We start from the raw sequence: 144,179 nt of genomic DNA on the forward strand, positions 1-144,179 counted from the left end.
AGCAGAGCATGCGGCACCGTGTCAAATGCTGCAGAGAGGTCAAGCATAACTAATGCAGCCATCCCGCCGGCATCCAAACACTCTCCAATTGCCTCTGCCACCTCAACCAAAGCTGATTCCGTACTGTAGGCCACCCGGAAGCCAGATTGTGCTTGATGCAGCAGGCCGAATGCCTCAACATAGTTAATGAGCTGATTGGTGACTACTTTCTCGCATACTTTGGCTAAACTAGGCAGAAGCAAGATTGGCCTATAATTCCCGGGTATTGCAGGATCAAGCGACGGCTTCTTGAGGAGAGGGAGAATCAGTGCCTGCTTCCATGGCGTAGGAACCATAGCATCACTGAGGGACATATTAATAATTCAGTTAACTTCCTGATTAATAATGTCCGCAGCGGTAGCAAGGAGTCTGGCTGCACAAGCGGCCTTAGGGGATCCGGACATCAAAGCTTTAAGAATTTTTAAAGTGTCCGATGGGTCAACCGGTGCCAACGTTGACAGCCTATTAGCCAAGCCCGACATCGGATGACCAGATGTGGAGACTATACGCCCTCCCGCCTGGGCAGAAAAAGAAGCTTGAATGCTACTTATTTTGTCCACAAAAAACTGGGAAAGCGTGTTACACCAGGTGGTAGAGACAGGCATTGCTCGAATTAATGTTGAGGGGGCCATGACATTTTGGACTATAGCAAATATCTCCTTTGAATTATTATTAGCCAAAGAAATCCATGAGGCATAGTAGAGACTTTTAGCGGTGACAATGGAAGAGTAATAACTTTTTTGTTTAGCCCTAAGGGCCAGTTTGGATGCAGGGCTGTAGCCCCCAGAGCGCCAAGTCCCCTCCAGAGCTTTGCATTCATGTTTCAGGTCCCTCAGCTCCTGTGAAAACCATGGTTTAGAGGGTGAATCTCTAGCCAGCTTGGATCGGCAAGGAGCAGCCAGAGCTGACACTGAATCTGAGATCCTAGAGTTAAACCCATTAACATACCCTTCTAGATTATCTTGGGGGAGAGGTCCAGAGGCCGTTTTGCTATTGATTAAATTGGTTGGATTCTTCAAATTACGTCAATGTTGAGATATGTTGAGAAATTAGCCTTAGACAAAGTATGGGTTGAAAAAATATTCCCTGCTTGAAAAGCTTTATCATTTCATATTGGTGCCTTGTAAATGGAAGCTTCTTATATATCTGGTGTGATTGGTCTCTAATTACAATGACTCATTTTCTGTGCTCACATACTAGCTGTGTCCTGTATCCTACTCTTAGACCACCATGTACATTATATTGCAGGATGATCAGTCCATGGCAATAGAAAATTCAGTTGTTTAAAGAGTAGTGTTGGCATAAAGAATGTCTTGTGTGTGACCTTTCAAATGTGGTGGATAGATCTTACTAATTTTCAGGCCAAGCACTAGCAAATAAATTAAATAGCATGATGTTGGGTTGGCTATATCTTAATTGAAGAGAAGCTTTAGCTGGACAGGGGAGGAAATGTATCCTAGTAGGTAAAGCAGCTGATTTTGGACAATGAGACATCTGGCTAGAATCCCGACTTTGACTAACATCCTGTAACTCTGGGCAAGATATGTAATCTCCCATGCCTAAAAAGTTATGTCCTTGGGTCAGGTTCGTGCTATACCCCCCCCCACATACATTAAACCCCCATCCCAAAACCATGACACACAGGGTGTGTTAGACAATAAATCAAAAGAAGTTGAATTAGACAGGTAGCTGGTAAACTAACATGTTATTTCTAGACTTAGTCCATGAAATTACAATTATCATATTACCATGACTAGAGAATCTGGCTTTCATTAAAGACACGGAGACTGACATTATGCATTATTCCTTTAATGCAGTCCAAGCAGCCGCTTACATCACAATATTAAAAGGTTCCAGAATAGAACAATAGCAACACATGAAAGGCATGAGCCATCAATAATCTGCCTCTTTTAAATGTGGAGGAAAATAAGTTCATGAAACTTGAAACATCAAAACGATCCTCTGATGAGCAGGATGAAGGAGAAGGAAGAACGAAGGTAAAACCAAAGACCAGACGACACACAGTTAATAAGGAGCGTTACCTGAAAAAAGAAAGAAGTAAATATTTCTTGAATGTAAAAAATAGTGTCAAGCTTATCAAGCTAAAAGGAACAAGAGATGAAACAAGTACTGTTAATACAAAGTACAGTAATAAACTATAACAAAAACAGCATTAAATCATTGTAAGACCACCAAGGAGTGGGATGGGAGGGATAATGTCAGCCTCCGTGTCTTTAATGAAATCCAGATTCTCTATTCATGGTAATATGAGAATTGCAAATTCATTACAAAAACGGAGGCTACATTATGCATGTTGGTAGCTTTGTTAAACAACATCAGACATATGTTCAATAGGCTTGCAATAATGACGTGCAAAGGTGCTAGCATTTGACCAGTCAGCAGCTTTGAGATTGTCGTCCATCTTACCTCCAGACCAGAGAGATTGACTGGCCATAGCACCCCTCTAAGGGAGTGTGCTTGAAATTTCTTTAAGTCAATACCTGCTAAACTCATAACAGTCTTAACCCATCTAGCAATAGAGGTCGAGATTATGTCTTTGTGGGGTTTAACAACGGATATAAGTAATTGGTTAACATCCTGAGGGCGAAGAACAAACATTCTGCGATCATCTGCGATCATGCAGTCCACAACGCAAAGTTTTGGACATAAATCAAAACGTGGGTAAAAGATTGAATCAGACATAGTCTTTGTTCTTCTATACATCTCAAATTTGACTCCGAACATGTTATAAGATCTATTTGTAATCTCCAGGGCTTTGACATCAGAGACCCTTCTCCATGAGATTAGGCATAGTAGAGTAACCACCTTAATGGAAAGGTTTTTTTAAATTTTTTTATTGAGGAGAGTATTAACAGGCCAGTTATTGAAAAGATCAAGGATTAGTTGAACATCACAAAGACTTTCATATTTAGGTTTAGGAGGTCTTCTTAAACGAATGCTTTTCATTACTCTACAAACAATGACATTTTTACTTACAGTTTTACCATTGACAAGGACATGACCAGTAGAAATAGCCGATCTATAGCAATTGATAGTTCTATAGCTGAGGACCCTTCCTGCAAAGAAGCGCTGGGGTAGAGGCGGGACTGCGAGGACCAGCATTCCTAGCGGCGTGGATCGGCCGCAGCTGGTCCTCTTCCCGCCCCCTCCTCCTCCTCTTTAAAATCTGTGTGGAGTGAGTGAGCCTTGGGACCCTTCCTGCAAAGAAGCGCTGCTCCTGTGTTGTTGCTGTCTGGCCACTTCGCCACGCCTCGCGGCCCCCGCTTCGCGGGAGCCGCTCGTAGGCTTAGACTCTCTCTGGGGAACATCCTTTTTGCCTCCCTTCACGTGCTTTGAGCACCAACGCGCCCCTTGCAAGCTGTCATCTGGTCAACAGGGGTAGAGGCGGGACTGCGAGGACCAGCATTCCTAGCGTCGGGGATCGGCCGCAGCTGGTCCTCTTCCCGCCCCCTCCTCCTCCTCTTTAAAATCTGTGTGGAATGAGTGAGCCTTGGGACCCTTCCTGCAAAGAAGCGCTGCTCCTGTGTTGTTGCTGTCTGGCCACTTCGCCACGCCTCGCGGCCCCCGCTTCGCGGGAGCCGCTCGTAGGCTTAGACTCTCTCTGGGGAACATCCTTTTTGCCTCCCTTCACGTGCTTGGAGCACCAACGCGCCCCTTGCAAGCTGTCATCTGGTCAACAGGGGTAGAGGCGGGACTGCGAGGACCAGCATTCCTAGAGGCGTGGATCGGCCGCAGCTGGTCCTCTTCCCGCCCCTTCCTCTTGTTTTTCCTTCATAGCTTGTGTGGTCAACGCGCACGCGGGACGCGTGCGGGGCAACGGCCGGGGCGAAGACCGGGCTAAGAGCGGGCCGTTTGAGGCCGTTCGAGGACGGCAGAGGACGGCCCAGGCCCACCCCCCTTATTGCTCCTAACCTGCTTGTTATTGTATCATCGTGCTGAGACAGGTTAGCTTAAACTGAAGCTCCCTAGTTAGTAAGTCGAATGACGACCCTGATCTCATCGTAAGCACCATGAGTACTAGGATGACACGTAGCAAAGCCTCCAAAGGTGGTTCACAAATCTGTGGCCCTATGGACGACTTCATCACCCGCACAAATATAGCCATCGATGAAGAAATATCTAAACTTCAAACCCGGGTATCCCTAGAATTGGTAGCTGCACGTAGGCTGTCCGAGGTAATTGCCCTCTCGAAAAAATCATCCCTAGGACATATAGCCTCTGCTGTCACTCCAGCACGCCCTGCCCGCCCAAATAGTATTACCACCCAGGTTGATTTACACCAGCCCCCGATTACTTCCACCCTCACTCCGCCCTTAGAACAATCACGCATTACAGAAGAGCTAAGTTTCGCTGCACCTTCTCTCGCCCAGACCCCCACCCTTAATCCCCTTTCCCAAGCATTCCCAACTACTTCCCGTGTTAGTGGTGCACAACCCAAAAGAAAACGCCAATTACGCTCAGCCTACTCTCGTAAAAAGGCAAAGGTCGCAGTCTCCCACCAGCTCACAATGACCAACACTCAGGCACGTAATGCTTTACCTGAGGGTTCCTTGAGCACACAGTCAGTATGCCAAAGTATGGGAGAGGGTCCAGCCAAGACCACCCCAGTAGACGAGGGGGCGCAGGTACAAGACCAGGGAAGGAATGATAAGGAATTTATAGATCAAGTCTGGGAAACATTAAAAAAACTTCTCTCACCACTCGACTTAAGATTGTCTAGGATAGAAAACAATCTACTCGAGATGGAGAAGAGCATTATTGCTCTGGCCACTCTCGGCCTAAGAAGTCTCGAAAACCAGGGCGTGTCCTTATCTGACCCACTTTCGCCAGCCCCTGTTTTGCAAGCTGAGCAGCACCCCCCACCAGTACCTGTTGCTGTAAGGCCTGTTCCTAAGTCGAGGACTGTGGCTGTGGATCAAGTTTCCATAACCGCTAAACCTCAGGCTACCAAACCGCAGATTCCCACACGGAACTCTAAGCCTGGAAAAGTAAATCCAAACCTGGTAGCATCCGCCAGACCCCAGCCTGCCGAAACCCAGGGTCCTCGTCCAAAAGAAAATTTTAGAGGAGGCTATATAGACCTTCCACCAGAGGCCAATGACTATGTGGTCGTGTTGACAGGCGTCCCTGTGATTGGCACTGACCAACACGAAAACCACTGGTCATTGAAAAATAAAACTATGCACTGGCTTAACGTCAACAGACCGATTCCTAATGGCAAAAGAAGCCGAGTAATGATGGTCCGTAGAATACCCTGGGTGGGCCCAACCAAGAAATCTAAGCAAGGGGACTGTGTAGTTGTAACTTTTGAAGACCCACATACGGCGCACCATATCTGTTCCTGGCCAACTAGTGAAGATTCTTTAGTCATACCAAGGCCGCTATCCTATTTTTACCCCCCACGCCAATTGCATACCCAAGCGGATAACTGGTCCTTGGTGCAGCACCACCCATGGAACACCCATCCCATGAGGCAAAAGAATACTCTTTTACACTGGAATGGCCTTTCAACCTACAATAGATTTGGAGGCCTGGAGGAGGTCGATTGACTTTCTATGTTCCCAGCATGCCCACAAGTAGAAAAAGCATTGTCTCCACATGTTATAGTCATAATTGGAAATCCAACCAACGGCCCTCCAACTAGCCAAGCCGGGCTTCTGACTCTCTTGCCCCGGGCCATGGAACCGATCAAAATGGCCATTTTAGATTGCAAAAGAGTGGAAACGAGGCCAGACAGCCCCTGTTCGATCCCCCCTCCTCCAGTACAATCTAATCCAATGGAGATCGACCTGCCTGATAGAGTTACCTCCCCAGGCGATTCTTCACTGAGGGTCTTAAGCTGGAATGTGGCTGGCCTTGCACGTAACTTTGATAACCCGGAATGGAACACCTTCCTGGCACCCTATGACATTTGCTTGCTACAGGAAACATGGTGCCAGGAACCTAGACATAGAGTGGGGTTTTCGACCTTCTATGTTCCGGCTGTATGTCACCAAGGTTCTAAAGGACGCCCATCCGGTGGTCTTCTCATCTGGATCAACATAGCACTAGACCTCAGTGTTTCTCAAAGGACCACCGAAACACCTGACCTTCAATGGCTAACAGTGCACTACAAAGGGGGAAGGAAACTAGAACTATTTCATCTCTACTTAAGGGGCAATAGGAACGGAGGATCTCTAAACTCTTTAGGCTTAAGTAACTACCTGTCTGCCTGTGACGCCGACTCTCTCGTCCTGCTGGCAGGCGATTTTAATTGCTGTTTTGAGCCTTTAGCCAAAGAAGATATTCTGGATACCAACGAGGAGGATAACAGGAGGGGCATCCCTATTTTGAACCTCGAACCGATCCCTAAATGGACACAAAAGGCGATCGATATAAATGCTCTTTGCATGGAGCATAACTTGAGAGCAACGAATGGGCGTTCTAAATCAGATCCCATGGGTGCCCATACATACAATAGGACGGGCCACTCATCCAGAATTGACTTTGTTATGCTCAACTATAACCTCTGGCCATATCATCAAGACATGGAGGTTATAGAGACCTGTGACAGCGACCACAACCTTCTCGCTTTAACCATTTCTGTCCCCTGGCAAACTGGGTCTCAAGAAGCTACTAATCAGTTATGGAAAGCTTCACATGAGATTCTTCCCTCAAACTGTGGCAGACGTCTTAAATGGGCAAGAGTCTCAGCGGATGAGGCTAGGATGTCACAAGCTGAAACCATCTTACTAGAGGCTGAATCTAGGCTTGATAGCACGAATAGCGATAGCAAGATGTTTTTATCGTTATTTACGGAGACTGTAACGGCACTAAGTGGGCTGTTCATCATTCCCAAACCCAGCTCCAGAACTGCTTCAAAGGGGGCCCTGAGAACAAGTGAAAAGTGGTTCACAGCCAAGTGTCGACTTGCTAAGGGTGATCTTGTTGCTGCAGTAAAAGGAAAAGACCAAGCTACCATCAGGTCTGTAAGGAAACTTTATAGGAAAACTATGACTGAGGCCAAGCAGACATATGATTTCAACTTTTGGCGTGACCTAACGGAGGCGAGCACAAGGAAAGATGCTAAGGGGTTCTGGGACTTGCTAAGATCAAGAGACAAGCCCATTGATCAACAACTGACTTGTAATATCCCTGGTGTTGCCTGGTTTGCCCACTTTTCGAAATTGTATTCGGCTCAGACAGGGCCTCCGCAACCAGACCCGCTCCCAAGGCTCAGTTCCACAGATCTCCCACCAAATGAAGTCCTATTTACCACCTTGGAAGTAGAGAAGGCAATCAGGTGTATTGTTTCTAACAAAGCGGCAGGACCTGATGGGATCCCGGGCGACTTGATAAAAAATAATCCCCCATTTTGGAGCAGATTAATTGCTGCTCTTCTTAATGAGGTTATGTTGGGGGGGGTCTTTCCCTGACTCTTGGAGGGGCGCTGAAGTAGTCCCCATTTTCAAGAAGGGTAGCAGGGAAGACCCAGCCAATTACCGCCCCATCAGTTTGCTGGATTCGACGCAAAAGGTAGCGGGGAAAGTGGTATTGGGCAGGATTCTGGAGTGGGTGGATGAAAACCAGATATTGTCTGATTTCCAAGCGGGTTTTAGATCAGGGACAGGCACCGTCAAGCAGACATTCCGCCTTTTAATGCTCTATTGGAAGGTAGTGGTGCTAGGAGGGGGCAGCTTATACTTAGTCTTCATAGACTTAAAAACAGCCTTCGACCTGGTTCCAAGAGCATTATTGTGGAAGGTCCTTGACGAGTTAGGTCTACCTCCCTATTTGTTGGCCTTGCTGATAAAATTCCATGAAAACAACTTTGCCCAAATCAGATGGGGTGCCCAGGGAGAAAAAACCCCGTGTATTCCAGTAGACAGGGGCGTCCGCCAGGGGTGTGTGCTTGCCCCCACTCTGTTTTCGCTTTACGTCAATGGAGTGGTGGAGCACCTTCTTCAACATCCTGCAGATGCACCATCCCTGGCTGGAAGGAAAATCCCGACGCTCCTGTTTGCGGACGACACCCTCCTGATTTCGAAATCACCTGTAGGCATACAGTCACTACTTTCCAGCTTCAAGGCCTTCTGTGACACCAAGGGACTGGCCATAAATATTGGCAAGACCAAATTTCTTGTCCTCAACCCCCCTAAGAAATCTGTTAAACCCCCCACTCTAGACTCTGTCACATTAGAACGGGTCAAAGAATTTGACTATCTAGGCATACGTCTTTGTGATAGTATGAGCTGGAAGGCCCATCACCAAAAAGTGTTTCTAACCCATAAGAGGGTTGTTGGTGCGTTACTTAAAGAGCAGCGTGCTTCCTTCATAAAACCTATTGGGGCACTTCTTGATATTTATAGGGGTAGGGTTGTGAGTGCAGCACTGTATGGCGCAGAACTTTGGGGTACCCAGAGAGTGGATACTTTGGCCCACCTAGAAAATAAATTTCACAAAGATCTGATGAGGCTACCCCAGAGCACCCCCACAATCCCCCTCTTGCTGGACGCAGGTACCCCTCCACAGCTATGCAGACGCCCTAAAAGATGTACTGTCCTTACCTGGCTGGCATAAGATCGCCTGGCTCAGAGAGGTCAAGAGGGCATTATACAAGCTCGGTTTGGGAGCTGCGTGGGAAAATAAAACAGCACCTCCTAAACAAGAACTGAAGAAGGCTTACTGGTCTTGGGTGGATAACGAGAGACTTGGTAAATCAAATCACCCAAGATCTGTTGCCAACTTCTTGATGGTTAAAGATATCCCCTCCAGAGAACCATATTTGGACTTGATTCATAGTCCACATGATAGGGCATTATATTTTAAATTCAGGGTTGGGGTCTTACCTTTATGTCAGTTTACCTCTACCTGGAAACCACCACTGCAAACTGTACCCTATTGCCCATTCTGCGAGCTAAAAATCGAATCTGTCACACACTTTCTATTTGAGTGTCGAGTCTATATGGCCCCTAGACGGAGGTGGTTGAAGCCTCTTTGTAGGAGCCTGGGAACTCGCTCACATCTGGAAGCTATAAGAATACTGCTCTCAGATACAAGACCCTTTTTTGCCATTTGTTTGGCTAAATTCCTAGGCTGGGCTTGGCGCATAAGATCTGCTAAACAACTGACGATACAGTAAAGTGTCCCTTTTTCATTTTTCATAAATTTTAAGATTATCCCGTGTAAATATGAAATGTTTTTAATGGTAATATGAATTGTAAATTGCTTTGTTTCGACCATTGTTTTTATGCTGTCATGTTTTGCTTTTATGATATGTTTCTATATCGAAATAAAGCTTTACTACTACTACAAATTGTTTAACAAGGAAGTTAACTATGTCAACAATAGGTGCTTCCAAGGAATCCACGTTCCTTTCCAGGCACCAATGTACCCAGATTCTCCATATGTTGTTATATCTGTAGTGAGTGCCTGGGGTCCAAGGCTCTCTGAGGAGAGTTGCAGCCGTCGCCGAAAGTCCTGATATTTCATTGGATCTGACACTCTCCAGGCAAGAAGGGTTAAACTCCTGTTCTGAATTAGGGGGTGAACTCCTCCGTCTACGTCTGCAAGAAGATTCTCTAGGGTAGGAATTAGGAAGGGGGGAATGCAAGCTAGTTCTAGAGTGGTGGGGGACCATGATTGGGATGGCCAAAAGGGAGTTATTAGGATAAGGAAGCACTGATCCTGTCTCACTATCTGAAGAACTCTCTGAATCATGGCAAAGGATGGGAATGCGTACACCTTGGCTCCTTTCCAAGATTGTAGTAAGGCGTTGACTTCTAGAGAACCCGGGTCGGGCATCCAGCTGAAGTTGTTCTCCAATTGAAAGGTCTATCTCTAGAGGGCCCCAGATCTTGTTTAGGGTACTGAACATGAAACATTCAGTTTACATTTGCTGTGATCTAACAGGAATCTTGAGTTCCAGTCTGCAGAGATGTTCAATTTCCCTGAAGGTATTCCGCTTTGAGAGCGATCTTGTCCTCCAGACAGAACATCCAAAGTTTATTTGCTAGATTCGAGAGGTCCGCAGATTTTGTGCCTCCCAGACGATTTATATAGGCTACCGCTGACTTGTTGTCCATCTTTAGAATGACTGACCTCCCCTGGAGAGAGTGTTTGAAGCGCATGAGGTCGTAAAGCCCAGCTGTTAGTTCTAAATATTTTATGTGGTGAGATGATTCCTTTTGTGACCAGATACCACCAGTGTTCTGATTGAGAAGGCAAGCTCCCCAGCCATGAAGGCTTGCATCTGATTCTAAAAAAACTCTGGTTTTGAACCAAAGATTGCTTTTCCGTTCCACGCGTCTAGGTTCTCGAGCCACCAGGCTAGTTCCGATTTGGCTTTTTGATCCAGACAGATCCGATCTCCGTACCAGAGGCCAGATCTTAGGGCTCTCGCCTTTACCCTTTGGAGGACCCGATAGTTGATGGCACCGGGAAAGATGGCTTGGATGGAGGAGGAGAGGAGACCCAGAAGTCTGGCTAGGTCTCTCAGAGATAAGTCTTGCTGTATCAGGACGTGTCTTATTTCCTTCCTGATTTTGGTAATCTTTTTGGAAGGTAGTAAAAGGAGACATTTCAATGTGTCTACTGTGAAACCTAGGAATTCTAGAGATCTGGAAGGGGACAGAATTGATTTTTCTTTGTTTATGATGAATCCAAAACTTTCTAGGAGATCCATCACAGTCTTCAGGTCTTTGGCTAGTTGTGAAGGATCTTGAGACATTATAAGAATGTCGTCTAAGTAAATGATTAAACAAATGCCCCTTATTCTTAGAGATGGGGCAACAGCTCTCATGACCTTGGTGAAGCACCAAGGGACAGAGGAGAGTCCGAAGGGGGAGAGCCTGAAATTGGTAAAGGTGATTTTTCTAGGCCTGGGCAAAAATATCGTTCCGTTCGCGGAAATTGCGATAATTTGACATTTTCGCGTTCCGCGGAGAGCGCGAAAATGTCAAAATTTCCGCAGATTGGCGATAATTTGTTTCTTGCTCGCGCTGTAAAATAATACATTCTTGCGCGTGCGTGATCGCCTTACCTGAATCCCTGCGTTCGCCGACAAGTTTTCTTGATCCGGTCGCGTTCTCCATGAGATGTTGGATTGTTTTTAGCTATTTGCGCTGTCTCGCGACAGTTCGCGCCCGCAGTGACGTCATGCGTCGCGTGATCCCGTCTTTCTTCTCGCGATCATATCATGCACCGCGAGACAACTCAAAACAAGATGGCCGCACCTGCGAGCAACCACATGGGTAAGTTGGCGACCCGCAACCATGCAGAAAATCTCGCGAACATGCGAGAAAAAAAATTCCGCATCTTCGCGATATTTCCGCTTGTTTGCGATAATTTTAAACATTTTCGTGATAATTTGCGAAAGTGGATTTCGCAAATTCCGCCCACCCCTAGATTTTTCCAGACAAATTGAAGAAAGGGTTGGTGGGATTTGGCCATAGGAATGGGGAAGTAAGCATCCTTTAGGTCCAGATTGACTAGCCAGTCTCCCTCTAGAAGTAAATCCCTCAAGAGATGGATGCCCTCCATCTTGAAGTGTCTGTAAAGCAAATATTTGTTTAGTTCTCTTAAATTTATGACAGGTCTCCAACCTTTGTCTTTCTTTTTTACAAGAAAGAGTGTGCTTATCAATCTTAAAGTTTCTAATGGGACCTCTATTATGGCTCCTTTCTGAAGCATTGAGGAGATCTCCTCCTGTATTATTTTTTGTTGCTCTGGAGAGAGGCATGTCTCTCGGGAAAGAAGTTTGTAAAGGTATGTGAGTCAAATCTATCATAAACCTATTGACAGTGTTTGAGAACCAAGGATCTTGAGTGATCAATTTCCAATTGTGAAGGAAGTATTTGAGTCTGCCACCCACTTTTGGGGGGAAAGAAGGAGAAGGGAGAGAGGAGAGAGTTCTCACTTGCAGGGTTGTCTGAGATGAAGGTTCCGCAGGATCTAAATCTTCTGTTGCGTTGGCCTCTAATTCTCTGGGGGCAAAATTGAGGCATGTTGTACTGCTGATACCCTCTTCCGAAACCACAGAATCTTGGAAATGGCTTTTGATTGAAGCGGTCGGAAGAGAGGCCCCCGTCTTCTGGCCCGCCCAAAAAGGTTAGGATTGAAAACTCTGCGCGTATTTTGCTGTGCCTTGTCCAGGGCGGTGAAAGTGGAGACGTATTTCCCCAAGAATTTAATGAGGTCTTCTCCAAAGAGTAAACCTTTTGGGTTTTGCGAGGGTTCTTTATCCGCCATGTCAGTTAGTTTTGGATTTATTTTAGTCAAAACGACTCTTTGTCTTTCTGCATTAATGCTAGCATTGGCATTACCCAGTAGAATGAATGCTCTCTGGCTCCATCCCCTGATGAGATTGGTGTTGAGAGGGGTGCCATTGATGTGGCTGTCTTCTGCGGAAACTAGGATTCTGGCAATGGTCCCAGTATGTCGAGAAGACGGTCTTGGCACCCTTTCAGGGATTTTTCCATTCCTTTTCTTGGATCACGTCCAAGTTTGAATAGGAATTTAATGAGTTCAGGGTGCAAATTTGGGGTATAGCAGCTTTTATCCTCAGTAGAAGGTCTAGAGCATTCAGCTCTAAGGATGTTACGAGTGTCCCTTTCTAAGAGGTCTCTTATCCATTATTTAATGTATTTTGCGACGTGGTCTTGAGGGAACCACTCGGAACTTCTTCAGTGTTTCAGATTTAATGGGAAAAACATTTCCTCCCCTAAGGGGTCAAGGATAATATCTTTAGAGGATGATGGGAGTTCCTCTTATGGAGTGTAAAATTCTTGATCATCTTCATGAAGATCAAGGACATACTCATCAGGTGTGTCTGAGGATTCTATATCATTTGATATGTTATCTCCCATATTGTAAAGAGCATTATGATATTTTGTGCCGCTAGGGACACCCAGATGTTTCATGCCGCTAAGGACACCCAGATAAGTCGTGGCGCTAGGGACATCTTGGGAGTTCGAGGTGCAAGGACCTCCATTAGCCGTTGAGGTGCAAAGACCTCCCTAAATTGATGAGGTGCTTGGACCTCTTATATTGCTCTTTTCAATGTTTTTACTTTTCTTAAGTCTTTTACCCCTTAATTCAGTGATCTTGTCAGAGTAGGGGTTTGGAATTTCTGAGATTTCGTCCTCATCAGGCCTTTTAGAGGACATGATCTGACTTAAGGTCTCAAACATGCAGGACCTCCATTCCTTATGAAGGATTTTTTGCAGGGCTTCGTTGTCTGTTAGAAGTAGGGGCAAAAGCCTTGTCTGAGCCAGTCAGACATGGTATATAGGAAATGTTAACTTGTAAAAAGTGGTAAAGCCCTTTAATGAAAGATAATTAGGGAGGATTTCCCTTAATAATAGAGACAAGGTTTATAGAAGAAGGAATGTCAAGAGAATAATTCCTCTCTTATTATATTTAATTTTGTTATAGAATGTTGAAAAGGCCAGTAAAATGAGGATTTCCTGCTAAAACCCCTTTTTAAAAAAAAAATTATGAATACGTTTGTAAAATAATAACTACTTGCGGATGAAATCCGAAATAATAAAAGGCAGCGATGCAGAGCTGCGTTGGAGTGCGCGGACTGCATCGGTGGAAAGAGGTGAAAAAACAGGAGTTAAATGAAGACATTAGGTAAACTCATTATGGCATGAGGAAGTAGAACAAGGATGAAATTGAAAAATAATCGTTTACACGAAAAACAAAATATTAATATTCGATTAAACATCTAAAAATCTTTAAATATATTCAAACATTAGAAATAGTACATAAGCAAAGGCAGGTTAATCTGGTCAGTCACGCAAGGATGGGACTAGGGAAGGGGGTGTAGGGAGATCTCCGTAAATTGGAGATCGGTATAGAGGCAGTAGGAAGGGGGGGTGGGGTTAAGCCACACACAAGGGAACTTCAAAATAGAGATAAAAATGAATAATGGTAATGAAGGAAAAAGAACTTATCTGCTTGGAGCCGCATTTAAAAGAGGCAGATTGTTGATGGCTCATGCCTTTCATGTGTTGCTATTGTTCTATTCTGGAACCTTTTAATATTGTGATGTACGCGGCTGCTTGGACTGCATTAAAGGAATAATGCATTATGTAGCCTCCGTTCTTGTAATGAAATCTTCACCCTGACTGGCAATGGTGTCAGCAAAATTCTCAGACATATCAATTATCACAAAATTTCGCTTGCCTCTTATAATAATCGCCCAAGCTTCCATGAGGAGTATGATAACCGAATATTGCTCCATAATGAAGTCTTTGTTCGACTGGAAGTTCTTCACTGCTGATCTGATGTTAATCATCATATCAAATAACTCGGCCCTCTTAAGAGTGTAACCACCGTACAACAATGGGGAGGAATCAAATGCTTAAAGTTCTCCAGTTAAAATATTTTTGGACTGAATAAATCAAGGCAAAATAAATTCAACAGCTCATGTTGCTCTTAGCAGTGGCTTTTCACAAACTATTAGTTTCCCAGACAGTTTGGAAATAGACAAATAATGCATACAGTGCAAACAGGGCATGACAGAGCCACAGTTATTTTTATAATGTATACCATTTATGTGTTTACCAGTGCAGGATGGCAGAATCTTGTGCTGGAGTAGTAAATTAAAAATGAAGAAAACAATGTGTGCAAAAGTGTGCATTAAGAAAGGAGTGACTTGGCAGCAAAATGCAGTTGCCATGTCCAGGGCCGGACTGGGAACACATACCAGCCCTGACATCCAGCTTGGCCGGCCCAAGGGTGGGGGAGGGGGATGGGGGTGCTAGTGTGAAGCACTGCTGCTGCTTTTCTTACAGGTTGCCAAATTGCAGCACTGCTGCAAAACCGGCCCCTTGTAGCATAAGGGGCCCTCACCGCTCCAAAACCCTGTCCCCACCCTTCCAGCCCACCGGGCAAATGCCCAGTGCTCTCTATGGCCAGTCCAGCCCTGGCCAGGTCCTCCCAAAAAAGAGAGAAAGAAAAATGAACATGACAGGGCGAGCGGGTAGCAACAGGTAAGAGGGTGGTGGAGGAATTCAGTGGCTACTGACCAGCATGAGCAGTGGGGACAGAGAGAGGGATAAAAGAGCAACAGAGAAGCAGGGGCAGGGAGGGTTCAAAAATTACAAAAGAAACCAGCAGGATGGAGAGTAGAGGGGGGGGTTTGTAGTGGAGCAAGCACACGAAGGACAGAACAAGAAAAAACACATGCACTCCTATTGAGTGCTAGTAAACAGAAAACAGAGTAGTTCCCTGAAAGCAAACAGCGTAATGATACGTCATCCAGTCAGAAAACAGATAATAAGAAATGCTCCAGAGGCGAGATGAACAAAGAATGGGAAGGCCAATGAATAAGAAGCTGGGAAAGAGATAGACAAGAGAGAGACATCCATAATACATTATGTAATTTAGGGCCTCATTAGGATGTCGAACAGACCGCCACTGACAGGTAGTCGGTGATGTTCCAACTGACATACAGCAGAGCGGTCCAACCACCGCATTATGATGCAGTCAGTCAGACCCCATCAATCTGAGGGACCGACCAACACTTCTCACAGGCTCAAGATCTGATCATATTCCCTATAATAGGGGATGTACCTTTCCGACAGTCTTTCCATGGCAGATCAACTGCCATTCAATGGCTGTAGGAAAGGGACTTTGGGGGCCACTAGCAGGGCCTCCTTCCCCTGCGGGCCTCCGCCATGAGGCTTAAGGGGCATCTGTGGTGCCCCCCCAAACATCCATGCCCCACCAACACGGTGATTGCATCATAATTTGGTGGGTGGGACCGCCAACTACTTGTCAGTCAGTCCCAATCCCACGGCTATGATGGTTGGGCGGTCGACTGACCGACTACCATCGTAATAGGGCCATTAATATTTTAATTAAATTAGGTGTGCGACAACAGACTGCTTAAACTATTGGTAGGCAGGGGAGTAGCTTGGTCAGTAAGACCGAGAGGGTTATGAGCTTCAGATTTTCCAACCATCATGCCCGCATACCATGTTAACTTTTATATGAGAAACAGCACATGAGAGTGGCTTAAGGGCCAATGGAAAGGGAAAGGAGTGCGGTTGTGAGGGGTACTTAAAAGACAGTATTTTGTCAAATACCCATTTATTAAGACCTTCAAAACAGAAGATCGGGTGTGTTTTTGTCTAAGTGAGTATTTAAAAATCCCATCTGAAATCCGACAGACACCTTACCATACCCGACTGAAAGCTCCTGTACCCAACTATTTACAAAATAATGCATTTATTAGGGGTGTGTAATGGCCCAAATATGCCCCCTGTTCGTAGGCAAGGCCAAAAACACAACTATGGAGCTGAATAGCAGGAATCAGGTAGCAAGCTAGTAGTGTTTCAATCAGCATACAGTCAGTAGCTGTGCAGTGTCTGGCATTTTATTGTCTAGCAAGCAATAAAAAGATGAGATCAAATAACTCTACCACCAACAAATAGAACTCATCTCAATGGCATAGGTTAGTGCCTCCAGAAAGCACCCCAAATTGAGCTGCCACATTGTAATCAGGCATATTTATGGCAGAAATGTTCCTACCATCCCAACAGTTAAGATGATCAAACATTGTGGTGATGAACTGCTTTCCAAAACTGTACTTGTCGCCAACAACAGGAAGATTAAAAACAATTAAGGAGCTTACCAGCAGGGCTCGCACAGCAACCTAGTATTCACAACCAGTTTGTTCAGAGGCGTAGCTTGGTCATTGAAATTTGGGGAGTGTGAATCGCAAATTTCCCAAATAAAAAACCAGTGGGCCGAAGGTTAAATGTGTGAGGAGACCAAGGTTTAGGAATGGACTTTTCCCATGAGGAGACGGGTCAGTACTGATTTTTCTTTAAATAGGCCTTTAGCAATGGTTTAGAGTTTGTCAGACAGGTACTCAGCTGCAAAGGCGATGGAGTACCCTATCTGACAATTTCAAGGTCCACCCACCCGATTTTGACTCGGGTGGACCACAGGTTTTATGTCGACAGAGTAAAATTTACTCTGTCAGCATAGAACTTCCTTTAATGGCTCGACAGAGTAGGTGCCATCGGAAGTACGTCATTCGACTTTCTGCTATATTCAGAATGCAATGCCATGTGGCTTTTTTTATTGTCTACCACCTCCAGATATATCCTGATGGTCAGGGATGGTAAAAAAATGACCCCCACACTGTGGGAGAAAATGGGTGTTGAGGGCACTATACTTTTTTTATTTTTCCAAAACAAAATCTTTTTTTTTTCTTCAAAAAAAGTAAAAGCTTTAGAAAACTTTTGACGGAGCCATCTGTTATACTTTACCTACTTACATTGACAGGAACCGCCATGTGGGCAGTACATGTCAATGTATAGAGATCTCCGCTGGGCTGGCAGACATCTCTAAATTTGGCAACAAAGTAAAGGCAGTAAAGACCTCAGCCACCCTGACTGGCTTTACTCCATCTGCTAAACCCTAAATCCTGCCCTCAGTTTAGAGTGTCATAGTGGAGGAAAAACAATGGTTTGGAATGCTACCCAGAGGGATTGCCAGTGGTTAGACTGTTTGCAAGCATTCGTCCAGTCAGCTTTTGGGTACTTGATTGCCAGTGGTATGCCTGGAAACATAAGCCTGACTTAGCTTTCCAAGTCTATTAATGCCAATGTGTGAATTCAAACAAGTAGGACATTTGCATCCATTCAAGGTATGCTTCTATGGGTGCTGATTTGATACTTTTCTGGCAATCTGGTCACTAAGGGGCATATTTACAAAGAAGTAGCATAGCCCAGCAATCAAATTTGCCGCTGTGTTGTGTCACATGAAGAGAGCAGAACTGTGCCATATCATCAAAGCAATGGCACAATTCTGCTCTCTCCGTGAGCGGGTGCACTTTGGGCTGCCAAGTGCCAACGCATGCACCTTTGTGCCATAGTACAAAGGTATCTACGTTATGGACATGATCATTTTTGTGGAGGAAGGGCTATCTTGGAGACTTTGTCCTCTTTGTATGTGTACACATGCAAACAGGAAATTACAAGGAGTAATACAAATATGCTTCCTCGTTACACCAGCCTCAGGCAGGCACACCATTTTGGGGCAAATCCATGCTTACAACTCAGGTGTGTGTCAAACTCCAGAGTTGGCTACACAGGAGCACCCATTCACAACCCATAGAACACTAACATGGCACAAAGTGATGCAAGGCAACGCAAGCGCAATGTGCTGCGTGGCGATTCTTTGTCTTACAAAGCCATGCAAATTGACATTTGTTTGGCTTTGAAAATACCAGAAAGGATTTTATGTTGGGGATGCATCAAACAAATGACACAACTCCAACACAAAATCTTAGTAAATCAGGGACTATTGTATTTAAGTTCTTGATCCAATAAATGACCATGTTAAAATCGTATAGTGAAATCAGGATAACGAGAAAAACTGACAAAGACATCTCAGACCCGACTCAGCGCCCACAGACACAACTACCAAGCCAAGAATATATTTATTTGGCGGGTGTCACACCCCAAACACCCACCGCCCCTAAGTATGTCACCTAACGTTTAAGATTTATGGTTTGTACAAATCACTGGGACATTCCACTGTGGAACACCCACTCTGCACTCACAGGAGTAACTTTACTCCCTCTGAAACTTGTACACGAGTAAAAACATTAATGCTTGTAAAAACAACACTCCTGATTTGAAAAAGTATTTTCACCCTAAATCACTCCATTTGCTCGTGTAAGTCTGAACTGAACTACATGTGTAGATAGTTTTAAAAATGAGACTCTTGGCCTTCTGCATACTTCCTTTTGGGTTCGCTTTTCCCCTTATACCCTCTGATAGATATCACACCAGCAGGTCTCTCCTGTGTTTTAGAATGCTGTCTATGGAAGCCACAATAAACAATGATATTTACACACAAAAGCGGAATACAATACATAAAGGGAATGTCTATAGCATTTTATGGAGGCCTACAGGCAGATGAAATTTTAAAAAGCGATTAAACAATGTGGCAAAGCATTTCCAATTTTTCGCAAAATAGCCTCCTTCCGGGACATCTGTGACACCCTCGATTAAACTTGGTACCTTTAACTCTTTTATTTGGATGATTGCCCAACTATAAATGTTGGCAGTTGCATTAAACACATTGATTGACAGCATTTATTAACTTTATGGACCTCGGCCTCACACAGATCATTGTGTAATCAAGGGGAATCTGTGGCAGCTTATTGCAGCAATTTGGAGAAATGTTTCGCTAATGCTCCTGTCGAGACTGCAGTGTCGCTGTTACCATCTGTCCTTGACTGTTTCCTGGCATTTTAGGTTTCCCCAGGCCAAACCAAGTTTCTCGTTTTCTTTCCTCCCGCGAAAGCTAAATCTGTCTTTACCGAAAACCAGATGATAACAAACTTTAGAACAGGAAGACAATCCCAAGGGGGCGGTGCCCTGGGGGAGCCCACTGCCTGCAGAGAGGAGGGGGGGCGCCTTCACTTTTAATCAAGAGGACATTAATGCTCACGGTGACAAAGCCCTTAGCATACTCTTATCCGAATTCGTTTTCTCATCTAAATTGCCTTAGTCACATTTCCTTCGTGTCACTCTTTTAAAATAGAAAAAAGAAGTCTGTCCTTTTTTGTCTAAAGAAATGTTTACATGTCTGTATACTCATAGTTGTACTGATTTAAAAAACATGCATCGTAGTGATTCTAAGGTTACGAAACAACATCACATCACAACACCACTGGCTTTGGCCAGTTGTGGCCACCAAGAAACCTAAGTATTCCCAAGGCACTGATGAACTTGCACATGTCATGGCACAACACACACAACAGAACAAACAAACGACAACACAAATGATATCACAGTTGACATCACCTACTTCGACCTATTTTAATATCACCTGTTAACATGGTAAAGGCCTAATAAATGAATCAAGGATGGTCAGGAGCAGTCATCCCCTATTAATGAGGATAGACTTTGCATTAGTTCTCCTGGCCATGGTTGTAATAAAGACAAAGGCAGGGAGGGATATATTTCCCATCCCAGCCCAGCTGATCTGCAAATATACATGATTTAAGAAGTCTGAGAGCCATATGAAAGCAGCTAACATTAACCTTTTCCTCTAAAGGGTTTCTGAACCCAGGGGCCCTGGCGCGTGTAAATGAAACGCTCCTCCCTTACCCACTCCCATTCTCAGTGTTAGGCCTTGGCATCGAGTGACTAGAAATGTGCTTCTCTTACATGGACATCGCTTCACCAAAATGTCAGGGGTAGCAGAAGTGAGATCACATACCCTTTGACCTTAATGACATTACAGGAAGTGACACCATATGATCTTTGACCCTGAGTTCTTCCAAGGAGGCATGTCACATGACCCTAATATCACACTTACACTCACTTCAACCCCCTTACAGTCATTCTTATTCATTCTCACTCACTTGCATTCACTCTTTATCTCACACATACTCATTCATGGTTGCTGACACTCAGGCCTAGGGTTACTAATACTTTGCGCTGTGTTTACATCAAAGTGATGCAAACACGGCGCAAGGTGCTAGGGTGGGATTTACTATCTAATGGAAATCCTGATTTTTATTGGGTAATATCCCTAATAACCCAAAAATGCACTATGAGCTGCTTTGCATTATTTTGTGTCAAGAGGGCATTCCATGAAAAGTGCATGGTTTTGTTAAAAACCACCCATGGGTTTTGACAAATATCCCTATCTACAAATACATATAGAAGGGAATTTGCACCAAAATCTTATGACTCTTCCGGGGCAGGCGTAACAAGAAATTTTTTTTCTTTTCTCATCAGTCTTCTAATAGTGATTGTGTGCTGCTTTGTACAGCACACATACAAAGTGGGAAAATACTTGAAGTATAGTTTCTGTGCGTGAAGTTATCCTTTCCAGTACAAAACCTATATTACAGAGAGCACACAAGGGTATATGCTTTGCCGTGTGGCTGACAAAAGTGCACCAGCGCAGTGAGAGAACAAATGCTTCATATCCTATTCTCCCTTTGACGCAAGGCAGTGCAGCAATTTTGGTGCAGCGTTGCCTTTTGTCAAAGAATAGTAAATTTGACTGAATCTCAAACAATCTCACTTACTACCTCTCACTAGTTCTCACTCACTTTCATTTATACACACATGTTATGTTTACACATACAGACACATGCTCACACATACACACTCTCTGTCTCACATAAAAACACTCTTACCCACAAACAACATAGATTTAAAACCATTTTACCTTACCAGAGATACTAGCAAAGGTCTAATTTGAGCAAAGTGTACTTTTTACTACACTAATAGTGAATACTAGAGTATTATTTACTATTAGTTTATTTACTATTAGTAACTACTACAAACAGGCACAAAATCAGGAATACCGAGCTGGCCCTGTGTTCTTGGCACTGATTTTGCCACCTGTGAGCCTGGGGTTGCAAAGGCAGTTCTAGGAGTCGTGATGTAGCACAAAAACCAATTTTCATTATAGGGGTGCATTATAATCACACGCCTAGACTGCATCCACATATGATCTTTTATTGTGTTAATCTGAGTGTTAGGATCCTGTAATGTAATAACATGGATGTGACGTGTATGCCAAAACGTAGAAAATATGAAGAATTCTGTAGAAAATCAAATTTAAGCTGTACAGAACAGTAACAGAATGCACTTGTGTTGTGCAACTGACAATTGTTTTATTATTGAATGTGTTTATTAATCATGTAATCTTATACGTAGATAAAAACATTAACTGTATTTGTCTTATTTTCTATGTAGATTCTTAAAGCTCATGTTCATTTCTCAATATTGTAGACCTGAAATGCATTTTCCCTGGAAGCTCTTGCATTAGAAAATAATAGTTGAATTTTGTGTGCATGTTAGATTTTGTTCTTTTTCACGTTTATGTTGCAGGTGGAAGGAGCGCCCATGTTAGTTAGAATAATTTCTTTGTTTTAGACGTTAGGCAAGGAAAGAAGAGGATACATTGGGAGCTGGTGCTGATAAGTAGAACTGTTGTACTTTCTCACCTGGAGAGGGCCTGGGAATCAAGGTCTTCATGCTAAATTGTCATCTCATGGAAAAATAACTGTGAGAATGTGGCCTGATTGGATGGCGTGGCCTGAAACTCATCCTGGGAAGATACCTAAGATATTAGGAATATTGTAAGCAAGTAGAGAGACCACTTCTTCTCTGCCCTTTGGAGAGAGAGCATCTCAGAACGACCTCTGTCTCAGTAGCTTAATGCTACTTGACCCAATAGAAGTTGAGAACCTTCTAAGGAAGACTCCTCTTACGCTGACACCTTAACTGATCCTGCCCTTAAAATGCTTAAGTAGGGATATCACATTAGTGCTAGTTTAGGGACAGATTAATCCTTTGTTTTCAAGAACCTTTGATGCAGGGGAGCTTGGACTCTTGTTCCATGACATTTTGTATCCTGATTTTTGAATTAATCATCTTGTGTATGCTGCATTGCCTTAACTTTATTTGTAGATTTGGCTTTGTACTAGTCCCAATGTATTTATACACCCTCGTCTTGAGGTCTCTGTATCTCCAGTTGTTTTTAGCTTTGTAATAAACTAATTAACTTTGGTTCAGATGCATCAAAGAGTCTTGCCCATTCTGTGACTATGGGAAAATGTGTTAATGCATCTGGCCCTTTATTCGGTAGTCCGTGATTCTTAATGGCACTAGAGAACGGCAATTGGATTGATTGACATTACTAACAATATCTCTCCCCTCTATGCTTTAATGCTGAGAAAATGTACCATTAACTTGAGGTTCCAGAGCCAATCTAGAACATGTCTGCCCGGCTCCTTCAGTTGGTAGCAGAGTAGAATGGTTTTCACATGAAGCAGGGTGCGAATCCATAAAAATCTAGAAAATAGACTTAGAATCCCAGAGCCCTAAAAAGAGCCCAATGGTAGAGAACGGGGAGCAACAGACTTTGGCAGAGAATAACGGAGCTTGACGGTGCAGCGAGAACAGTGGCAAACAGAGGATTGAGTACCAATGGGGATGTGTTGTGTGATAAATTGTGGGAATTAAGTGATTGTATGATGTCTGGTGGAGTTTGTGGGCGAGTCGAGTGAATGTGGTTTAGAAGACACTGAGTTATTGTGATTGTCTGACTGGTGCTTTGAAGAGTTGTCGTGAAACGCCATCGTCATTTCCACCTAAGACAGGAAACTTTGTGTGACTGGGATGTGTGAGAATCGTTTAGTAAACCTTTTGTACAGGGGTGAATCATACTGATTTGGGTGACCAAAGCAGGTCGAGGGTTGCCGTGTGTGAATGTTCTTGGATGAGTAAATTCTATCGATCTTGTAGATGGCAGACAATTATGGAGTTTTGGATGATTGTGTGAGTGAACGTGGACAAAGAAATTGTGAAGGAGGGTGAGCTGCTGCGAGGAGTAAAGATGATGTCAGAGTGTGTCGCCCTGCGATAGGTTGGTTGGTGTAACGCCCCGCTGAGATTGGTTGGTAGTCATCAGGAAGGGTGTTGCAGGATCTGTTCAGTGGACATCAGGGAGTTGATACTCGAGTGGGCGATGAAGCGCCACCCGAGGATACTCCAACACATTATATGGTGACAAAAGTAGGACCGAGTAGGGCGAGAGCCGGGGGAGCTGGTACACAGGTATACCCGAAAGCAGGATGTGTAAACTATACACTTCTGAATAACAGTCCATCCTCCCCCTGAGACACGCAGATTCTGCCCAAGTTGGGTGAAATTTTTTACAAAAGAAGGTAGGAGGATAATTACTCTCCTTACTGTGATGGAAGACATTTCAAAGAAAACTTTGTGAATATTGTCAGAAGAATTTCTTTTGGCTAGCTGAAGATGATGAAGGGAACAGCTACCTGTACCTTCTAAGAATCTAAAATATAGGTCAACTCTATTTTTACTAGGGAGGGAACACTCTTTTTTTCAAGCCCTGACGAAAGCCCTTGACCAATTTTGGCACTGTAAATGGGCAGAAACATGTTGGCTAACCTTTAGGGTCTTAGGACCATTAAAACTCCAAAATAAGACCCAATTGTTTCCTTTGTAATATCCATTGCATCCCCCCGAATAAAGGGATACCTGGGGAAGCAATAGGATTTTTAATCTCTAACCCCCCTGGCCATATATCTCCTAAGAGCTCCCTGAAAGACGGTTGAGCCCACTCGGACTTTTAGCAGTCCGGGTGAACCCAATGATGAAGCATGACACCAATAGGGTGTGTGAGGGTTAAATAATAAAAAGGATTTTTTTCCTTTTTTCCTTGTCCACAACAGCGGAATACACCATAAATAGGAGAATTAGAGGCTGACAGAGTCAAATCTTGGGTGTGGATACAGTAGTGTGGAAAAGTATATACTAAGGAGGAGGTATCCATAAATTTATCCTTCTTACCCCTTACGGCATCAGTGGAACCCTCTATTGATACCTAGTGGTTATAGACAAAAGCAGGACTCCATACTATAATTTGGCTTCAATATTGGCATAAGATCACTGAAAAGTAAGGGGATTTGGCATTTCCATGCTATGGATCATTTCGGTTGGAGGTGTTGCATCAGTTGAGAGCTGCAGCCTTTGCCTACTACACCAACACAGTTTGAGGTAATAGACGCATGGATGCGGGCAGCACATGCAAAGAACAGGGAGAGATTCCAAGACAAGATGAAGAAGGCTATGAGGGCATGTCAAGAAGCACAATGGGATGCCCAACTCAAGAGATGGAGTGTAGATACCATAGAGAGAGACAGCTTGTATCCAAAGCTGGTGAGAGAGGGAAATTCCCAGAATAGGAGGGCAGGGGAAAATGGAAATGATGGGATTGATACGGGTGACAGCTTGTTGAACAGGTTGTTATTGGAGCATCCTCCACCTTACAACCCACATTAAAAGGAGGGAAAGCGAGAAATGGCAGCTATAGGGAACATGGAAAGTGTGTCAGCATCTCAGACAGGTCCGAGTGCAGGGTTATTGCGAAGGATCTCAGTAGGTGGAGGAGTGGAGTGTCCATTTAGGGCGGTGCAGAGATAAGTGGAGTTAATGGTGCTTCAAGGTTACCAGAAGCTCTCACGGTACCACTCACCGTTGGTCCTGTTGTCTCTGTGTATAACCAAAGCTCATTGGAAAATTCTAGTTAGTGACAGCCAGTGTTGGCAGAGGTAACTGGTTTGGGAGGAATTGGTAACATGAACAGGAATGGTCCTTAATGCTTGTGGAGGCTAGTACCCCTTTACCAGCGACTGCTGACCCTATGGAAATACTTATTTTTCCAGTACTGTACGATCTATATGCATGGTGAACACAAGCTCAGACTTGAGGATGCGGGAAACTCCACTGGGGGGACCAGTAGGTGTGACATTGGAAGCAAGTACCAGTCAGGGAATCTCTGGAAGCCAACATGTCCTCGATGCCACAGATTTAGAGATTTGGCTGAGAGGTCATAATAACAATAAGGAAGGACAGAACAGTATATTGAGTCGGGAAACGATCAAGACTGCAGTAAAGACAAAACTGTTGGATATGATGAGGTTGAAGGCTTAGGTAGACAAAATGAATATTGGGATCTTAACTTTGGATAGAATAGAGACATATGAGCCAGACAAACTGTTATTTGTCGCAAAGGATATCACCCGCAAGGTGAGACGAGCACATGAGAAGTGTTCAGAATTGGCTCAAAGATATGATATAGACTTGTCTTGGACGAAAATGCCGCAGGGAAATCATAGGCTTAACTATAGTGACCAGGAGCTAGAGGAGAAGAGAGTAACAGGATTGAAAACACACATCCGGGATCTGATTATAGGGATACGGGCTTGGCATATGCTTGATAAGTGGGAGGAAAGGTGGTAGAAAAAGAAAAGCGTTAGGAGAGTCACAGGGGAAATACCGCCTACTGGAGGGGGAACACCGAACGTCGAGGCTTATCCACTGCGAGAAGTGCCTAGTGGAGGGTATGTGCATGTTCATTGGAGTAGGGGTGATCTAGCTGCATTCATGAATGACTTTCCTAGATTGAGAGAGAAGCCTGCTGAATGACATAAGCAAGTCGATTGCTTTATTAAGATCTCAAAAGTGTTGTGGATTGATCTGAATAGACTGTTTGAAATTGTGGTTTCTAGTGAATTATGGTCTGCATGTAAAATTGCTATCAATTGGCATGCTGCTGAGCCAGAGAGGGATCTTGTAACTCATGATCCTTCTCCCTTGGTCATGAAAAAGTATGAACAGGTGATTACATGGTTGCAGTCCAAAAAAGCTCCACCAGACATTATGATAGATCATACGACCCAGGAGCCTAAGGTGTCAGCACATGGCTATTACAAAAAGCTTTTGCAAGCCTTTAAGCAGCATAGTGGACTGGATACGTTCGACCCCAAAGACATGGGCCAACTTGTTTCAAAATTTGTGATGGGATTAAGGTCGGAGATTATCCTCACGTTCTAGCAGCATTTGATCTGCTGGCAGAATAAGTCCATGGGTGAAATTCTACAGTATGCCAGATATTGTAGTGATTAGGTGGATTCCTAGCATAGGAGGATAAAAGACAAGTTGATACTGGTTCGAATGCAGAATGCGCAGAGGGTAGACCAGGTGCAGGCAAATGGAGGAACATTGGGTCAAAATCAGGGGAATACCCACGGAGGGGTCCAGAACACTCCAGATGATGCAGGACAGGGAAGAGGGAGAGATGTCCCTATAGATCCCAAAACAGGAATAGACATCGCCACTTTGAAAAAGGTAACCGCTTGTCATTTATGGCACAAGATCGGGCATTCAAAGCGTGATTGTCAATTGAATCCAGCGAATCAAATTCAGAAGGGAGGTTTAGTGCAAGCATCAAATATGGTAAATACTGGAACAAGGCCAAGATCTTACAACGGAGGGACGCAAAATCAATTAGCGCAAGTACGCCAAACTCGGAGAATTCCACAAAATAATAGAACATATCATCCGATGCCCCGTATGGAAGCCCTATATGGATTTTATCAGAACCTGTCTCAATAACCTGCCTGAGGGTATAGGAAGATTGTACCCTTGGAGCAGTCTTGGAGGTAGACAGAGTGGATTGTATGTGGAGGCAGATGTAAGTGGACATCCCATTACATTGTTGATTGATACTGGTGCTATCCGTTCTACTGTGAGATCTGCAGTAGTCCCAAACCTACCCCTCTCGGGAAAGTCAATCCTAGTCGTAGGAGTTGCCAACAAAAGAATGACAAACCCTTTGGTTGAAAAGGTGCCGGTGAAAATTGGAACCTTTCAGGTTCATCACCAGTTTGTGGTGTGTGATTCGAGTCCAGTCTGTTTATTAAGGAGTGATCTCTTGTATAAACTGAACTGTACCATCTATTGTACACCAACGGAAATTGAGCTGCAGACTAAAGATGATGGCATCGCCTTTAAGTTAGTGAGCCAGAACAATTGCATAGACATGTTTTCTTTACTGACAGTGGAAGACATGCCGCTGGACTTTGGAGATACTATCTCTCTAGCAGTGTGGGATTTCACAGGGGAAAAGATAGGATTAATTCGAGGAGTCAGGCCAGTCCGTATACATATTAAGCCAAATGCAGAATTTCCGAGAATGCCTCAGTACAACTTGACCATGGAAGCAGTGGCAGGGATTACACCAGAGATTGATTCCATGATTGCACAGGGTGTACTGAGGGAGATCATAGGGAGTCTGCGTAGTTCACTTATCATGGGATTGCAGAAGCAGGGAGGAAAATATTGCATAGTGCAGGATCTTTAAGAAAATGAATGCCATTGTGATTCCATGTTGTCCCGTGGTACTGGATCCATCTGTGATCCTGTTTCAGATCCCTTGTGTGAGAAGGTGGATTGGTATATGCTGTCCACTAATTAAAATGGGCACCCTGCACCAGTCCACATGACCCTTATGATGTATGAGGTCAAAGATAACCTTAGAAAGCTATCCTAGAGGTAGCTGTGGAGAGCAGCCTTCAGACTTAATCTTGAAGGAATGTAAAGCAGTTTGCTTTACCAGGATATCACCTCCTAAATGATTACATGAAATGAGAACCACACAGTGTTTATATAAAAATTGGTATTTATTAATATAACACTCTCTACTAGTCTCTACACGAGACTAGGGCACAAAGCACACAACACTAAATCAATAGAACATTTGTAAATAGCGAAATACACAGCGGGCTTCCGGGTGAGACCGAACCATATACTAAAAAGTGGTATAACAACAACGACTTCAATAGACACACTGCCTAGAACACGTAGAATCGCTGGGACCTCATGGAACCACCCATAGGAGTGACACAGGGAACCCACGGAGGACGGGTGCAGTGAGGAAACACCGACGCGTGCTCCGTACAACTCTATGGGAAAGTCACGGTTGGAAAATTACAAGTTAAGGAAACTTCCAAGAGGACGTCGAGCAAACTCTTTGAAACTTAGGAGGTTCTAAGGTCAACCCACTGGTGAGTACCAAGGTACCTGTGTTACTTATCCCAGAGGATCCGGGTGCATAGGGACCAAGTGGTGTCGGAAACCTTTGTCGCTTTCAATGGAGAGCTGCAAATAAGTCCTGCTGCTGGAGGGCGAAGAATGTCTAGTGGAATCCAAGCCTGGATTCGAAGTGAGAAGAACCTGAAAGCAGAGGGGACAGAGTCTGGGTCACTTCAGATGACAAGGGGCTTGGTAGTCGAATGCCCACTGATGTCGGGTGCTTTAGGGCTGAAGATGGGTTGCTTGACTCTGCAGCCAAGGGGACCTGGAGATGTTGAGGATGACCAAAGTCCGGAGGTGAGCTGTCCTGCAAAGGATATCGAGAGCTGAGGGGTCGATGTCCAGCTGGAGCACCAACAAGCCTTGGCAACTTCAACCCACGTGGTCAGAGGAAACAGGTTACGGAGTAGAACAGCAAGGTCCAGGGGACTCTCCAAGCAATGGAGAGTCAGAGCATGTCTGGAGCAACCAGGAAAGCACAAGAATTAGCAAAGTGACCGTCGCCAGGACCCACAGGCCAATGGGCCAGGGATTGCGAGGAGACCTCAAGCTAGTCTTCAAAGCACCAGCCCACAGGACAATCAGGGAGTGGAGGCAGGATATATTCAGTGCAAATACTGCTCGGGGTCGGGACTACACGGAGTCCAAAGCACAGGCTCAGGAATTGTCACTAAGCACATGCACTTGCAAAAGTACTTGGTGCACAGGGGATCAGGTTGCATGATCCCCACAAGAGATACTGGTCTCAGAATCGCTGAGAGGGAAGATCAGCCTTGGGGACCTTCGGAAACCCACCTCCTGTGTTGCTGAAATCTTCGGAGTTCTCAGGAGCTTGGGATAAACAAACTGGTCAGATGCATTTAGGTGCCTGCTTTTGCAGGGGAGTAACTCCTTTACTCCAAGGGAGAGTCTTCAGTCGTCCAGCGTCGTGCAGGCAGTTGAAGTACTTGGTTTCTTCTTAGCAGAATCTTGTCCAGGTAAAATCTAAAGTCCTGTAGTCAGGTAACCCACTTTATACCCATGGGAAGTGGTTGGAAAGATTCTGTGGACTCTCCTAGGGAAGGGGCAGGACAGAGGGGTGGATACACTCATGTCCTTTGTCCAAGTTTGTGCCAGAGCAGGAGCAAATGGCTCCTGGAACTTGTTTGATCTGGACTATGCACAGGGACACCAAATGTGCCCCCAGTGCAGACTTTCTGGCACTCTAACAGTGCACCCACCCAGCCCCAATACACTAAATCCTGTCTGTGAGGGGGTTACATCTCCCTGTGACAGGATGCCTATTGTCATGCCTTCCTCTGTGCAAGCTTGGCTCAGCAGCAGGAGAGCAGAATTGTGTCTGTGGCTGGCAGCATCTATTTTGTGCTGCCCAGGTCAAGAAAGCTGGTCCCGGGTAACCGGTGACCCACATATGTCCCTTCAGAAGGGTGGAATCATACCTCCCATGCCAGTTACTGGCGTGGAGGTATGATTCCAAGGTGATTGACACCAAACATGTCATGTTTCTAGGCAGCCATTTTAAAGTTAGCATTTATCACAAGGGTATAATGCACTTAAACATATATGTCTGGCTGCATCACAGACAACCCTGGAGAATGGTCTCCGAAGGATGCAGAGGGGCTCTGCTCATGCAGGGGCAACCTCTCACGTAAATCCCAGCACCCTGCCTTCAGGATTGTTAAGGCCTGCCATAGGGGTGACTAATAGGTATTTAAGTGTAGTGATTTAGATAGATATAGTGAACCTATATCTTAAGTAAGTGGTGCAAGCACCAGCTTATACAGTCTGCTGTGGCAGGCTGGTCGTGTCAATTTGGATTGCCTCTCAGGGGTGGCACAATACATGCTTCAGCCCATAGGAGGCCTCTGGGGTACCTAAGTCCTGGGTACATGGGGGACCATACACTAGGGACTGATAAGGGTATCCAATCTGGAGTGTACCTAAAGTACATGCATTGCAATTTAAGGGAGAAAGCAGATAGACTGGGGTCCTGGATAGCAGGATCCCGGTCAGATTAGGCCAAAAACAGTGTGACATCAGCAAAAAGTGGGGGTAACCATCGAAAGCAGATACTACTTTCCTACTCCTTGCGATGCTGTTTTACTGTGATTGATTTGTGCCAAGCATTCCTCTCTATTCCATTGCATGAGGAAAGTCAATTTTTATTTGCTTCCCATTTGGAGAACCGTGTCCTTACGTGCTGTTGTATCCCTCAAATTTATACTGAAAGCCCATCCATCTTTAATCAAGTCTTTAAAAAGAACCTTGAGAGATTGATTTTGCCCCAGAATTCTGGGATAATCCAATATATAGACGATCTCCTAATTGTATCTGAGACCCGAGAGGCTTGCAGGAGTACTGTTTCTCTGTAGTTCAGGACTTGGGTCATCTCATTGAGAACGGCAAGAGGAAGGTGAAGCCTTTATAAATGCTAACACACAAGGATGTAAGTGATCAGGTACTGTGGAACAACAACTGTTTGGTTGCCTTCTTGGGGATGAGAGAGTGCCTTTGTCGTTCTCCAGCTTTAGGAATGCCTGATTACAATAACATGTTTTCGCTGTTCTGCTGTGAACAGTAGGGTTGTGGTCTTTCTGTACTCACCCAGATACATGGGGGTATCCATAGACCAGTGGCCTATTTCTAAGCTACATTAGATCCTGTAGCTTTAGCTTTGGCCGGACGTCTCAAATCCATTGCTGCAACGGGTGTCAGCATTGAAAGGTGTGAAAGCATTGTGATGGGTCATCCACTTACTGTGTAAGTTCCATACTCAGTTGAGCTTCTAATGACAAGAACCAAAACGCAACGATTGATGAAGAACAGGTTGACAAGGTATGAACAGATTTTGTTGGGTGTGGAAAATGCTACCTTGAAGCGATGCTCTGTGAATATCCTGCTACTTTGTTGCATGTTCCAAATGGTGATGGGGAATATTGTGAAGACCATGACTGTCTGGATGTTACTGACCTTTGCACTAAACAAAGACCTGACATTGACGATGAACCACTGTACGATTCTGACCAAGTACTTTTTGTTGATGTTTTGTGCTTAAGGGACAATGAGGGTAATTTGAGAACATCATTTGCTGTCTGCACCATTTCTGGAGTTGTGGAAGCTGCCTGTCTAAAGGGAGTATACTCCGCACAAGTTGCCGAGATCATTGCCTTGACCCATGCATGCCTCATTTCTGAGCAAACCTGAATCACCATCTATACCGATAGCCAGTACTGTTTCTGTGTAGTTCATAACTTTGTACAGCTATGGTCACAAAGAGATTTCCCAACATCCTCAGGATCTCCCACAAGAAACGGGGAATATATGAGATAATTGTTGGAAGTTTTGCAATTAACCAATGAAATATTAGTTGTGAAATGTGCCGCCCATGGGAGGGGGGATGATTTCATTACAGTGGGTAACCTCTATGCTGACGAAGTCCCCTGCTTTTATGCTATCCATGCATGCATCTTAAAGGGGAATATGTTGGCGAGAGCACAGAGAGGACAAAACTCAGCATGATGCTGGCTATTGCAGATAGCTGGTATGAAGTAAGGCGGTTACAACTGGATGCAACAGATCAGGAGCAAGCCAGTAGGATCAGAGCAGGTTGCAAGAAAGGGAAAACTGACATTTGGGTTTCAATGGATGGTAGAGCAGTGCTACCAGATTGTTTGTTGAGTCCAATGGCAGGACAGATTCATGGAGCAGCTCACATAGGGAGAGATGCAATGGTGAGACTGTTCAGGCAGACTTGGTTCAACCCAAGGGTCTTGGTGATTGCTGGCGCGGTGTGTTATCCGTGTGTCACATGTCAACAAATGAATGCTGGAAAGAAAACTGTGGTTGCCCTGATTCACATTGGGAGATTGTGGGCTCTATTAAACCTAATTCAGTTGGACTTTGTTGAAATTTCTGTGTGTAATGGATTGAAGTGCATTTTGGTTGTTGTGTGCATCTTTTCACAGTGGGTAGAAGCTTTTACGACTAGAAGGTGTAATAGCCTCACAGTAGCAACGTTATTGTTAAGGGGGTTATCCAATGCTTCGAATTTCCAACTACATTGCAGTCAGATCATGAATCTGCTGTGTACCGCCTTAAACGTGGAACAGAACCTGCATTGTAGCTACAGGCCAGAGGCATCAGGAATTGTGGAACAGATGAATGGGACACTAAAGATGAGAATTGCAAAAGTGTGTGCTTCGACATATTTGAAATGGCCTGATGCATTACCCTTGGTTCTAATTAGATTTCGTAGCATTCCTGATAGGAGGACTGGGCTATCTCCACACGAGATTCTCACGGGGAGATCAATGCGCTTAACTGCAGTGCCGTCTAAAGAATTAATTAACATCACAGATAATTTAGTCCTTGATTACTGCAAAAGATTGGTTGATGAGGTTCGTTCTGTGTTTCACCAGGTTAAAGCTATGACTGCACCAACCTTGAACGACCTCTGCCACGACTTAGGCCCAGGAAACTTGGTGTTGGTCCAAAAGCACATCAGAAAGAACTCTCTTGACTCACAGTGGCATGGTCCATACCAGGTGATCTTGATGACGAATACTGGTGTGAATTGTGGAGTCCTGCCAAACTTGATGCACGGCTCGCAAACCCGTTGAGTCTCAGGGCCCTTTGAAGAAAACATCTCCTCTCCCAGAAGTAACTCCAGCTGTGGTTGCAATATCACCAGAGAGGGCAGGCCAAACTTTGGGGGTTACTGAAGAGGCTGGATACTTACCAGGTCGCGCTGAGGGGGTCAAGCTACACAAGGCCCAGATATTGACTCTGATGAGATTGGTAATGTTGACATTCGTATAGAGACTGACTCTGCAGAAGAAACTGGTGAGGAAATTGGTCGTGCACGGTCAAGGAAGAAAGAGGGTGCAACCGAGTCATGGCAAGTGAGGCAGAAAAGACTAAATCTAAGGATTGCAGCTGAGAAAGATCTTGCACTGGTAACAGAATCATCTGAATCTGATCAAAGCTAGTCAGAGCAAGCTCAAGGGAGTGTGAGGAGATTGAGGAGAGAAAGACTGCCATGCCAGACATACACCTCTCCTGAGTGGACTTACCTTGCTATAAATGCGGGGGAGAGTGAGGTCGCAGGTATTGATACTGATTATCGAGATTCAGTTGAGAGTTCGGTGAATAGAGACTAAAGCAATTCTGTCATTGACTGTGCATTATCCATCAATGTTGAGTGGCTTATGGACTCGGATTCTGGAAGACATCGACTTTCCGAGCTTTGGAAATCAGCAACCGCCTCAGGAGATCGCAGCATTTCGAGCTGAACTGTTAAAGCGAGTCATCGGTGAAATTGGCTCTCATAAGGGATGTCAACTGAACTTTGAACTGTAACTAAAATCCTTGCTTGAAAGAAGATAATCTAGGCCTGAGAGGAAGAAGAATAAAAATAGGGATTTTTCCTAGGAAGAAGAAAGAGGGCTAGGGAAGTCTCCCAGGTTGTGTAAATATTATACCAAAGACTGTTACAGAATTTCCATGATCCCAAAGAAGCTGTTCAAGGACTTTGTTGTACAGAAATAAGAGGCGAAGGAAAGAAACATTGTGTTGATCCTCTTACAGCTACAATCCGAGCAAATTTGAAAATGGAGTCTGGTAATTTGAACCGTAGGCACAAATGTATAATAGGTACACTTATTGTAGGAGTAATCATAGTGTTGGCTGTAGTCATTGCTGAGTCCATTATAAACGCACATAAAATTGAGGTTAAGGGAGTAGGGGGTACATGGGACATCCACACCACACCTACCACTACCACCATAAAAGAGGGCACATTAGGATATGATAGAGGCTGAATAGAGCAAACTAGTCGCTTGCTACATGTAGATTTGTCTAAAGGTGATTATACACTGAATGCTTATGCGAAATTATTGTATGGGTATGTGGACACTATGGATGTGAGAGACTGTTATATGTGTATGCAATTGCCTTCTTCAGTCGAGGAAGGTATAAGGTATCCCCATCTTCCATTGACGTATATAATTATTTGAAGTTTGCTTCTTAGCATGTTCTATGGAAAGGGTCTGTCATGGCTGCTCGATCTGTGGAGCTGCCAAACCCAGTCCTGTTTTTGGGCAGAATCCCTGCAACAAAAGTTCACAGATCAAGTAGAGGATAGACTTAGGGAACTGACAGGTAAACTTAATAGCAAAGAGAACATTTTTGAATGGACCAAGGAAGAATTAGCTCACAAGGGACAGAGTGCTTGCAAACACACATTTCTGATGGATGCTTCTTCGAAGAAATTCTTGCAGAAAGCTGTTCAAGTATTGCCAAGTGTGTACTATGTGTGTGTGAGAAATGCGTATGTTCAGCTTCCGAATAATTGGTATGGTACTTGTTATGTGGCTCTTGTGTTTTCAAAGATATACCATGTGAAGGATTTGGAGGGTTTGGAAGGAAAGTCAGATCATAGAGAGAAATGTGGAACAAGTGCTGGTGAAATTGTGGTGGATATATTTGGAGCGATGATTAAGTGTGGGCGTAGTGCTCCGCCCGCCACCAGCCTCCCGCCCGCCCTCATTTTAGAATCACTTACAATGTTTAAAAGTAAGGAAAATGACTTACCTGGGCTGCGGCACAGAGCCCCGGGACGCTGCAGCTCAGGTAAGTCATTTTCCTTACTTTTAAACATTTTAAGTGATTTTAAAAGAGGGCGGGAGGGAGGCGGGCGGCGCGTAGTGGGGCTACGCGGAGTGTGCGTAGATTTGGCCCCACTACGTAATGCTCCACGTAGCCCCACTACGCCCATTACGCCCAGGGTTAGCGATGGTATCTAGTCTGTGAGTGGTTTTGAATGACATCAAGATTAGGAGGTTATCAACTATTATGGATCAAGTTGTCAGTTAATACAGCTCAGTCACAATTGCTTGTAGATGGAGAGATGGTTTCGATATGAGCTGTGGTAATGCAAAACTGTCTTGCTTTGGATGTGTTACTAGCAAAAGAGGGCGGATTCTGTAAAATGTTGAAGGTTCAACAGTGTTGCGCCTAATACCGGGTAACAGTACATGATCAGGTAACTGAGGGAATTTGGAATAAGTTTGGGAAAGGATTTGGAAAAGTTGGACGTTTTTTAGCAAACCTCAGAAAGGGAATTCTTGGATATCCTCTTGAAACTGATCGTAATTGTTGTGGTCTGTGTTATCATCTTGTTGGGCATAGTGAGGGCATTCAAATGACACAAGACAAGAGAATTGGAAAATTCCATCAGAGAGAGAGAGAGAGGAGGATGGAAAGACTGCAGGACAGTCATTATGAGGATCTTAAGCATTTGGAACAAATTAGATTGAGAGGATTAGCTACGACATTGGTTTAGGTCGGTATACTCTACAGGAAGTTAGAGAATGTTGTGATGACACAGGTCGTCAGAGGGAGGACTGATGTAGTGCAAAATCCAATTTTCATTGTAGGGGTGCATTATAATCACACACGTAGACTGCATCCGCATATATTCTTTTGTTGTGTTAACCTAAGTGTTAGGATCTTGTCATGTATAAAAATTAACGTGATTTGGGTGGGTCAAAATGTAGAATATATGAAGAATTCTGTAGAAAATCAAATGTAAACTGCAGAGAACACTAACAGAAAGTACTTGTGTTGTGCAACTGACAATCGTTTTAATATTGAATGAGTTTATTAATCATGTCATTTTATATGTAGATGAAAATATTAACTGTATATATCTTAATGTCTATGTAGCTTTGTGAAGCTCATGTTAATTTCTCTTATCTTAGCTGAATATTGTAGGCCTGAAATGCATTTTCCCTGGAAGCACTTGCATTAGAAAATAATAGTTGAATTCCGTGTGCAAGTTAGCTTCTGTTCTATCTCAAGTTTATGTTGCAGGTGGAAGACGCGCCCTTGTTAGTTAGAATAATGTCTTTCTTTTAAGAGTTAGGCAAGGAGAAAATAGGATACATTGGGAGCTAGTGCTCATAAGTAGAACTGTTGTACTTTCTCACCGGAGTGTAATCAAGGTCATCATGCTAAATCGTTGCCTCACAGAAAAATACTACGAGAACTTGGCCTGATCAGGTGGCGTGAACTGAAATGTATCCTGGGAAGACACCTGAGATATTGGGACTATTGTATCTAGGGAGAGAGGACCACTTCTTCTCTGCCCTTTGGAGAGAGAGCATCTTAGAACAAGCTCTGTCTCAGTAGCTTTATACTACTTGACCCAATAGAAGTGGAGAACCTTCTAAGGAAGACTCCACACGCTGACCCCTTCATTGATTCTGCCCTGAAAATACCTAACTAGGGATGTCACGTTAGTGCTAGTGTAGGGACAGATTAATGCTTTATTTTCATGAACCTTTCATGCAGGGGAATTTGGACTCATGTTCCATGATATTTTGCATTCTGATTCTTGAATTAATCGTCTTGTGTATGTTGCATCGCCGTAACTTTAGTCGTAGATATGACTTTGTACTAGTCCTAATGTATTTCTACATTCTCGTCTTGAGGAGTCTGTATATCCAGTTGTTTTTGGCTAATTACCAAACTTTATTGGGTGGTCTGTGATTCTTAGTGGCCCTAGAGAACCGCGATTGGATTGATTGACATTACTAATGATATATCTCCCCCTACCCTTTCATTCTGAGAAAAGGTAACATCGACTCGAGATTCTAGAGACAATCTGTAAAATGTCTGCTCGGCTCCTTGAGTCACAAGAGGGAACCCAGGGGTTGCAGCTGCTACCCCTGGTGACCCAAGAATGAAGACCATGCTCTCTCACATGGTATACCATGCAGTGTTCAAGCTCGCCCTCCAACGCACCGCTCACTCTTAATGAAGCAGGACCCAGGATAACAGGGAGAGCGACAGTCAGCACTATTAGTGAAAGCCAAAGCTTACCCAATGGCTAAAGGATTCAATAAAGATGGTCTCAGAGGTGCTTGCAATGAGCCGATTAGCAATGCTATCGGTCTCATCTACCGTGCTACCATATTGAGTTCTTATTGAACTCCGAACAAACCCAAGTCATGCAGCATGCCATTATCGGGTTCTTGAGCTGTTCTTGCCACTAAGTTCTCCCTCCCTGGGGAGCTAGAGCAGGCTGGATATGTAACATGGCAGGAGATCTTGTCTAGCTGCCTAGTGGAGGCAAGGGTTTTAGCATTGGGAACTCTTGCAAGGAGCTTACTGTCAAAGCATTAGCAGCATCAACAGTTGTGAGGTTGCACAAGTATGAGGGTGGAGAAGGCGGCTGAACTACCAGTGGAAGTAGAGGGAGGAGGTAAGTGGCTAAGTTTCTCTGTATTGCTTGGCAGGTAAGGTGATTGTGTTCAACAGAAACTATATCATCCTCAAACTGCTTTTAAATTGGCTTCAATTGTTTCCAAGACCTGGCAAGTAATCATTTACTCATTCACTTTTCACAGTTTCCGGACATTAAATAAATCCTTGTCCTACTACTTGCTAACATAAGGCTTATGATAAATCCCATTTGCTTCAGGAAATAAGAATCGTACGATTCCTCTCAACCACTGCATCCTTGAAACCTCCCTATAAACTTCCTTATGAACATTTATCTTCAGCAAAAGTCAGTCAGAAAACAAAACATCAGCACAAGACTCCAGTCTCTATACAAACAAAAGGTCGAAGTTAGCCAACTCAAAACAGTCCTTAAAACCTGCTAGTAATGGTTCAAATGCTGGAGGTACAGTTGACTCATTTAATTTTAACTCCAGTCCGCAGACAATAGCAACATGATTTGACTTAACACCAAAAACATCTGGTCCTGTGGAAGAAAACTTGTCTTTCTCCAAGCCAGGTACTTTAGCAACTGCACAGATTAACCACAATGGACAAGAAAACCTTGATATGTCAATAATTTAATTATCCTCTTCACTTCATCTCACCGACAATGTTCCACCCGATCTACCGAGTTCCCCTGATCTAGATGACTCTGGAAGCTCGGCCTTAGATAAAGATGATTCCCAAGAGCTAGATGACTTAGAAGCAATCCTATACCAACTAACGCTTCAGCAGATATCCTGGCTAACAACAACACCGATATTATCAGTTCAATTAACAGCTCTCTGGTCACTGCCATTAAGGGTTTAAATTGGCAGTCTCATAACTTAGAACTACAAGTCGGCTTATCACAGTTTCTTTCTACGTGTATAGCTCCACTTGGTAACAAACTAAACACTATAAAAACAAAGTCAGTACAATTTTAGAGGTAACTAATGCACTGATGTTCAGAACAATTCCTGCACCTGCCCTCCCATAGTCAGCAATCTTTGCACTCTACTAGATATGTTTAAAAACCTTATTGATAATTTCAAGTCAGTCAATCAATACCTTTATTCGGTCAAACACAAGATCATAAAAGCACATTTTTAATAGAGACATAGTAAAATCACAGCATATTCAAAACATAAATCAAGCATTATTTTATAAATCTATGACACAGTAGCCTATAAATGACCATTTTCGGGAAAAGGCTGATGGTCACAACATATTTTAATTACAAGAGCAAAAATGAGTAGGACAACCCAAGGGATTTTTTAATTGTCTTCAAAACTAGGCAATCGACCAATTAACAAAATGGTAGCCATTTATAAAGCAAAAAGAGCGAGCACAGCCCTTTATGGGGCAGGTCTCTGGGGTTATGCAAATAGCACGGCCCTGCAAATAAAAGAAAATTGATTTTTAAAATGTTTACTATACCTACCCTCCTCTGCATCAAACACTATTGTTCATCATGAGGTGGGACTACTACTTTTAGAGGATATTTAATTTGGTTCCACCGCTGCTATTGTGGGCTTCACTTTGGGATAGGGAAGAAATGGATTTTACCAGAACAATTATTTTAGACTGTTTAACCTTGAATAATGCGTTAAGTATTCACTGGTTATTGTATATTAACTCCTCCCTCGAAAGGCTGCTTAAGATAGCCATTTGGTCGGATCCCTCAAAAGTATTGTCTCTTACAAAGAAAGGTATCAAAGATTTATTTTTTTAGTACAGACTAGATTGTAGATCAATGGTCAAGCAGAATAAACCAACAGTTGCCTTGTATAAATCTTTTAATTTGGAGAAGGGAGGTAATAAATACTTATCACATGTGACTAATGTACAGCATCGTTTTGTGCTGATAAGACTGAGATGTGGCGTTGTTCACTACCTAGTCGCATCCCCAAAAAAGAAGTCCCCAGCACCTGATATGGTACCATGCCCTTGTGACAACAAAAGTAAACAAAGGACATTGCACTTTCTATTGTTTTGTAATTTTTATCATAATTTTAGGTGTTTTTATCTTAAACCATTGTTTGCTTCTCAAAACATTAGGTCACACAAAGAGGCAATGACAGTTTTGGTGACACTAGACGATTCTTCAATATGTTATAATGTTGCTTTCTTTATCTTGAAATCAATTAATGTGAGGAAAAGTATTATGCTATAGGGTAACAAATGAACTGATTTCTTTCATAATTGTCACTGTAATTATGTATCTTTTAGTTGTCTTTTTAGATGTACTATTTTGCTTGTACTTTTATGGCTGTTTTCTTTGATAGCCAAATAAAGATTTAAATGAATGAATGATGAATACATGATGCATATTTTTTCCTTAAAAACCGTGCCTAGGTTATGACATTTAAAACTGCAATACATATCATAGGGGAGTCAAGGCTTTGTAGAAAAGTCAAGTCCTCTTGATGTGTGATGGAGCGGGTAGTGCAAAATGTTGTATACCTCATCTATTGTGCATGAAAATACTAATTAAATAATTAATTAACTATAATATTATTAAAACGAGTTTGCATATTTATTAACCATCATTATTAACATTCAAATTACATGTGGGATGTGCATTTGCATGAACAAACAAGTTCTATTTTCTGTTAGGCTCGTGATTGTGTCAAATGACATGTTTGGGTGCTCTCTACCTGAGACTATTAAACATGAAATAACAATATTTTTGGGAGAGGCACACACTAACTTAACTTAGTCAACAAATGATTTTCTCAGTGTAAACCACTTTTATGATAAAGCGTGCTGCAAGGAAGGCATAAAACAGTCAAAGATGCCTATTATACACAACAAAATTAAGGGTCAATAAGACCAGTCCTTTGCGCACTGTAACAATGGTTACTAATACCTTTTCAATAAATTGTCATCAACAATATTGTTGTATAAGTCATTTCTTTCAGGAACACAAAAATCCTCTAGAAACTCCACAAGAAATTCAAACGTTAATGTAAAGTATTTAACATGTATACATTCAATTGTATTCAAAGAATGTCCATGAGGTACATCTTTTCATTCCAACTTCAAAAATGAATAAAGTTTTCGAGAATTATCTTGCTGCCCAATGCATTTCGAGCCTTATTTGGCTCTTCTTCAGGGGCCAATTCTAAGACATAAACAGAGAAATATTTACTATACAAGTATAATGCTAGCATCATTTGTCTCAAAACAGCAATTACATACAACTTATTTTAGAAAAATGGATCGTAGATGTCTTTGGTACACAACATTTAAATTAAATTCACAGGAAGCCCTCCACCAGAGATGTGTGATCTTGATTCAACTAGGAGAGACTGCTAACCTGCGTTAAAAAAATCGGGGAACACGACTAAAATTTTAGATAGCCCAAGTGAAATGCACCGCTGTGATTAGTTGTAAGCATGAATAAAGATTACCTTTTCCTTCATGCGTGTATACGTAGATGACCAAGTAATAATAGACAAATACCTAAAAAATAACGGATCAATGAAATTCACGACTCTAATGTTGACAGCACTTTAAGACTACTCGAAAGTGGCCTCATATCAAGTGAGGCAACTAATAATTAATCATACCGTGTAAAAAGATTCAAGTTTCATAAGCCAAAACCCTCGTGTCAATATTGCTGGCTCGAACGTCTTCTACCGCATGTCTGCTTTAGTTGAAAGACAAACTTTCTTTGCGCGATGTTATTTGATCGGGATAAAAATAAAAGACGCACTCATCAAAGCTAAGTGAAGTGTTCATGGAAACTGAAAACGTACTCAGGGATACTCGTCTACGAGTGTAGTGAAAGTTTAATCGGCCGCCATCTTAGCACTATGTTTACCGAATGTTATACTAAAAATTCAAGATATTGGTACTGCTAAGCACTATCAGTGAATTAAGGTAAAGAAATGAAAAGAATGAAAAAAATGAAAAAACACCCAGTGAAGTGTCGTAAATTTAAAGTACATCTATATCCAGTACAACATTTTCATGCAGAATAAACCCAAGACAGTATATTGGTATCATATTCATAAATAACATGAATAATCTATTCGGTCATTAATTCCCTTATCTATCAGGGTGTCAAGTCGGTTTTTTTCCAGAATGTTTCTCTTTGTAATAAACCTCTAGTGAGATCCATATCTGCATGATGTGTAACCCTTTCTAGTCCTGAAAATTTTAGTTGGGCTATGCTGTGTCTCTCATCAAGCCAGTGGGTTGCTAAACTACTGCTCTTGTTCTGTGTTCTGATGGTGCTTTTATGTTCGGATATTCGCACTTTGATTTTGCGTTCCGTCTTTCCCACATAGAGCTTTCCACACGGGCATTTAATGTAATAGAGGAGTTTATTTGAGTTACAGTCTGAATTATGATAAAGTTTAATCGTTTCTCCAGTGGTGGGGTGGTGCAACTCATTCCCAACAATGACATTATTACATTGAACACAATTTTGGCATTTGTTCATACCTTTGAATTGAACATTAGGTGACTTTCTTGGGGTGTTGATAAGTTCTTTCAAATTTTTGGATCGCGTATATGCAAACATAGTTGCATTTGCATGGCCAGAATAACCTGTATAATTAAAATCAGTACGCATATTAACAATAGTATATGTGGTAATTAGAATACTGCATGATATATGTTGCTTTTGTAATGTTGCCCAAGAGGAGGACCGAAAAGGTGAATATAATGGCTTTAAATGTTGCTATACGCTAGATAAATACAAGCACATAGAGGGATTAGTAAGGGGTTAACATTAAATTCATTATTTCTATGTATTAATTACTCTTTTGTGTTTGTTTCGCTTAAGTTAGCATTTGGGCCTAAATCCAAAATGGCCGCTGACACCACACAACGATGTAGCCACAGTTCCACGAGGCACGGAGTGAGCTGCGCAGGTGCGAGAAATCTCCTAAACCTCATCATAACCTTTATACACCATGTACCCGAACAAGGACAGAGTGGGATACCAGCCAAGACTAGAGAACAATCAACCTTACAGTAAAACCGGAACAAGCGGACTTTGGTCAATCTCATGACCTCACCCCTTGAACTGAACTAAAAACTTAAATTTGACATCGGACGATCTCAACCAGCCAATCACGACTGTCCTAAATTATTATATTGTATCTTCTTGACTTCATTTTATTATAAAAGAAGTAGTAGAATAGAGAGGGTAGAACTCGTGGTGTTTGTGTCGCTCTTACCTTTGGGTCACGTTGCCTTGCTTTGTTTTGCGCGATCTCCTGAATCCTTGAAGGTCTGGATGCTGCCCGATTATCTGATGACTGCAAACTTTTCCTAAATCTACGGGCAATGACAGATGCTTGCACGTCTCTGGTCCTTAGCCGATCTGTGGAACTGTAGCGTGCTGAGCAAAGAACTTTGAGCTTTGGCTTGCTTTTGGACGATTCATGACAAAATTATGCAGAGCCAATTAATTTGAGGACTACAAATAGCCAGATTAGATAAATATAATGTTCTGCAATTTACTCAAAATTTGATATAAACTTTCTAAACTTTGACGAGACAAATGCAAATTTAAATCATTATGAAATTTTAGATAAACAATTATTGATTAACGAAAATTCATGAGTTATGAGTTTCATTTAAGAGATAGATTATGAAGTCTTAAAATGTGTTTTAGCTGGTTCTAAATCACCATCAACCAATCCAACTAATTTGGTCCATTGACCGAAGTGGGAGGACTGCCTTGATGTTTTAGGATTAAGGATCTGTAGGTGAAAGGGTATTAATGTATATTTTGTAAATGACTTTTCCTTCCCTATAATTCATTAGGTGTTCCCCCCACATGTCCGGCGCTTGAATCACTCATCCCTCCTGTGTGTGCAGACCAGTGTGGAAGTAACGTGTGAATGTTGGTGTTATGGGTCCCACCAATGACTGCATGTGTGAATGAGTTAGTGTGACGTCGGGTCTGTGACGTAGGGAGGATACCGGTACGGGTTGCTTCCCATTGCTAGGGCTTTTGCGCTGGATCAGTTTTTCTGGTAGCAGAGTTATGGTTTTTATTGTTGTGGTTTGGTGATTATTGCTTGTAAATTGCTTATTGATTATTGATTGTGGGAAAGTATTGGTTTATGTATTAACACTCTATGTTGAGTTGCGTCGAGTTCTATGTTGTTTGACGGCTTTTGGGATGTAGGAAGTCGGAAGTTTGTAACGGTTCCGTAGTAGAGCAGAGGTAAGCGCTGCTCTCGGGAAAGACGGAATTGTTGTTGCCCTGTAGGTACACGGGGAAAACGTGTGATGATTGGAGTTGCACGACGCATTGTCTGGGTTCGATTCGGTAACATCGTCGTGTGTTGCCATTAGGGACATTTTCTGTATGAGAGAAATGTATGGTAGCGAAGGTCACCTGTGAAATTTTGGTCTTAGGTACCAGGAGTCCAAAAGGCACTCTGATTACACTTATCACTGGAACGGTAATAGGTGTTCCCTAAGCTTGCTAGAAGGATAAAGTGGAGGGAAGTGCTACTTTGTTAACGTGTGTCATAATTCTGTTCGCTGTTCTCGGGAAAGGCAGAATTCTGTGTGAATGAACTACATTTTCCGTATGAAAGTGCGTGAACGAAATAGCATTCAGGTTAATTGTGAAACTCTGGTTTTATTTCTCAGGAGCATTGGGTCTCCAACTAGGTGTCTTAATTCTGGAGGAACGGTTAGCTAATGCTTGTAAGAAAGGTAAGGTAGAGGGATGTGCTACATTATCAACGGAAGTAACGATTCTGTAGTAGGGCAGAGGTAAACGCTGCTCTCGGGAAAGACGGAATTCTTGTAAGAAAGGTCATTAACTATTCCTTTGTTAGCGAAACAGATAATGGTGGCGTTTTTATGTCGTTACTAACAGCTTTGTAAGTTTTAAAGAACGCAAAAAGCTCACAGAGAAAATTTTGTAAAGGAGGGGTCAGCAGAAGCAGGAGTAGCGAGAAAAGCTGACGTCAGAAAAACCGCGCTGGGATTGGCCAGTCAGTAAGAAACGTAAGTGCTCCTGATTGGTGTGTTAGTGTGAGTCGCACTAGGAGTGGAGAAATACAGGGTGACGTAGGCGCTCCTGAGTGGTGCGTTAGTGTAAGTCGGGCTGGGATTGGAGAATTACCGAAGTGATATAGACGCTCCTGATTGGTGCGTTAGTGTGAGTCGCGCTACGATTGGGTAAAACAACAGAATAGTTGTAGGGAAAATCTAGCGATACACGGAAGACAAAATTATGTATTATGATCCACCAGAAAAAGAGAAAAAGTCCTGGTTTGGAAAAATCAATAGTTTATTTAAAAAGGACAAACCGATTAAGACAAGAGAGGGACAGTTGCTTCCTCCACCAAAATCGCCTGCATCCTTTATGGTTGCGAAATACGGATATCATACTTGTATTTGGTTGGACAATTGGGTAACGTATTTAAAAGATGATGGAGTTTTGGCATTTCCAGAACACGGTTCATTTAATTTAGCGGTTTTGAGGAATTTGAGAGAAAGAATGATGAATCTAGAACCGAGACCTAGACCAACACAATTCGAAGCATTGACTGAATGGGAAGATGAGATGCATGACAGGGAACGACAGAGGAGTGGCGGAAGGTATAGACATATGTTTGGTAGACCACATGGACAGGAGAATCATGATGACAGAATGAGGAGCTGGCGAAGTGAGAATATGGCTGATGGTTTGTTTCCTGTGAGACATGCTGAAGAGATTAGCGGAAATAAATGTACAGAAAAGAAACATATTATAGAATCGGGAGGGTATGGAGTGCATGAATCGGAGGATGATGTTCTTGACGACATGTTTTATAAAAATCCATCCCCGTATCAACCAGATTCTGACATGTTGACACCAAGTGCCCCAATGAGAGAGACTTTGCGAAACATAAAAGTTGAATCAGTACCCCAAGAGATAGGGAGAAATAATTCCTTCAGAGAGACAGAGAGAAAACAGGATGGTAAAATAAGTAATGACAATTCGGCAGAATTAGCGAAAACCACTTTAGAGTTAACTGAAAAGATTAGGGAATTGACTAAAAACTTAGAAGCCGTGACTGTTCCCGTAACTATAGGTCCTGTAATGCCTATTTTAGATAAACAGAAAGATAATGAGCATTGTCTAAAGGTCCCTTATAACAGTAATAGACAGATTGAGAAGCCAAGAAAAGGTTTAGACGAGAACCCATGGAGACAAACAGTAAGCACGACAGAACAAAGTACGCCTAAAAATTTGACAGCAAATCCAGGTTTAATGGAAAGACTAATAAGGACTACAGAATCTGTATCAGAAACTCCAAGAGACCCAGAACGAGGTAATGAGGAAAAACCAGTAGGTCCTACTACAGAAGAATTAAGTGAATGGTTGAAGAGCTTACAGAGAAAAGACAGAGAATCCCAATCTATAGATGTGGCAAAGCTAAGGATGGTTTTGGAAGAATTAATAGTAGGGACTATCCCCACAGAAAAGCTAAAAAATTATCAGGATGAAGAATTACTATTTTTATGCAAAAGCATAACATGGAGAGCAAAGCGTCTACATGAAAGACTAGAAGAAGTGGCAAATGAAATGGGTATAGACATGGAAAGAGTGAAAGCCTTACAAAAACCCTACAGCATAGATTTTTCTGAAAAGGATATTGAAAATCGGAACACCACAGGAAGAATAACTCAGATTAAAGACATAATCATTTTGTTGAGAAAATGGGGAGATGTAGATAAATGGAAAAGTAGCTGGGTTAGAAAACGAGATGATGCCTCAGATAAAACATTTGCAGCTTTCCCTGTAAGAGAAAAACAAAAGGTAGTGACAGAATGTCCCATGAGAGAAATTCAAGGAGGAGGATATGTACATGTTCCTTGGACTAGGCAAGATATTTTGTCATTTACAAATGATTTCCCTCGGCTACGCGAAAAGCCAGTCGAGTGGTATAGGCAAGTGGATAGATTTGTAAAATTATCGAAAGTTTTGTGGATTGATTTAAATAGTCTATTTGACATAATGGTACCAGCAGATCTATGGACAGAGTGCAAATTGATGATCAATTGGCCTACACAAGAATACCCTAGGGATCCAAAGACGGGAGCCCCTGACCCAGAAGTCATGAAAAAATATGAACAAGTAATTGTCTTTCTGAAAAACAAGGTACCTCCCAAAGAGACTGATTGGGTAAAAATAGACAGAACCCATCAAGAACTAAGGAGTCAGTACATGCATACTATGAGAGGTTAATCCTTGCTTTTAAACAGTTTAGTGGTGATGAAAATTTAAGTGAGAAAGATTTAAGTCATTTTGTATACAGATTTGTATATGGTCTACATCCAGAAATTAGTGAAATGATTAAACAGCATACAGTGGATTGGCAAAATAAGAAAATAGATGAAGTACTAAGACATGCAAAATATTTTAGTGATGAAATTGAAGCCAAGCAGCGAAAATTAAAAGAGAAGGCTATGTGGGCACAGGTAAAGGAGGCAGAAAGGCAGGAAGCTCAGTTGATTGAACAAGCAAATGGTGCAGGACCAAAACCTACATTTAATGCTGGGAAAGGAAAGGGTCAATTCAATATAGAAGAAGCCAAAAAGAAATGGCCATGTCATAATTGCGGAATAATAGGGCCCTGGAAATCCGAGTGTAAATATCCCCCGAATACTAATAATGATAATGCATCATTGAATCCGCAGGTGCAGAAAGAGGTGAGTTGTCAACCGCAGTGACAGCAGCAGGTTGTTACCCAACAGAATCAGGTGCCAAAACCGCCTTTTCCACAGAGCGTAAATTCACAGAAATACAGTAATGAGACAGGATTCTACAACGAAGAACAGGTAACTAAGCTGCCACGCCCTAGCGCTGTTTCGCAGTATTGGCTACAGCGCGATGAGAGTGAGTCAGAAGAAGGTTATTGACGGTGCCGAAGGGAGGAAGAACAGTGCGTACTTGGCGCAACTCTAGAAGTAGACCAGACAGGCCCTTTTGTAGACAGAAAGGTAAATGATGAAAATATTACTTTCCTAGTAGATACTGGTGCTACTCGATCAACTGTTAGGTCAGCTGATGTTAAGAATCTTCCTCTTTCGGACGAAACAATCCAAGTGGTTGGGGTATCCAACAGACAGATTAAAGCGTATCTCACAGAACCAGTAAAAGTCAATATAGGGAAATTTTCCGAAATGCACCGCTTTGTTGTGTGCGATTCAAGTCCTGTAAATTTGTTAGGGAGGAACTTACTGTGCAAAATGAATTGCACCATATTTTGTCCCCCTGATGGTATAGCATTTGAAACCCCTGATGAAGATGTACTGTATAAAATGACTATGGCTATAATGGAAACTGAGATTACTGAAGCCTTTGTTGTATTTAACCCTGATGAACTACCAAAAGAATTGAAACAGACAGTAAAAGAAGAAGTCTGGGATTTCACAGGAGAAGATGTAGGATTAATGAAAAATGTGGATCCTGTAAAAATAACAGTGAAAGAAGGAATAAGCTACCCAAATGTTCCTCATTATAAATTGACACCCGAGATAATTGAAGGAGTTACTCCTATAATTGAGAAAATGGTTAAACAAGGTATTTTGAGAGAGATAATGAGTAATCAATGTAATTCACCAATTATGGGACTGAAAAAGCCAAATGGAAAGTTCAGAATAGTGCAAGATTTGAGAAAGATAAACAAGATTGTTGTGTCATGTTGTCCTATTGTACCAAATCCATCTGTGATTTTGTATCAGATTCCACATGATTCAGAATGGTACACAGTGATTGATCTGTGTCATGCTTTCTTTTCCATCCGTTGCATCATGATAGCCAGCAAATTTTTGCGTTCGGTTTTGGCGAACGTATTTTGGCATGGTGCCGAATCCCACAGGGGTATAGAGAAAGCCCCTCGATATTTAATCAGATATTGAAAAAGTCCTTAGAAGACCTAGAGATGCCCGAAAATGCAGTGCTAGTTCAATATATTGACGACCTACTTGTGGTGTCAAAGACTAGCGAAGCTTGTGTAATGGAGACCATAGCATTGCTAAACCATTTGGCAGATGGAGGACTTAAGGTATCCCCATCGAAATTGCAATTTTGTCAGAAACAAGTACAATATCTAGGCCACAAAATTGAAAAAGGACTAAGGAAAATAACTACAGACAGAATCAAGATAATAAAAGGAATGAGAGCTCCAATGACGCAAAGAGAAGTGAGAATGTTTCTTGGAATGGTAGGATATTGTCGTCAGTGGATAAGTAACTTTTCCCTGATTGCAAAACCTATGGTACGCCTGACGAGATGTAAAAGACCCCATTGACTTAAATAGGGAAGAACTAGCATCTTTTAAACAATTGAGAGACAGTTTGTGTGAAGCGCCAGCATTAGGAATGCCTGACTACGATAAAGAGTTTGAATTATACTGCCATGAGAGGAATGGATGTGCACTCTCTGTACTAATACAGAAACATGGAAAACTGAGAAGACCAATTGCATATTTTTCAGCTATGTTAGACCCTGTAGCTGTAGCATTGCCAGGTTGTTTGAAAGCAGTAGCTGCTGCTTGTAAGAGTCTGGAACAGAGTGAAGGAATTGTGATGGAATATCCTGTGCGAGTGTTTTTACCTCATGATGTGGCAATCCTTTTAACAAGGAGTCGCACTCAGTTCATGACACATAGTCGGCTGACTAAATATGAGAAAGTCATATTAGGTGCAACAAATGTGAGCCTTGTGAGATGCTTGAATGTGAATCCTTCAACGTTACTGCCTGATGCTGAGAATGTAGAAGTCAGAGACAAAGTGGATCATGATTGCTTGGACGTACTCGATTTCTGTACCAAACCATGTCCAGATATAAAAGATGTACCATTGTCAGAAAATGACTTTGTGATGTTTGTGGACGGGTCATGCTTGAGAACAGATAAATGAATTCTAAGTGCAGCATATGCAGTATGCACAGTTGCAGCAGTAATGGAAGCATCTTACCTGAAGGGAGTAAAATCAGCCCAGGTTGCTGAACGTGGAGCATGCAAGTTGGGAAAGAATGTGAGAGTGACTGTGATAACTGATAGTCAGTATAGCTTTGGTGTTGTGCATGATTTCGTCCAGATATGGCTGCTTTTGAGGGAATTCATCCCTAGATTCGGGTTCCCAGTCACAATTGATTCAGATAGAGGAAAGCATTTTCATAATGCGATCATGAAATTGATTTGTGAAGCATTGAATGTACAACAGAAACTACATTGTGCCTATCGCCCAGAGGCTTCTGGTGTGGTGAAACAAATGAATGGCACCATTAAAAACCGATTGGGAAAATTGTGTTTAGCCACAGGTTTGAAATGGCCTGATGTCTTACCTCTAGTACTCATAACTATTAGATATATTCCAGATAGGAACACAGGTCTGAGTTCCCATGAAATTGTCATGGGAAGAGCAATGCGACATGTTTTCATACCAGTCAACAAGCTGTTGCCTATAACTGATGACTTGGTGTTGGATTACTGTAAGGGGCTGGCTGACGCAGTTCATTCTGTCTTTCATCAGGTTGGATCAGATGCCACCACCCTTGAAAAGAAGCAAGCTCATGATCTGAGCCCAGGAGACTGGGTGAGAATTAAAGTACACAAAATAAGGTACTGTCTAGTCCCACGTTGGGGAAAACCACGACAGGTGATTTTGACCACAACAACAGCTGTGAAGTGTGCTGTAATAAAGAACTGGACACATGCTAGTCACACATTGAGAATCCCAAATCCAGTGGATAACAAGGAAGGAGAATATTTTGAAGAGTCAGAGACTAGTTCTGAATCGGATGCTGAGGAAACAAGAACAAGAGAAAACCCTGAAAGGGGGGAATCAGAACCAAATTTGATTGTTGCTCCAGAAAATATTCCCTTGAGAAGAAAATTACAGATTTCTGATACCAGCTCAGACTCAGAGACTGAACAAGAACAGGTACATTGGAGAAAAGAGAAAAGCAGTGAAGAAACAATCAAAGAAATTGTTGATAAGGAAGTTCCTGATGGGAAGCTGAGAGAAATTCCACCTGAAATAACAAAAGTAGGTGAACAGGTGCCAGATATAGAAAGCGAGGGAAAGATTCTTGCGGAAGACCCCCGAGGAGTTGTAGGGAATTCGAACATCCAGTTAGAAGAAGGGTCAGTCAGTCAGCAGGAAGATTGTGTGCAAGAACCACGTGGAGGGACAGAAGTTGGGGAAATAACAGAAGTGGTGGAAAGAAGAACAGCTGAAAGCAAAAAGCAAGTTGAAACCGAGTCAGAGGATAGTGATGAAGAAATACCAGAAGGTCGAGTCCTGAGGAAAAGAGCATGGAGAGCTGAAAAGAATGATAAAGAAAATAAATCGAAAAGACCAGCAAGAGATGGAATTTGGCCAAACAAAATAAAGAGATTGAGATATCGACTGACACGAGTGAATTCACCGAGAGCAGAACAAGTGAATGAAGTATCTAGTCAAGAAAAATCGAAAAATGAGAAAATAACTACAGCAGAGGAAAACAAAAGAACGAGAAAACCTAACCAGAAGTATAAGTCGCCGGAATGGGCATATGTGGCCCTGCCTGAAATAAAAGAAGAGGCGTATAGCCAAGAAAATCCAGAGGTGACTGTACAAGAAGTGGTTGAGGAAGACGAAGAATCGGAAATCCTGAGAGTTGTCTTGTCCGACATTGGAGAAGAAACGGATGTTCAGGAAGTTCTGTATCAAGATTACGAGAGGAAAGTGAAAGACGATCAAATGCCAAACGGAAAAAGACAAAAATGCTGCTAATGGAAAGACAATAAAATTACTGGAAAAGGATATAACTAAAAGAACCAAGTAGGTGCTTAGAGCCTTGGGTTAGACTAAACTAGTTGTGAAGCAGAAGAGGCTAAGTCAAAAGACACTGATCATTTTTACGAAATTGGCAAACACAGAAAGTAGAAAAGCTAAATGTACGTATCTTATAAGGTGGTTTAAAATGTGTTGTTGATGTACAGGATTACTAATGCTTCTGTGGAGTGTATTAGCGTTGATGATATCATTTAAAGTTACGCTAGACACAATAGAAGGACATAGTGAAAATAAAACTAATATAGAAAAGATTCAGAAAGTATATCCGACTAAAATAGATACAAATTATCTTCATAAAGACAGGTCTTTAAATGATTTCTCTAACAATGTATTTTCAAAACTACTGTATGAATATGTAAAGACAATGGATGTGAGGGATTGTTACGTTTATATGCAATTACCTGCATCTGTATCGGAGGGAGTGACCTACCATCACCTTCCAGTAACCTATGGAATAACATGTAGTGTGATAGCTATTCTGTTTTATAAAATAGGGAAATTAGAATATTATTTTTCAGATGTAGATAACATATTTTCACAAGTACCTGCAGTTAACAAATTAAACAAAGTAAAGCCTGCAAAAGTGTTAGGTGAATTTTTATTAGAAACTAAAGAAATAACATTAGAATATATATTTTGAAATAATTTGACTTGCAGTTTAAAGAAAGAAGAAAATACCTTTTTAGATATGGTTGAAGAAAGGAGATTGAAAATGCAAAAGAAAGTATCTGAGGGAAGAGAGGAAAAGACAGTCTGGGATGTTGAAATGGAAAAACACTTGAAGGGAGAAGCTAGTCCAACTATGGCTTTAGATTGGCCACAGAAAGGAAAATTGTGTATTAGCAGGAATCAAACTGCATATGATAATTACTTTGTAGGTAACAGTGAATGCCATGAGACATACCGAATCATGGGAGGATGGGGATTTAAAGGAGGAAATGATCCAGTTTTTCCTGGGTTATATTTTATCTGCGGGAACAAGGCATATTATCAGTTACCAGAAAATTGGTATGGCACATGTTATGTAGGTTGGGTTTTCCCAAAGATATTCCACATGGGAAGAGGAGAAGATGGTGCACATAAGTTAGGTAGTCTATTAACACGTAGAAAAAGAGAATCTTGGTCAGAAATTGTAGGAGACATTTTTGGAGCATTGATACCAGCAGTGGGAATATCTCTGAATGCACACAAAATTAGAAAGCTATCAACAGTAGTGGATCACTTGTCAACAAGCACCGCTGGAGGATTCTTATTAGTAAATACTGAAATGGTTGCCATGCATGCCATGGTAATGCAAAATCGACTTGCCCTTGATATATTATTGGCAAAAGAGGGTGGAGTCTGTGGAATGCTGAAAGTTCAACATTGTTGTACTTACATTCCAGACAAAAGTAAAGATCTGAAGATCTACATTAAAAATATAACTGAATTGCATGAGGAAATTACGCCACTGGAGGTTGAAAGTGTTTGGGAAAAGATTGGAAAGAAACTTTCTTCCATTAAAAATTTCTTATTAAACTTAGGTGGTACATTTATAGGCAGGATCTTATTACCATTAACGTGTGATTATTCTAGTATTATTTTAAGACTAGGATGTTTATGTTATAAAAGAAGGAAAATACAGAAAAGGTTAAAAAGAGAAAATTGGAAAAGAAGACAGAATAAGAGACAAGAGAGGGAATTTGAAGAAGTAGAATTAGAAGAGATGAAAGATAATATGTATAAAACAGCAAGAAGAGAAGAAATTGGGGAAACTGAAATGTGAACTAAACTAAAGAATTCATTTAGCTTTGTATGACAAATTGATACAAAGTTTTAATGGTGTGGTGATAAAATCACCAAAGGGGGGATTGATGGAGCGGGTAGTGCAAAATTGTGTATACCTCCTCTATTTTGCATGAAAATACTAATTAAATAATTAATTAACTATAATATTATTAAAATGAGTTTGCATGTTTATTAACCAACATTATTAACATTCGAATTACATGTGGGGTTTGCATTTGCATGGCCAAAATAACCTGTATAATTAAAATCAGTACGCATATTAACAATAGTATATGTGGTAATTAGAATACTGCATGATATATGTTGCTTTTGTAATGTTGCCCAAGAGGAGGACCGAAAAGGTGAATATAATGGCTTTAAATGTTGCTATACGCTAGATAAATACAAGCACATAAAGGGATTAGTAAGGGGTTAACATTAAATTCATTATTTCTATGTATTAATTACTCTTTTGTGTTTGTTTTGCTTAAGTTAGCATTTGGGCCTAAATCCAAAATGGCCGCTGACACCACACAACGATGTAGCCACAGTTCCACGAGGTGCAGAGTGAGCTGCACAGTCACGAGAAATCTCCTAAACCTCATCATAACCTTTATACACCATGTACCCGAACAAGGACAGAGTGGGATACCAGCCACGACTAGAGAACAATCAACCTAACAGTAAAACCGGAACAAGCGGACTTTGGTCAATCTCATGACCTCGCCCCTTGAACTGAACTAAAAACTTAAATTTGACATCGGACAATCTCAACCAGCCAATCACGACTGTCCTAAATTATTATATTGTATCTTCTTGACTTCATTTTATTATAAAAGAAGTAGTAGAATAGAGAGGGTAGAACTCGTGGTGTTCATGTCGCTCTTACCTTTGGATCACGTTGCCTTGCTTCATTTTGCGCGATCTCCTGAATCCTTGAAGGTCTGGATGCTGCCCAATTATTTGATGACTGCGAACTTTTCCTAAATCTACGGGCAATGACAGATGCTTGCACGTCTCTGGTCCTTAGCCGATCTGTGGGACTGTAGCATGCTGAGCAAAGAACTTTGAGCTTTGACTTGCTTTTGGACGATTCATGACAAAATTATGCAGAGCCAATTAATTTGAGGACTACAAATAGCCAGATTAGGTAAATATGATGTTCTGCAATTTACTCAAAATTTGATATAAACTTTCTATACTTTGACGAGACAAATGCAAATTTAAATCAATTATTGATTAACGAAAATTCATGAGTTATGAGTTTCATTTAAGAGATAGATTCTGAAGTCTTAAAATGTGTTTTAGCTGGTTCTAAATCACCATCAACCAATCCAACTAATTTGGTCCATTGACCGAAGTGGGAGGAGTGCCTTGATGTTTTAGGATTAAGGATCTGTAGGTGAAAGGGTGTTAATGTCTATTTTGTAAATGACTTTTCCTTCCCTATAGGTTATAAGGTGTTCCCCCCACATGTCCGGTACTTGAATCACTCATCCCTCCTGTGTGTGCAGACCAGTGTGGAAATAACGTGTGAATGTTGGTGTTATGGGCCCCACCAATGACTGCATGTGTGAATGAGTTAGTGTGACGTCGGTTCTGTGACATAGGGAGGATACCGGTACGGGTTGTTTCCCGTTGCTGGGGTTTTTGCGCTGGGTCATGTGTATTAAAAAGTTTCCGACTAAGGATAAGGTGGAGAAACCATAGTCTAGGAAACTAATGCAATGTGTAAAATAGCATAAAGTGCTTAGTTGATTGGCAGGAACCCCGGTCACATGGGCAACTTGGTAAAGAAACAAACCAAGATCCAGTAATGGGAAAGACCACTAAAAAGTGAATCATATTAACTGTTTTTCGGGATAAGTAAAACCTGTGTTCTGGTGCGTTGACTCACAACCAATAGGGCTCCATGCCATTACTAGTTAAAAATGGTATATAGGATTGGGCTGTTACCATATCAAGGGTTTTCCTGAGTCTCAAAATTTCTTTATAGTCTAGATATTTTTCCATAATCTGTATCTTGGATTGGGAGCTGATATTTCCTGTGTTCTCCCAGAGATTGCTCAAACCTAAATCTCACAAGGTGCTTTTTACGTAATTGGTCCAGAGAATGGCATACGCATTGCTTTGATTCAAGCAATCTTCCACTATACTACGTGTGAAGTTTAATTCTGGTGTTATCGAAATTTTGACCCATAACAGGATGGGAGCGAGTCCTGCCAGATCTTCTAAAAAGCTTACCCCCACTTCATTATGGGGGATGTGACTCGAGGTGGATCTGGGTAGTCCTAAAAGCCTTTTAAAAAATCTAATATTTACAGACTGTAGAGACTTCACAGAGGAGTGTTCCCACACTCCTGCTCTGTATGTGGCCATTGAGATGCACTTTATTTTGAAGGGCATAATCATTTCTTTGGAAGGCTTGTGTCCCAATTTCTTTTCAAACATAAAATCCGTTTCACCTGCTGCCTCCATTGATTGAGACCTCAGGTTTATTAAATACTCCCAGCTCATACTAGCATTAAATAAAATACCCATTTAACTAAAAATGTGATGCTTTCACCAAAGGAGTACCTAAAAATGTTTTAGAACGAGTACTTTTTGGGCCACAAATCAGGATATATGATTTATTGTGGTTAACCTTAACCCTGAATAAAACTATAAAACCCATCTAAAAGTGCTTTAAAATCATTAGCAGTGCAGGCTAAAAGAACTGGGATGTCTGCGTGCAAGGGACCGGATGTGAGCCAATTTTGGGAATATGGGTGGGAAAGCATTTAAAAAAGGATCTAAAGAATTTATATAAAATAAGAATAATAAAAGAGGGCCAATACACAATAGTGGGAAGAGCGTCAGTCAGAGACCATGCATCAAGGGCCACGGCGTCAAAAAAAAGGCTTTGCCCATAGTCTAACTTGCCACTTGTTTAGCGAGACATCAACCAAAATTCACGCATCAATTAGGAAAACAAATCAGACAACAGAAAGCATCCTCACAGGAAATGGTGTAATGGCTCTGCCATGCTACAAACCAGGAAGTATGAAGTTGCTTTCACTTTTGCTTACTGTCTTTTTGTCTGTGATGGGTGGTGGAGGTGATTGGTGTTTGCTGGCGAGTTTTGTGGTGTTTCTTGGTTGATAAGGTGCCTGTGCATCCTGTGTCCTGTCTGTAAAGTGTTACATTTGTCCTGTTTTTGTGATTTAGTGTTGTCTTGTGTAGTATATTGTGGGGTGTCTGTCTTTATAGAGGTTATTTGTCATAGTTGTCAGGGGACGGCTTAGGGGTATATAGTTGGTTGGGGTAAAGGATACATTTTTGGGTGTACGGTGATGATGAGTAAGGTAAAGGTACATTTTTATTGTACAGTTAATTAAAACCATTACAAACACCCATCAGTTTACACAATTTCATAGTAAAAGTCCATGTCATAAAACATTGCCATTGTGGCTACTCCAGGATGAAAGGAAAAAGAAACGCTATTAAATAAGAGAAATACAAGCTATTAAAATAAGGCTAATGAGTTTTGGGCATAAAATTAGCCTGAGCACTGTCCCAGTCCCCGTCTATAAGCGCAAAATTCACAGCTGGGTACCTTAGGCCTGCAGAAAGCAAGAAAGTAAAGTGCCATGTGCGCGGATGACTTGCGGCCTAGATTGGGCAGCCAGGAAAGCATTAGGCGGACAGTTTTGTTATTCAAAGCCTATATGCTTGGGTGGAGTGCATACAATGTTGTGCTGACCTTAGGAGCAAATAGCGGGGTCTGTATGCACAGAAATGCCTCAAGATCTATAATCAATAGAATCCGAGTGCTAGTTAAAATTCATACCTGATAGCTACCAAGAAGTACATGATGTGCTTAGTGTGCAAATTTGTATCAAGCTTAGGTTAATGGCAGTTTAAAAAATAAGTTAAAAATGATGACTGGCAGCTATTGCAGGCCTGTGATTAGCAGCATGGCCTGGCCAATCAGCCTCTCAATCGAATGCTTGACAGCGGTGTGGTTCAGACGGCCGGTAACAATGTACAGGAGTACCCGGAAGGTGCTTAGTGCAAGAGCAGCATTAAGAGTAGCTGGTGATAATGTGCAGATATACCGGGGAAAGTGCTTAGTGCAAGAGCAGCTTTAATAGCAGGTACAGGTCATCAGGGGCTGGCCCACCACGTGACCTTGAACTATCTTATTCGTCATTCCAATTCAGCAAATGATTAAAGCCTGTAAGACAAAAAAACTGTAGAGTGGATGAATTCCTACGAGTCCATTAAAAAGGATACGCAGAGCTGATTGTTCAGAAGGCAGGAGTTTCAGGGAGGCAACTGATCCCAGCTTGCTTGTCTATAAGATCTTTGCCGCTATCTCTTCGGCTTTAAGTCCTTGTTACGTACATTGACATTAGCGACCGACTTCGAAGCTGGACCCTCATTCCCTCCAGATTACTTTAACCTCATAAAGGGCAGGATGTGCGGAGATTTCCGGCGCCAAGCTTTTTGATTAGGCCTGGGCTAAATTTCCGTTCCGCTCGCGGAAATTGCGATAATTTGACATTTTCGCGTTCCACGGAGAGCGCGAAAATGTCAAAATTTCCGCATTCCGCAGTTTAGCGATAATTTGGTTCTTGCTCGCGCTGTAAAATAATACATTCTCGCGCGCGCGCGATCGCCTTACCTGAATCCCCGCGTTCGCCGACAAGTTTTCCCGATCCGGTCGCGTTCTCCACAAGATGTTGGATTGTTGGTAGCCATTTTCGCTGTCTCGCGACAGTTCGCGCCCGCAGTAACGTCATGCGTCGCGCGATCACGTCTTTCTTCTCGCGATCATGCACCGCGAAAAGAGTGAAAACAAGATGGCCGCGCCCGCAAGCAACCGCATGGGTAAGTTGGCGAGACGCGAACACGCAGAAAATACCGCGAACGGGCGGGAAAAAACTTCCGCATCTTCGCGATATTTCCGCGTGTTTGCGGAGATTTTAAACATTTTCGCGATAATTTGCGAAAGTCGCTTTCGCAAATTCCGCCCACCCTATTTTTGATGCACTGATGGTGCGAGCGTGGATCTTCTCAGGGAGGGTCATGGTGCTAGATTCCGCACAGCATCTAGAACGCTGTTGTCTGCTAGACCTTCTTTCCGTTTGTTGAGACGAACTTCCATGGCTATGAAATATGTTACCAGGCGGCAGCACAGTTGGACATCGTTGCCGAGGAAGCTTGCCAGCACCGCTTGCCTTCAGGACGGTATGTGTTTTTTGTTGAAAAGCGGTCTCAGGAGGTTCCTGCGTTCCTGTAGTAATTCCTCGCATACGGTGATGAGGTGTACTATGTTCTCTTCTCCCTCCCCACAGAGTCGGCAAGTTGCTGGCATCGAAGGGCGTAGCCATGGCGGCAAATGATTTGCGGAGGGCAGCCGCCCTAAATGGAATTTTAAGAACTTTTCTTTCATATTTTTGGAGAAGCTTGTATGAAGATATACTTTGGGCAAGGGTTTGGTGTAAGATTGTATGGTGAGCCAGTCAGTCATGTGCACGCTCTGCCAGGGAGGCTTTATCTTGCAAGAGAGATTCTTTCTTAACTATGTTGTTTACTACTTTTTTTAAACTTGCAAGGGTCCCTGGTTTTCCCCATAGTTGCCGTAGCCCCAGCTGGTTAAGAGTGACCTCCAGGTAAAGTCTGGCAGGGCAGGGCTCTTTGGATTGTAGTTCTTTCAAAAGTGGGGCGTTTAGCGTTTCCGGTTCTCTCCTTCTGATTTATGCCAGCTTTTGATAAATGTTCCTTTGCGTGCCAGCTCTTCTCTTGATAGCCCAAATTCTAGCCTCATTTGTGCAGGGGATGTGTATCCCGGCAAGCCGAAGATCATTTGCAGTGCTCTCGCTACAGTGCCGTCTAATATATCCGCATCCCTCCTTCTCATAGCTTCACTGCCTTAGGTGATTAAAGGAATTAATTTTGCCTGAATCCGCCAGATTAGTGATCTTTTTTTTAGATTCCTTAATGCCACTGCTGTCATTGTTCCTCTCCTTTTTATGGCCTCGCAATGGGGCTTGTAGTTGCCTTTATTGTCAATGATAACCCCCAAGTATTTATATTCAAGTACGGTCACCAGCTTGCGTGATGCCAAGTACCAGTTATTTGTTGCTTTTGTTTTGTGGATGTTAACACAAATAACTTTGTTTTTTTCTTGGTTGATACTAAGCATGTTGGGTTCCGAGTATCGCGATGTGATGTCCAGCAGACACTGTAGGCCTACGGGGGTCTGACCGATAAGCACCAAGTCGTCAGCATAAAATATGTTGGATATCTGGAAGTCCCCTAGCTTGGGTGCGTGCAAATTACTTACATTCAACAGGGCTAATAGCTCTGCCATAAAGAAATTAAAAAGTGTAGGTGCAAGCACGCAACCTTGTTTTACCCCTGTACTTTTTGGGATCTTCCTTGTTAAATATTCCCCTGCACCTAGTTTTACTTGCACCCAGGTGTCACTATGCAAGAGAATTAGTTGGTTTAAAAGCAGCGGTGGAATGTTGAGGTTTTTAAATTTTTGCCACAAAAGGTTTCTGTTAACATGATTGAAAGCAGAGCTGTAATCGATAAAGCACAGGTATACTGGTTGTTTTATTGCGAGTGCGCCATCTATCATTAAAGAAAGGGCTATTAGTTGCCGTCCCCATATTTTTGCAAAAGCTGGTTTGATTAAGTGGAATTACTGTAACTTCTGCAGTCCAAGATCTCAATTCCTGAAGTAATAGGCTCGCGAAATATTTAGCTTTGTTATCAAGTAAGGCCACTAGCAGGTAGCTTCTTGGATCGTTCCTGTTTCCTTTTTTATAAATTGGGGAAATAATTGCACCCCTCTAAGATGATGGTATTGTTGATGTTTTCAAGAATTTTTCAAACATTGGTTTAAATATAGAGGCCCAGAATTCCAGCTCTTGTTTAAATAATATGGGGGGTATCCCGTTTGAATCTGGCGCGCCCTCGCATCTTCCCTTTGCGATTCTACTGCAGATTTGTGCATCCATGATTGGACTTTCCTGTTCTTCTGCTTGGTTTTCATTGGCATGCGGTAGTCGGGCTTCAGGGTCATGCAAAAGATTGTTTCTCCCAGGTTGAATTTCTTGAGCTTTGTTGAAATGTGATTCGAGGAAAGTTATCCAGGCCTCCTCTGTGACGTGAGATTCGATGCCATGACACCCTTCGTTGGTCAGATTGTTAATCTTTTACCAGAACTGTGAGCTGTTGTTGGTTTTGGCGTTGTGAAGAAGTTTAGCCTTTAGGGTCTTGTCTGCTTCTCTTTTGAGTCACCATGTCAGCTTTCTACAGTCATCCTTTAGCTGTCTAAGCTCCTGTTGGGCAGCGGGTTCTTTCCTCAGTCTCCACAGAGCTCGATTTATCAAGACATATAACTTTTTTAGTTGGCCGTTGTTTCTAAAGTTTGCATATTTCATGTGTTTCTGAGCTTGGGCCATTCCTTTAGATCAAAGGATTCCCTTTTTTGTTCCAGTGTTATTTTGTAAAGTTTTTGTAAACGCCTCCCACTCTCAATTATGCCTGGTTCAGCTACTTGTGCTTCACCCAGTGCTTGCTTTGCATGAGAGAGGAGACTTTTTGGATCGTCTGTTCTACATTTTATCTGTCTCTTGTTAGCGGTGTATTCTACGCTGTGTGCATTAGCTAACGGTGGGTGTAATATTGAGGAAGCCTCAATCATGACTTCCTGAGGCAGGTGGTCGCTGTGATCTAGCGTGACAATGTGGAAGTCCCTTGCCTTTGGATACAAACTGCACAAGAAGAATGTGAAGTCTATTGCAGAGCTGGCCGTTGCATTGTGGACCGTTGCTGCCCGAGGGCCGTCTCCTTGGAATCTACCATTGAGTGCTCAAAAGCCCAGCTCTTCCAATATTGTTAAAAGTGTGTGCTGTTTTCGAGTGTCTACCTCCAGAGGTGTTTTCTTGGGAGCTTGTTTCCCATACAAATGGGTCCTCCTCACGATTGGTGTCTGATTGAATTACCAAGCATATTAGGCTGAAGTCCCCACTAATAATCAGGCTATTTGTTTTCTCGGTCCTTAATATTTATACAAGCTCTTCTTTCAGCTGCCGACTTCTCTCACGGGTGTAAGTAGAGATTTATCATGATTATGTCTTCCTTTTTATCCAGCTCCTGGGTGGAGATTCGTGAAGCTTGCATTGCATTTGGGGGAGCTAGCTTGTATGGCAGGGGCACTACTGAGTAGATGCTCCATATGGAGCTGTATGTAGTGAGGCTGCCCTTCCTATGGCCAAATATTGTACTCTTTATAGCAGGAAGGAAATGCAGGTTGTGTATCCCTGGAGTGCTGGCTGAGAGTCAGACCACGTTTCTTGGAGTGCAATGATGTCAAATCCGTGCAGATATTTTTGTAGGGCCGGGTCAATGAGCTTGTCTCCTAAACCGATGATGTTCCATGAGCATAGGTAAGGGGTGTTTATGTAGTTAGTGCCACTAGGCTTCATTTGTGATGAATTTTCGGTTTCGGTGTTTATGGTCCTAGAAAGCCAGTCTTGAGAGTTTGAACTTTTCGTTGTAATTGATCTCTTGGTGTGCAGCTCCCTGTGGTCTGAGCTCTCAGAGGTATTACTACCAACACTACGCAGCACAGAGAATAATGGTGAGGTCGGGTCGGCCTGTCCATGCTATTTTCAATGTTCTCTGTCAATTATTAGGGTCTCAGGGTATCTAGGTTTGGAGAGGGTCGAACCTTTATGTCCCAGGTGTTGAACTTGGCTTGTTCTTTTAGCACCTTTTCGGCTAATTCTGCCGTGGCTCATACTGTTTTTGTTGCTTCTGTTCCTAGGTGCTCCGATGATTCAATAGATTTGAATGACTTCAGATCGCTGGACTTTACATTTTCTAAGCTGTTGATGGAGCTTAGAAAGCATAAGATATTTCCCCTTTTTAATATATCTACCGTTGTACTCCGGGTGGAATACGATTGTAGAGCTACCTGCAGGTCCGTTCTCGTGAGTTGGCCTGCTCTGCATAATGATTAGCTCGTCCCCTGATCCATGGGAATCCTCCATCTATGATCTCTGTCCCTGGGAGCCCATTTCCTTTACCTGGGCTGTCTCAGGGCCAGTAGTACTTGCTGCTATTGTGGCCCCTTGTGGCTCCCCACAATGGCTTCCAGGTTCGTTTTTGTGGGCGGCGCTGATGGTATGTTTTTTGTTGAGAGGGGTACATCTTTTGGTTTTTAGCCTCTCTTCCTGGGTCAGGGGTTTTCTTAGGTCAGGATCCATATCTGCCTCTTCGCTTGTCTGAGCTGGCGTATCTTGTGTAGGATCCATTGTTGCGTTCCCAGTGCAGTTGCTCTGGCCCCTTCTGAACAGCGCGGGAGAATTATCTTTTGGTTTCGGCCCCTCCTCCTCTGCTTTCTCCTCTGATTTGTAGGTCGAATGCTTTCCACCAGGTCCAATTTTTGCGGAGGTTTTCCAAGTGATATTGTATTGCTATCTGATGGCAGTTGGTATCCTAGGTTCAGTGAGATGTAATTTGGTCCTGGCTTCATTGAGTCCGTGGCCTCCCTGTGCTGCTTTGCTTCTTGTATCGACTTTGGAGTCGTCTGAGTCGAAGGCTGAGTTCCTACTTCCAGTGTCGGCAATGCTTCATTTCTCATCTGTGCATGTCCGCTTATTGATTTGTTTTTTACAGCCTCCGTTATGTCAGAGAGAAGGGGATCCATTGCCATTGAAAGTGTTGCCAGCATTTCCAAAATTGTTATGCAGGTACAGTTGGTTTGTGTGAGTCGTGTCTCTGCCTGCGCCCTTATGACCAGATTATTAAGCTCTGCTAGCTTGTCGTTGATGTTAGCGACGAAGATTGAGAGACAGACAGTTGGAGCTCCATCTTATCCAATTGATATGGTATGGCATTTATGGACATTTGCATAGTATGCAGCAGAGAGGTCCAGATGTCTTCTTTTACTTGTGATTTTTCCTTGACAAAGTTGGACTTAGGGGCACTTATGTTTGATCCTAAGGTTTCATCTTGGGGGGCTGCAGTGTAGGAAGCTACCAGTTCTTCCCATCTTCTGGTGTGAGATAGGATTCTGGTTCCATGACCTGGAATGATGTAGTGACTGGCCCCAACGTATGTGGTTAGCAAGGTGCGTGACTTGGTACAAATTGTTTGTGCTGTTGATCATAGGTTTGAGTTGTAGGCCATTCTTGCAATATGGGTTGAAGAGTGTTTGATGACTTTCCCTCTGTCATATTGACCACTTTGTTAAGTTCACTTTTCCTCATGTTGCTCTCTTCTTGCACAGACAAGCCTTCGAGTATTGGCAAGATTTGATTTCCTGGCACAGGTTCTACTTCTGGCGATGGATTGCCGTGCTGTGGGAGTCCTCTGGATATTGTGTCCCCCCTATTCGGCATGATGCAATTCCGAGTTGGACTGGATGCTTGTGTCCCTTGTTCCTCGTTACTCATACGTATTTGGTGCCCGTCGTCCAGATGCTTGTCTATTAAAGGCCTGGCAGGGCTTCCCTTCCCTTCTTTTTTTGTTGCGGTTACAAGGTTTGTGACGTGACCTTGACCCTCATTCTTACTCCCGCTCCAGCTGTCATTTTGTTTGGGGTCCGCCCGCTCCTCCATCTTTGGGCTTGTTGGAGCAATTTCTTTGGTTCCCTTGCTTGAATCTTCTTTGCTTGTGTGGGCTACTCCAGCCACACTGTTTCCTGTCTCCAGTTTTGATTGGCTCTTCATTAGTCACTTTCCGCAGCTGCTGGCTTAGATAATGTAACTTGCTTGGTTGCAGCGGAGTTGGTAGGTTGCTTACATTATTGCTATTTAGACACAGGGCTGGCCCAGCGTCTTTTATGAATGAGAACTTTGTGTAACTTTTGGGTTGGTATCCAGGCTTATTTGGGGTAGACACACTTGTTGCCCCTTTCGCCCTGATGTTTAGTAAAGTTTGTGAGCTAGTGAATAGAGGCGAGATCAGGAAGGCTTCCCCCTCCTCCTCTTTTTCCTCCTTCTCTCCCTGATTGTCTTCACTGTCCTTCAATTCACTGTTCATCATAAGAGCCTTCTTATTTGCCTTCCTCGTTCTTTTGTTGCGATTGACAAGTACCGACTGGTCCCTAGAGTTCCCTGACCTCATGACGGTAGGTGCTGTTGTAGCTGCCTAGTTTTTATTATGTGTGGCAGTTGACAGTGATCAGTGGACGGTACGTTGTTGGTGGCTAGTATTATTCTTAACGCAGCTTATCAGAGCCGTTTCCAATGATTCCCAACTTTTCTTGTCTGGAGCTCTAGGCCCCTCACACCTGAACGCCTCGCCTGCAGCCTGGAAAGGGTTTCACCTTTTGTCCCTTTATCTTGGTAGCTCTTGAACTTTTACTTTTCTTTTCCCTTTGTTCCTTTGTTCCTTTTGCTCCTTCTGCATTTTTCATTTTTTCTATTGTCTTTGTTTCCTTGTAACTGTATTTTTTCTTTTGCACCTCTGTATTCCCTCTGTACTCCCTGTGTTCTCTGTATTCTCAGAACCTAGGCCTTGTCTTTGTCTTGTCTTGACTTTTGTCCTTGCTCTAGCGAATTCCCTCTATGAGCTCTGTGACCTCTTGCCTCTTCTGACCTTTTTTGAGCCTTTCAATCTATTGGCTTTTAACTTCTGCCTTTCAGCACCCCCACCCCTTTGGCCCTTCTGCCTCTGCTCTCTAGGGCTGTCTCTGGGGGTATCTTGTGGTATCTCGGGTATCCTTGGGTATCCTGGGGGGACCCAGCCAAGGGGACCGGTGTCCTGTCGCTGGTTTCTAGTCGTACACCACCAAGGGTCAAGAAAGGAAGAGAGGAGTGGCCAGGGCAGACAGCCTACCCAAGAGAACCTGCACCGCAAGGAGAGAGCGAAGGGCCGGCACCCTCACCACTCGCCTACCAGCTTAGTCTCCGAACCCGTTGACAGTGGACTGCGGTGGTACAGTGAGGTAGCATTGCGTTGTGTGGCAGTGATATTGGTGGTTATATTGGTGGTCCCGGGTGGCAGCACACCTCCGAGATAGACTGAGGCTGGCTCCGCCGAAGATGGAACGGGACGGGTCTAGTGCGGAGATGCGGCTAGGGATGCGGGTGTGGCTGTGGCTGCAGCTGAAGCTTTATGGGTGCGTGGTTATGGTCGATGTGGACAGTACTAGCTCACGATGACAGCAGCGGCCAGCTGGGCTCAATCTGAGCCTTGGAGCCCTGGAGACGGCAAGTGGGTGGATAAGGTGAGGTTTGTATGGGATGGGCCGACAGTAGTTGTGGCTGTAGCTGTAGCTGTGTTCCGTGGCCCCTGGGTGAAACTTCAGAGGCGAGGATGAGAACTGGGGCCTGTGGCTGGGGGCAGGAGGCAGGAGGCAGAGAGACCTGAGAGCAGGGCACACAGGGAGCACCGCAAGCCGCACCCAATCTAGTTGGGCCGCTTCCACAGGCTTGCCTGGGCTCTCACTCTGCAGCCTCCGCTAAAGGCGGCCCCACTCTAACGCTCACTTTTCCATGCCTACATCCGCTAGGCTTCTGCAGATCCAAGCTGTCCCCAACACCTGGTGCTTAGCTCAGCCGGTACCTTGGCCGCCTCCACGCAGACCGCCTCCTTGTTTGCTCCTTGCTCCTCGCTCTGTGTACCACTCTCTCTCACCTGACCTCAGTAGAACGGGCCACACGTGATGTTGAGTAGGGGCAGGGCCAGGAGCCTGACCGAAGAGCAGTTTGGGGGCCCGCTGTGGATCCTCGTCAGGTACCTCCCCAACATGATAGGGAGTAGAAGCAGGGTGCTGGTGGGGTACGCAACCCAGGAGAGGCAGCACTAATGGGAAAAGGTGCGATACCAGATGTTGCATGAACTGTAACCTCCGCCAATACAAACACTGGTGGGCAGTCATTGTGAACTGGTTGCAAGTTCTCCTTGATCACCTGGGCCTGGAAGTTGGAGGGAAAGTTGGTAAGTTCCCATTAAATGCAAGCTTTGTATCTGTTTACCTGTTTAAAAGCATAACTCTGCAAGCAAGGAACGTATCATGGGTGTTGCAGTGGGTGTTCACATGCTACATCCATGAAACCTGATACATTCTCAGATGTACAAGATTATGTAAACCTGGGAATGCACCAGATTTCGATGCCTTCCCAGGGTAGGCGTAAAGAAGGCCCCACGAGTGGAAATGCATAAATGTGTGATTGATTTTCATTTTAATATGTGTGCTGCATACTGCAGCACATGTGGAAAGAGAAAAGCTCCTCTTGTGTCTGTGTGCACAAAAACATTCACCCCTACAACGCAGACACCCTTGCACCATAACGCAAGCGTGCCTGCGTTGGCGTATGGATAACCTTGTTGCGCCACCACAGGGGAAAAGGACAGGAATGCACCATATGTTTTGCAGAAATGGCACATCCCTGACCTTTCAAAGTTATACAAGGCAGCGCTGAAGGAAATCTTGCTGCCCTGCTGTGCGTCTACATATAGTAAATGAGGCCCTGAATACAATATAGGGGCCTGTTCACAAGGGCTTCATAATGGCCAAAGCTGACCATGCAGTGCAGGGGAGGCCCATATGTGATGTAGGACCCATCCTGCACTGTGCAGGGAGTAGTATCACCCTGTCTGCTAGGTCATTACTGATTCTAAACTGTGTGGCCCAACCCACATATCTGATGCATGGGTCCGCACTCACATGTCATCAGTCCACAGGTTGGACAGGGTGTGTGTTTCAACCCAAAACAGTCATAAGTATGTCTCAGTTGCATACCTACATTCTCCATCCTTTATGAGCCTGTATGGGCCTTGAATGAACACTGTTCATTTACAGTGCACTGGCCACATATAAGGAGCTATTTGAAGGAGACAACCGAGTATGGCTATAGTCTGATGTGTGTAGGCTGGGCAGTTTATGTATGAACTTGAGAAAGCTTGAGCACTGTCATACTATTAGATTGTGGCCAATAAATTTGGACTATTCAAACAGCAATCAAAGCACCAGGCATCCTAGCACCATATGATCATCTAGGCTGGTCTCATACCTTGTCTGCACCCTGTGCATCTCATATGAGATGTGCCTGCTATCACCTAATTACACTACAACATGGCATACATATGTCCATTATGAGGGCGTTTCAAATGTCCCTTGTGCTACAAATCCAACATAGAGGCAATAAAAGGCATTTGCGAAGACTATGAACTGTGCATCATATGTACACGGTGTTAATTTACTGTTTTCCCAGAGCTATGCACCTTGTTTTTGTCTTGTAGGTGGACCAAGGCTACTGGTGAGTGTCACCTTATTTTTACTGTGTTTGCAAAAATGATTAGCAATGTCTGCATGGCTACATGACATATGACTCTATATATTCTGTGCTACTGTTGAATCAGCTATGCTGTAGAGACTTATGGGAGGTAAAGAACAACCATTTTGGTATGATTATACAGGACAATTATAGATGCATCTGCAACACATTTGCAGGGAAGAAAAAGGGAGACTCAGACAACATTTTTGAGTAGTGCACTTGGCATCATATATTTACAAAACGAAATAAAGTACAGTTGTAGCAGCACTGTAGGCATGAAATGCGAAAAAACAACCCAAATTGAAAAAACGTAAAACAAATATATATTTGTTTAGCTCTTCATGTTTAAATAGATTGTGTATCATAAAGGGTTTGGGGGTTAATGTTTAATGTGCCTGTTGTGATATATGTTTGGAGTAGGATAAATTATGGTTAGGAATGTTAGATTAGTATTATGGGCCTGATTACGATGATAGTCAAACTCTCATCTGACCGTCACCGTAGCGGAAGCAGGACCGCCCGACTAGAAGTAGGCGGTCCCGCTGCCCTGATTACGAAGCCACCGCCCCCTTGGAGGTCCCAATGTGTATATTTTCTATTGTGGCATGTGGTGCGAGCTGCAACACATGTCCCAATATAAAATAAACACTTTAAAAATATCCCTGCACTATGTGGCAGGCACCATGTGGTGCCTGCCACATGGTGAAGGGATGTCTAGGGAGAGCACCGTAGGTGCCCCCAGGCCCAATAGCTGAGGGCCAGGGGGAAGGGGGACCCTAGGCCCCCAAAGTCACTTCCCCCCTGCCTTTTCATGGCGGGTGAACCGCCATGAAAGGGCAGGTGGAAAGGGACATTGTAATCCCTACTGCGGTCCCTGAGCAGGCTCCCCCCTCATTGTAGGGATTACTGACCCTACGACGCACCAAAGAGCTCCTTGAGCCCGCCGTAAATGTAGCGGATGGTCCCTCCACCAGATGCCTCCACCCGCCACATCGTAATGCTGTGGGTAGACCGCAGGGGCAAATGTCAGTGGATCCGACACCTGTGAGCCACTGGTGTCGGACCCATCGACATCGTAATCAGGCCCTAAGTTAGGAGGGTGTATGCCAGTTAGATTAGAATAGTTTATGTATAGTTTATATAGGTAAGACTAGTGTAGGTAATATTTCATAGGATTTTACATATATAGTATTTTAAATAAACCTTATTTAGGTGTTTCACAACTGCTTACTCATTTTATGCTAGTCAGTTGTGACATCTGCTTAGGTTCTGTTAAGCACATGGTGTGTGAGTTGCTGTCGTGTGTTTGTAGACGGAGCACCTAAGGTATCACAACTTGTCACTTGGGTGATAATAAAACAACAATGGTCACTGTAAGTGGCACCCTTGCTGTTGGGATGGACACAAAGCCCAAAACAGGTATTAATGTAAAGTTGTACTGTGCATGTACATGATGCAACATATATTGTATGGATGATAGAAGTGAAACCATTGTGACTAATTTAGGGTGTGTTTAGTACCACACTTATGTCTGTCACTTATAGACTCTCGGTAGCACCGATTGTAGTATAACTGTTTCCTGGCTAATATGCATGGTTGTATCAGCCACAAAAAGTGACTCACAGGTGGCACTACGGCCTTGTACATGAGCCCCACCATGGTTTGTTTGGACACACATAGTCCTCAGGTGTGCATTGTGTGTGTTCATCCCCACATAAACGTGCTTATTACTCGTCCAGTGTGCCCCCATATCATTAATTTTCTTGAAGGGCCAGAGGCTCACAGTGCAGTTACTTGGAGGCCAGTTTGACCCACATGAGTGTAGACTAAGGCAAAGGAGCGCTTTGCACTGCTTTGCCTTAATCCATTCCTATGAATCCTTTCAAAGCAACGCAGGGTGGCTTTGTGTCCCGACACAAGTATGATTGAGAAACCAGCACCACCAGAGTGTTATGGAAAGTGAGATTCACAGCAGCACAGGCTTCTATTGACTGAGGTCACATGTATCTTTTCTTGGTATTGTGGGACTTGTTAGGGTGACTCAAGTTGTACATACAACTACAAGTGGCAGTTCACAGAGGTGAATGTTGACTGGTCCTGTACTTCACACATGGAAGTGAATAACATGACAGAGCTGGAGTGAGCTGTGCAACATGTAACTGGGCAGTGTGACTGACATATATATATATATATAGACTTTGTCTCATACCGCTGGGCATCTGAAGCTGACGTGTGGAACACAACCAACTTCGTTGGGGCATCACTTGTTGCTAGGAGAAACGCTGTTACTACACAGACACTCCATGTGAACTACACTTACCAGCATGCATCTGCTCAGCAAGGTGAGAGCTCAAGGGGCTAGCACACCTTCTATTGGAGGAGGAGTGACGACATCACAGAGGGAGCGGTCTATTTTACAGCTGCATCTTGTTGGACCCCCTTACAGAGCACAGAGTTCGTGAAACCGGCACTGAAGAGAGCCATTGGAGGCTTGAAACGCGTCTGCCTGAGCGTTTCAGGGACTATGAGCATTACGCGCCTTTGAAAATAAAGCCTTTGTCATTTTACCCCGGAGCTGTATCGCGCTTTTTCTTCAATGGGAGGAAGCTTTGGTTTATATATATATATATATATATATATATATATATATATATATATATATATATATATATGGGGCCTTATGTATAAGCCCATTATGCTGCCGGGGCATTACTTTTTTATATGCACCGGTGGTGCAGTGTGCCTGCCCATATTTAAAGGACATGTAGCGTCACTGTTTGTCACTTTTCATGGCCCCTGTACATATGGGGCCCTTTCATGCATTACTCTGCATGTAAGGGGTGTTCCATGGGTGTTGCTGTGGGTGTTCCCACACACCATCCATGAAACCTGACACATTTCCTGATTTACAAAGTGTTGTTAACCTTGGATGCAAAAAACCAAAGGGAGGCGTAGGAGTGGGGCAATGCGGAGAAACACTTTTACTTTTCCTCGTTTTTGCTCTTTCTATGTGTGCTGCATTGTGCAGCACACATAGAAGGAGCAATACACCAATACTGATTTTTTTGGGTGCAGGAAGGTGTCTCTTCATGCACAACAACAATCATCCCAGCAACGTAGGCACCCTTGCACCATGGCGCATGGGTGTCTGCATTGGCACACAGCTGCTGTTAGTGGGCCAGTGCCGGGGAGAAGGATAGGAATGCACCATGTCTTGTAGATACAGAGCATTCCTGCCCTTTACTTTTGAGGCATGGCATGGCAGCGCAACAGGACAGTTTGCTGTGCTGCCATACGTCATAATATAGTAAATAAGGCCAATGATGCTTACCAGTACATGACCCACATTCATGCCCTTTGACCTGCACACAGTGCAGTGGAGCGCTGGTACTTAGCTAGCTGGACTTCCCAGCATGAGCTTTTGCCCCACATTGCCCCTTCTTGTGACTTACCCTGTAGGTCTTGATGTTCCTCATGGGATGCACTGTCTTGTCCTGGAAGTTCTGCCATCAACTCCTCTGGAATGACAGCTGCCACCTGCTCCTCCTGGTCATCCAGCTCCTCCTGGGGCACTGGGCTCGCTCCTCCGGTCTGCATTGCTGCCTTCAGGATGTTTGCCATTTATTCCTTCGTAATGCCCTTTATGTCATGCCAGCGTTTCATTAAATCAGTCACTGTCCTCTTCGTTTGGCCCACACTGTTGTCCTTGGCCAGTATAAACTGCCAAATGGCTTCTTTCTTTGATAATGGCAATTTTGAGGTAACAAACAGCTGGTGTTGATGGTCTGACACCTCCTTGAACAGTATGTTATTCTCCTCCTCACTAAAGTTGGATTTCCTCTTCCTCTTTCTCAGGAAGGACATTTGTGTCATTTTTAAAGCATTTTTTGACAGTTTCATATTTTTATGCACTGCAAAAGTGTTGCACCAGTTATTTGGCTCGCGTTACGTGACGCTAATCTCCCTTACAACACTTTTGCAGTAAATGAGTCTGTTTTTGCAGTGCCATAACACTGGCACCAGTGTCATTTTTTTTAATGTTGCTCTCAGCTTGCAACATGGTGCTGCATGTCGTAAATATGGTGCATCCATGTCACAAAATAATGACGTTATGTTTCATAAGGGATTTTGGCGCATCGCTGTGCTGCATCAACAATGTGACATTTCATTTAAATGAGGCCCTGTGTGTGTGTAAAAACCAGAGCACAGAGCAGAGCCCAGGGTGAAAATGAGATGCTGGAGTCTGAAAGAATGGCCCAGCCCTCCAAGAGAAAGGGCAAGCAGACTGGGGAACCATCTGCAAATCAGACACCAGACCCATCTCCTCAGAGAGAAGAAGAGTCAGCCCCAGAGCGAACTGAGCTTCAGGAGCTAGAGCCTTACCAGGCTGTGATTTTGGGCCCAGGGGGACCCTCTAGGGAAGAGCTGTGGCAGGGGCAGAAGACCTGCCATACACTTGAATGCCTGCAACAGCAAGCTGCTGCACAGGAAGGCGGTGATGTCAGTGGTTCCCACAGGATCTTTTAAGAAGAGGGAATCCTATACACTGAGGCCAGAATTGGGGGCCAGAGCCCCCAATTCTGGTGCCACTAGGAGAGTGGTAGTGTCTCAAGTGTTTAGAGAATGCCTCCTCACTTTGGCCCAGGACATCCCCCTAGCTGGACACCCCTGGTCAGACCAAAACTTGGCGCATGCTATTCAGCCACTTCTACTGGCCAGGGATGCACCAGAAGGTGAAGGAGTTTTGTAACTCCTGCTCCACCTGCCAAGGCAGTGACAAGACAGGTGGGCACCCAAAGGCCCCCTTAATTCCACTCCCAGTGGTTGGGGTTCCATTTGAGAAGGTAGAGATTGACTTTGTTGGTCCTCTTGACCCTCCTACAGCATCGGAAAACAGATATATTCTTGTGGGAGTGCATCATGCCACCAGGTATCCGGAAGCTAGTCCCCTTAGGACTACCACTGCCCCTGCAGTGGCAATGGCACACATTGGTATATTTACCAGAGTGGGCTTCCCTAAGGAGGAGGTATCAGATAGAGGTACACATTTAATGTCTAGTTACCTAAAACACATGTGGAAGGAGTGTGGAGTGACCTACAGGTTCACTACCCCTACCATCCACAGTTGAATTGCCTTGTTGAAAGATTCAACAAGACCATGAAAGGTATGATTGGTGGACTCCCTGAAAAGCTCAAGAAGAGATGAGATGTTCTACTGTCATGACTGCTTTTTGTATACAGGGAAGTGCTACAGAAGAGAGTAGGGTTCTCTCTGTTTGAACTTTTGTTTGGTCATCCTGAGTACCGACTTGCTCTCTGCATTCTCGTGTTCACCACCAGGGGGCTGAACTGTGGGGGCCCGATTCACAGAACTAACTTAAGACAAAATCCTAAACTTACTACCATTTTGGTATTCACAGAAGGCACTTACTCATTTTGGTATTCACAGAAGGCACTTACTCATTTCGGTATTCACAGAAGTTAGGAGTCCTAACTTTAGGACTCCTAAATGCCTTCTGTGAATACCGAAAGTCTTAAAATTAGGATTTTTCTCAGTTTAGTAGTAGTATAGTTAGGACTCCTAACTGTAGGACTCCTAAATGCCTTCTGTGAATACCGAAAGTCTTAAAATTGGGATTTTTCTCAATTTAGTAGTCCTAAATTTAGACTTAGGACTACTAAATTGAGAAAAATCCTAATTTTAAGACTTTCGGTATTCACAGAAGGCATTTAGGAGTCCTAAAGTTAGGAGTCCTAACTATACTACTACTAAACTGAGAAAAATCCTAATTTTAAGACTTTCGGTATTCACAGAAGGCATTTAGGAGTCCTAAAGTTAGGACTCCTAACTTCTGTGAATACCGAAATGAGTAAGTGCCTTCTGTGAATACCAAAATGGTAGTAAGTTTAGGATTTTGTCTTAAGTTAGTTCTGTGAATCGGGCCCTGTGACTCTCCGGTGGTCTAATAAGCATCCAGACCCCCCTTCATGTACATACTGACTTCCAGTCATTTGGATTCTACATGCAAATTGCCATCCATTCACAATCAATGCCGGGTTTTGTGAAAGCCAGCCTGTTCATGCCTGAAACTCCATTACCTTGAATTCCCTGCTTCATCTCCTCCCCTGCAGGCCAAGGATGGGTAAGGGGATTCAGCACACCTGTGGCTGGCTGCTGCTAGCCTGCTCACACCTGATGCATGTGATTACTGTGAGCTCTTTAAAGTCCCAGCTCCCTTCAGGCGAATGTTGGTCATTGTAGCTGTGTACTGGTGAGACCAACCCTTCTTTCCAGTGTTTTCTGAGCTTTTGATAGCCTTGTTTCTAGTGTTTCCTGGCAATTGATATCCTTGTTTCTGAGCTGCTGCTGTTTGCCTTGTTTCTGAATTTGCACTGTCTGCAGTGCTACCTTGACTCATAAGCCTTAGCATTCCTTGTTCCTGAGCTGCAGTAGTTTCCCTTGATACTGAACTAGCACTGCCTGCAGTGCTACCTTGACTCCTGAGCCTTAGCATTCCTTGTTCCTGTCTGCAGTGCTGCCTTGGCTTTTGAACTTTTGCTAAATTCTTGTTCTGCTCTCAGCACAGCCTTCAGTACTACTTTGTTTTCTTGACTACAGATCCAGCACTATTCTAGTATACCCTTGTAGCCTCCCCTTCTGTATATCTTTTTCCAGTCCCCGCCTTTCTTCCCATTTCCTTTATTCCATTTCCTAGTTTGCTGTCTCGCTATTCTGCTGTCTTGCTTTTATTACCAGGTATGTTTGTTACTAGCTTTCTGCCAAGTGTGCCCCGTAATTTCCTTCCTTTCCTGCAAAGCACTCCTCCTTGCTAGCTCCTTGTCTATTGTGCTTGTGTTCAATACTACACCCTTTCTGTTACTGCCTCACGTGTTCCTGTTTGATCACCAGGATCCGTGGGCACAGCTCACTACCTAGGTGGTGTTTCTTGTTGACTGTGAGTATTGTCTTTGAGATACATTTATAGCATCATCATATGTATCAGCTCCACAAACCCTGCCTTTGCATGCATATCCTGGGAAACGCGTTTACAACGCTGCTGTTACCACGCAGGTGGGTAACAACGCGGTCGTTGCAATAACTGTGTTGTTACCACACGTGGCTTTACATCGCAAGTCGTTTCTAGGACTTGTGCTAGGTGGCGTGCAACACCAGGGAATGTGTTGGATTTTAAGTCCAACACATTCCCTGCTGTTGCGCTAACTGGAGTAGGAATAGTAATTTATACTATTCCTAAGTCCAGCGCGCCATCTAGCGCAAGTCGTAGAAACGACTTGCGATGTAAAGCCACGCGTGGTAACAACGCGGTCGTTGTAACGACCCCGTTGTAACCTACCATGTGGTATTTGCTCGCGGTGTACCGTCATACATTCGCATATCCTATATGTGGGTATTTGTAGTCAGTATCAGTAACAGCAATTGTGGGTGAGGAACTTACTGAGCTTCAGTCTTACCGTGTGGAGCTCCCGCATGCTTTACCCCACATTCCCTTTATTGTTAATGTTGTTTTATATATATGTCTTGCACGTCCGTCCTAGGTGTAGTTAGTCTGAATGCTAAATAGCCTTGTGAGTGCCCTTCCGTTCTGTGTCTTAACCATCTTCTTCACTTGTACAAGCTTCCCCTTTGGATCCCTTTTTTTCCTCTGAGTCCCTGTGTGATCCTGGGCATGGCTGTACTACTCATTCTGTGCACGGTAGGTTTTCAAACCGAGTCCTTGCTCAAGTCCCTGACTGTGTTCCCGACATAGTCCCAGACAGGCCCCAACAGAATGACCAACCCACATTTCCAGGGTCACTTGTGAGGTTTTTTGAGATCAGTTACCTAAAAGTTTTCTGTTACATTTGTTACATTGTTCCAGACAGTCCCTGACAGCCTGTTAAGTGAACACAGTGCCTTGTAAAGGAGGGATGGGAGAAACCTCTCTTTGAACCTAAACATGACATAGTGCACTATGTACTTGGCCTCTGCTCCAGGATGGCTTAATACATGGAGAAAGCAAACCAAAACCTTGAGGCCAGCCAAGACCCCAGAAGCAATGTTATAACCAAAAGGCTGCTATAGTGGACTTCCAAACAGGCCAGATGTTTTGGGTTTTAGAGACTGTCACCCCTAGGGCACTCCAAAAAAGTGGAGTAGGCTCTACCCTATCCTAAAAAGAAAAGGAGAGGTCACCTACCTGGTGGACCTTGGCTCTTGCCGGAACCCCAAGAGGGTCATCCATGTGAACCACCTTAAAACCTATTAAGACAGGGCAGATATTACCATGCTCATGGCTACAGATGAGGATCAGGAAGCAGAGAGTGAACCTCTCCCTGATCTCCTGTTCAACAACCCAAAAGATGGGCCTGTGGAAGGAGTGGTCTTGTCAGGCAACCTCCTTACCCAGCAGCAGACTGATTGCAGACAATGACTAAATCAGTTAGCTGAGCTCTTGTCTTTGACCCCTGGTCAGACTAGCTGGTGTAGCCCTAATGTGGACACTGGTGAAAGCCTGCCTGTCAAAAACAAAATCTACAGGCAGTCTGATCATGTGAAAGAGACAATCAAGGCTTAAGTAAACAAGATGCTGGAATTGGGAGTCATAGAGCCATCTGAGAGCCCATGGGACAGCCCAGTGGTGTTAGTCCTCAAAACACATACCCAGAGTGTTAAGAAAGAGATGAGGTTCTGTGTGGACTATAGGGGCCTCGACGAAGTGACCAAAACCAATGCATACCCAATTCCAAGAGCAGATGAATTACTTGACAGGATGGGAGCAGTCAAATATCTGAGTACCTTTGATCTCATATCTGGGTACTGGCAGATAGGTGTGACTCCAGGAGTAAAAAGAGAGATCTGCATTTTCTACCCCAGATGGGCATTACAAGTTTACTGTGATGCCTTTTGAACTGAAAAATGCACCTGCCACTTTTCAAAGGTTAGCAAACAAAGTCCTTATTGGCTTGGAATTCTGCAGTGCAGCTTATCTGGATAATATTAATATATTTAGCTCCACCTGTCAGGATCACCTGATCCACCTTGGAAAAGAGGCTCCAAGAAGTGCATGCTTCACTATTAAGGAAAGCAAGTGCCAAATATGGCATGGGAAGGTTGTATACTTGGGCCACCTTGCAGGTGGAGGCTATGTTCAACCACTACAAAACAAGATCCAGACCATTCTGGCCTGGGTGGCTCCAACATCTCAGACTCACGCCAGGGTCTTCCTTGGCTTGACTGGGTACTACAGGAGGTTTGTGAGGGATTTTGGCACCACTGTGACACCCTTCACAGAACTGACCTCCATAGGAATGCCCAAAAAGGTGAACTGAACAGTGAGCTGTCAAAATGCTTTTGACTCTCTGAAGGAAGCAATGTGCCCTGTACCTGTTCTGATTGCTCCAGAGTATGCCAATCAGTTCATTGTGCAGAGTGCTGCCTCTGAACATGGGATAGGAGTGGTCATATCTCAAATAAATTAGCAAGGTCAAGACCAGCCTGTGGCTTTCTTCAGTAGAAGGCTAATCCATTGGGTTCAGCGTTGGAGTGCCATTGAAAGGGAAGCCTTTGCTCTGGTCTGGTCCCTGAAGAAGGAGGCTATATCTGTTTGGCTCTCACTTCATTGTTCAAACCGGCCACAGGCCTCTCAGATGGTTAATGCAGATGAAAGGTAAGAATCCCAAACTGCTAAGGTGGTCCATATCCCTACTGGTAATGGACTTTGAAGTGGAACATAGACCTGGGACTGCCCATACCAATGCAGATGGACTATCCAGGTTCTTCCACTTAGACGATGAAGACTCACTAGGAGAAGGTTAGTCTTATCCTCTTTCATTTGGAGGGGCATGTAGTAAAGTGCCTCTTTTGACATGGTTAGCTGAGCTCCCACATTTTGCCTAATGTCTGGTGTAATTCTGAACTGTAAGTGCACAGAGCCCCTGCTAACCAGGTTCCCAGTGCCAGATCTCTTTCCCAAAAACTGTACCATGATTGCCACCACTTTAGTTACCCCTGTATGTCCCTAATAACTGGTGCCCCTGGTACCTAGGGCATGGGTACTGAAGATGATCATCTGGGGCTGCAGAACTGGTTGTGCCACCCCAGAGACCCCTCGAAAAGGCTATGCCATTGCAGTTTTCATGTCTTGGTTCAGAGTCCGATGAGTTGACATGGCACACAGCCCTGTGTGCCATGCCTCCCATGCACTCCATGGGATATAGGTAAGTCACCCATACTGAAGGCCTTTAGCCCTAAGGTTGGGTGCAATATATCCTATGTGTAGGCATATCAGCATGAGCAGATATGCCACTACAATGTCCAATCCATTCTTAGATGTTGTAAGTGCACAGGGAAGCCATAAAGAGTGCATGAGCTGGAATGGATATTCTTTTGTGTTTTTGGGGAGTTTTATATAGAGCGAACTCGACCCTAAGGCATCAGGTATCAGAGAGATTTACATGAGCACCAGTTGTGTTACAGACGGACACATTCATTTTTGTTAGGCACAGGGAGATTAAGTGATTTGCCAAAAATCACAGGATGCTGAGCGTCCCTGCCGAGACTCAAACCCAGTTCCCTGGCTTTGAGGTCGACCCCTCTAGCCATTAGGTCAAATCCTCTCCCCTTGTCAAATCGAGATTCCCAGCTCATGATAACTTCACCGATTTCTAAGGTGTTTGGTACCAAACATCTTGTCCTACTAAATCCTCATTGATTCCAGTGTTAGATTTAGCAATAAAGTCACACAGGAAACCCTTTTAGAGGGTACCCTGAAAACCTACTAAGCATTGGTGTTGTTCCTGACTTGTTTTCTCCAGCCTGACACTACCAGACATTTTTCTGATCTCATGGGGTGAGAGCCAGCTCTCTTAGAGGACAGAGACAAATTGTGCTATAGGAGGAGGTGCTTCACACCTCCTCCAGGACAGGATGGCCTTGCCTTGTGGGAAGCTTCAGAGGCAATGCTCTAGTTTTGGGGGAAAGAAAGGCGGGAAAATTAGTTAGATTAGGAGGAGGGCCCCCCCCGGAGGGCGGGGCAGGCAAAGTGAACCCCTCTCCTGAAATTCCACTATCTTGGGATGGTGAGAAAACCTCCATTCAGGGTTACGGTAGTGCTTCTTCCCACAGGAAGTGGTCACTAAAGGGTGTAGACAACCTAAAGTTAAGAAGCCCATTGGCTACTACCTGTCTCCCCTTGCAACACCCCTAAATTCAGTATTTAGGTGGTACCCCAAGACCTGAACTTCAGATTCGATGGACAAGAGAAGACCAGGACAGAGAAGGTCAGCTCCTTGAGAACTAAAGTCCTGCTGCAGAAGAAAAAAGCACTTTAACTCTGCCTGCTGCTTCCAGGTCTCGACAATCACTGCTGCTGTGTCATCCTGAAACTTGAAAGGACTCCAAGAACTCCGGCGCACCTCCAGCCTTCAAGAAATTGCTGTGAATCTCCCTTCGAGAGAATGTATCACTCCCCTGCACACCACAGGCACCAATCAAGTGGTCAGGTTTGTTGACGAGCTGCCTCCTGACGACCTCCAAGCAGCACCAAAGTGAGAAAAGGTACAACAGCTCCAGAGGGTCATATCTGTCCCCCCACCAACTTTGTATACACCAGGAGGACCTACCAGAGCCGTGGCATACCAATACCCAGGGTACCGGACCCCCAACGGCAAACACGAAGAAAAAGAGTCCACTCCGAGCTCCCGAAGCACCAGAAGCAAGCACCCATCAAGGGACATTGAGGCACCAGAGACTACTTCCTGAGTTGCCCAGCTGCCACCAGATTGCCTCTCCAAGTTGCCTGCTCCTGAACACGAGGACCTCAAGATGCACAACGCCCTGCTGACCTGTTTGCTCTGAATTAGGCCCCACCAGTCCCAGCACCGACCTGCTCTGCTCCCATGGTCCCCAGGCCCTTGCGACTTCCTCCCGCTAAGGAGACAAACCAGACTTACCTTTAAGTCTCTCTGTGCAGTGCTTTTTCAAATAACCCCCATCGTCTTTCCCCACAAGCTTCCAAGACCTCAACACCTCTGCTCCTGGCCGGATCGGGACACACCCGAACTTCTCCTGCTGGAACTTTGGACCTGGTCCCGACATCAACCTAAAACAAGAAACTGAAATTCATAAAAGCATTGCCTGAAATTTTTTTTTTTTTTTGATAAACTTTTTTATTAAATCATTGCTTGAATTTCGATGCTTTTTTTAGCTTTTTCCCCCATTGTTTCCTATGGTGCACTATTGTGCATAGAAGTGATATATTTATCAAACTTTTGAGAAATCGTATCTCTGAAAGTGTTTACCTTAGAACTGTGTTTATGGTTGTAAAAATTATATAAAAATCGACATTACTTTTACAAATTGGTCTCGGATTTATTCTTGAGTGTGTGTCTCAGATATTGCCTCTGTGATTACAACAAATGCTGAACACTACCCTCTGATAAGCCTAACTGCTCACCCACACTACCACAAAAAGAGAGTTAGTAATATTTACTTTTATCTCTACCTTCCTTTTGGGGATATCTCCCACTCTCTACATAGTATACTTTTTTTTAGTACACTGTACAGAGAGGCAGTTTAGTCCAGCTCCCAAATATTTCACAGTGGTTGCCTAGCTGCATTCCTCTTTTCCCTTCCTTTTCTATTATTTTTTTTTTCGTTTGTGAAAAATACGTGGCATGAAATTTGTAAGACTTTCTTAATTAGCTTTAAAAACTATCAGCTTTACAAACTATATGCTTTGTTGAATAGTGTTAATAATGGGTAGGCGTAGTTTTTCTCCACTCAGGAGACACTCTCCACTTGAGGAGTATATACATATTGAGAAGGATGAAAATGGCATAACCCACAGGAGGGGTTTGTTTGTGCCTCTAACATCCTGTTGATCAAATGCTAAAGATTAAGTAGTTGCATAAAAAATGCAGCTCCATAGGCCAATATTAGTCATGCCTAATTAATGACCATTTATAAATTCATCCTGTTGTGCGGATTTAAAAAAAAAATCACTTTATCACCGTCACAATTCACTTTATTTTGACTTTTAAAAACTTTTTGTAATAAATAACACTTAGCACTACAACTCCCATAATGCCCCGTGATGACGAACCAGGAAATGATGTTGAAAATGTTTAATTTGTATTGGCTACTTTGTGGCAAGGGGTGTTACCGTGATCAAGTTCTCTGTGAGAACAAAACACGTAGATTCTGATGTCCTTATGGAAGTGATTCTTTATCCACAGTAAAAATTAACTTTTGAAACGATCCCTGGAGTGCGACCCATTCTTTTTCTTCACCGGAGGAAAAGAGGTTCTGCAATAATTTTATGGCCATGCTCGCCCTGGGGGTTTCGTACCACCGAAGAGCGCTATGGGAGCCAGCACGAAGGAGCTACAGGACGAATGGATACATATATATATATATATATATATATATATATATATATATATATATATATTACCTACTGGCGGTCGCCAGTAGGTAGTTATAGTTAGGACCCCTTTTCCATAGGAAATCCGCAACATTCTATTTTGAATAACTTTGGCGCCGGTCGATGAATCCTCGCGAATTTCTCAAAATAGGTGGGGCGCTACGCTCCGCTCCTACCCTGAAAGTCTCGGGGGGATTCGTCAAGCGGGGGCTGAGATAAAAGGGGGGTCCCAAAACGCGTTTTTCCCATGCATTTTTCCATAGGACCTTTAGAACGAGCTACAGCCCGAACGGCTGAACAGAATTACTAGAAATTTGGCAGAGAGGTAGTCCGTAGGTCAAGGAAGTGCCTTTTGTAGGTTTGGTGTAAATCTGTTCAGTAGATTCTGAGAAAATAGCCTTTAAATCAATATATATATCTGAGCCCGCTTACGGTACGCTTACCGTACGCTTACCATACGCGTACGGTGGCGTGCGCGAGCGCGATTCTGATTGGCTCTTAGATCTTAGTAAACATTCGAATCGGCCGAAACCAGGAAGCGGCGTCCGCCATTTTGTCTCTCGCACTGAGTGTTATTTATCAAACATGATGCCCAAATACATGTTACTGTGCTTTTTTGACAACTCCCTCCCACATCGTCATGTTGTGGTAGTCCCCAACCATCCCCCAAGAGCAAAAACGGTTTTATTTTTTTTTTTGGCAATTTCGCCGAGTACGCTTACCGTACGCTTACCGTAAGCGTTCGTTAAAAAATAGTAATAATAAAAACACTATCCACACTTACCCCACCCCCTGTGCTTTTGGTGGCCCTCGGCCACCAAATGTACAGGGCTTATTACATCAGTAAAAAAACTATATTTTGGCAACATGAAATTATAAAATCGAAATAAAAAAAACACTATCCACATTAACCCCACCCCTTGTGCTTTTGGTGGCCGAAGGCCACCAAATGTACAGGGCTTATTAAAGTTGATAAAAACCGTGCACGGAACGCACTGCGTTAAGTGGGCGCGCACGCCTCGAATGGCGTAAAGTAACTTAGCATTTAAAAAACTGTACAAATTCACTGAAAAAACCATAGGTTTCACACACGTTATAGTTAGGAATTAGCATTTAAAAAACCTTGCAAATTCACTGAAAAAACCATAGGTTTCACACATGTTATAGTTAGCGGAAATTTTACTGATAAAAAACCAATGAAATTGCCCCGTTATAGTTAGTGCTGGCAACTATAACTCACGCGACCGCAATCTTCTGCTGATGACATATGTGTCTTTATAAAAAAAAATATTTGTAATATATGTATAGCTAAAAATGTATGGAAGAAGACATGGGCAAATAAGTGTCTAAATACAGTATTAGCATCAGCAGAGGATTGCGGTCGCGTGAGTTATAGTTGCCAGCACTAACTATAACGGGGCAATTTCATTGGTTTTTTATCAGTAAAATTTCCGCTAACTATAACATGTGTGAAACCTATGGTTTTTTCAGTGAATATATATATATATATATATATATATGAACAAACTTGTTTCTTACATGAAAGAACCGGAGGGACACAGCGGGGCTTGTAAGAAAGTCCTTTATTGCAGCGGATACATGGCATGACGCGTTTTGACATAAATTGTCTTTTTCAAATGCCTCGCATAGTCAGTCCTGAAGCCATAGATACAGTGATCGAGGCTCCTCCATGAAATCATAGACTGCGTTGCAGCGGTGCCTTACTGTGAGAGAATACGGTGGGCCGGAGTCATCCCAATACCTTGAGTCCTGTATATGTGCCGAAGCTGCCTTGGTGTCTCTGGCCACTTTGGAAGGTGGGTCACCTCAAACGCGCTCGGGCCAGCGCGTAATAAATGAACAAACTTGTTTCTTACATGAAAGAACCGGAGGGACACAGCGGGGCTTCCAAGAAAGTCCTTTATTGCAGCGGATACATGGCATTACGCGTTTTGACATAAATTGTCTTTTTCAAATGCCTTCAACATAGTTAATTTTTCAACCAATCCACTTAAGTATTGTACAGGTCGTTCTGCCATTGGTGGCAATCCAGGTGAGCCCAATTAATTTGAGGAGATAAGCTGTAGGTGCATCGGCAAACCACAACTGCCAACATGCACCAATCGTGGAAAGTCAGGTAATTTACTCCCCCAGGCTTAAATATGTCTCATCTTGAGTACTGGATCAAAATTAGAACGCAGGTAAGTAGAGTGGTATCTTTGCTGCTGCTACAGGTTAATTTCCTGGGTCCCCAAGACGCCTTCAACCGCAAAATTCTCGCATAGTCAGTCCTGAAGCCATAGATACAGGGATCAAGGCTCCTCCATGAAATCATAGACTGCGTTGCAGCGGTGCCTTTCTGTGAGAGAATACGGTGGGCCGGAGTCATCCCAATACCTTGAGTCCTGTATATGTGCCGAAGCTGCCCTGGTGTCTCTGGCCACTTTGGAAGGCGGGTCACCTCAAACGCGCTCGGGGCCAGCGCGTAATAAATGAACAAACTCGTTTCTTACATGAAAGAACCGGAGGGACACAGCGGGGCTTCCAAGAAAGTCCTTTATTGCAGCGGATACATGGCATTACGCGTTTCGACATAAATTGTATTTTTCAAATGCCTTCAACATAGTTAATTTTTCAACCAATCCACTTAAGTATTGTACAGGTCGTTCTGCCATTGGTGGCAATCCAGGTGAGCCCAGTTATTTGAGGAGATAAGCTGTAGGTGCATCTGCATACCACAACTCCCAACATGCACCAATCGTGGAAGGTCAGGTAATTTACTCCCCCAGGCTTAAATATGTCTCATCTTGAGTACTGGATTAAAATTAGAATGCAGGTAAGTAGCGTGGTATCTTTGCTGCTGCAACAGGTTAATTTCCTGGGTCCCCAAGACGCCTTCAACCGCAAAATTCTCGCATAGTCAGTCCTGAAGCCATAGATAAAGTGATCGAGGCTTCTCCATGAAATCATAGACTGCGTTGCAGCGGTGCCTGACTGTGAGAGAATACGGTGGGCCGGAGTCATCCCAATACCTTGAGTCCTGTATATGTGCCGAAGCTGCCCTGCTGTCTCTGGCCACTTTGGAAGGCGGATCACCTCAAACGCGCTCGGGCCAGCGCGTAATAAATGAACAAACTCGTTTCTTACATGAAAGAACCGGAGGGACACAGCGGGGCTTCCAAGAAAGTCCTTTATTGCAGCGGATACATGGCATGACGCGTTTCGACATAAATTGTCTTTTTCAAATGCTTTCAACAAAGTTAATTTTTCAAACAATCCACTTAAGTATTGTACAGGTCGTTCTGCCATTGGTGGCAATCCAGGTGAGCCCAGTTAATTTGAGGAGATAAGCTGTAGGTGCATCGGCAAACCACAACTCCCAACATGCACCAATCGTGGAAAGTAAGGTAATTTACTCCCCCAGGCTTAAATATGTCTCATCTTGAGTACTGGATTAAAATTAGAACGCAGCTAAGTAGAGGGGTATCTTTGCTGCTGCAACAGGTTAATTTCCTGGGTCCCCAAGACGCCTTCAACCGCTAAATTCTCGGATAGTCAGTCCTGAAGCCATAGATACAGTGATCGAGGCTCCTCCATGAAATCATAGACTGCGTTGCAGCGGTGCCTTACTATGGGAGAATACGGTGGGCCGGAGTCATCCCAATACCTTGAGTCCTGTATATGTGCCGAAGCTGCCCTGGTGTCTCTGGCCACTTTGGAAGGCGGGTCACCTCAAACGTACTCGGGCCAGCGCATAATAAATGAACAAACTCGTTTCTTACATGAAAGAACCGGACGGACACAGCGGGGCTTCCAAGAAAGTCCTTTATTGCAGCGGATACATGGCATGACGCGTTTCGACATTAATTGTCTTTTTCAAATGCCTTCATCAAAGTAAATTTTTCAACCAATCCACTTAAGTATTGTACAGGTCGTTCTGCCATTGGTGGCAATCCGGGTGAGCCCAGTTAATTTGAGGAGATAAGCTGTAGGTGCATCGGGAAAATATATATATATATATATATATATATACATATATATATATATATATATATATATTACCTACTGGCGGTCGCCAGTAGGTAGTTATAGTTAGGACCGTGTTTCCATAGGAAATCTCAAAATTCTATTTTGAATAACTTTGGCGCCGGTTGACGAATCTTTGCGAAATTTTCAAAATTAATGGGGCGCTCCGCTCAGTTCCTGCCCGGAAAGTTTCGGGGTGATTCGTCAAGCGGAGGCCGAGAAAAAAGGGGGGTCCCAAAACGCGTTTTCCCCATGCATTTTTCCATAGGGACTTTAGTCGCAGCTACAGCCCGAACAGGTGAACAGAATTATGTGAAATTTGGCAGAGAGGTAGCCATAAAGTCCATGAAGTGCCTTTTGCAGGTTTGGTGTAAATCTGTTCAGTATTTCCTGAGAAATTAGCATTTAAATCAATATATATATCTGTACGCGCGCAGCGTGCACGCACTGAGTAAGTACTGTGCGCGCAACCTGGCGTGCGCGAGCGCACTTCTGATTGGTTGTTAGATGTCAGTAAACATTCGAATCGGTGGAAATCAGGAAGCGGCGGCCGCCATTTTGTCTCTCGCATAAAGAGGGGGTGATAAACAAAGGGGGAGAACGTAAAAAGGGGGCAGAGTGGGGAGATATTGACCCACTAGGCATTGTAGGGGGGTCACAGTAGGACCTTGTAGGGCAAAAAAAAAAGATTTCTATTTTGAAAAAAAATATCGCCGAGTGCGCGCACCCAGCGCGCACCCGAATTTTTTTTTTTAAAAAAATAATAAAAATTCGCAATTAAGTGAAAAGATATAAGGTGGCTCTAAAAAGAGCCCTTGTGTTTATTGCGTGTTTTTTGGTACCTACAAGTAAGTACCGATGCAGAGTCTAAAGTTCAAGAGGAAGACTCTGTTCCCTTCATCAGTGAAGTGTACACCATCTCCTCTATAAATGTCTTGCATGTTGTAACGCAAGTTGTTGTGGTATATAGAACCCATACCAAAGTCTCTGAGGAAAGCAGAAATAGATTTGTTGACGTGCTTCCTTGCTTTGTCAATCTGCGGACAATGTTGGTTGGACCAGTTCCACTTTTGCCTTTGGCATATGTTAGAATATACAAAGGCAGTTTGTGGAAAAAGTGACATCAATTGCACAAAGGTGTCCTTAATAAGCATTTCCAGACCTACCCCAGTTAAAGTGCCTAGGTCATTTCCACCACAGTGCACAATAATAAGGTTAGGCTGTGGGAGATGTAGAAAGGTTTTCACCAAAGGCATTAATTGGTGCCACTTTAACCCTCTCTGACCAATCCATTTAATATCTACATTTGGCAAAGCAAGGTCTCTCACCATACCTCTTTTTTCTGCAAATGTTTCACTCCAGAAGACATAGCTGTGACCTACAATCCACACTGTGAACATCTTCCAAGGAGATCTGGATGCACTCAGGAGGTGTCTTTCAGTAGAAAGGCAATATGAAATGAAAGACAGTTGAAAAATGGGGGCACACATAGTTTTTTTTATAAAAAGAACTCATTGGCTGTTTGAAACCATTCTACACTAAAAACTAGGCTGTATGTTTAAATTTTAAAAACCATATTTTGTATTGGTACAGAAAAATGTGTTACCAAAGAACATTACTATGGATTGGCTGTTAGGTTTGAAAAGTCAAGCACTCTTGCTCTTTGGATATGAAACATTGTCTGCTGAACTTCTGACCTCTCTCCTCACAGCAGTGTTCCATGACCTGTTGCTATGGAAGCAGGCAGGAGACAAGTTGAGGGAAGGGTACATTTGGAAAGGGGTTCAAGTTTTCAACCAATAGAAATGTGTGATTTCATTTGAAAAAAAGTGGGAAGCACTGAGATTTGAAATTAACATGTATATGTGTGAAAAAAGAGAGGGAAACATTGCCATTTACTTGTTCTGCAGAGAGGAGAGAGGTGTAGAGCTCTGATATTCTGACTCTGATAGTCTGCTGTTTGAGTGGCACATTTCTTAAACAACTAACTAATTTTAAAGGTGAGTTATGAGTTTGAGAGGGAAAGTATGTGGTGATTTTTGAGATAAATATTAGAATTGTGAATCTTCTTCAAAAGTTATGTTTTACATTTTGAGGTTTGGGAGATACTTAACTGTCTTGAACTTGTAAGATATTAAGGACTATGTTTTCACCATAAGTTAATGTGTACTGGTAACAATGAGGAATACTGTTTTGTGCCTACCATCAAACCATGAGTCTGTGTGCAGAGAAGAATTGTTGACAGAGATTTAATTTGTGTTGCTGTTGAAAAGTAAGACTTGCAGTTGAAAGAAAACGACAGCTTGTTTTTTATTGTGATGGTTAGGATTTAGCAGAAATCACTTTGAAAGAAAAGAGAGGAAAATGGCAGCACATTTTAAATTAGCATTAGTTCTGTAAGAATTGGTGACCCAGGAAAGGGGCAGCCTGTGTTTTTTGCCTACCAACACAGCATGAGTCTGTGTGCATATAGGAATTGTTGTCTGAGATTTAATTTGTGAAGTTGTTGTTCTGTAAGGATTGCAGACCCAGGAAAGGGGCAGCCTGTGTTTTATGCCTACCAACACATCATGAGTCTGTGTGAATATAGGAATTGTGGCCAGAGATGTATTTTGTGTTGCAGTTGTTTTGTAAAACATGCACTAGCAGGAAAGGGACAGCTTGTTTTCTTCAAATGTGGTGGTTAGCACTCAGCAGAAATCACTTAATCGCAAATTGGAGGCAAAAGCTAAAAAATTTGAAACCAACAGGGTAGATTTCCCTTTCAAAATAGCAAAGGCACATGTAGATGCCATATGTTCAAAACTGAAAATAACCCTTAGCCCACATGCACTGTTACATACATCCCTGCAGTCTTCATGCAGTTTTGGAAGTCTCTTTGCTCATCTGTCTTGCACCAGACAATACACAGTGTCTAGAAACACACTCTTGGCACACACGCAGCAGCTTCTCCAACACTCTCATGTGTAGCACTCAGCTCTGTGTGCTGTTTCAGATAGCACTGTGTAATGCAAACACATTCAATGTCACCAAGGCCTCATTTAAATTGATCTAGTCTAATAACTCACCCTGTAACACATGGTCATGGTCTTAAGGAGCTGTTAGGACATGTGCTGTTTTCTGCTTCTGTAAATGATAAGGGAAATGTGTCAGGCTGTAACAGTAATTTGGTACTATTCAGGAACACTGTTTTGTTCCAAAAAACATAGCATGAGTCTGTGTGTATACAGGAATTGTGGGCAGAGATTTAATTTATGAAGTTGTTGTTCTGAAAGAAATGCAGTCCTAGGAAAGGGGCAGCCTGTGTTATGTGCCTAAAATGATGATATGACTCTGTGTGCACACAGGAATTGTGGGCAGAGATTTAATTTATGAAGTTGTTGTTCAGTAAGAATTGCAGTCCCAGGAAAGGGGCAGCCTGTGTTATGTGCCTAAAATGATGGCATGAGTCTGTGTGCGCACAGGAATTGTGGGCAGAGATTTAATTTGTGAAGATGTTGTTCAGTAAGAAATGCAGTCCCAGGAAAGGGGCAGCCTGTGTTATGTGCTTAAAATGATGGCATGAGTCTGTGTGCGCACAGGAATTGTGGGCAGAGATTTAATTTGTGAAGTTGTTGTTCAGTAAGAATTGCAGTCCCAGGAAAGGGGCAGCCTGTTGTGTTTACACAAATTATCCCTTAGCACACATGCACTGTTACATACATCCCTGCAGTCTTCATGCAGTTCTGGAAATCTCCTTGCTCATCTCTCTTGCAGCTGACAATACATAGTCTGCAGAAACACACTCTTGGCACATACGCAGCAGCTTCTCCAACACTCCCATGCGTACTACTCAGGTCTGTGTGTAATGCAAACACATTCAACGTCACCAAGGCCTCATTTTCTTTGCTCTACTCTAAACACTCACCCAGGTTGCAGATGCTTATGGTATGAAGTAGCTGTTAGGAAATGTGCTCTTTTCTGCCTCTGTGATCTACAAGGAAAATGTGTAAGGCTGTAACAGCAATTATCACTTGATCTACCAGAGTAGTAAATGTGCTTTGAATTTGCAAATCAAATTCTGTTTTCTGCTTAGAAGCACACCATGAGGCTGTGTGCGCACAGGAATTGTGGCCACAGATATAATTTGTGTTGCAGTTGTTCTGTAAAACATGCACTTGCAGGAAAGGGGCAGCTTGTTTTTTTTCAACTGTGGTGGTTAGCACTGTGCACAAATTAGTAAATCACAAATGAGAAGCAAATGGAAAAACATTTGAAATTAATGAAAAGTAAAAAAAAATATTTTAATGAATTATAATTACAAAAAGGATTTTTTTTTAAGTTCCTTGCAGGTATTGCTGAGCAACAGTGAAAAAAAAATGCCTTTAAGGACAAGAAAGAGGAACGAAAAGCAACAACAAGTATATCTGGACAAAACTGGGAAAAAAAAATAGGAGGAGAAGCTGGTGATGGCAAAAAGAAAAAGTCTACTGGTAAGCAGAGCAGAGATTTCTTAAAAAAGATTTTCAAAAAACAAAAAAATGGCAAAAATAACTGTAAAACAAACAGTGTTTTATGTACAAAGCAACAACACAGTCAACAGCAAAAAAAAAAGCTAATGTACAATCAGAAGTATGTCAAACTGATTTAACACGAAAATTAGATTTTAAAAACATTCGTCGAAAAATGTTTCAGAGAAGAGTGATGTTAAATTTGCTAAAAGATGTGAAAAAATATAAGAAAAAAACAAAATTTATAAAGAAAAAAAAATGTATAGAAAATATTGTAAGTAAGGCTTTGGAAATAAAAAGAAAACTTTTTATTCCAATTTTGAATAGGATGCGTAGATTAGATAAATTAGTGAATGCAATGAAGTCACAAAGCAAAAGGAAAAGAGAAGTGAAAAAAAGTAACTTTTGTAAAGTGTTCTTGGGAGAATGGAAACACAGTTCAAGTACTGAACCATTTTTTAATGAAGAGAGTTATCTTCAAAGTAATAGTTTGTTGCATGCAGTTGACACCAATGGTAGAGCATATGAAGTTAAGGATGGTTGTGTGATGGAAAAAGAGAAAATGGTCCCAAGAAATGAGGAAGAAGTAATGGCTGCTGAGGCTATGGTGAGACGTCCAAAAGCCCCAGTGTACACTTGGAACTGTAGTAGTATTTGTACTGTGCGTCAGGAATCTATTGATAAATTACGTGACTTTCTAAGAGAATATAGTAAAAAGAGTGTAAAACAGAAGATGAAGGTGCTTCAAACACTAGATCCATGCAGAGTGAGAGAAAATTCTGGTTTGCATGGACATTCTCTGGCTTGTTTATCTAAAAAAGTGTGTAAAAGTGTTTTTCATCATTTTAGGATGCTGGCTGTTCATCATACTGAAATGAGAAAGTTTGTGAGTTTGTGAGAACATTGTATTTTGCTAAAAGTCCAGCAGTAAAGTTGAATGAGTTGAATAATGCTCTGTTCCGTGGATCTGTATCAGATGTAGTGAAGGTTACTGATGAGATTCAGTTTTGTTACTTTGGTCCAGAACAAGAAAGTGCAGAAAAGGACAGAGTAAATGAGGAAAATGGGGAACAGAATGTAGAACTCATTATTACTAAAAATTTTGAGGATGAAATGACAAAATTTACTATCACCTCTAAGACCAAATATTACTTGTATTTGTTGCCGCAGAAGTCATTATAAAATTCAAACAAGGAATGTTGATCTGTATAAAAAAAGTGAAAATGAAGATAATTATAAGTGGAAGGATTTTGCAACATATATATTTCTTGAAAATTGTTTTGAATTGGGTGAAGATCAGCGTATTTGTAAATACTGTTATAACAAGTTAGAAGAAAATAGAATGCCGACCAGAGCTGTACATAATAATTTAGAATTGGATGATATTCCTGCCGAACTTTCTGAATTAAATACATATGAGTCTATACTCATTCAATGTGTTCATCCGTTCCAGACCATAGTACGTATGGAGCCCAAAACTGGTAAATTACCTCCTTCTGATTTACTGAGAGGTTTAAAAGGAAGAGTGGTGTATTTGCCCTTGGATTTGAAAAAAAATATGGAAACTATTGATGCAGATACTTTGGAAACTGAACCATTAGTAATTCTGGTTAATGGTGTACCTACAAAGAATAAGAAGATTTGGCAGGAGCTGGTAGATGTACGGAAAGTACAAAGAGCAAATTTATATTTGAAAAGGAATAATAAATGGTATGAATCAATTTATATAGATGAAGAAGAAGAAGATGTACAAGAAGACACAGAAACACCAACTGGTCAAATTGAAAAAGTGGACAAGTCAAAGGAAGAAGAAATTTATGAACATTTTAGCATACATCCTCTTCATTCAAAAGAAGTTATGGGAGACACTATTGATCTGTTTCAGATGAAGAAAGCAAAAGGAACTCCCGTGAGTGTATGGGAGAAGAGCTTGGAAGCTCGATGTTTTCCTCAGCTGTTTCCTACAGGAAAAGGTGGACGATACGATGAACGCCCAGAACAGATTCCAGCTTCTGAGTATCGGACTACAAGACTATATGCTGAAGATTCAAGATTTCGTCAAAGTATTCCTTATTTGTTTCATCTTTTATTTGAAAGCGACTTGTCTGCATTATCTTATGCAGTAAATCACATTTTAAAAAGTGGAGTACATCTACATAATGTGTCTGCTAAGGATTTTATGGAGAAAGTGCAGCACCGAGATGATCATTTGGAAACACAACTGATCAATCTGATGGCTTGTCAGCATGGGACAAATTAATATTGGTACCGACGCCATGGTGAATTAAAATGCATGTTACGGAATTTAGGAACTCCTACATGGTTTCTAACCCTAAGCTGTGCCGAGTACGCTTGGGATGATTTACTGGATTTTCTACGAGAGGCAAATTCAAACATTAAAAACATTGAATACAAGACAGCTGGAGAACTGTGCTCATTGGATCCAGTTAATGTTTGCAGATATTTCAATCATAGATTTGAGGCTATGATGTCCTTCATCTGCAATAAAGAAAATCCACCTCTTGGAGAAGTAATGGATTTCTTTTGGAGAAAAGAGTACCAGGCAAGAGGTGCTCCTCATATTCATATGCTGTTGTGGATCAAGGATGCCCCAAAGTTTGGAACAGATGCTGATGAAGCAGTGTTATCTTTCATTGAAGAATATGCAACATGTGCTATACCTAAAAGCACAGAAGAGAAAAAGTTAAAAGAACAAGTTTTACGTTTCCAAAGTCATCGGTGTGGAAAATACTGTCGACGGAAGTACAAGACCAAAGATAAATTCTACTCAAAGTGTCGATTTGGATTTCCTAGACCTGTTCTTTCAAAAGGAAGAGTCAACAGTTTTATGTCAGCTGTGCGACATACTATAACCAGAAAATCTCCCCAAAATACATACAACCTAAGAAGAAAAGAAGAGTCAAAATTTATAAATGACTTCAACCCAGTCATTTTATCCATGTGGAATGCTAACATGGATATTCAGTATGTGGCAGACAATTCTATTGCTGTTGCTCGGTATGTCACATCTTACATCACTAAATCTGAGAAAACAGAATTGAAGGAAATGTGGGAAGAGATTTCTCACGAGAAGACTGTCAGTAAGAAGCTGTACAGTTTCAGTTTAAAGATGTTATCGCATCGAGAAATTGGATCCTACGAATGCTCAGATAGGTTATCATCTGCAAGTCTTTACTCGAAATCCAGAAGAATAATTTGGGTAAGCTTAGGCCTTGCAGGAATGAGAAATCGGGTACTGAAATCTGTTGGAGAAATTGAATATTTGGCCGAGAATGACCCAGAAAGTACAGATATTTTGAAAACAAACATGTTGGACACATATTACCCAAAAAGAAGTCATCATCTTGAGAACATGTGTCTCTATGAAGTGCTGCAGAACTACATTTATTCACGGAAAGCCACAGAAGACATCAACAATGGAAAATATAAAGTCATTGATGAGGAAGGATGTTTGGTGAAGCAAACAAAAGGAAGTTTGATAAATCACAGGAAGCTGAGTTGCGACACTACTGACAAAAAGGAATTTTACTACTTGGCTCTTTTACAGCTGTTTAAACCATGGCGTTCAGAGGACGAACTACTGGGAGAATTTCAAAGCTATGAAGATTCTTTTAATGCTAGCAAAGACAGCATAGAATGCAGTACTTTCACAACTTATGTCCAAATGTTAAATGAAGAAAATGAACAGGAAGCAAAAATTGCAGCTGAAGTAGCTAGAGACAGTTCTCAAGACAGCCAAAGTTCAGGAACACTTAGTCAAGATCCCCTAGGACAACCAATCATAGAAAATGAAGCTGCAGTAGCCATGACTGAAGTAGAAACGGCTATGAATCAAGCACAGGAAGATTCAATCGACTTACTAAATCTGGAACAACAACTGAATGAAGAACAAAAAGAAATTTATGAAGAAGTCACCAAAAAAATTGATCATGGATTACTACATGAAAAGAAAGAGTGCTCATGCACATCATTTGAACCAATCAGGATGTATGTGAGTGGACAAGCTGGAACTGGTAAAAGTTTCTTAATAAAGGTCATCAGAAGCTACCTACAGCAAAAAACAGCTTCAAATTTGTCTTGTGTGGTAACTGTTCCAACTGGGTTAGCAGCCTATAACATAAAAGGAATTACCTTACATCGCTTGCTAATGTTACCAGTGGAGCATGAGAACAAAATAGAATACCACAAGCTAACTGGAGAAGCATGCTTCGAAGTTTCAAGAGTGTTGAAGAAGATGCAAGTTCTCATTATTGATGAGGTGAGCATGGTTTCAAATTTAATGCTTGCCTTTGTGCATTTAAGAATGCAACAAATTCTTAAGAGAGACTACGACGTGTTATTTGGAGGTAAACACGTCATAGTTTTTGGAGATCTTTTGCAGCTCACTCCAGTTAAAGGACAACCAGTGTTTAATACTGTGACACATGAAGACACAAAGAAGTCATTAGGAAGCATTGGTAATGCGAATATTTGGTCGTTCTTTGAGTACAAAGAACTCACTACCAATATGAGACAAGCAAACGACGAAGATTATGCAAGTATTCTGAAAGATATCAGAATTGGACTACTCACAGAAGTTGGCAAAAAAGCATTACAGAGTCGGTTGCTACATAATTTATTTCCAAATGAAGAAATAGTTGCAGAGAAAATATACCAGAACATTGCAGAAAAAAATACTGTAATCTGCTTAATGCCAACACTACGTGAGTGCTCAATATTCAATGAGGAACTTTTGAAATTGGAAAAGGAAGAGATTAAGAAAATGGAAGCAGAGGACAAAATTCAGCATGAAAGAATTACTTTTACATTAACAGGCAAACTGAAAAATAAATTGGATTCACTAGAGAAGAACATTTCCAAAACAGCTGGATTAGAAAAAAATCTATATGTTTGCATGAATTGTCGAGTGATTTTAAGGAGAAATTTGGATGTAGAAAAAGGTTTAGTGAATGGAGCTATGGGAAGAGTAGTGGGTTTTATTAATTATCAGAAAAAAGAAGGAATTGAATGTTTAAAAATAAAATTTGATCAGATAGAAGAAGTTAAAGACATTTGTCGTTGTTCAGTTCGTTTCATGCTTGTGAAAGACTTATATGTACGTAGGAAGCAATTTCCGTTTTCTCTAGCATATGCTGTAACTATTCACAAGTCTCAAGGATTGACTGTAGATAGTGCTTTTGTAAACATTGGTTCTACTGTGTTCAAAGAAAGTATGGCATATGTTGCTTTGTCACGAGTGAAAACATTATCTGGTTTATTTATGATAGACTTTGATGACTCAAAAGTTAGTGCTGATACAAACTGTGTAAAGGAGTATAATAGATTAAGAAGAACCTATGCTCCTCATTTAGGTCAGTATCCTGTGATTGAAAAACATGTTGCTTCTCGGAAAAGGAGATTTGAAAATATCTGTAATGTGGATGAACAGAACAAAAAAAAAAGGACACTGATGTGATAGCAAGGAAAAAGAAAAAGGACAGTGTTGAAGAGGTTGTTGGTTGCCATTTTGAAAATAGCTCTGGTGTCAACTGCTATGCAAATGTAGTGCTGAATGTTGTATTTTATCTTGAGAAGTTGCTAGAACAGATAATAGTAAATCATGGAAAAAGATTGTGTTCTCTGCTGAGTCTCCTTTTTGAGAAGCTGAGTACTGATAAAACTGAAATAGAAAGTGCTACTGATGTTAGAAATCTTTTAGATGTATGTTGTGGTTCTACACAGTTTAAAGAAAATGTCCAGCAAGATGCACAGGAATTCTTAATATATATTTTGAGTGTACTTGAAGATGAAGGAGTAGAAGTAGAAAACTTACTTGGTGTCTCTTACAAATGGGAACATTGCTGTGAAAACTGTATGAACACATGTAGTAGTCATGTTGAATCAGAAAGGTTCATATTTTTACCATTACCAGAGAGTAAATCAGTGACTTTTAGTAAATTAGTTAAAGATGCCAATCACAACATGGAATGTTCTGAATGCAAATCTGACATGTTTTCCACGTTATTTTTACAGAAATATGGTCAGTATGTAATTTTAATGATGCAACGTTGTAGAGCTGATGGTTCAAAATTGGAAACTTTTATAAAGATGTTTACAGGACAACAATTATCAATTTCTGGAAAAACTTTTGTTACAGTTGCAATAATTTTTCATGAAGGACCTACTGTAACTTCTGGACATTACACAGTTTATCTTAAATGTGAAAAAGGCTGGACACTGTGTAATGATTCCCAATTGATTTTCAAGCAACGTTTGCCTTATGATTTACCCAATTCTTATTTAATTTTTCTAAAACCTAAATTTTGAAAACTAAAAACTGCATCTGAACAAAGCATTTTTTGTAATTTTAAAGGATTATAATTGAAGATATCACTTAAAAAGGATTTTGAAATTACTATTTGGCCTAAAGGAAAAGTAATAAAAACAATTGTGGACTCCTTTGACAGAAATTATTTTGGCATGTGTGCTTTTGCGACAAGGTTTAAAGACGGTTTGTCTAGAAAAATGTTATTCATCTAGAAAAGTACTTGTAATATATATGTAATATTCTAACAAGGTATATTTTAGTGAGGAAAGTTTTAGGGCTTTTTTTAAACAATCTTTCAGATTGTTTTTTTTTTGCCCGCTGTTAAATGATGAATACAATTGTTTTCACTATTTTAAGTGAAAATTAAAAAATTCTGAAAACAGCAAAAAAAGGGCAAAAAATTGCTTTGTAAAATATGTAAAAACATGTAATGCTTTTTATAATGTATGATTGAATATTAATACTTTTTTTCTTTTTTTGCAGAACTGGAAAGAAAAAAAAACAAAACATTCTGTTCCCTTGCAAAATACTTTAAAAAAAAAAATTCCATTTTTTTTTTTTTTTAAATAAGTGAAAAATATTTGTATTTCTCAATCCTCCCTTTTCATGCTTCCATTTCTTCACCTCTTTTTGTGTATTAAATTTAAAAAAAAAAAAAAAAAAAAAACCTCGGGTGCGCGCATAATAAATAAATCCCCCCAAAAATTTTTTGGGATTTAGTTTTTAAGTGGCTCTTAAAAGAGCCCTTGATTTAATGGAGGGAAACAGGAAGAGAAAAACGAAAAAAAAGAAAAAACATCTATGGCCTTCTGCACTCATGGGCATCAAATTTTCTCTGAATGAGATCAAGACTGGTCTCACACACAGAAATAAGTTTACCGCAATCAGTGCAGCGTGTGGACAACCTCGCAAAACAAGGTGGTCCAAAACGAGGTGTAGAAGAAGGCAAAGGCACCACTGCAGAAGAAGTGCTCGCCTGAGCTGCCGAAGATGTGCTCGGCTGAGCTGCTGCAGATGTCGTCGGTTGAGCAGGTGGAGGGTTTGCTCCAGAAGCTCTACGAAAAGTCACTGGATGCATTTTGTCAACATGCCTCAACATAGTGTGAATGCTAAAAGAATACTTCTTGTTAGGATTCCCACGTGACAAGACTTTTTGACAAAGTACACATGTAACTTTAGGTGCATTTACCTTTTTTTGTCCCTCTGGAAAAGTGAAAAACTGCCATATAAAGCTGTCTTTCTGCTTCCTGCTCCTCTGCCTCTCAAGAGTGTCCTGGTCACTGTCTGAAGATGGTTGCTGTTCAGCCATTGTCTCTCAACAACAGAATAGCTCCTTCTCCAAAGGAATCAGAACTAATAATGAGGGGAGTAGGTGTGGTTTGGGAAGAATCTGGAACTGAAAGTACTTCAAACCAATCAAAAGTGATGATTCTTGATCACATGACTTGCCATGAGGGGATTGGGTGTGGTGTTGAAACAATCAGAAACTGAAAGTAATGATAACCAGTAAGAAGTGTTGTTTTATTATGCATATAACCCGAGGTGCGCGCACTGAGCAAGCTCCGAGCACGCACCTCGTGATTACGCATGCACGAACGCGTAGGAGCGCATGTACATACGTCATATGAACGCACGTAACGCGCATACGTTGAACACGCGTATACGTGAACGTTATTGCGCGTAATTTAAGCGTATGCGGAAGTGAACCGCGTGGAGCGCGTATGACGCACACACGCATACGTACGTACGTACGCATACGTACTGGGTGCGCGCTCCCAGCACGCACTAGAACGTATGTATGCGTACGTAAATAACGTACGACGGTATTCATAAAAAACTTACGAAACCGTACTAGGTGCGCGCTCTGAGCGCGCACCCCAAGAATTTATATAAAAAAAAAAAAGTGGAGAAAAATTAATTGCAAAAATTAAAAAAACTGTTCAACTTTATCCTATTTGAAATTTTTTAAAAAAAGCAAAAACAAATAAAAGGATACAGATAATATATAAATGGATACATAGGAATTTTATTTTTAAAATACATTTTTATTTTAAATTAAATTATTCAAAAATTAGCATTAAAAAAACCGCACAAATGTCATCAGTGATGTCATCAGTGATGTCATTTGAGATGTCATCAGTGATGTCATGAGTGATGTCACTGACCATGTCATGAGTGATGTAATATGTGACGTCATCAGCAGTGCATTGCGGGGGAGCGAGTTATAGTTAGCTGAACTAACTATAACGGGGGAATTTCATTGGTTTTGTATGAGAGAAATGTCCAGCTAACTATAACATGTGTGAAACCTATGGTTTTTTCAGTGAATTTGCAAGGTTTTTTAAATGCTAATTCCTAACTATAACGTGTGTGAAACCTTTGGTTTTTTCAGTGAATATATATATATATATGGAACAGAAACTTCTCTCAGGCTTCACCCCGAGTCCCAGGGTTCGTCGCAGCAAAGGAAAGCACGGCACCACAGAGAGTTCACCTTAAGTATTTATTCAATCAAAATCTTCAAGGACACGCAAAAAAGGACGGTCAACGCGTTTCGGCACTCAGCCTTCAACTGGACCATAGAGTCCTAATGTCCAGAATGTCTCTTTTAAAGCAACATTTTCAAATTAAGTAATAGAAACTGAAGACATACTAGACATACATCGCAAAGTCAATCGAAATATATGAATTACAAGTAAATAAAATTATAAATCAATTTAGAATCACAGTAGTTCAAGCCACCATGGTGGTTATTTGTTGAAGTGAATAAAGTTTTACAAAATTCATTACAATTAATCTCAGGGAGTTGTGATTTGATGAATGACAATCAAGGTAAAGTACCATTGGAGGTAGACATTTACATCAAGTATGTAAATTCATGAATAAAGTACGCATTGTTGTCAAAGTTCATTACGTTCCCAATCTTGAATCAAGAAGAGATTATACTGAATTAATTTGAGGTAAGTTTCATATGCCAACAAAAAGTAGATGGTTTTGGAAGAGATGCAATGAGAATAATGGACAACTGACAATTATTGATCAAGCGTGGAAATATGTACAAGTGCAAAAAGGCAGAAAAGACCAAATAGAGACTGAAAAATGCCCCACATGAATTTTCAGTTTGAGAGCCATTAAAGGTGCACATATAACTCAGCATCCAAATTATGTCCCAATGGGTTTTCAGTACCCATTAGTAGTATCATTCTTGACTCTGCTCTTCTCAGGGCAAGCATGCGATTTCCACCCCTTTCCTTCAACTTGACAATTTTAATGCCAGAATATTTAAGCTGACTGTTATCACCCGAGTGGAAGTCATAGAAATGTTTTGCCATAGGGTATGTAAAGTCCTTATTCTTGATCGCACGCAGATGCTGTAGGATGCGAAGTTTAAGTTTATTGATCGTGCTACCTATATAATATTTCTGGCAAGGACATTCCAGTCTGTAGACTACGTATTTTGATTCACAAGTGATATGGTCTTTGATCATTTCATGATGGCCATTCTGTAGTTGATAAGAAGTGATGTTCTTGCCATGTTCACATGCCTTGCATTTTGGGCATTTCCAAAATCCAGGTGTGGTTAACCAGGATTTGGTGATTGGTAATTTAACTTCAAAGTGGCTTTGTGTTAGTATATCTCCCAAAGAGGCTGTCTTCCGATAGGTAATTCTGGGTGTGGGAGGCAAGATTTTCTTTAAGGTTTCATCAAGCAGTAATACTCCCCAATGTTTAGAGATCATTTTTTGTAGTGCATTGCTTTGATTGTTAAAATCAATGATGAGTCTCGTGATATTAGCAGTATCATCTTTGTGCTGACCCACTTGGAGTAATTCTGCTCTATTTTTGTTCTGGACTCTATTTACTGCAGTTTGAATCACTTCCAGGGGGTAACCACGTTGTAAGAAACGTTGACTCATCTCCTCAATTTGTAGATTGAAGTCTGACATCTCTGAGCAATTTCTTCTGGCTCTCAACATTTCCCCATAGGGGATACTCCATTTCAGATTTGCTGGATGCCCACTGTTAGCATGAAGTATGCTATTACTGGCCGTAGGTTTTCTATGCATTTTGGTGCAAAATCTGCCGTTAAGTATATATACTTCGACATCCAAGAATATGATGTTGGAAGTACTGATGGTAAAAGTAAAAGTCAATTGGTATCTGTTGGTGTTGAGGGAATCCAGAAAATTCCTAAGGAGCTCATGGTCACCTTCCCAGATGATGAACAGGTCATCAATATATCTTGACCAAAATTTGATGTTCTTTGCGTGATCGTCTTTTAGGACCTCAGTTTCCCATGTTGCCATCAGAAGATTGGCATATGTTGGGGCAAAAGATGTACCCATCGCGGTCCCTTGTTTTTGTAAGAACACTTCACCTCTGAACAAGAAGACATTATGTGTCAAACAATAAGTCAACATTTCAATCAACATTGCAGAGTGTTCCAAAAAGCAAATTGCTCTAGTATTGAGGAATTCTTTTACTGCAGTGATTCCATCAATATGACGAATAGAAGTGTAAAGTGAAGAAACATCAATAGTGGCCATGATGTAATTTTCTTTCCACTGTAGTTGATCAATGTTTTGCAGAAAATCCATTGTATCCCTTAAGTATGATGGGAGAGCTGTAACATAATTCATTAAGAAGATATCAATGAAACGAGATGTGGATTCCAACAAAGAGCCAATGGAGCTGACAATGGGTCTTCCTGGTGGGTTGATTATAGATTTGTGAATCTTTGGTAAGAAATAAATTGTTGCCGTAATGGGATGATTAGTTTTAAGATATAAGTATTCTTCCAAATCAATGAGTTCTCTCTCTTTCCAGGTCTTGAGTTTCAAATGATATTCATCTGTCCAGTCTTTAGTTGGATTCTTATTGAGCCTTTCATAGTGATCCTTGTTATCAAGTTGTCTGGCAGCTTCTGTAATGTAATCCTCACAGTTCTGAATTACTATGTTACCGCCTTTGTCAGAGGCTTTGATAATGATGTTGTGATCATTACGTAGTTCTTTTAAAGCATTGTGTTCTTCAAAAGTGAGGTTCCATATTTTGCTCTTCTTCTTGTGTTTGGTAATAACTTTACCCTGTTTGATGGATGACATAGGACAATTGGTGGACATTTTATTGATCTCCTCAACCATGATTTCTTGGAAGAGATCAATTTTATTACCAGGAGGGAATTGTGGACAAAACGTCGATCGATTTTTTGAACCACTGTCACCTCCTCTGTTAGTCTCAATGCCTATGTCCTGACAATATTCTAAATCAGACATAGAAGAGTGATCGCTGGTACCAGCTTGTGTGGATGATTCGGTTTGTAATAAGGTGGCTGTTCTTAATGCTGGAATATCTTTGATGCTCAAGGTTTGAATGGTAGAGCTTGGTGAAGATGCAGAAGATAATTCTGAAGGTTTCTCTTCAAAATATTTGTTAAGTTTAATTTTACGGCAAAATTTGTACAAATCAATCCGTATGTTAGCTAGGTCCATCTCTTTGTTAGGACAGAAGGATAAACCTTTGTTTAGCAGTGAGGTTTGTGCTTTGGTGAGGATTTTGTTGGAAAGATTGACAATTAAATTGAGATCTTGTGGTTTTAATTTTGTTTTGTTCTTCCTCTTCCTCTTTTGGGTCTGGCCACCTCTCCTGGTTCTCCGTTTCGGGGTTGCTGGCGTCCCCTCCCCCGTGATGGTCCTTGGCCGCGTCCCCTCTGTCGCGTTGTCATTTGCATGAGGCGCATTTCCCCGGAAAAATCCAGGCTAGAGGTGGGTTGATCCTCATCCGCTGAGCTTAATTCTGAGCTCTCTTCTGAGACAGGAATTTCTTGTCCACTGATTTTATCCATTACTACACGATTTCTAAGTGTGTCAAATTTTCTGGCGAAAGTATAAATTCGGCCATGAGTGTAGTCAAGTCTGTCCCTATTAAATTTGTTAGCTTTGCGTTTTTCCACATCATCTTCGTGTTTATTGATTTTCTTTTCCATTAAATCAATTAATTTAGTAGTGTCCTCATCTGTGGGGATTAGATTTAATTCGCTCTCCAATTCTTTGATGGTTGTAGCAAGAGTTGCAAGTTTTCTTTCAGCGTGGGTAATCAGTGTGGTCATTAATCTGAACGAACATTCATTGGTGTCAGTTTGCCATTGTTTAATTAGATCAGCATCCAAGTCGTTTAATGTGGGCATAATGAGAATCCTCAGCCCTCTGGGAATCCTTTTAAATTCAATGTACTTCTCTAACGTTGTTTTCTCCCACCATTTATTTATTTCTTGGATGCGAGCAGTTTGTAATTCTTTCAGAATATGAGAGAGAGTTCTCTTGTTTTTATCTCCACTAGATGCACCATCCACAGTTTTAAGGGAAGAACTGGAGTCGTCGTTAAGAAGATCGCATGCTCTCTGTGCACGATTTTTTACTCTTTCCGCCATGGTGGATTCTGGGTACTGTGGTTCTAAAGATTGAGCGATGCAAATGAAGTGATTCTTGAAATGCGTATTGTCCAATGATTAGTCTTATACAACGGTGTCTCTGTTACTTGACCAATGATTCGTTATTGGTCAATTATAAATTATAAATATATATATATATAATATATATATATATATATGTATATATTCATTCGTAGAATGGGTCATTCCGGGATTAAGCCCGAAGTCAGGTGGTGCGTTTGCCGGTTTGCCCTCGCCGGTAAATAATTATTATGCTTCAACAGAAATAACACGCACTCTCGAAGTCCAATGCTCATAGGAAAGCTAATTTATTACTTGCTACGCGTTTCGACAACTTAATGTCTTGTTCACACAAAGTAAAAAGCAAACAAAGACGTGCATAAATAAATATACAAAACTAAGAAAGGACTACATTGAATTCATTCTGTGTCCTGTCATTGACAAATGTCGGCCATCTTACAGTGGTAAGCGTACAATTTTGTGACATTTGCAATTCAATATACATCATGACAATGTAGTGTTTTCCTCAAAATCAAATTTCAGATTGTAAATTACATCCTGCCTGTTTCTAACTCGCACTAGTGGCAAAAGAGGAAAACAAAAGAAACATTCTTGTTTACACTGTGTATTCCGTTAGAGCTCCATTAAAGTTGATCAAAATAATTTCTGTCGCACTAGTGGCATTGAATTCATTCAATGTTATAACCGTAATTAATAAGTAAAATACATTTGCTAACAAACTGTCTTGATGTAATGTATATTTCATTATAATGTCTAATTACATTTTTGTATTTGATCGACAGATGGCCTAATTTACATCTATTAATTAGTGACAGGACTAATAAATAACAAGTGTTCACTTGAATAAATGTAAGTCCAAAAATCCACGACGAATAAACCACCTAATACCTAAGAAGTGGTAAAGTGAAAAATAGTCAAAAATGTCCAATTATTCAAACTTTAGAAAAAGGTTAAAATTTTCTTATCTTGTTTCACATGGAATTCCGAGCCCGGTGGAAGGAAAGGGTAGGGTGCCCATGCAGTGACCATATAATACGGTGGGTCCCTTCCTTTCTTCCTGTAGATGTGAAAACAAGAAAGAGAAAAATAGAAAACATAAAATACAATAAAGACTAAACTTTATCATAAAAGGATATCTAACAGAATTCACAATAAGGCATAACATCAAAAATTGCAGTTCTTTGCACAATGTTTGATGTATTAGACAGAATCACAATATCTAACGCTCATTCCACATACAAGTGTGTTGCTAGTTCATCATCCATATTGTGGCCTCCAGGGAACTTGGTCTCCAATTCAAGTATCCATTTGGATTCTTTTTTACGGAGAGCTAATTCCCTATTGCCCCCTCTATTGCCAAGAATAATTTGTTCAATAGCATAGAAGCGCAGTAAGGCACTGTTGGAATCATGGAATCTTTTAAAATGTCTAGCAATAGGATAATGAATGTCAACATTTGTAATTGCTCTAAGATGTTCCATAACTCTCTTTTAATCATACAAGTGGTACTCCCTACATACCTTAACTTGCAGGGACATTCCAAAATATATATTATGTAGGAGCTACTGCATGTGAGGAACTGTTGTATTTTCCATTTTCGTGTTCTACCAGGAATGCTGAATTCTTTGACAGATTGGCTATATTTACAAGATCTACAGTGACCACATGGGAAGAAGCCTTTAAGATCATGGAACGTGCTTTTATTGATAACAGTAATATCACTTTTAACCAGGATATCTCTAAGATTTCTACCTTTTCTGTAGGTTATTTTGGGTCTTTCACCTATTTCCGAACCTACGATGTTGTCTGTTTGAAGAATGTTCCAATTGTCACATAGAATTTTTTGTACTTTCTTGGAGTGGCTATTAAAGGTAGTAATAACTCTTGTGACAGGTTTAGTGGTATCCGATTCCGGTGTTTGGCCCAGTGATTCTTCTCTACTGACTTTAGAAATCTTTTCTAGTGCTTTTTTCAACACCCATTCTGGGTATCCACGCTCTCTGAATCTCTTCAATAGGACTTTCTGTTCTTGTATGTATTTTTCATCGTTGTTACAATTTCTTCTTGCCCTCAGTAATTCTCCATACGGAATGCTCCATTTAAGGGCTTCTGGATGTTCATTGAGGGCATGAAGAAGACTATTTCCAGCTGTCTCTTTGCGATATAAACTGGTAGTGGTTTTATCTTGCTCAACTTCGATCTTGATATCGAGAAATTCCACATATGTTTTACTGATATTATGGGTCAAGTTGATATTATATTGGTTGTTGTTCAAATTATTGATGAAGTTTAAGGCTTCTGCTTCACTACCTTTCCATACTATCAGCAAGTCATCGATATACCGCAGCCATTTTACTACTGACTTGAAATCCTCTGACATGTTAGTGTCTGAGCGAATTTCCTCTCCCCATTTCCTAGAAAAAGGTTGGCAAAACTAGGTGCGAAGCACGTACCCATCGCCGTGCCTCGCACCTGTTTGTATAAGACACCATTAAAGAGGAAAATATTGTTTTTAAGACATATCGATATCATGTCTTTTAACATACTAGTATGTTCCAAATACATGATATTGCGTAATTTTAGAAAATGCAGACATGCCTCGATACCCTGATCATGATTAATGATAGTATATAATGTGTTTACATCTAGGGTAATCAGTGAATAATCTTCTTCCCATACAAGATCTTCAATCTTATTAAGAAAATCCTTTGTATCCCTCACATATGATGGGAGTTCAATGACATAATCTTTGAGGAATTGATCAACGTATTTGGAAATATTTTCCAATACATTCCCTACTGAGGAGACAATAGGCCTCCCCGGAGGGATAGTTGGATGTTTATGGATCTTTGGTAAGAGATACAACACTGGTAATTTTGGGTAATCTCTTTTTAAGAAACAATATTCTTGCCAAGTAATGACACCTACCTCTTGCCATTCTGCAAGTTTTTCCCATGTTGAAGTTATGCTGGCATTATAGGTGCTGGTATCACAAATACAATAGAAACTGGTATTGTTTAGTTGTTTTTCAGCTTCTTCTATGTACAATTTTTTGTCCCATAGCACTATATTTCCTCCCTTGTCGGAGGGACGTATAACAAAACTGTCATCTTTGTCCAAAGATGAAATCACGTCATATTGTTTGGGAGATAGATTGTAATTGATACCATGTTTATCCTTCAAGCCATATTTTTGTTTCTTAAGTTCCTTCGCTACCAATTCTTGAAAAGTGTCAATTGCATCATACGGTAAATTAGGATAAAAGACAGAGCGTGGTTTAAAAGACGTACAAGCAGCCTTGTCAGTTACAAAATCAGAATCAGGGGTTTCCTGGTTTGTCAAGACATCTGGGTTTATACCTAGATCAAATACTGTAAATAAAGTATCTGCATCACCAACTGTAAGGTTAATATCACTTGGATTGGCAGGCCTAGATGTATTACCAGAATGAGTTGCGCTATTCCTGAGCATGTGCCATTTTTTTAATTTAATTTTCCGTACAAATTTGAAAATGTCTATACGAGTGTTGGTATAATTAAAAAGTTCTGTAGGGCAAAAAGATAGTCCCAAGCATAAAGTTGTTTTGTCAGAAAACGACAAAGTACGTGATGAAAGATTTATAATGGTTTGATTTACCATTTCCGGATCCATTGTTACTGCATTTTGTTGGAGCCTCTTCTTCTTGTTCCCCTTGGCTCGTTGTTTCTTTGTTCTATGCTTATGCTTAAGTCGTCTCTGTTTACTCCGCCCCTGCCTCTTTCTCTTCTTCTTCCGCGGCCCCTTCCTCGGCCCCGAACTGGTGGAGTTGGAGTAGGGGTCATCTTCCCCGGTTGTCGACTTTTTTTCATCACTCGAAACTCGTCTAAAAAAGTGGCTTGACGTGTAATTACTTCCACTTCTGAAGATGAGCTTGCCGTCTGTATGGACACATCAGTATCGGAATCACTTGCTTCATTTTGCATGGTTGTTGTTTGATTTGCAACTGTTGATTCTTCTTGCATAGATGTTTGATTATAAAGGTGATCGTACTTGTGGCTGTAAGTTAAAATGCAGTCTCTGTGGAGTTTTCTTTGTTTGCGAAGCTTTATTTCCTCTTCATGTTTTAGTAGTCTCCCTTTAAGATCTTCTTTAAATTTATTGACACTATGTTGGTCTTCATTTTTCTTTAGGTACACAAAAAGATAGTCACAGTGGAGACATATTTAGAGGAGTAAAGGAGCATTGGGAAGGGGCCAATCAGTGCAACCAATTTGCTGGTTCTAACAGGGGTCGAAACGTCGACTTACTTCTGTCTACAATCAACACAGGAGATTGTCAGTGAATGTACAACTGCTTTCTAATTTTGTGTTGTCTGATTTAAGTTTTGTGGCCATTCAATTGGCAGGTTAGGCTCTGCAACAAACTGTGGATGTTCCTATTTTTACGCAACCTTCCTCCCTCACAACGTCCTGCACTCATCCCAAAATCTTGCACTTATCACGTACCTTACACCTATATGTATTTGAATATGTTGACATTGTGATGCATTTGGCCTTGATTTAAATTGCTGATCTTCCTTTTGACTGAAATTCTGGATAATCGATTAAATTATGGTCATACATGCAGAAAATAGGTGGTGTCGTTAAATTTGTTCGAATCACTAACAAATGTATGCTCCTTTACTCCTCTAAATATGTCTCCACTGTGACTATCTTTTTGTGTACCTATCTATACCCGAGTCCAGTGGTCTACCGGGTTACCCCATTGATACATAACTCTTCATTTTTCTTTAGATCTTCCTCAAGTTCCCGTAGTTCCTTTAAGATTTTTTCTCTATCTTCCCACGCATATTTCATTAATATGCTTAGCATTTTGCGAGAGCTAGCAGCTGAGTTTTCCGCCCATTCATCCAACATTTGTGGGTTAGGTGACTCATGGGAGGGAGTTATATATATTCTCAAGCCTCGGGGAACCATTTGTTTCTCAACATAGTCCTGTAGAGAAATGGCTTCCCACCACTTTGATGTTTCCTGTCTCTTAAGTTTTGTCGGTTATAACATTGAATGAATTCAATGCCACTAGTGCGACAGAAATTATTTTGATCAACTTTAATGGAGCTCTAACGGAATACACCGTGTAAACAAGAATGTTTCTTTTGTTTTCCTCTTTTGCCACTAGTGCGAGTTAGAAACAGGCAGGATGTAATTTACAATCTGAAATTTGATTTTGAGGAAAACACTACATTGTCATGATGTATATTGAATTGCAAATGTCACAAAATTGTACGCTTACCACTGTAAGATGGCCGACATTTGTCAATGACAGGACACAGAATTAATTCAATGTAGTCCTTTCTTAGTTTTGTATATTTATTTATGCACGTCTTTGTTTGCTTTTTACTTTGTGTGAACAAGACATTAAGTTGTCGAAACGCGTAGCAAGTAATAAATTAGCTTTCTTATGAGCATTGGACTTCGAGAGTGCGTGTAATTTCTGTTGAAGGATAATATATGTATATATATGTATATATATATATATATTCACTGAAAAAACCATAGGTTTCAGGGGTGTTATAGTTAGCTGGACTTTTCACTTGTACAAAACCATTGAAATTCCCCCGTTATAGTTAGTTCAGCTAACTATAACTCGCGCGCCCGCAATGCACTGCTGATGACGTCACATATTACATCACTCATGACATGGTCAGTGACATCACTCAAGACATCACTGATGACATCTCAAATGACATCACTGATGACATCACTGATGACATCATCCTTGTGATAGAGTGGCAGACCTCCTCATGGTGCTAATTTCTAACTATGCCTACAGAGATAGGACATGTGAAGAAAGAAGAAAAAATGCACAGAAAAAAACAAAAGAAGTGCAGAAAGGACCAACAGAAGTCCTCAAATACGAAGATAAGTGCAGGAAGAAGGATAACGTGCAGAAAGAACAAAAAGAAGAGCAGAAAGAAGCCTTGTTGCAAAATCATCCTGTACCCTCAACTTTTTCAGACGGATACTGGTGGTAACTGAGTCTGACTAGCCAGTCCTAGAGCCAGTGCTATGTTAAAAGACACTTAGAATACAGTGAAAACACCTACATACACTAGGGAACATTATGCGTTGGGGTCCCCCTGTGATTAGCATGACCTCCTCTGTAAGCCCCTAGTACATAATAGGGCATGGGGATTAAAACTACCTCTTAAAACAGGCCACAGGGCGTTTTTGCACACGTTAACTCAGGCCCCGTCCCCTCCCTTCACCACTGTGTAAACACGCCCTGTGTCCATTTTTAGTTGGGAGATTAAGTTCATTTGAATCCTGAGGGTCCCTAGGGTCCAACTAGCCCACTAGGTACCTCCAGTAAATGCCACAGAGCTGTGTTGCAGAGAGGTGTAAAAAGTGGCACGGCCTGGACCACCTCCTTGCAATGCAGCTCAGTGGCGCTTACTGGAAGCACTTGGTGGGCTAGTTAGCCCCCAGGGGCCCTCAGTATTGAAGGGAAATTATATCCCCAATTTAAAACGTGCCATAGTGCGTGTTTGCACACGTCACCTCAGGCCCCGTCCCCTCCCTTCACCACTGTGTAAACGCGCCCTGTGGCTGTTCTAAGTTGAGAGATTAAGTCCCCTTGAATCCTAAGGGTCCCTAGGGTCAAACTAGACCACTAGGTACCTCCAGTAAGCGCCACAGAGCTGCGTTGCAGAGAGGTGTAAAAAGGGGCTTGGCCTCAGAACACCTGTCTGCAGCGCAGCTCCCTGGCGCATACTGGAGATGCCTGTTGGGGGCGCGTTTGCAGAGTGCTGCACGGAGGGGGCATGGCCTCCGGCACGATGCCAGTCTTTTATTTATTTTAATTTTTTAAGAAGGGGGGCTGTGTGGTTCCCCTTCTTATTCTAATTTATTGGCCCTGATGACCCCATCCCCCAGGGCCTGTCTCCTAATTATATTTTTTTGACCCCAATCCCTAGGGCCGGCCACTGTTTTTTATTATTTTTAAAAAATATTTATTTATAGACACACCTAGGACATGCTGGACAAACCGTACGTACCTATCACCATGACGATTTGCGGGATATTCATTAAAAGGCGACTATGCATGCAATGAATCCACGTGGAATGTATTTACACTACTAGTGAAGCTCTGACATGTCTGATGCCCTACCGTGCCTAATCCCGGTAGACACCCTTGTCGTTTATTTATACAAACATGGGTAGCTATTGACGGGCACATTTAATACACATGCACACCAAGCCATTCAAAGGGGATTCGACAAAAATTCGACCAAAACTATGCAAGAAACCCCCCTCACGGTTAATAAAACACAAATCCACTGCCGGATGTGTAATACTTTTTATTTTACTCTCTGGAAAGGGGACGAACATCACTTGAGAGTCACAGCGCGCTCCTGACAGAGCCCAATGCTGTGTTACACCCACCATTGCCTGCCGAGTGCCACACACCTCTGTGTTGTATTCCACTAGCTAGTGCATATGCTATGACACTCTCTAGCCCATGTGCACTGTAACACCACCCCGTGAATATGTCATGCCACACTTGTCTTCGCACGGGTTATATTGCCCCATCTAACGTGCCTTCCTCGATGCCTATGTTATAACGCACAGTGCTATGCCATACATATTACAATCTGCGATCCATATCTGTGTCACAGTGCATATGCAACGTTACACTCCCCAGCACATATTTTATATTACAACTTTAGAGACTAGTTAGGTTACACAACACTGCCCTGTGCATATTACACTCCAAGGCGCATATCGCATAGCACGCGCTAGTGCCTGTGCTATCTCGCGCTCTCCAATGAATCTGTCATTGCGCACAATGTATTGCATATTATATTTCACGCCCGGTTCATCTTATATCACACTTTTTGGTGCATAGTTTATACCATACACTATATCTAGTTTTCATTTTCAATCGTGCTCTCAGGACTATGTTCTATATAACACTGTGTTCACCTACCCTTTTCACGGGCATTACATTTTGCGATAGGGGGTGGAGGGTCAGGGGGTGTTTCTGCCAAGTGAGCCCGGAGTCACAGTCACAAACGTCCTCTTCTTCCTGAATAAAAGTGAGATTATGCTGCATACTTGTTCATATTTTAAGTAGTTCGCACAGACTCAATGTTTTAAAAACAATAAAGTTCCTAATACCCGCCTTCTCTGAACAGTTAGCTTGCTGCCCCATCCCCCTCCTCCCTATCCTCTGTTGTGTGAATCCATGGAATAGCCTCCTCCCTCCTGCCATGCATGGTCTGATGTGCTGCCACTGCCCTCAATTTAGTATGATGTACCAGTCCACTCCTCCTGCCCTCCATTGCCCAATTCTATGCCCCATCATTGACCTCCTGCTTAAACTCTGTGCTTAGCTTGCTGCCCCTATTCTCCTTCCCCCTGCCCTCCGATGTCTTTGTGCATGCCCCTGCTCCATCCTTTTTGCCCACCATGTCCCATGGACCTGCCACTCCTATCTACTCTGAGTGTTCTGTTGAGCTGCCACTCCCCTCCCACCTGCCTAGCATTGTCAGATGACTGTAACCTGTCCCTGCCACCTCCACCCTGCCTGTCCACATGCCATGCCCCTATCCTCTTCCTCCTGTCCTACATGGTCCATTGTACTGCCACACCCTTCTGCCCTCCCTGGTCTGTTGTGCTGCAACTGCTCCTCCTGCCTGCCCCGTGTGGTCTGTTGTGAGGTCCCTTCCCCTGAACTTTCTTGTCTGTGCACAGGTCCTGACCCTCCCTTCTATCCTCCATCGTCCTTTGTGCATGCCCCTGCACCCTCCTTCTTGCCCATCATAGCCATTGGTCTTCTGTGCTGCCATGGCCCCTCCCACCTTCCCTGTGTGGTCAGTTAGCTGCCCCTGACCCCCTCCCACCTTCCCTCCATGGTCTGTGTGTATGCCATCACAGTCTCACTGTTGCTCTTCATGGTGTGTCTTGCTTCTAGTGCCCATCCTGCCTGACCTCCATGGCTATCTTGCTGCTCCTGCCCTGCCCCCTTGCCCCCAGCCCTCTGTTGCACATGTGAAGACCCCTACTCCCTCCCTCCTGGCTTGTCTGTTCCATTGTAATGCCCCTGATCCGTCCCTACTGCCCTTTATGGTCTGTAATGCTGCAGCTTTCTCTCCTGTCTGTCCATTATGGTCAGCTAGCTACCATTGCCTCTTGCCCCTCTGTTCTCTGTTGTCCATGTGCATGGTCCTGTCCCCTCCCTCTTGCTTTCTATGGATTGTTGTGCTGCACTCCCGTCCTGCATGCCCTGTGTGGTGTATTGTGCTGCTGCAAACCCTGATGCCTGCCCTGCAGGGTCAGTTTGGTGCACCTCTCCATGTCCCTCTTGTCCTCTGTTATCCAAGTCCATGTCCCTATCCCATTTCCTTCCATGATCCAATGTACCATACTTGCGAACATTTTGAACTTGGTAAGAGGGAGATTTTGAAAAAAAACTGGGGTATTGATTTTCCCCTTTGAGTTACATTGAAAAAGAGGATATTGTAGACAGGAGACAGATCAAATAAAGCCCATTTGAGCTTAAAAACATTGGACGTTTCCTGGCTGAATCGGGTCTGTTGGCATGTATGGTTGTACTACCATTGCCTCTTCCTTCTGCCCACAATGGTCTATTACATTGCCACAGCCTTGAAGGAGGGTAGATTTTGTATCACAGGGGGCCCCTGGCCCGTTCTGTCCACACCTGAAGTATGAGACCCTTGTCCTTGCCCTGCCAGCCGCATTTGTAGGCCGTAATAAATTGACCAGCGGGTCCTGTGTTGCTATATAATTATCCTGAGACATCCTTACCACTCAGCCAGCATAAAACCCCTGTGTAGGCCCTTCTGTTCAATATGTAGGCCTCTTTGTTAAATTGACCATAGCTCTGCAATTTTAGTGTATAGCAGTCTGAAGGCAGGTCTGCGAGGCCTTCTGCTCCAAACTAGTAGCCCCCACCCTACCCGAGTGCTCCGTGCTCGGTATCAAAGTTCAACATCCCACTGAAGCTGTCGACATACAGTAGGCTGCATCCTGGACTGGTACTTGCTTCCTGGGCAGGTTTCCCGCTTTTAAGGAAGTGGCAACCGCAGAGCGTCAAGTTAGGAGAACTGAGGAGATTTTGTACATGAATATATTGAATTCCCGTACAATACCCATTATTTTCTGCTTGCTCTATGGAACTTACGATAAGCGATTGGCCTGAGAGACTGACCTTTTCACCCAGTCCATTGTCAGCATTAAGTGGGTAAATGACGAAATGTCTGGTAAAATCTGCAGACGAAGCTTTTGGGTAGCATACGTAGGTAGATGTAGCGTGCAAAGGAGCCCACAAAATGATATAAAAAGGGAGCACCCACAGATATCGACGGACTACCTCGCCGTCTGTATGTAGGTTAACAGGCTGTGCAGGTTTTCCCCAAGAGCTGGGAGCTCTTGTCTTCCTTTGCTTAAAATGTCTTGCTCTGCTTTGCTTGAAGTATCTTATTCTATTTTACCTATATGAAATGTCATGTTATGTTTAACCATTGTTCTCTTTACTTTTGCATTTAAAAGATTTTGTATTGTAATTGCAGGAATGCTTGCTCTAAGAGTAAACGTGAGTGTTCCTAGGTAACATTTTCCTTGGTGTAACTTGTTTCTCATGATGCATTTATAGATGTGTTTTCTCTCTCTCTCTGTCAGTACATTAATTGAGATACAGAGAATATCATGACAGCTGTATGATTATCTGGATTCTGTATTTTGTACTTTATGTCTCTATTCTGCGGTTTCTTTGAAGTTGTATCTTCTCATTAAACTGCCATTGTATTCTGCCACCAATTCCATGTCTCATATGTCTGTTTTCTTCATTTTTGGAGCAAGCGTTCCTAGGCACCCCGGCTCAAATTAAGGTGCCCCTTTTGTCCCTGACTCACTCTCCTGCTCAGTTCTGTGGTGGCTCCCGGGGCTCTGGGGACCGCCTCTAGCTTCCTTGACCCGTAATAGATCTTCCCTCCAACAGCCTCTCTTGCAAGTCCTTTATTGTTGGTTTGTTGCCCCTGCCCCCCTTTCCACTGCCCTCCATAGTCTGTTGTGCTTCCACGGCCCTTCCTGCCTGCTCAGTGTGGTTAAATTGTTGCCTTTGCACTCTCCTACCTGCCTTCAATTTTCAGAGTCCGTGCCCCTGGCCTTTGCCTCTCAACAGTATCCCAATGAACAACTAGATTGCTAACATTCTATATTTATTACAAAAGTGTGGAACGCCTGACATCATCTTGATGTAATCAAAACTGTAATACCTAGAGCATTTCCTTTAGAAATTACATATATGAGAGGGTCTTATTGGCATCAAAATTATGGTTAGTGCTCTAAAAGACTAAAATAAGGACATTTTGTCTGAGTTTTCAAATAGCGACAAAGCACTTTTAAATTATTTGTTATCTTTATGTTTTTTTATCCAGTTGACCACTTGATTAAATGTTGCACTTAGGGGAGAGGATGTGGTGTTACTTCCAGAACTGCAGACTTTGCAACTGGGGAACCAGGTTGAAGTTTCTGCTTCAGCTCGACATTCTGTGATTCTGGTCAAATCACTTAGTCTCCCCATGTCTACAACCAAAATGAATATGTGCTTGTGTGATGTAACCAATGCTCATGTAAAGCACTCCAATACCTGACAAGTCTGCACTATATAACACTGCAAAAACACTAAATAATAAGTGTTTTGCACACTTCTGTCATTGGGCTATATTTGGGCTACATCTGGGTGATTTTGGGCTACATTTGGGCTCTTTTAGCTCCGGTGGCCATCTTGGGAGATTTATTTGTTATGAAGTTTCCTAATTTCCTCATGTACTGCAGTCTCCTCAGTAGGAAATGCTTTCAGTTTTTTACGTTGATTCCATCATGAAGGTATTCAGATATGTCACACATTTGCCATAAATTCTGAATGTTAGCACTCTAGTTGCTCATTAGATCACTGTAGTAAAACTACTGTTCACCATGGAAGTCTGCTCCTGGTATTAAAAGTGCATGTTTCAGTCTGCATGTCAGATTTTTTTAATGAAATAGAAGAGGATTTGAGAAGTCACTCAAAATGTGCCCTCATTTTCTTTCTTCAGCATTAATGATAATTTCTATGGCAAAATGAACCCCCTCATTGTGTTCCTTTTTAAATTAAATGTTTTAAGTGTTACCAGTTTATTCCAATCAAGATGGCTTCAGGTGTGCCATACTTTTGTCATAATGAAGACAGTAAGCGCTCTAGTTGTTTTTAAGAACATTCTGGGACATTCTGTCATTGGGCTATACTTGGGCTACATCTGGGTGATATTTGGGCTACATTTGGGCTCTTTTGTCTCTGGTGGCCATCTTGGGAGACTTATTTGTTATGAAGTTTCCTAATTTCCTCATTTACTGCAGTCTCCTCAGTAGGAAATACTTTCAGTTTTTTACTTTGATTCCATCAAGAAGGCATTCAGATGTGTCACACATTTGCCATAAATTCAGAATGTTAGCACTCTTTTTGCTCTTTAGATCACTGTAGTAAAGCTACTGCTCACCAGGGAAAACTGCTGCTGGTATTGAAAGTTCATGTTTCAGTCTGCATGTCAGAATTTTTTAATGAAATAGAAGAGGATTTGAGAAGTCACTCAAAATGTGCCCTAATTTTTCTTTCTGCAGCACTAATCATACTTTTTATGGAAAAATGAACCCCCTCATTTTGTTCCTTTTGAAATTAAATGTTTTAAGAGTTACCACTTTATTCCAAGCAAGATGGCTTCAGGTGTGCCATACGTTTATCATAGGTAGGACTGTTAGCGCTCTAGTAGTTCTTTGGAACACTCTGGGAAGCTGCAGTAGAACACAAAGGAATCAACTGACAGTCTCTGCCCTTGTTGGATGTACATGTTTTACTGAGAATGTCAGACTTCATTCTCACATGACTGAGAAAGATAATGTGAATTTACAGAAAATAAGCTCTCAGTTTAGCTTATAGATCACCTTCCAAACCTCTGTGGTAAAAGCATGAGAAAATATTTTTCTCTCAATCATGATATCCCAGCAGAAGGCTTTTTCACATGGTGAAATCACCTTAGAACATACCACAATTCCTAAAATGAGTATGGTACCATCAACAAATGATTTATAATGTAACTAAAGTCTTAAAACCTTCTATTAACTGCAATGCTTTTTAATGAGGTGCTATCATGTATATTGGTCCCAAGATGGCTGCCAACACTTCTTGGATGAAGTGCTGACAGCCAATCAGATCTCAGGATGAGATGTGTGGTTAGGCTCCGCCCACATATATATATGCTTTTAAATGCTATTTTCTCAGGAAATACTGAACAGATTTACACCAAACCTACAAAAGGCACTTCCTTGACCTGAGGACTACCTCTCTGCCAAATTTCAAGTAAATCTGTTCAGCCGTTCGGGCTGTAGCCCTGTCTAAAGGTCCTATGGAAAAATGCATGGGAAAAACGCGTTTTGGGACCCCCCTTTTATCTCAGCCCCCGCTTGACGAATCCCCCCGAGACTTTCAGGGTAGGAGCGGAGCGTAGCGCCCCACCTATTTTGAAAAATTCGCGAGGATTCGTCGACCGGCGCCAAAGATATTCAAAATAGAATGTTGCGGATTTCCTATGGAAAAGGGGTCCTAACTATAACTACCTACTGGCGACCGCCAGTAGGTAATATATATATATATATATATATATATATATATATATATATATATATATATATATATATATATATATATATATATATATATATATATATATATATATATATATATATATATATATGTCATTTATATATTAAAATATTTACATTTACTACTTTAACTCTACTCATATTAAAACATTGATGTTTTTATCAATTTTTGTGTGATATTAGTGTCAAGGATATTTTCATACCGACTTTTTTTATTTACCATTATAAGCATAGGGACACAATATTTTGGTAAACAATATTTTTGACACTATTTTTGTGTCAATCGATATAGTTTACTTCGATATTGTGTCTGTGATCCCCATTCAAGCATGTAGCCTTTGGGATAGATTGGAGCTACAGCTAAGTTGCATAAACCCAAATTTTTTAGGGTTGTGCTGAACTGTTTTATTTCTTGACTCTCTCCACCCCACAATTTCATGTTTCAGATGATATGAGATCCAGCGATGCAAACCTACTTACCCATCCCACATTTAAATGAAACGTCCTTGGAGGGACACTAATCCACATCATAGGATCACTACTTTGGATATCCATGTTCACACATATTAGGAATAACATCACATCACATAATTCGGAATCAATCTAATCTGGCAACATTTGAAAAACATCTAAAAACAAACCGTGCAAACCATCTACTAATGCATCATGACTAGCCTCCCTTTCACATAGGACCATAACCCTTCTCTGCACCATTTGTCTCCACCATTGATTGAAGATGAAATGTCTATGTCATAGCACCTGACTACGTTTGATCTATGTTCCAGACAGGACAGGGCATCAAATCACCAAGCACTGCTATTCACACTGTTATTGCACTATGAAGTTCAAATATAACACTAGCCAGCATTTTAGAAAAAAAAATAAAGGAATACTCTGGGGCTGAAGGCACTACTTATATCAGCTCCAACAACAAGCAGGTTTTTGACCCTAGTCACACATTGATGTCAATTGTTCAACTTGCTGCTGGTTTCTACCCATAATGTCCGCTGTCTTGATGGCCTGACCACCACAGGGATGCAAGGTCATTGTGGTGGTTGCCCCGTAATATTTGGGGCATGGCTGCCATCAACAGTTTCGTTGCCTGGGGTTGTCATTCAAAGCATACAGGTCCCTGGCAAGGAAATCAAGCAGTGACCTTCAACACACAGAGAAAATATCCTGTACCCATGAGGGCCATTGTTTTTTTTGCAAAAAATAAACTACTGCTTAAAAAGTTTGTTTCTTTAAAACCAAAAAAAAATATTTGCTGGCACAACAAACTGGGCTCAGTGCCAGCAAGATTTAGTGCCTTTAATGGAGATGCTGGACCAGTGGATCCGCCCACCGAGGGCGCAGGGGATCACTAAATATTGCCGGCAGTCGTTCACAATAGAAATGGAGGACATCACCTCTCTAATGTGGCAGGCTTGTAGGCTGTTCATCTAAATGACCCAATAACTTTTTCCAAAACTAAATAAAAAGAAACAACTGTAGAGCAGTAGGAATGAAAAAGGTTAGGAGGCCCTAATTATATTTATCTCACTAATCCTCTAAAAAGTCATCCCGTAGCTGGATATTCCTGTCGGTTATGTTGACATTTGAAATTCAAGTTCTTTCTTGAAACTAAGTTGATAGTTTTTGTAACAATGAACAGATGTCTAGGTTGTTGCTGTTTCAATTAGCCATAATCACTTTCTGAAGTCTAACAAATCCTCTTTGGTCAGATCATTATATAAAATAATCCTTTGTTTAGATTAGAAGAGCAATACATTCATCAAATTAATTATTTCATTTTTTTGTTTCAAAACCGTGCAACAATAGAACAGTTAAAAACACAAGAATGACAAGTGACAGTTTAAGCTACGTTTCAACCAGTTGTCATCATAATAAATGTGTAATATATATCTTTCCTGTAGGTCAATATGATCATTACTAGATGCTTTGTTGTGTCCATTTAAGAAGCATTAAGAGGCAAAGTTTGTTCACATGGGTGATTAACAAGTGCTCATAACATCTTACATAAGATAGCATACCATTACTTAGCATGACATGACATAGCACAATGTTGATCAGTTGCATAGACTGATTTAAAGCCAGGAGGTGGGGTTTAAAACTTTAGAGCAGATAGCATTGAAGTAATTACCAACTTTTGTTTGTATACTTTCAAGATGGACCCAGTTTGGCACCTCTGGCTCAGTGAAACTTGTAGTATTTCGAGTTTGTTGTACAAAAAAAACTTGCAAATACATTTTAAGGTTCAGAAATCCAAAATCACATTTGCAGCACCTGGGTTATAGGTTTATTCATGGAAAGCTTAATCTTAGTCTTTCTTTTGTGAAGAAACCACAGACAATATTTTGAGGCAAAGAATCAAATTGATTGAAACAAGTCTTTGGGCATATTACTACCTAAATCTCAACCAAGATAAGACTGACATTTTTCTCATATCAAAGACAGAGCAGTCCCCCCAGATGCAAAAATATCTAGACTTCATAGAAGTTCTTAACTGCAAGCTAACCCTGGAAAGATCATTTGAAGAATAGTGCAAAGAGTGCATTCTACAACCTGAAACTTCTGAACAAAATCAAACCCTACCTACCACTGAATAATCTTAAATCTGCCACGCAAGAGCTGATTTTGTCTAGGTTAGACTACAGGAATGCCACCCACACAGGCACTATGAAATGCCACCTTGCACCCCTTAGAACCACTCCCAATGCAGCAGTCAGAATGGTCACAGAAATCAGAAAATATGACCACCTGACTTGAAAAAACTGAACTGGCTCCCATCCCAATTGAAGCTTGCTGCATCCTCAGAACTGTTTGTCTCACTCACCAGCTTATCTCCCCTCAAAACTCAAAAAGGCAGGTCAAACAAGAAACCTAAGGAGCTCTAACACCCTAATCCTCGTTCCCCCAAAAGCCCACAAACAAAACACCAAGGCACACTCCTTCTCCAGTAATGCCCTAAAAATCCTGAGCTCCAGTCCAGTACATATCACGATGAAGCCCTCATTCTTGAGTTTCAAGAGACAGCGAAAGGATGTCCTCCTCAACCAACATCTCAACAAGCAGGACCTCAATCGCCCATCAAGAAATGACCTCAATCCCTAGCCTGTTATTTTTCCTCCATCATTCTCAACCTATGACTGATTCGATTCAGCTGTTATATACGTTATCTGTAGAGCATTTACTGATGTAAGGTGCTCTGATACCCTCTGGGCTTGCCAGCGCTATATACAACTCCTAAATAAATAAATATATGTAACGTTTGAGAGAATCAAAATTTTGATCACTTTATTTAGCCAATTTTTATTTTACGAACTGTTATATAGCGCGAACTTGACCTAAAGGTATCAGAGCGCTTTACATAGCATCAGTTGCGTTACATGAGGACACATTCATTTTTTATTAGTCACGGGGAGATTACGTGATTTGCCCAGAATCACAGGATGTTCAGCATCGTTGCCGAGACTTGAACCCAGTTCCCCAGATTCAGGGCCGTCCACCCTAGCCGTTAGGCCAACTGCTCTCACCAATGTATACAAAATCCAGTTTTTCCATTCTTGATAATTCAAATTTGGTTGATTCTAGTTTTCGTAAGTTTCTTATCAAGTCATCTTTGAAAATAATGTTAAAATGGCCAAACCAATTGATAAACATGGATCTTATAAAAGGTGACACATAGGATTTACTCCAGTTTGTCTGTAACTGCATAACACACTGAATGTAGATATGAGCTCAAACAAAGCTGATTTTGAGTTTTGATCATCAGAAAATCTCATTGCCATGTCGTCTGCATAAAGTAGCAGGTTAGGATGTATATGAGCAAATATCTTTTCTAAGATCGTTTAATTTCTCTTATCAATTGCCAGAGTGTCCAGTGCCAATTCAAACATTAATGAGGGATGAGAATCAAAGGTGTTTCTTTTGTTTCTGATAGCATGTAATTACTACATACCCTTATTGATTCATTCGTGTGTAAAGTGTTCAACACTTGTTTAAAGGTTTCTGCCTCATTCATTTGTGGATGATGAAACCACAAATGTTTCCAAGTTAGGCTGCTTCAGGCCTTTTTGTGTCTTTGGTGAACGATCTGACCAGCTGTAATTAGTTTAACATCTGCCATTGTTCCGTTCAATCCTCTTTATGACAATTCCTATCTGCTCTTTCTGAACCACTATTTGCAGCATTCCTTGTGGTTTACTCTCCCATATTTTCATAAGAATATTCTAAGCACCATTTGCAAAGGATAGTCTATAACTCAGGGAGGAATATGGCAATTGTTTCCTTAAATTTAGATCTTTTTTCTACACAGAATTGATTAAAGGTCTCATAAAATAAGTTTTTTCATCTATCTGTTCTGGTGATTTACTACTTTTCTGAGAATGTATTGAGGTGTACATAGCTTGGACTGGAATTAAAAAATCCAATCTCTGTGACAAATTTGGCATCTCAGTCTTGGAAAGGGATTCTACTGCTGAAGAATCATGAGGTGTTGAGTCAGATAAAGATGGATAATATTTTAGAAATCACTTGGTGATAATGGCTTTGATAATCATTATTCTTCCGATTCTCCCCTACATACTAGTTGCATATGATCTGTTTATTATTTTATTTGGTCTTTAAATGAAGAAATAACTCAAACTCTGAAATGTTTGTTTAATCTCTACTGCAGTCCCATGACAAATGTTTAATTTAGATCTGATTTTTACATGGCCGTGTCTTTGTTTATGCAATGTCTACCTGCAGTTAAGTTTAGCCTCCAGAGGTTTTCTTCTCTACTAACATTACATTTTTTTAAAGAAGGAATATTGTAATAAGTGTTGGTTTACTGGGCACATTTACTATTCCTAGGTGCCTATTCAGAGTGCCTAAAAGAGTCATTGAGGATGACGTGGAAGAATGATATTACCTGGACATGAGGTGTTTTTTCTTTCATTCGTGTAATTGTATCCAGTCTTACAATTTATGTTAAATATCATTTTAACAGAATCAGTGCTCTGCAATCAAACACACATTTCTCAGTTAAGTCAACATTAAAAAAAAGCAAAAACACTTTTGATTAACAAGACACTTTGATTTTGGAACCATATGCTACAATGACTTTTTTGATGAAATACTAGTTACGCATGCTTATTCTTTTTAATTATTTGAGCACTGTACCTGTGATGATATTTGGCATTAAGACTGAATGTGTGCAAATAGGCTGGAGGAGTGAAGGACCATCCTTGCTCTCTGAATGACTGATGAGTCAGAGTGTCTGATGTGATTTGATGAGTGACTGTTCCATATATATGTGTACTGGACAGATTCTTTTTCATTCCTTCATTGACGTGACCTGTGAGGCTCTGCAGGACTCCTCTCTTCTCATTCCAAAGCTCAGCTAGGCCTTGATGTGACTGGTAATTGCATCTGTATCAGGCATTTTTGATAAGTCTACATATGGTTCATCTTCAGGATAAATGGCCTTCATACCTAATATAACCTACTTTGGTCTTTTCCAGTGCCTGATTGGTTAAAGAGTAAGTGCCGAGGTCCAATGTTTTGCTCAGAAGCCCAAGGCAAGCACATTCACAATTGTGGTGCTGAATACCAAGCCTGTGTTGGCTTTATGCCACCTAATGCCTTTTAAATCCACCACCAGACACTCCTTGCCTCTTTAGCTCACTCCTGCAGGTCTCTTTCCATCCCTGCATTCTCCCTTTGTCACTGTTTTTTGCATGTTTTTCTTTCAGTCTAGCCCCTTTTATGATTTGAGCTCTCTTGCTTTGGATTAAAGTCTGTTGGAGAAAAGTACGTGCCAGTCCCAAACAATCTGTGCCGGTGGGATCCACCTGAAAATACCGTCTCACATTAAGAATTGGGCATATCCTGGGATTTCATTTGTCCTAACAACAGAATCAAGAGGAGCAGTTCTCAAAGCAGCCATTTGTTGTTCTACTGATGTGCTACTCCACTAAGAGAATCATTAACCAGTACACATGTTGTGTTTCTGGAACTATATGAGTTTACAAATGTTTCATTCAGGCTTCTCTGAAGCTTCTAGTGGAGATGCCTCTCTTGCTCATAGAAGTTATTTTTTTCACATACTACAACTTAAAGGACACTCAGAAGTACAATTCATTATGGTCATCAGCTCTTTAGGGGACTTTCTTTTACATGTTTGAATGTATATACACTACCAAAACTGTCTGCCTCATTTATCTCAATCAAAGGTACCATATTCTAGATGTCCCACCAAGTGTCCTTCAAGCGGCCAGTTTCTTTAATGGGTCACGGAATGGGAACTGGGCAGGTACTCTCCTAGGCCCACAACTTGAACTTGTTGTACTCCCCAGAGTGATTTTACCAGCTCTCTGGGGCCCATTTGTTGCTTGGGAAATGTCCTACGCTACCTCTCAGGTGTATATATTCTTCTCGGGTCATAAGTCCTTTTCCAGATTCAGTTATTTTATTCTACCCACAGCTGGTTCTCACTTCATCAGTGGGGTAGACATCCTACCCCATGGAGTTACATAGCACACCTAGTAATGCTCTTGTTGAGCCATCGGTTGGTCCCATGGTGAAAAACAGATGAGGGACTTTTCTCATTTGTTTGTTTAATCTGTTTATTAAGTTTTTATACATAAGGCAAGAAACAAAAAAAAGAGCACAACATGTAATCATAGAACGTATCATTCAGCACTAGTAGATAATTAGGCAGGACCAACTTACAAATCTGCAGCTCAACGGAAAGTTCCCAACGATACCATACGATGCAGCAGGTAACAACAGATGTCGAACCTCAGCAATCATAGAACATCCTCCCTCCATTAACAATACTGCAGAATCTAAGCGTGGAACAATATAATTCAACTGTGTAATCACATCTCAAGTACATATGTACTGCTCTTATGGCTTCACTCCGCCATATCACAATAGTCTCATTACATAGTTAAACAATCTTATAAAATAAAAATTATCAAACTTAAGAACACTATCGAAAAAGGGAAAAAAGGAAGGGGAACAAAAGCCACATAAACAGAATCAAAGAGTCACACATCTCAAACTCTATGAGACAGAACCCAGTCAGCTATCATAGGTGTGCACACCCTAACTATAAAATGAAAAGCAGTACAATGTGAGGTTTAGAGGATGCTGCCTGCAAACCACACCCCAACTCAGATTATAGGCCTTGAAAACACATTAAACACTATCAGTCCGGAATAGGAGCATCCAAGAGGTCGTCCGTAGCCGACAGCCCCCACAGTGCACATAGCATTGTGTTTCACGAGGCAGAGATGGGGAATTTACGCAGCCACAATGCATCCTCACGCACCAAGGAAACCGCCTCTACCTTCACCCAATTCAGCATAGATAGAAATCAAGCCTTCAGCGGCGGAGGCTCCTCCACCTTCCACCTACGCGTAATTAGTCATTTGGCCACAATGAATCCCAGATCCAAGAACCTAGAGGATGCTTTGTGCTTTTTGCTTCTTGGAAATACTCAGATGATGCAAACCACCCAAGTCTGTGGAACCTCCCTGCCCGTGCTAGTGTCCAGCACCTTAAGTACCCCCTCCCAGTATGTATGCAGATCGGGGCAGGACACATCTTGCCTATGAAAATATCTATTGATTTTGTCAGGGGAGAGATAGGCCCTGTGAACAATGTAAAATTAGATCAATCGAAAACAAGGGTTACTGGGGACCTGTTTGGGACTCTCCAATACCATCGACCACTTCTTCTCTGAATAGGGCAGTCCTCAATCAGTCTCCCACTTAACTCGCAACGGCGTAAAGTCCACCAAAGTATGTTCCCTAATCAAATCCGCAAACCACTTCACCAGATGGCATCCCTTGCCCATAACATGCACATTTTGCATAAGGAGATGCTTTGGAGGCTCCTGCGCAATCTCCCCCCACCATCGCCTCATTGCAGCTATCCAGGAGGCATGATTCAGAAATTGGCCTGAGGGAACCCTGTCTTCATACGCTATAGTGACGAACGAACGTAATGTGCCCTCTTCGTACAAATCCCCTAAGGTAGTAATACCAGCCTCCATCCAATCAGTAAGATCCAAACACTGGACTCATCCCTGCACTGTCGGTATACCCAACAGGGGCACCACGAATGCGTACGGTGTGACGTGCTTAGTAAGATGCAGCACCCTGCAAAACATTTCCGCGCAACCTGGACTAGTAAAGTGAGAGCTTCTTGCGATTTGTTACAAGGGTGGAATATAGAAAGGATCCTGTCCTGAGGGTACGAGGTTCAAGCTCCACCGAGTCCATTAAATGCAAGCCTTCCACCCATTTTGCCACTCACAGAATTTGAGATGCCAAGAAATGATGTTCTAGGTTGGGGAGAGCCAGCCCTCCCCTCTACCAAGGCAGATAAAGTCCCTCACAATCCTCTCCAGGGAGCGGAAAAAGGACACAGGCAGGTAAAGCGGTAGATTAGAGAAGTAATAGAGGAGACGCAGCAATATGACCATTTTAATTAACTTCACTCTACCTATAATCAAAAGATTAAGCGTCTTCCAAAACTCAATCAGAGTGCTGTAACCGCCCTAGTGATGTTACCATCCAGGAGATCCCGATCATTATGGTAGATGCGAACACCTAAATATCTGAACGCCACCTGTTGCCAGTGCACTACCGTAGGGTCTACCTCCCAACTCAGATCCTCCATATCAGGATGAAAGGGGTATAAGCAACCTCGTTGGATGGCTCGAATATCCCTAACATACAGCAGAATGTCGTCCGTATAAAGCAAAACGCATGCATGCCAGCCCCGAGCCGTATTCCCCATGCCGGTGCCCAGTTTCATAGCACCATCTCTAGGGGCTCAATCACTAAGGCAAAGATCAGGGGGGAAGAGGCCATCTTTGGCAAGTTCCCCGTTCTATCAATATAGGGTCAAAGGAGAGAGTCCCAAGCCTCACTCAGATCCTAGGAGCCCTGTACAACAATTGAATAAGGCTTAAGATATTTGGCCCAAATCCAAAGCGACGGAGCACTGCGAACATAAAGGACCACTCAACCGTGTCAAAAGCCCATTCCAGGTCCAGCACAACACAACCGGCCATCCGCCAGTCTTCCCCAGAGTAATGCATCATGTGGAACAGCTGCCATATATTTGGTGACTTAGAATGGGCAGGAACAATCCCATTTTGGTCTTGATGAACCAATTGTGGGATCAGTGGATCCAATCGAGATGCCAAAATGCCTGCTAAGATCTTAGAATCCCCATTCAGAAGTTCCAGGGGGGCGGTAAGCCCCCATGCATATAGAGTCCAGACCCAGTTTAGGACACGTAATCAGTGTTTGCCTCCATCATTGAGACTGGAAGGGCAAGGACCTCCAGCGCTTCCGAATATATCTTAAGCAGTTGTGGGCTCGGAGGGTCCGCATACGCCTTGTAGAATTCATGGCGGAAACCGTTAGGACCAGGAGCCTTCATCATCGTGCCCCTAAACTCATCCAGCATAAGCGGGGCTTCCAGCTGCGTCCGCTGCTCTAGTAACAAATACTGGGAAAGGGAGTCCATCTAATAACTCCTGTATCACATCCTCTGGGGCCAGTCGACTAGCTTTATAAAGCTGTGTAAAGTGTGCAGTCAGCTCACATTGTATTTCCAACTGCATGTGCCTAGGTCTCCCATCTGAAGCACGGAGAGCCATAATTGGCCCAACCGACTGCTCTTGCTTGATTAGCCAGGCAAGAAGTGGCCCGAGCGGTCAGCCTTGACATGCACAGATGTGGAGTGAGCTGCAAAGTTAATGCAGCGCTGCTGATCAAGCAGCTCTGCATGTTCCTTGTGTGCCTCCTCTGAAGAAGCAAGTCCCCCAGCATCGACCACTGCTCTAGACTCCAACGGTAGCAGACGTCTCTCAGATTCTAGCAATTCCAACGCCACCTGCTGTCAGAGCCCACAACCCAGCCGCAGACATTTCCCTCTCAAGGTGACCTTCATGGCTGCCCATTGCACCAACGAAGAGGAGGCAGTATCCGCATTGATCTCAAAGTAATTCCCAATAGTGTCACTAATTGTCTCCCGAAAGACCAGGTCTTCCAACATCCCTGGCTGCAACCTCCATGTAGGAATCCCCGGAATTCCATCTTCCGAGGCCAGCACAACAGAATGAGGATTATGATCTGAGTGTGTGCGCCCCCCAGGAATTCGACCCCCAAACATATGGAAGGAGAGAGAGGGACCCTAGGAATCTATCCAGGTGGACATGCAGGTTGTGAGGTACAGAAAAGAAAGAGTACACCCTCTCTCCTGGGTGATGGTTAATCAGCCGCCAACCCTGTGTGCAATCATTCAGCACCACAGAATTAGTCGTGGCGGCCGTGCCTCTAATTGAAGGAAAGGACCTATCAATCCCCACATATTAAACACTGTTAAAGTCCCCACACAGCAGCCACGGGATCTCACACCACTTCCCCAGAACAATGGACAGCTGATTTTAGAATGGGCCGTGATCCACATTCAGCGCATACACATTTCCCAGCAATATATGACATCTATCCAGTCTAACTTTGACGAGCATGTTCCTGCCTTCTCTGTCAATATGAACCTCATCCATGGATAAAAGGTGTCCCAGGGCGTACCCAGATTAGAGCTCCCCTAGCAAACAGGGAGTAGTCCGTGGCTTATATTTAACCTCTCCACCTACGTTGTAACCTGGTAACTTCTACTGCATTTAAGTGGGTCTCCTGTATGAGTGCCACATGTAGATTATGCCATTTAAGATAGGAATACACTGCGTACCTAAGGGAGGGCGTGCAGAGACCACGGACATTCCAGGTAAGTATCATGTGACCCATGTTAGAGCTAATGGAAGTAAGCAACAATGGACATGCACCCCAACAGCTTCATTAACCACCCCATGGACTGATGTAGCAAGAGGGGAACGGGAGAAACCAAACAAGGAAAGAAGAAACCTTATAAGGGCAACCCCCACAACATTGGGGTATCATCCAAACACAAAATACAGCAGCATAGCCGTGTGTCCTACTGGCCCCGAAGAGATGGGAAAAACAGGGGATTGTGTAACCATGCAAGGTGTATCATTGTGAATCCCCCCCAAAGTCAGCTAGTGGCACATCACCACATCATATACTTAAAAATCAACCCCCCCAAGGATGCAGAGGCAACCCCAATATACCCACCCGGCCCTATACAAACAATATTTTTGTTCCGAGTACCTACAACAACTCTAGTAACAATGCCCATAAATAAATGTCCAATACAACCACTTTCATACAATACCATCCGCCGTCTGAGGTGTAACTTTCGGCATTCTCTTAGAAACCTTGTCAGAGGAATTCGCTATCGAGGAGCCCCCAGCCCACAAGGAGTGAAAGGAAGTGTCTGCTTTGTCCTCCAGCCCTGCTGTTTCTGCCAGCTGTTCTGCCATGTTGACGACCTCCTGCCGCTCTACGTATCTGTTCCGGCCAAGGCGCCACCTTTGACCCCTTGAATCTCCTCCCTGTCTGCTGTCGTCGGGGTCCCCTACCACCAGCTTCCCCAGGCAAAGTCGCACAAGTGCCTGTGGGTCTTGGGCTAGAGTACTGACCTGACATCTCCAACCAGTCCCTGGCATCCTTTGGCATGTCGAAGAATCTGGACTTTCCATCCGAAATTACACTCAGTCGAGCCGGGTACAGCAGCGAATAGGAGAGACTGAGCTGCCATAACTGATGCTTGACTGGCAAGAAGGACCCCCAGCTGCCGTTGAACCTTCATTGTACAGTCCGGTAAGAACAGCACCTTGGCATTTTCATATTGAACTTCGTCTAGCTTCCTTGTCTCTCGGAGGTTTACCTCTTGGTCCCTGAAGGGAAGTAATTTGAAGATGAGCGAGCGTGCTCTGGCCCCCAGGGCAGGCTTCCTACCTGGAACCCGATGAGCCCATTCTACGGTGAAAAATGGGGAAAATTCTGTGTTTGGTAAAATGGATTTCAGCCAGTGCACCAGGGAGGTAACCACATCCTGCCCCTCCGCACCCTCCAGCAGTCCAATCAACCAAACTTTGTTCCTCTGGGAGCGGCCCTCCGCATCCTCCATGCGCTTCTCCAGATACTGTATCAGGGCTTCATGTGCATTCTGCTGTTTTTCTTGAAATTCCATAGCTGGCTTCAATTCAGCTACCTCCTGCTCCACGGCGGTGACCCCATCCTTTAAATTTCGGTGATCAGCATGAAGTAGGGTGAGATCCAAAGCCACCTTATCCAACTTGGCTTCCATTGATGTTTGAGAGTGCTCAACGGCTTGTAGGATAGCATCCAAACGGTCATCATGAAGCATCTGCCCCACCACCTGCATTGGAGGATCAGCGTTACCTGCGCCCATAGCTTGCGAGGAGGTCCTAGACCCTATACCCCTGGTGCGGCCCAAACTTCCGGACAAAACTAGCCTCACCTGATGCACCACCAGAAACTCCAACCGGCTAAACTGTCAGGGCATCATTCCCCTCCAGGTACATAGGACAGTCCCAATGTGCACAGCTGAAATGTGCCACCCAGTGCTATCTGATGTGGTGTCATCGGTCCACAGTCCTCTTCACACCAGGTAAGGCCTACACCATTTGCTCCAATCAAGTGCTTCAAAGAAACACTGGCAGGGCACGACCCCACTGTTTTTATCCCTGAGCCGTCATTCACCGCCAGCCTTGTTCGTCACTGCTCAGCTGGCAAACATTGTCTGAATACTGATGCAAGGTGAACCCCTAATGTGCCATCAAGCTTTCCACCATTATGCTTCCCAGCAGGCCGCAATAACGGGTCCCACCCTGGCTCCCCATCGCTCACTTACTCAGGCGTAGCCCAATGTCCCCACTGTAGAAAGATTACTGACCGGAAGCGCCGCCTCAGAATGTGTCTTCACCATGTGTAGCCTTCAGTCCCATTGTTCCTTCACTATAAATACCTTAGGTCACTCCGCCAACCACCTCTCATCTCTGTTGCTGGGGGCTCCCAGAAATTGCCACATGCAGCCACTGCCTTCAATTAGCCCACTGGCTCCCCCTCACTGCTCCACTCATATTTTCATGAGACACCACCGGATCCCGACTCGACCACATCTGGCGAGTGCACCTTCCACCAGAGTCTTGCAGGCCGTACACTTCACCACTCACCTCGTCCCGGGAGCCGGCTTTCCCACCCTCCGTTATGCACCACTATTCACAGGGGCATCCTGCAGAGAAGCAGACTGCTTCAGCAGCCTGGGCCTGGTCGCAGAAAATTCCAGGCTTCCTCCTGATTCGGGCCTCCGTGACGTTAGGCTTCCAATGGCACTGCACTCCTTCACTCTATCATGGCCTCGCTCCACTGCAGTTCCTTCCAACCAGCTCACAGGCTCTGTTCAGCAAAACATCTAAGGGGCCCACAAGGACCTTGCTTCTCTGGCAGAGCCTCCAGGCAATCCGCTAGCCCACTCTGAACCGGGCCGGCCCGACCCGGTCATATCCCGCGTATTCACTGGGCACCCGAGCGCCACTGGCCACCCGTCTCACCTCGTCCAGCGCCTCAGAAGCCGGCTCTCTGTCCTGCCATATTCCCGCACTTGTGTCCTGCTTCCGCCTTTGCTAGCCCTTGGGGATGGCACTATTGCATGGGACACAGCCCCACGGCAGAGGATGGCAGTGATTCAGGACAAAAGTGCCAAATTATGGGGATAGGTGACGGAACGCTCCTAAAACATGTCAGCCATGCTGCCCCTGCAGGCCACGCCCCCCCAATGAGGGACTTTTCTCATACCTTCTCGATGAAGTAGAATCTTATTTTGCAGGTGAACACAGACTCTTGAGCAATTGGACACATTATGGGAGGATTTTAAGCCAGTCATCAATGGGAGAGCAATGAGCTTTATATTCTATCTTAAGAGGAATAAGAGCTAGGCAGCCCAGGCTTTAGAAAAACGTCTTTGTGAGTTTGAACACAGGTACATATGTTCACATGACAGGACACTTCACTTCTCTATATGGGACCAGAATCTCCCAGAAACAGCATTTGTCCAATGAGGCAAAAAATCCGTGTTTTGCATCACTGAATTATATATATATAAATGCTGTGACAAGTTGGCTAAACTCCTCTATTGGCTTTGTCATTACAATGATCCGTCACACCATGTTTGTGAGATTCATTCCAATACTGGGGCTCTTCTAGTTGACTGCCGTCAGTTGTCTGCTAGCGCTCACCTACTTATATGCGCACCTGTACTACTGTTAGACCTCATTTGAGGGTGAGGGGCAGACACTGCTAAGCCCAAAACATGGTGAATAAGGATTGCTGCTGATGTCCTGGGCCAATCCTACTATGGCTCTGCAAACTGTGCCAAGTACAAAACCTTTTGCACTTGACTGTCAGGGTAGCGAGGGTGAATAGTCACTGGCATCTCAAGAACGTAAAGTGACGGCAAAAGCTCAGAACTCAAAGTGTCATGAGTTTAATAGGGCCTGTGCACAAACACTCCCATTTTTAACATGTTCACATTTTAAGTTGACATCTTTTTAGACGATGACTTTTAGCAAATTTTTCTTGCTTGCTTGCATACAATAGTGTACTCAGGAGCGTTTGCTTACAACTACATTTCTTCATAGGCACGTTATCATACGAACTTACATTTTGTCCAAGGAACAAGTACACTGTGCAAACTGCCCTTATATATTGTTGTCTGTTCAGAGACAAATCTGGATTGATAGAATCAACAATGACATCCGGATCTGAACTTGGGCGCTGTGCGAATGAGGTCCAGTTTTCATTATATAAACTGCCCCAAGACTTTGTTCAGCAGAGGAGCATTTCCATGGATTGTCGTGGAAGCTCTGTGACTGAATCTCATCACTATCCTGAGAAGGGCAGCAGTCTGTTGTACACCACACTGGCTTCCAGATGAAATACACACACAGGTAAATGGGGAGTCAGACCACTCCAAGGTATCTGGCAGACCCGCATACACCCTATGCACTCTAGGATAGGTAGGAGTATAATTATATGTATTCGTATACTCAATGCAATAATTATCATGGTTTTGATATTTATCTTTTTCACCATTCTTGTTATGTTGGTTACAATGCTCTGTCTCATTCTACTAATCATTGCAGCACACGTATTTTACACAAGAATCCAATTGCTTCATTAAATGTTTGGAAAGCCAATTTATGTTTTCTTGTGTCTCCCTTTGGGCATGTTTGAGATAACAATGAAAGAGTAGATCTGTTTCTTCTATTTCGTTGGATGAATTAGTGTTGTCAAAACTAATGTTGCAGACACCATCAGGTAGCCTGTGAGGTTTAGGGGTCCAGATGGCACACTGTGAGCTAGCCAGTAATCAGGTCAACATATTCTGATGTATGAATGGAAGTAGTCACCATAGTTTTGGCGCTTATGTTGCCCAAATGCAGACCTACTGAATTAGTAGGAACCGTATGACAGAGCACCACCAACGTTAAGGGCCAGGTACTTATTCAACGGGTCTCCTGAGCTAGTTTTCTTATGTGTGCCCAAATATCCTAGTCACCTTTTAACAGAGACATCTGTGGTGTTAGGGAATATTGCTCCTCAGCAAAATAGGGAACCGCTATTTCTGTCTCTAGGTTATTCAAGCTTGAACCTTTCAAAGGATGATCCCACTCTGAGAATCCGTTCATTGAAATGGTTAATCCAGTACTGGTGGGTTTCCCCACTTAATTGCAGACATGCATTAACACAAATGTGACAACAACAAGCGCTTCCTCTTACTGGAGGAGATGTTTCCTTTGTGGTAGAGGCCCCCAAAATGTATAGAACAGAGGTATTCTATTTATGGGTAACATTTCCAGCAGCAGAAGCTAACACTGAAATTTTTCACACATACACTGAAGCAGCCATACCAAACAATTATAGAGTTTATGAAAATTTAGAAGAAGCACTAACATTTCAGGTACACACAAATTTGTTCTAAGGCACCCCACCATATGCACTAGAAAATGTACATTGGGGACAACTCAGCAATGAAGGGGCAAAATGGCCAGTCCTAGCTGGCTATACACCATATGCCCACAAATAGAAGTTCTCACACCAGCAGGACTCCGTAAACTTTACACAGGTATAGTTAGATTATACAGATGGTTAACACAGTTCCTATGTGAACAATTCCAGCAATCCCAGCAAGAGATGTTAAAGCTGCACAGCCTCATATGGCATATGGCTGTACCCGGTGACTATTAATGTAAATATGGGTAAGGTTCCCAACAGATGGGAGGAAATTCCGTTTTAGATTGCACAAAACCAAATCATCTTGAAGCAGTGTTTCCCCATACGGGACACCAAAATGAACATAGAATTCTCACAATGGGATGGTTTCCCCAGTAAAAGAAAGTGCCACATGGGGCACAGTATTTTCTTCAATCTATACATCACACATTTTACGCCATCCATAATTGTTTTGCCTAAGGTGCTCAAACAGATTCAAAATGAATACAGGGCAGCCCCTGCCCTAGATTTGGGGATTGAATTAAAGGGCAATTTGCTATAGTATCCTAAATTATATACTAAGTAATATTAAAGATTGGATTGATGGGCGTAATATACCAGTCCACACGGAGGTCCCGATCCTCGTGTCTATTCACATCTAAAATGCTTCCCCAACACTTCTGACTGGCAGAATAAGACCCCCCTTCTCTACCAACCTTGAGGGGATCTGTGCAAGGGAGCAGACCCATTTCAGTAGTGCTGGCAGCATGGTGGGGGAGTGCACCCAGAGACCCTTGGCTCCCTGGTCCTTTATCTAGATTGGATGGCTGCCTTGGTGGACGGAGGTGCTTTGTTGACTGGGGCTTGGTGTCAGTCAGTGCGAGTACCTCCCTCGGCTCCTACACCTCTCTCACCTTCACCTCTGGCAGTCACAGGCTGATGGACTGGCTCTGCCAGCAGAAGCTTGGGGTCTCTCTATTGGTTCCCTGTCTGTTGAAAATCTGCCACGTTGTATGTCTGCCACTGAGGGAACATGGAATGCAGGTATAGCAGCGAAATCGGCTGTTGATTGCCCCACAAATGCTTTTCTTACTTCAAAGGGGGGAAGAGATCTTCTATTTGCTGTGGCTGCAATCTTGTTGCAGGACTTGTACTCCAGCAATTCTGTGTGCAGTGCAGCTCAGCTCAACTTAGATCCAGGGCAGATTTCCTACTGGATACATTGTTGTAGACTCTAAGACAAGTCCCTGGCCTGCATACATTTAACTCTGAGCTTGTACTGGATTTGAAAGCTCCAACATCATCTTGGGGTGCCTTTCGTGCTGTGATCATGATTCAAGTTAAGATGCCTATCTGGGGGTGTTAAAGAGGTGGGGGGGTCAATCAGGAGTGTACACCCTACATTCCTCCCATGTTCCTCCAAAGGTAGAAAAAAAAGATTATTGCCTGGCAAGCTGGGTGATGAAAATATGGGTTAAGAGGAGAAAAAGGTGCCACCTGCCCATCGGCTACTGCCCTAATTATTCACAAAAGGGTGGAGGGTCCCCCTACTGTAAATACCCTCCACCGAGAAGGCACTCCACAACACTAGCTCGATCACAACGTACAATAGATTCATTTCTGACTGTGGACCATCTTCTACCTTGAATGCTGTGACGGCTGAGTAGGGTAACAAAAATGAAAGGAGCAACCCATTGGTGGCCACCCTGGACCCCCTTCTTTCTTTCCCAACAGAAGCCATATCTGGCAAGGAGGGGTCAATTGTCTCTACCTCGTCATCATAATCCCTGTCAGATCTGTCTGAGCTACATTTGGATTATGTGAACTCTCATGCTAAAGTAGGGCCTGTACACAGTCAGCTTCATTGCCACAACCTTTGCTACGGCCTCCGAAGGTTTCACAGTTTCTGTTTTCAGTAAGCATAAAGCCCGCGTTGACAAGGGCTGATGGCCATGAGGCGTTCTTCTCCTTCTCAGATTTGTCTGACAGTGACTGGGTTGAGGGGTTGAGGAGAGCAGCTCAATCCGTATTGGCCTCCAATGCCCGCAAAAATTGCTCTGACCTCTTAAGTAAGGCAACCCTGGGCTCTGATCGTTCTGTTATATCATCTAAGCGTAGGAGTAGACAGGATGGCCTGCTAGGAGATCAAGCAGAGGACCTGGTGTCGGTGGCTTTTGATCAGGACATAATCGACCCAGTCTCCTCGAAAGAGGAGGAAGAGGAGCTGTTATCAGATCCAGAAGGGACTGAGCTGACACCTATGAATCGTTCCCCCTTGGGGGTGCACCTCTAACTACGTCATCTCTACCTGGTGATCAGGCAATGGGAAGTGATCTACTGTCTCTCTCAAGATGTCAACCTGTTGGCCTGGCACAGGTATCTCCCACTCCCGGCCCAAGTTGTTCTTTGTCAGCTGTCAAAAAACATGGATACTGTCCAGTCAGCCAGTCAGTCAGTCAATTCACTTTATTGGATACTTATGTAATAAGATCATAAAAATACTGGTAAACACAGTTAAAACACCCATACCAAAATTATGTATAAAACCAGTTAAAACAGTGAAAACGTATGTAGCATTCGCGGTTAAGAGAGAGTTGATAAAAACCCAGCTGATAAAAACAAAGGTTTAAAATTCATTCTCGGGTATTATGCAATCGCCTGATCTTCCCTGATTTAATTAAAAAAGACACCACAGAAAAACAAACCACAGGATCAGGCAAAGATTGCAGAAAGTACATTGCTAAACGACATTGTTTAAAATGGTATATACACATCAGTGGCAATATAAATATTTTGTGGGTTCCATGTAAAATATAAAAAAGAAGAAAATGTGCAATTTTGATTTTGCGTAAACACCATCACAAGGACAGAATGGTAAATCATTTATGGAAGAAATTCCAGCTGGATGGGCCAACATACAGGGAATAAAATTCAATCGAAATCTAGCGTGAGTTTGTCACAGTGAATAAATATGAAAATGACCCTTCCTGTGCCATTGGTCCCTCTAAATATGATTTAACCAATACTTTTGTGTAGTTTGTCTTCAGTCTTTTATTTGCCCTTTGATTAAGGAAGGGGGATTTTATCTCCCGTTTTGAGATATTGGAACAATCACTAGGGGAAAAAATCAACACTCTAGACCAAGAGAAGAAAGAGTGGATTTAATGTAAGGGATCCACTGGATCCCATGGGCATATTCCAGAGAGAGGCAATCTTCAATTAGCTTTTGGGTGGCATGAATAGAGTGCCCCAAATAATTGGAACCAGACTAATTGTATTGGTAAGATATGGGACATCTAATTTTGTATAAAAAATAAAATTGGAACAGCTTACAGGGAGGCCTACTAGTTTTTTCCAGAAAGTGTCCTCTATGGTCTGGAGGGCTGGGGGGTTAATATAACCCCATATGCCAGCCCCGTAGGTTGCTGCCGACACTGATTTGGCTGCGTAGAATTTTTTAACCATGTTTAGCACCCAGTTTTTTAATAAAAGAATGAAGAGCAATAATACTTCTCTCAAGTGATATGCCCCTTGTGGTGATCATTTTGGACCATGATAGTTGTCTATCAAATGTTACACCTAGGTAGGAAAAGGTGTCGGTATGGGCTATTTTCTGGCCAGATATATGGAAGCTTGGCACCTTCCTGTTCTTACAGACTGCGATTGAAATAAAGGACTTGGCCTAATTAGTTTTCAACTCTAGTTTTTGCATGTAGTTTATATAGATATCTAGTAGCTTCTGGAAGGCCAGGCCCAAGAGGGTAATTAACACTGCATCATCAGCATTCCGGAGAATTGGGGTGCGTACATTGTGGATTTTGGTAACGTCTGGAGTTGAGTCGGACAGGGGAGTTTCTACCCCATTAGTATAAATAGCAAAAATAAATGGGGTGAGTACGCAACCCTGTTGGACACCCCTGTTGATTTGAAACTCCCTGGTGCACTCTCCCTGCCTCTCGAATCTGACACTAGCTGCGGCCGAAGAATAAAGCTGCTTGATAAAAAGTGTGATGGTGTCATCTATGCCCATTTCCTCCATTCTCTTCCATAGGTGTTGATGTGCCATGCGATCAAATGCTGTTTACAGGTCAATAAATGCCAAACATAACTTTCAAAGTTTAGCTTGGGTATACTTGGCGATTAGGAGACTTAAATTAAGGCACTGGTCCTGAGTGCCCATTCCCTTTCTGAAGCCGTATTGCACCGGGATCGAAAACCTTCTTACTGGCTGCCCATTCCTCAAGTCTATTCAGTAAAACCCTACCCATAGGTTTTGCTGTGCTATCCAGCAACAACATTGGCCTATAATTTTTTACCTCAGATTTGTCACCTTTCTTATGGATTGGGATTTAAATGGATTTCTTCCATGAGTCTGGTGGTCCCACCTTGGCGACTGTGTTAAGAATGTTTGTCAGCACAGGTCCCCATAAGTCCGGCTGGTCAATGAAATAATCTATAGGAGTACCAGCCGGTCCGGGTACTTTATTGCTAGGGCACTGCTTAAGGGCTTCTCTGATCTCATGGTGATGAAAGGTCAAAAGGGGTTTGGTGAGAGGGGCTGTAGATACATTCTGTGATATCACTCCCTCAGCATTTGGATCAAATATTCGGGAAAAGTATGCAACTCAGGATTCCTCATCTACATGGCAATCCAATGTTAGTGCTGTAGCTGGTTTGAGGAAAGGGGCATTAATAGTAATCCAAAGGTCCCTGGCACTTTTTGAGATAGCGGCTAGAAGGAGTTGTTCCCACGCTTCTTCCTTTAGAGTTTTAATTCTGATCTTCCTGGCCGCTTTATATTGAAGACGGAGAAGCTTAACTAAAACCGTATCTCTGGGAGTAGATCTGAGGGACTGGTGTAAAGCTGCTAGATACTTAGTACATGATCGATCAAACCATTTGTGACCTGATGTTTTGGCAGTGGGATTTTTTCTAGTTAGATGATTCCTGATCTCCGATAATATTGACTCAAATGCTGCAGCTACCTGAATTGGATTAGAGGCTGTTTCTAGGCACGTTAGAATGTTGTTTTGCCTCCTTGCAACCATGATCGGAACAAGGTATATTTTATCTGCTAGAGCTCATTTTAGAGTTATCCCATTGGTCCTTGGTAACACGGATTTAACAAGCCTTGGCTGCTCCAAGTAGATTCCTGCCCAGTCCAGCTTGCCAATTATGGCAGCGTGATCGCTAAAATTTAAGTACTTAATCTCGATATTAGAAATGGGTTTTTTAAGGGGTGCCACTATAATTATGTAATCAATTGTGGTACCCTGGGTGGGTGTGCCAAATGTGTTTTGCAGCATACTTGATGGTATATCGAAATGGTTACAGATCTCCATGTTATTGATCACAAGGAGTCTGTTCAGAGCTTCTCCATACTAATTATGGTTAGAATTAAATAAGGGTTCGCCTGCATCATCAGTTATGCTACATGTTGCTGAATTTCAAAGCTGACAGCAGTGTGCACTGAAGTCACCCATCCATAACATTTTTGGAATATGTTTTAAAGTTCTAAGAAGATTATTAATATCTTCATCCAGCTGGTCTCCAACCTTTTTCATGTCTCCTGTGAAGTTATTATTATAAATGTTGGCTAAAAGGATTGTGTCTCTGTCTGGACATTTTAAAAGTAATAGATGATAAAAAGGAAAAACATTATGATATGACACGACTTCCAGTCTCAGCGTATTTTTCAACAAAGTTAAAATCCCTCCCCTTCCTGATTTTGATGGAAGGTCAGCGATATAAAAAGAGCAATAACCATCTAAATTAATCAGCTTGGTTTCCCATTTTTTTCTGAAAACAGATCAAATCATACATAGTAACAATTTTTTATCCAATCAGGGTCAGACATTTTGCTACTCAGGCCAGCAATATTCCATGTAATAAGTGTGATGGATTCATCCTGATCGTATGTTGCATTTAGGGGTAAGTGAACTTCAGATTCTGATATAGAAGAGTTTTGAACAGGAGTAGGGGCTCTCCAGTTCAATCTCTGTCAATCACAGGGCTCTAGGTCTGTTAGCGCGTTGATTCGATTGTATGTAGGAAGAGAGGTGGGGTGCTGACCCAAGGAGTGTTGGTGGGACTTAAATAGGGGAAAGGGGATGGGGTCGGGGCGGGGGGTTATTGTCCCCGCAGTATAATTGTGGTGGGTTTATAAAAATACCCCAGCGGTAAGGCAAATATTTGTGTGAGTGGCGATGGTCCACTCGGAATCCGTTGAAATAAATGCTGGACCATTTGGTGGGAGTTAAAATTAACCACCACACAATCACCCTCAAGGCATTTCTCCGAGTTTCCCACCCAGCCTACTCTCCTGGCCATTAAAATTTGCGACAACATCGCCCCCTACCCCACACATGTTTACTGATCCAGGGACTTGCTTTAGACATCAATAGGTCTGTGGTCTCCCTTTGGGTACTATGTAATCTGGGAACATTTGCCAGTTTTACAGCATAGGGGTGGGCTGCTAGGGGAAGTGCCAATTTCATGTGGTAGTCATTTTTGCCCCCTCTTTCCGATGCAGTCTTTTGGTCTGGTCTTGGAGGTGGCAGGGTCGTATCCTTAGGTGTTCCTTGGGACGAAGTGCCACTATGATTGTCACTGGTTGGTTTCAACGCCAAATAGTTGGATTTTTGTGCAACAGGGTGGGCCTGAAAAGTGGGGGGAACTGGTGGCAGACGCCCTGGATGGGAATTAGTGTCCACTCTCATTAGACCCGGGTTACCTAAACAATTAATATGGCAACCTAAATTATGGTGATTTTGATCTTCCCTCCAGAACGAAAAGTAGCTATAGTGACGTTAATTCTGGAAAGTCTGTCTATCAATGGTTGAAGTAAAATTGAAATTGACTGTTCAAACTTTAAAATCAGGATATCCAAGAAAGGTGAGGTGAGTGCAGTAGGATCTTGGGATGCGACCATTTTTCCTTTGGTTGGTCTCACCCCTCCTTTTTTCTTCATTGAGGGAGGTTCTGATGGTACTGGGGGGAGAGTGGGACTTGACAGTGCAGGAAATCAGGCGTTTGGACTGAGTAGTGGTTGGCTCTGGGATTGGGAGTAAGGTATCTGGTACAGCCACAACGAGGGGTTCACTGGTTATAGGCTCAGTCAGGTTGGCGCATGCCTCCATCTCCTCCATGGATAGCCTCCATTCGACGGATTGGATATCCCTATCCAATACATCAGTTGCTCTTAAAAATAAGGAGTCTAAGTATTTGTGGACTCACTTCTGTGGGTTGATAAGGTGTATTTCCGTTTCCCCATCTAGAAGTCAAGTCCTGGGCCTCCTGTACTGTTTGGACTGCAAACGATAGAGGGGAGACTCAGCCCAGCCTCCTCCAGGCTCCGATGGGTGCAGATGGGCCCGCCTCTGGCCCTGGCTTTGCCCGGGCGCAGCCTGGGCAGACCCACGCGTGTCCTGGGCTGCGGGACTCTGCCGGTGGTCTTAGGCGCTCCGGTGCCAGAAGTGATGAACTCGCGGCCCTCCTCTGGCCAAGTGCTGCTTGGAAGCGGTAGTCTCCCCCACTACAGTGCAAAACAACAGAGTCCCAAGGCAGCAGCACTCCGCCGGTGGTCTTAGGCGCTCCTGTGCAAGAGGTGACGAAGTCATGGCCCTCTTCTGGCCGAGTTCTGCTTGGGAGCAGTAGTGTCCCCCACAGCGGTCAAAACAACGGAGTCCAGTCAAGAAGAGTCAAGACTGGGAGTGTTGGAGGCCTCCAGTTAATTCTTCAAAAGGCTGTGGATGTAAATAGCACAGGGATCACCCAGCATGAGTTGCAGCTCACCAAGCTGATGTCAATGGTGGAAGACCTGGAGAACAGGCCCCGTCAGAATAACTGGCTTGGTCTTTGGGATCCTGGAAGGTGCAGAAGGGTATGATCCTCATGGCTTTATGGTCCGTTTGCTCAGAGAGGAGCTCCTTGCATTGAGTGACTGGAACATGGAGTGTATGTTCTAGCATACACATAGCTTTCCATTCAAATCTCCCAGTAGGCCTTCTCAGTACCCCAGGGCCATACTCATCTATATTGGGTACTTCATCCTTCAACAAGAGATCTTCCAAACTGCAACTCATAACCGTCCAGTTAAAGCATGGGCACCAACATCTTTCTTCATTCATACTTCTGCCATTAAACTGTGGTGAGATGCTGACGGCTTCTGGAGAATAACCCGGCACTTCAAAAGTTGGGTGCTTTTGTCTCCCTTATGGAGCCTGCAACCTCGCAGATCCAAAAGGACTGCCAGACTCTATTGTTATGATGGTCAAAAAGTTCAAGAGCTGCTAACTAAGTAGCAACCTGGCGATTGATATTGCTTTATCTACTGATTTCTGTTCTGTCTGGACAAAGAGGTCCATTATCTTGTAGTGTTCAAGGGTTTCCAAATTGGGTTAGAAAAACTGGTCCTGGTCGTGGGTCAGGCTTGGCTCAGCTCAGCCTGATCATGTCGAGATGACTTAATACCTTATCATGTGCCTGTTATGGCATATAGGGTTTCTCCCTTATCTTCTTTCCTTTTCTTTCACTTAATCTCATTTATTCTATATTGACTTCTTCGTCTTGTTCTAGATCTTTGGGACGGTATTTCATGAGGATAGGTGGTCTTATTTCTTTCAAAGATTTTGGTGTCTGTGGGGGACTGGATCCCTTGTTGATTCAGCAATAGGCCCAATGATACACTTATCTTAGTGGAGGGTGCTTTTGCCCATGGCTATATTGGGCATAGGTTGTTGGGTGGATCAGTTCACCTCTCTGGGAACTGGGGGTGGGACTTGGGGGGGTTTGGTTAAGAGGGGTGATGGAGGGGACCCCTGTTTTTTTATACAGAGCATTTTTGGTACAATCTTTGATAATGTGATTTCTAGCAATTCGGAGTATGGCAAAATAAATATGGTTTCCTTTGGCAGTACTTTTATAGATATGGTGCATTTCAGTATGTGTGGTGGAGGAGTAACTCATGGATTTTGTGGTATTATGGTAATAATCAGTAACTGTAGCAGTCCTGGAGAGTAGCAGCACATCGTGTCATGGAAAATCAATGGGATGAAGTCACCACATAAGCGTATACTATCACAGGAAGAGCTGAATATACTTAGGTCACAAATCCCCTGTTTGCATGAGACACATTTGTCTCAGACGGAGAGCTTATTGTTAAAGAATCTTGGCTACCAGGCTCTCTCCTCTTCTTGTTTTACTTCTGCTCAAAGGGGGGCTGCACTCTTGGCTTGGGACAGTAAGTGGGGGTTTTACGACACAAGATGGACCCAGGGGATGCTGGCTGGTGGCGACAATCCAGAAGGATAGGGATCATTTCACTATTTGTGTCTTCCATGGACCACCCACAGAAGAACCAAAGGTCTTGGACTGAAGGTTCCCATGTGAATACACTGCTGTTGGTTGGAAAGGTAGGAGGAGAACCCCCAAATCCCATTCAATACTCCAAGGTGAATATGAGAGTGGGATGGATCACATCAGTGCTAATAATCTCTTGCATGACTTTCAGTTAGGTTTCCGATCAAGCTGCAGCATAGAGACCGCTACCTTACACATCATGGACGTTGCCCTCTTGACCACAGATCAAGAGGACCCCTGCCTCCTGATATTGCTGAACCTCTCAGCTTCCTTCAACAGTTGACCTACCCACCCTCATACACAACCTGGAGTCTTGAATGGAATTCACCTTCGCTGTTTCTCCTCCTACTTTTCCAACGAACACCAGTTTGCTCACATGGGCACCTCCAGGTCACAAAAGATCTCTATCATCTGTGACGTCCACAACGATTGTACTCTGTCTTCTGTCATTGTCAACCTTTACCTTTACATGGAGCCACTTGGTGCTCTACTCTACTCTACTCACAAATACCAGCATCAAGCAGATGTTGTTTTATGAGCCTCAAACAGTGCTTGCCCATCATCCAGAACTGGATGTCCAGTGCTTTACCGAAGCTCAACTAAATCAATACAGAACAATCAAGATACAGTACAAACTTGGCTCAATGGCATGAACCTTGACAGCATCAAACCTCCACTTTCACTAAGTGCCAAGTCACTTGGATTCACCCTGGACACCAACCTCACTTTCAAAGAACACATTGACAACCACATTGCCAAAAAAAACAAAGATGGCTTGCTAGCAGCTCTCTCTTCTAAAGAAAGTTAAAATGTTTCTTCCGAACCTTGATTTCAGAAATGATGTTCATGCCTTCATACTCTCTCATCTGGATGGTAGCAATCCCTTTCTCCATGACCTCCTAGACTTCACACCGATGCCACTTATGGGCATCCTACATGCCGCAGTATGCCTCATGAAGGACCTGAAGAAGTATGATCACGTCACCCCTATACTGAGGAAAAACATTGGCTGTCCTTTCCAGCCCACACTATCCACAGAACCAGCTACATAATCTACAAAGCCATGATGATCAATACCCATGCTTATCTTGCAGACAAGCTCACCATCTCACACCAACAGCTAGGACACCATCAGACTGCAAGCTGAGAAGCATGAAAAGAAGAAACAAGAGAGCAGGCCTTACCAATCTATGAAACCAGAATCTGGAACAACATTCCAGTGTCCATCAAGATGATCCTACCGCAGCTCCAATTTAATGAAGAGTTGAAGACTCACCTTTTCAAAGAAAACAACATCATTATACAGTAGCCAGCCACAACCCAACTTACTTTCCTATTATTCTTTCACTTTATGTTTGTCTTTGACCATGTTCACCTCCGCTGCCTTTTCACAAGGTTCACACTGTAGAACTATCATATACATACTTACAAACATTCATATTTGGTACAGAATCACCACCAATTTATTTGAATCACCAAAGGCATGAAAGGTATTCCGCTATTAATGTCCTGAATTAATGCCTTATTTATTAATTTAGTTAATTAAAACTATAGCAATAAAATGCATAGACTTTATAAAACATAACATAGCATTATCTAGAATTACATTTTTTGTATTTAAGAGACAGATACAAAAATGTTTACTTCTAGCATTCTGTAAAATTGCATGTTATCTGGGACTAATCCTTTTTATAGTTTTTGTTATTTCAGATTTAGATAAAGTCATAAAATATGTGAACTGTATGGTTAATATTAATTTAATGTTTTAAGTTTGAAAAAGTTTCTAATTTAGTTACAGGTCACATATGTATACCAATGACCTCCTGCATTGCACCATTCTAAGGCAAAATGCTTGTCTCATAAATATGTGTTTGAGACACACCTATTAATATGTTTACACTAAATCTACATAGTAATGATAAACATGCTTCACTAATTGTCTACCTGGACAGGTGTTATTTCTCCATTATTGACCTCAGAAGCATGAAGGGTTCATTATCCTTGTAGCGATTAAAACTTCTGACTTGAAAAACACACAAGATGTCAACTACAAGCATTAAAAACACTGAAAAATCTTACCATAAAATGTTTTGAAATCACAGTAAACTGGAAAGTTGATATTGTGATTTTACTCTCTCTGAAAAGAAAGCCACAGAGGCATAGATCATTTCCAAATTGTCTTTAAAGAACTATTCATCTGCAAAAATACAAAGATCAAATTCTGGCCAAACAGAAGATACACTATGTGAAGCACCATCTTCAGAGTGTTCACCTCTTTAATAGTTAGATCATGCTGGGAGAAACATTGAAAATATTAATTTGCGTCAAAGGGGGCACATCCTTTTGGTCAAATCCATATCTCTGTGTCTTTAAAAAAATCAAGCTTTTCGTCCACACCAAAACTTTAAAGCAAGATTCAAGAGCTACAATTTGGCATGCTAGTAGCATGTTTAGGGGACCGTTCAATGTCTGGAAGTCTCTCCCTTGAATCACAATAGGTGAGGTAAATGGGACACCCAGTAACTTTCGCTGTTCTGCACCTGCCAAAAAAAGAAATTCCTAGAGACTAGTGAGATGCAATACCTTTCATGTTAAATAGGATGCTTTGAAATTGGAATCACCTATCCGGGGATCCAACCTCAATATATCTTTGTGAGAATCCCTTTAAAAGAAATATTTGGGTGTTGGCCAACGTCGAAAGTGCCAATCCTGGCCTGATGCATAAGCCATCTCATATATCAAGTCAATAAAGGATTTGACACAGAGAGTTGTGGTCTTCCTACAGAT

This window comes from Triturus cristatus, chromosome 2_2, assembly GCF_964204655.1.
Source record: "Triturus cristatus chromosome 2_2, aTriCri1.1, whole genome shotgun sequence".
Classification (NCBI taxonomy): domain Eukaryota; kingdom Metazoa; phylum Chordata; class Amphibia; order Caudata; family Salamandridae; genus Triturus; species Triturus cristatus.